The 136,288-nt window shown below is 62.8% G+C and overlaps 2 protein-coding genes and 1 long non-coding RNA gene across 7 annotated transcripts in view; 2 read left to right on the top strand and 1 right to left on the bottom strand.

The window, feature by feature from the left end:
- The window catches only part of Clip2 (CAP-Gly domain containing linker protein 2), a 59,904-nt gene extending 37,852 nt beyond the window's left edge, over nt 1-22,052 (top strand). Inside the window, exons 8-17 of one of the 4 annotated variants that reach the window (XM_047533504.1) lie at nt 918-978; nt 6,933-7,037; nt 8,711-9,637; nt 11,354-11,411; nt 12,506-12,589; nt 13,460-13,616; nt 17,168-17,327; nt 18,387-18,572; nt 18,718-18,780; nt 21,377-22,052. In XM_047533504.1, coding sequence (XP_047389460.1) covers nt 918-978; nt 6,933-7,037; nt 8,711-9,637; nt 11,354-11,411; nt 12,506-12,589; nt 13,460-13,616; nt 17,168-17,327; nt 18,387-18,572; nt 18,718-18,780; nt 21,377-21,388 — 1,813 coding nt within the window. In that variant the 3' untranslated portion in view covers nt 21,389-22,052. Of the gene's footprint in view, nt 1-917; nt 979-6,932; nt 7,038-8,710; nt 9,638-11,353; nt 11,412-12,505; nt 12,590-13,027; nt 13,138-13,459; nt 13,617-17,167; nt 17,328-18,386; nt 18,573-18,717; nt 18,781-21,376 lie in introns of those variants that run through there. The other 3 variants (XM_047533505.1, XM_047533506.1, XR_007106098.1) reach the window with 3 other exon arrangements.
- Nucleotides 22,053-47,627: 25,575 nt separating this feature from the next.
- On the top strand, nt 47,628-133,774 carry Gtf2ird1 (GTF2I repeat domain containing 1). The gene is made up of 27 exons (XM_047533466.1): nt 47,628-47,901; nt 77,949-78,077; nt 79,584-79,725; nt 81,699-81,854; nt 83,712-83,895; nt 84,450-84,757; nt 86,014-86,103; nt 87,694-87,777; nt 91,083-91,266; nt 95,677-95,702; nt 96,554-96,662; nt 97,334-97,371; nt 97,743-97,823; nt 98,338-98,427; nt 103,745-103,792; nt 105,260-105,325; nt 106,268-106,451; nt 108,305-108,354; nt 108,515-108,571; nt 109,686-109,769; nt 112,532-112,715; nt 113,090-113,118; nt 127,456-127,533; nt 127,686-127,878; nt 129,066-129,103; nt 132,329-132,462; nt 133,542-133,774. The coding sequence occupies exons 1-27, from the start codon at nt 47,644-47,646 to the stop codon at nt 133,608-133,610; spliced, it is 3,093 nt and encodes a 1,030-aa protein (XP_047389422.1). The 5' UTR covers nt 47,628-47,643; the 3' UTR covers nt 133,611-133,774.
- Nucleotides 133,775-133,784: 10 nt separating this feature from the next.
- On the bottom strand, nt 133,785-135,896 carry LOC124970244 (uncharacterized). 2 transcript variants are annotated; one of them, XR_007106091.1, is made up of 4 exons: nt 135,542-135,896; nt 135,240-135,430; nt 134,631-134,720; nt 133,785-134,464 (listed from the first exon to the last, which is right to left on the bottom strand). It is a non-coding gene; the product is annotated as an uncharacterized LOC124970244 (long non-coding RNA). The 2 variants fall into 2 exon arrangements; XR_007106090.1 differs by having other exon boundaries at nt 135,655-135,896.
- Between the last annotated feature and the right edge of the window lie 392 nt (nt 135,897-136,288).

The following is a 136,288-nucleotide window of genomic DNA, read 5'->3' as shown; positions in this document are numbered from 1 at the left end:
AGAGTGAGCCGGGGGCAGTGCTGCCCGATCACAGACGGGGAGACGGACCCCCTGCTGGGACTTGGGGTGCTGGTGTTTTCTGCCCTGCCCAGTGGCATGTGGGAGACAGTCCCCTCTGTGTGCCTGAGGCGGGTCCAGGGATGGGGCACAAGGCCCTCCCCCCCAGGGAAGGCTCCTGGCCAAGGTCAGGTGCGGGAGGGTGGCAAGGTCCCCAGAAAGCCCAGGGACAGGCACGGGTGTCCTGACCAGCTGGACAGGGAGGCGGAGCTGACAGTGGTGGCTTGCCCTGGTCCCTGAGCCGCTCCCTACCTCCTGAGGACGCCCAGATTTCTGCACCCCCCCCCGACGGCGTGGGCAGCCCCCGGCGTCCGCGCCCCGACTCGCGTGTGTGTTTTGGGCGTTGAGCCCAAGCGTGCCCCCACAGACTGCTGTTCCTGTCTGACTCCCAGAAACGAAGGTTTATTTATATCCGCCTGAGATGGTCATTGGCGCCCACACATCTGGTTCCCATGGCAATGCTGATGCTGATAATCAAAAGCAGGTCTTTAAGGCAATGCAGTAGGGGCCAGCTTTGGCCTGTGCTTGCTGTGTGACCTTGGGCAGGCTGCTTGCCTTCTCTGGGCCCACTGTCTTTCCTCCCCACTCACAGATTTGTCCACTTGGCAGTGTCTGCTCCCTGCAGTCTTCACTAGCATGGCTGTGCATCCATTTATGGCCCTCTGTCCTCTGTTCCCCCTGGCCACCCTCCGGGGGGAGGAAGAAGGGTCTGCTCAGAGTGCAGGGTGGGAAGCTGGGAGAGCTGCAGGCCTCTGCTCTCCTGGGACCGTCCCTCCATCCCTCTGTGTGGTCTGAACTCAGACTCCAGCTGCAGACAGCCTGGCCAGGCCTGGTCAGCGCACTCTCTCCCGCCCCTGCAGGAAGGTGGAGGACCTGCAGTTCCGGGTGGAGGAGGAGTCCATCACCAAGGGAGACCTGGAGGTAAGGGCAGGCCCTCCCAGCCCTGTGGGTGCCCTGCCTGGGGGCAGCTGGGGGGCTGGAGGGGAAACACAGGGGAGGGCCAGTCATCCTGGAGAGCAGGCAGGGCTGGCCGGACCCGGGCCAGAGCCGGCGTGGGAATGGCTCTTCGTCTGGACCCCATAGGAGCCCATGGTGGTGGCTGGACTGGGGGACAGGATGGGCCAGGGCAGCGAGGACACCACCTGGACCCGAGAAGGAAGTAGCTGGACTTCCCATCCCTCCTCGTTGGCCAGTAGCCCCAAAGTTGTCCCTCGGGCCCCCAGTTCACCTGGGACTCCGGGTGTAGCCTTGGCTGGAAGCTCATGGAGAACTGGGACTCAGACAGACAGATGGCCCCCAGGCGGGTCCCTCGGCTGTCACCGCACGCCTGGGTCTAGACACCCTTCCCCCGAGCTGGGATGGGGCTCAGCTCAGTTAGCCTGCTGACCTGCCCTGGAGCCCTCCCAAGACCACGCAGGGACCGCAGGTGTCCTGGGGCCACAGGTGTCCTGGGGCCACGTTGAAGGGAGAGGAGCACATTCCTACTGTAGCCCTCACTGCTGCCTGGGAGATGAGGGACAGGGACTCCAGGGCTGGCAGATGGACTAGGGGACAGTGAGGTTTGGGCCTCTTCCTTTCCTGGGTCAGCTTCCTCGTCTGTAAAATGAGGAGGGCGAATTCCCATGGGGGCTCCCACCCAAGCCTGCATCCGGAGGGCACGCCAGGCGCCAGGCCCCAGGCCCCACCCCAGCAGACCTGGGACCCCAGAAGTGCATTCCCACAAGTGGACGGTGCCGCCCAGGGCCACACTTGGGGAATCGTGGCTGGAGATCCTTCTAGAAATGAGCTTTGAGCTCAATCAGAAGGCACAGTTTCTGACTGAAAAGAGCCATGTTAAGACCCCTGACTTCCAGTTCCCCACCAGCAAAAGAGCACATGGGTGTCCTGTCCCTGGGCCACCGCGACTGGGCGGCAGCGGTCGGGTCGAGTGCCCTGGGTGGTCTCGGCCAGCAGCTCCATTAGGGTATCTGCCACCTGGGCTTAAGGAACGGAGGTGGCATTGGGCTATTTCATGTCGGTTTCCCTCATAGCCCAGGGTACAGGTCACGTGTTCACGTTTGGCTGGTTTTTCCGACGGGCAGCTGTCCTGCAGGGGCTGGGCAGGGCTTGTGAGAAAGCACCCGGGGTCCCCAGAACAGCCCCCTCTGCCAGCGCCAGTCCCCAGGGAGGGAAATGCACACCCCAGACAGGCGTCGGAGGCCCGGGCCAGACTCCGCCGGAGCTGGAGCGAGCCTGCCGCCCCGCGGGCCCCCTCCCTCTTCCCACCCAGGTCGCTGCCTGGCGGCCTCTGGCTCGCTCTGTCTCGGGCCTCTGCCCGCCTGCCCCCTTCTCCAGCCTTCCCCGCGCCACCCATCGCCCGCCCATCACCTGCCAGTCATCCTCATGGGAGAATCTGATTGGCCCCAGGCTAGCCAATAGTCTGGCTGGCTTTGGGTCAGGTGTCCCCGATCCTGCTGGGCCTGGTGGGAGCGGCTGGGTGGGGGACAATGACAGCTAGTTCATCGGGAAGGGCAGTAGAATCCCGCATAAATCAAGTCACCACCATATTTATGGCAACCAGGAGGCAAGTTGACCCCTCATCCCCGCCCACCTTAAAAGTCAAAATTAAAAGCCGGGACCCCGCCTGGACCCCTCGGGTTGTGTCACCCCATCTCTCAGCTGCTCCTGAGAGTCATTTCCCTCCTGTTCCCTGCCCCAGTGACACCTGGTGACCCATTCCAACACCCGCCTTCTCGGCTGGCACGTCCTCCTGGGCCATCTGCCTCTGGTCCAGACTTGCCTCCAGAGCCTCCAGGCTGGGGCCTCAGGCGCCCTTGTTGGGCGCTCCCTGGGCCCAACGATGCCTAGTGACATCGCCACCAGGAATCCTTGGGCTGCAAAAAAAAAAAAAAAAAAAAAAAAAAAATGTAAATCTCCACAACCAAGTATCTGAAAACAAGAGCCACTGTGTCCTCAGTCCTGGAGGCCAGAAGCCCAAAATGGCGGCGTTGGCTGGGCTGGGCCGGGCTGGGCCCCTGTGGAAGGAGGCTCCAAGGGGGCCTGGACACCACCTGCCTGGCTTCTCCAGGCCTGGCCGTGTCCCTCCAGCCCCCGCCTGCCGAGTGGCAGCTTCCCCTGTGTCTGACACGTGGCCTTCTCCCGAGGACACCAGGCCTGGGGTCTGGGCCCACCCGATCCAGGCTGATGTCAGTCATGACGGGGACACAGACCCTGTTCCAAACAGGACCCCATCCTGAGATTCGGGCAGGCAGGACCTCTGGGGACATGATTCATGGCAGAGCAGTGCCCCAGGTGGAGCAGGCCTCGTGTCCCGGCCCTGCCCATCACCACCTGACCCTCCCACCACAGAAACTGCTCCCGAGGCCCCAGCCCACAGCTGGCTTCTCTTGGAATCTTCTCTCCCACTCTTCCCTCCACAAGACTTGCTCTTGACCTTGGGGCCCACATCGCCTCTTGACCCTAGGGCCAGCACCTCGCATGGACGGCGGTGCCAGCCCCCAGCCCGCCCCTCTCTGTCCTTGCTCCTCCGGCCTCTGTTCTGCACACCGAAGTCACAGTAGTCTTCTTAAAAATATCTCCAAAGTTTTTAGTAGTGGAGAATGTTAAAGCTGAACAGAAGCCAAGAGGGCAGTGTCTCGAGCTCCCAGGTCCACACCGCCGGCTTCTCCAGCTGCCACCTGGTGGCTGGTCCTGCTTCAGCTGCGCCGGCCCCTGTCAAGTCCCAGGAGTGTTGGGCCAAAGCGTCTGCGTGACCCCAGGTCCTGCCCCTGCCTATTCACACCAGGCTCTGAGGAGTGGCCCCAAGAGACCCTTAGGCCCCAAGCTGATGAGCCCCAGGCTGGTGGGCCCCTGGCTGCCCCTGACGGGCCAGGCTGCATGCCCCTCTGAGGCCCTGGCGCCACATCCTGCCTCAAGCGGCTCCCCGCCCAGGCCCACCCCAGGTTCCCTCTCCAGGGTGGGACCTTGTCCAGCTTGTTCGCCTCTGTGTCCCCAGTGCCAGGACGTGGTCGGGAGTGGGCTCATGCAGTGGGCTTCCTGTGTCACAGGCAGGAGCGGGCTTTGGGGTGCACGCCCGCCCTGGACGTTGGAGCCTTAGGCCCGGCAGCACTGGGGTTTTGTGGTTTTGCTGTTGGGTCATCTGGGCTGCAGTGTCCTCCTGGTTGCACCCGGTGCCTCCGCGTGGCCTGTCATTTGCAGAGACCCAGGGAGGCCCTGTGCCTCCTCCCCAGCTCACTAATGGCGCCAGCCCCGGGCTGCCCGATGGCTGCCTCCAGGTGGCGGGGTGGACGCTGTGCGAGGGGCGGGGAAAGGGCTGCGCGTGGGTTCTGCCACGGTGCCGGGAGGTGGGCCGGGGCAGGGAAGCGGCAGCCCGGCCTCTCCACCTCAGGAGCGGGGCTCAGGCTGATTCTGGAGAAAGCACCCCCCATACTCAGCTTTTCTGCTGCCGTGACTAGAAGACCAGAACACCTGTAGGCGAGGGAAGTCTACTCGGGGTTCACGGCTTCAGAGGACTCAGTCCATAGACGGCCGGCCCCTAGCGTGGGGCTCCGGGCGAGGCAGAACAGCATGGCGGGAGGCTGTGGCGGGGGAAGCAGCTCGCAGGATGATCAGGGAGCAGACTCCTGGCTCCAGACACAAAATACCTACCCGAGGCCGCCCCCAGTGCCCCTCCAGCCACACCCCATCTGCCTGCGGTCGCACCCGGTCCTCCCCATCCGGGGGCTGGTTCACAGCCAGCCATCCCCTCTGAGCCGTCTAGCGCTGCTCACAGAGCTTCTGGGGACACCTCACAGCCAAACCATGACCGCACCCGTTGGGGGACGTGGCGCTCTTGGCTCTGGGCCCTGCTCTGCTGAAGCTGCTGGTGGCGCTGAGCCCCAGGCCTCTCTGGAGCGGCTGCTCTGCTCCCAGGTGGAGGTTCAGTTGGCAGGGTTTTTGTTACTCCTTGAGGAAAATTCAAAAAACAAGGTGACGAGCCAAAGATGCAGGCATCTCCATGGCCGTCGATGAGTTGCAAGCGAAGTAGTCACCCCTCAGCGTCCCGGGAGGACCCCGGTGGATACCGCGACCATCAGATGCTCCAGCCCCTGTATGAACGGGACAGTATTTGCATAGAACCTTCACACCTAGCAGGTGCTTGATGTCATATCTAGGTGATCATGGCCCCAGACAGCGTAGGTGCTGGGTACATGGTTGTTTTACTGGGTAGCTAATGACAAGGAACAAAGTGTGTATGTACTTAGTACAGATTGAGGGGTGTTTTCTTTGGTTTGGGGTAACAGGGATTGAACCCAGGGGTGCTTGGCCACTGAGCCACATCCCCAGCCTTTCTTGTTTTTTGAGACAGGGTCTCACCAAGATGCTTAGGGCCTTGCCAAGTTGGTGAGGCTGACCTCGCATTTGCGATCCTCCTGCCTCAGCCTCCCATGCTGGGATTACAGGTGTGCACCACCACCGTGCCCGGCCCGGAATCCGTTTTTAGGAAATTTTCACTGGTGCATGCTTGTGATCCCAGCAACCTGGAGGATCGCAGATTTGAGGCCAGCCTCACAACTTAGCAAGGCCCTTTCTCAAAAGAAAAATAAATCACTGAAAAGGGGATGGAGCTCAGTGAGGCACCCTCGGATTCAATCCCCAGTACCAAAAAAAATGGGGAGGGGATTATTTTCAACTCGAGGTTGGTGGAATCTGCAGATGTGGGCCCTGCAGGTGTGGAGGGCTATCTCTGGGCGGGTGGTCTCTCCACCTTGGGCAGTGGACCAGCCCGGGCCCTCTGCTGGGCGCACGTGCTGTTCTGCTAAGGCGCACCTGCTTAGAGCTGCCCTGCGACTTGACTGTACCGAGTCTGCTGGAAGGAGAGCCCCCTCTCTTCTGCACCAGGTGAGCCTGGTTTCCAGCTGGTTCCCCGGGGTACCCTGGCAAGAGCCCTCTGCTCCCTGCCTCTGCGTGGACAATCAGATGCCATCGTGGCTGCCCCAAGAATGTCGGGCCTTGTTAGCAGATGAAGCGGGTGTTGTGCTGCAGGAACAGAGGGACCCTTGTGCTTTCTGGAGAGCAGGCGTCCTCCACCGGCCTGGGGCAGGCAGTGGGAGGCACAGCCTGGCTCCGCTGAGGCTGGAGAACCAAGATGGCCAGCGCATTCCATGGATCGGCCCTCAGCACAGGCCTGGGGGCAGGAGTCCTGGGATCCTCTATTACCTCCTCCTCCTACAGGCCTCCTATGTGCGGGACCCTGTGCCCAAAATGAGGTACAGCCCACTGAGGGGCAGCAGAGAGAGACTGGGCCCTCCCAGGAGCCTGCAGCAGGGTCCTGAAAATCCCAGGGCACCTGGGGGGTAACAGGGGGAACCAGTGCCCACTCTCACCCCAGCAAGGTCAGCTAAGGCCGGGAGGGTTGCCACAGTCTCCTCTGCCTTAAACACAACCAGCCAGATCCGGGCGTGATGCGTCCCAGAGACTCCAGAGACCAAGGCAGGAGGATTGAAAGCTTGAGGCTAGTCAGGCCCCTAGCAACTTCGTGAGATCCTTTCTCAAAAAAAAAAAAAAAAAAAGGGCTGGGGATGTGGCTCAGTGGTTAAGCGCCCCTGGGTTCAATCACTGGTATCCTCCCCTCCTTGCCACCCATAAAAAGAACCACCCAGCCAGGCACAGTGCTGGGCGGGCGCAGCATCCCGCTCCCCAGACCTCTCTCTCCCTGCGCGATTCTGGCTCCTCGGCCTGCTCTGCCTATCTGGTTCACGAAGATGACGCCTCCTCTCTCTTTCTCTCTCTCTCTCCCCCCACTTTCTCCGGCTTCCTCTTCCCCGCGCCCCTCCCACTCCGCCCCTCCCACGCCTCCCCGCGCCCCTCCCACGCCCCGCCCCCGGGTGGAGCAGACCCAGACGCAGCTGGAGCACGCGCGCATTGGGGAGCTGGAGCAGAGCCTGCGACTGGAGAAGGCGCAGGCCGAGCGGCTGCTCAGAGAATTAGCGGACAACCGGGTAACCCGCCCCGCCGCCCCGGCCGGCCGCCGAGGCCCCTCGGCTCCTCGTTACCACTCCCGGCCTCCGCTGCTGTCACCACTGCCGCCCCTTCTCCTGCCCCCTTTCGGGAGGGAAGGAGTTAGGCGTGCGCCTAGGCTCCACGGCCACGTCTGCTCCCCAGGAGGCCCCTGCTCAGGACCCCGGGGGCTGGGATGGCCCGTGAGACGGCCCTGTGCTTCGCCCCTCGGGCTCTGGCACGTCGTGGGACGGGGCCTCCTGGACGTGGTCAGGCAAGGGCATTTCCTTCCTGCGCCTCCCGGCCAAGGAGACCAGGAGGCCGGCAGCTGCAGGTCTGGGTGTCTCTAGCCTAGGTGACAGGAAGGCCAGGCTCGAAGGAGCTAGGCCGAAGAATGATGGGGCTTGGGGAAAGTGGGTGCTCCCAGGGGGTGCGACTGCCAACCCCAGCGAAGTGCTGCTTGGAGGCCAGCTCCCCTGAATCGCCAGCACACGGCCCCATGTCCCACACTTCCCGCCCGCTGGCCCCTGCCCAGCCACTGTGTGTGCGCTGAGGCCAGCAGACAGCGGTGGCGGGAAACACCTGCCGCAGTGTGAGGGTTGGCGGCAGCACACCCCGGGACGGGCGATCGCGTGGGGTGTTGGAGACCCCGGCATCTGCTGGGACGCGGGCAGGTGGTGGCCCGAGACCACGCATGCTCATCCGCATGCTCGGGCGTGTGGAAACCCGCCTGTGAGCAGGTTGGAGTCTCCACTGGAGGCGCCTGATCTTGTTCAGCAGCTGACACGGCGAAAACAGGTTTACTGAACCAAAGAACCTTCACGAACAAAAGCTTTTAAGTTCGTAAAAGATTTGAAACGTTAAAATATGTTGCTTCTAGTCTGGCGTGATGGCCCAGCTTTTCCTGAAGCTGAGGCAGAAGGATCACAAGTTGGAGGCCAGCCTCCACAACTTAGTGAGTCCCTTGTCTGAAAATAAAGAATAAAGAAGGCTGAATGTAGCTCAGTGGTAGAACACCCCCAGTGCAATCCCCAGCACCCCAGATCTGGTGCAGTTAGGTAGGGTTTTGGAGGATGGAACCCCTGATGGGTCTGGAAGCCTCAGTTCTGTTCTGCTTAAGGTTTGAAGGCTGAGCCGCCTTTGACCACTGTCTTGGGCCAGGTCCTCTGTGAGTCAACCCATTCTGGCCTGGGCCACACTCTCTCTACAGTGAGATAATGCAGAACTTACTCTGGCCTCTAAAAATTACATTAGTAACCCATGCAGCGGCACACACCTATAATCCTGATGACTCAGGAGGCCGAGGCAGGAGGATTGCAAGTTCGAGGCCAGCCTCAGCAACTTGCTGTAAGCAACTTGGTGAGACCCTGTCTCGAAATAAAAAACAGGGCTAGGGATGTGGCTAGTGGTAAAGTTCCCCTGGTTTCAATCCCCAGTCCCCACCAAAACGTTTCTAAAAGGCGGTAACTTCAGCTTCAAGAAAGTGTCATCTTGAAGACGGAGTTTCTCTTACCCACCAATTTGTCCCAAACCACTTGGGCAGCGGGGACCTGGGCCACTCCCCGTCATGTGGCTTCTCCCATCTTTGGGGGTCCAGCCAGCACCAGGGGGGAGTGGGCCCCCTCCTTCCTCCCGCCTTCCCACCCTCTGACCGCATGGCCCTCTCTCCCGCTAGCTGACAACGGTGGCCGAGAAGTCTCGGGTGCTGCAGCTGGAAGAGGAGCTGACCCTGCGCTGTGGCGAGATCCGGGAGCTCCAGCAGTACCTCCTGCACGCAGGACCCCCGCCGCCCGACCACCCGGAGGCTGCCGAGACCCTGCGCCTACGGGAGCGGCTGCTGTCGGCCGGCAAGGAGCGCCCTCGGGAGAGCGGCCTGCTGCGGGACAAGTACGAGAAGGCCCTGAAGGCCTACCAGGCCGAGGCCGAGAAGCTGCGGGCGGCCAACGAGCGCTACGCCCAGGAGGTGGCCGACCTCAAGGACAAGGTCCAGCAGGCCACCAGCGAGAACATGGGGCTCATGGACAACTGGAAGTCCAAGCTGGACTCGCTGGCTTCCGACCACCAGAAGTCCCTGGAGGAGCTCAAGGCCACGCTCAGCTCGGGGCCCGGCGCCCAGCAGAAGGAGATCGGGGAGCTGAAGGCGGTGATGGAGGGCATCAAGATGGAGCACCAGCTGGAGCTGGGCAACCTGCGTGCCAAGCACGACCTGGAGACGGCCGTGCACCTGAAGGAGAAGGAGGGCCTGCGCCAGCGGCTGCAGGAGGCCCAGGAGGAGCTGGCCGGGCTGCGGCAGCACTGGCGGGCCCAGCTGGAGGCACAGGCCAGCCAGCACCGGCTGGAGCTGCGGGAGGCCCAGGAGCAGGGCCGCGAGGCCCAGCTGCGCGTGCAGGAGCTGGAGGCCGAGTACCGCGGGCAGGCGCAGGCCATCGAGTTCCTCAAGGAGCAGATCGCCCTGGCCGAGGAGAAGATGCTGGACCAGGAGCGGCTGCAGCGGGCGGAGGCCCAGGGCAAGCAGGAGGCCGCGCGGCTGCGGGAGAGGCTCCTGGTGGCCGAGAACAGGCTGCAGGCCGCGGAGGCCCTGTGCTCGGCCCAGCACACCCACGTATGCGCCGGCACCCGACCGGGTGGGGGCCTGGGCGGGTGTCCACGCTGCGCACTCTGCTCGCCCCGGGCTCAAGGAGGGTGACGGGAGGCGCATGGGGAAGTCGCCCGTGTCCAGCCCTTCCCCGGTCGCCGGGCAGGCTCCCGCTGGCCCTTCTGAGGGGCACGTACCCAGGGAGCCTGGAGGACCCTGTCCACCCCAGCAGGGCTGCCTGGCCCTGTGTTGCCCCATTTCACACGAACTCCCTGCCGGCCAGCACGGGCTCCAGACTCGGGTCAGCCGGGGCTCGGGGGGTCACCTTCCTGTGCCCCACCCAGCAGCGGACATAGGGTACTGCTGCCGGTAGAGCTGGCCGCGGGCGCCCGTGGGGGCGGAAGCCGGCTCCTGCGGGAGGCTGCTGGGCCCCTGGGTTCTTGAGCTTTCTCAGAACCTAGCGTCTGGGCACTCCACCGTCTGCAGTCCAAGTCCAGGTTCCTTCTCCTGTGAAAGGAGGCCCGGGTCCCTGCAGTGGCCTCCCTGCCCCTTCCCCGGGGAGGCACCATCTTTGGCCCTTGCTCTCCAGACCCGGGGTGGGGAGGAGGAGGAGACCCAGGAGCTGATATGTGGGTGGCCAGATTGGCCACCAGGGGTGGGCGGGATGGGGCCCGCAGCCCCGACCTGGACCCCTGGCGGGAAGGCGGGGTGCTGCTGGGGTTCCACAGGGCTGGAGCACAGAGGCTGAGGGTGCCCCATCCCCTGGCCAAATAACCAGCGGCTCCTGGGCCGCAGAGTGGTGTTGGCCTCTGGAGGGACCTTCCGTAGTTCGTGGGCCTCCAGCTGGACACATGTGTGCCCAGGATTCAGAAGTTCAGGCCCTAGCTGGGCGCGGTGGCACACGCCTGTAACCCTAGTGGGCTGGAGGCTGAGGCAGGAGGATCTCGAGTTCAAAGCCAGCCTCAGCAGCTTAGCCAGACCTTAAGCAACTCAGTGAGACCCTGTCACTAAATAAAACGTAAAGAGGACTGGGATGTGGCTCAGTGGTTAAGCGCCCCTGGGTCCAGTCTCCACTACCAAAAAAAAAAAAAAAAATGTAGGTCCAGAGAAGCAGCTGGGTTTTCTCTTCTTAGCGTGTGCCTCATCTTACTGAAAGCGTATGCTTTAAGACCAAGGGGGCTTGGTTAGTCACTACTCATGGAGATTGAGAAGTGGGGCTTAGGATGTATGAACAGAAGTGTGAGCAGCAGGGTGAGGGAGGTGACCCCCTGCCCCGCTCCCGGGCCCCTCATCTGCAGCCTTAGACTCCAGCCTGCTGCTGGGCCAGGTCAGCCAGCAGGCCACAGGAAGCGTGTTGGTTGCCTTTTCACTTGTATTTGCCAAGGTGATTTTTTTCTTCTTTGGCTCCTGAGTTTGTTGTTAAACAGAAGCACTAGAAAGGAGCGGGCACGCTGCACCCCTCACAAGCTGGCCCTGGGGTGCCGCACACGCACCTGGGGCACTCGCGCTCCTTTGTGGGTGGGGAACCAAGCCGGGCCAGCGATCTCAGGGTGTCCCCGGGAGAAGAAGCCTGTTCAACGTGACAGGCGTCGTCAGCAAAGCCAGGGGTCCGCGCGGAGGCGGCAGCATCTCGGGGAGGTGGGCCCGGGAGCCTGCGGGCCGCGCGTCAGCCCCGCCGGACGCCTCCCGCGGGGTGAGGTGCGCAGGCGCCAGGCGGCCCACCTGACAGGCCCCTCCTTTCAGATGATCGAGTCCAACGACCTTTCAGAGGAGAAAATCAGGATGAAGGAGACGGTGGAGGGTGAGTGGGGCTGGGCCTGGCGGGCGGGCCTGGGGCGGGGCTGGCTGGCGGCGCCCTCCAGCGGCGACTCGGGTGCCCTGCATCATCCGCCGGGCCCGATGCAGCCCCTCTGGAGCGTCAGGACTGCAAAGCTCTTATTACTGTTTGGTTTTAACTTTATTTTTAAGACTAGCTGAAACTTCAGATGGTCCGAAGGCCAGCGGTCCCTTCCTGGGGTTTTCTGTGCCTTGAGACTAGGTGACGTAGCTGGTCCCTCGCCTCCCACACGCACAGCCTTTTCTGGTTCTGCGTTGAACGCCAGCCCCATGGCTGTCCCCTGTCAGGGCCCAGCTTCTGCAGGTGCCCAGAGACCTGCTGCATGGAGGCGCCATCTTGAGTTCAGCCAGCTTCCTAAAACCTGTGCCAATCACGGCTGTCGTGTGCAGTCCTGAGGTGGATCCACAGCCAGGCCTGGTGCATGCTGGGCAAGTGCTCTGCACCCTCAGTCCAGCACCTCATCTCTTTTCATGGCCAAATAATATTCCATTGTATGGACGTACCACCACATTTTGTTCCTTCCTTCACCTCTTGGTGGACCTTGGGGTTGTGGGGACGGGAGCTGCTGTGGACATGGGTGGGTGTGTCTTCTTTCTGGGAGTGGATTGCTAGGCTGTAGGCTCAATCCGTGTGATGCTCTGAGGAACTACCCGACTCTCTTGGCTCTTCTTGCTTATTTTGCCAAGTGATCGTAGCGTCAGCTTGCCTTGATGTAAAAAAGTTAGAATCTTGGTATTTTTGTTGCTATAGCATCCGGTTTATAAATTCAGCTGGGAAAGTCCGTAGGCTTCCAAGCTGCCTTCCTTGTTCATCTTCCTGGTGGCTTTGTGAGATGGGCCAGAGTGGATCTCTCATGACTGCTGACCTGACCACCCTTTTGAGGAGAGTCCAGTTCCCCAAGGCCACACAGGGTTGGATCCTCTTCCTCAGGGTGGGTTTCTTAGAGAAAGGGCCAGTCTGAGGGAAGAGTTGGACCCTTGCTTTTAGATTCCTGGAGGACTGTCCACTGGCCCACACTATTGACCCTGGGGCTTCAATGGCTTCTTATCTCTCCCTAGGCCTGCAGGACAAGCTGAACAAGAGGGACAAAGAAGTGACAGCCTTGACCTCCCAGACCGAGATGCTCAGGGCCCAAGTAAGTGGTAAGTCTCCTCCCGCAGGGCAGATGCGGGGGCTTTCTCAGGCCGAGGGGCCCGCGTGCTTTGGAGCATGCGGTGGGCGGTGCCTGGTCAGCGTGCCCCCCACTCTGGCGTGAAAAGGTAGCAGCGGGCCAGTTGGCCTGCCCGGGACGTGCCTGGGCACCGCAAGTGGGCAAGAGGTGGACTCAGGGACGTCCGGCGGCTTCTGTCCCCAGAGCCGGCCGTGGGCGCTCTGTGTCCCGGAACCCCCCACCCCCGAGTCCTCGCTCTGGCCTTGAGGACCCTGGCTTCTCGCAGTAGCAGTCCCTGCTAGAAGTGCCACGCGTGGTCACAGAGCTGGGGGGACGGACACTGGCTGTGGCCACGGGGCAGCCTGGGGAGAGGCGGGGGTCTGGAATGGGGGATCTGCGTGACAAACTGGCCCTGCTTCTCGTCCACCAGAACGCCAGTGGTGGTGGCCCAGTGACGGCGCCCCTCCTGGGAAATGGTTCCCACCCCCTCTTCTCTCCAGTCCCCGTCACGTTCACGTGGCCTAATGGGTCCCGACAAAGGTCAGTGGACCTCAGACTCCTCCCAGGCCAAGGAGAAGGCAGCTCCTCCTTGTGCCCGCAGCGTCACCCGCCGCGTCCTCCGGGAGGGTGGCCTGCTGCCCCATCCCCGGCCGGGCCGCTGTGCTTGGGGGATCGGCCTGCCCGGAGCAGCCGTCCTCCGGGGCCCTTGCCGCCCGCCCTGACGGACCACGGGGCGCCCGAGGCTTTGGAGTCCACGTGGCGGAGCCCGTCCCGGGAGGCTGGCTCCGTGCCGCCCGGGCCTGGGGGGACACACTCCCAGGCCATCCCAACCCTCTCCCTCCTTTCCCCGCGCCGCCCCCAGCGCTGGAGAGCAAGTGCAAGTCAGGGGAGAAGAAGGCGGAGGCGCTCCTGAAGGAGAAGCGGCGCCTGGAGGCGGAGCTGGAGGCCGTGACCCGCAAGACCCACGACGCCTCGGGCCAGCTGGTCCTCATCAGCCAGGAGCTGCTGCGCAAGGAGCGGTGAGTCGGCCTGGGGCCCCACCGGGCGCCACCCGCTGCTGACCGCCTCTCTTCCTGGCCGCGCTCCCCCGGAGGTTAACCAGTCTCCTCCCAGGACAGGGAGGGTGGCCGGGCCGGTGGCCAGGTCACCAGTGGTGCCTACAGATGAAGCCAGACCCATCTTTTTAAAAGTGTCTGAAGTTGCAGGGGACGGGACATCCTTACTGTTGTGCGGTGCTGAGGATGGAACCCAGGGCCTCACACCTGCCAGGCAAGCGCTCTGCCCCTCAGAATCCCAGCCCCTCAGAATCCTTCTCAACACAGATCTCCCAGCACAGCTTATGGGAACGATGGGCTTCCCCAACTTTTTGGTCTCAGGGACCCTATTTTGGGGGGTCAGGTACCAGGGATTGAACCCAGGGGTACTCAACCACTGAGCCACATCCCCAGCCCTATTTTCTATTTTATTTAGAGTCAGTGTCTCCCTGAGTTGCTTAGTGCCTTCGCTGTTGCTGAGGCTGGCTTTGAACCCGTGATCTTCCTGCCTCGGCCTCCTGAGCTACTGGGATTACAGGCGTGCCCCACCATGCCAGGTGCAACTGGATAATTTTTTTTTTTAAGAGTTTAAAAGAGTCCCTGTGGCTGGGTGTGGTGGCGCACACCTGTAATCCCAGCAACTCAGGAGGCTGAGGCAGGAGGATCAGGAGTTCAAAGCCAGGCTCAGCAACTTAGCCAGGCCCTAAGCAACTTAACAAGACCCTGTCTCTAAATAAAAAATAAAAAGGGCTGAGGATGTGACTCAGTGGTTAAGCGCCCCCTGGGTTCAATTCCCACTCCCCCCAAAAAAATTATCATTTCCCCCAAGAATCTTTTGTTCATTTTTTATTAACCATATTAGAAATTAAAACTGAGAAATTTAAAGATTTTTCTTTTCTTTTTCTTTTTCTTTTTTTTTTTTTTTTTGTTTGAACTAGGGATTGAACCCAGGGGCACTTCACTGAACCACATCCTCAGCCCTTTTTATTTTTTATTTTGAGGCAGGAGCTCACTAAGTTACTGAGGCTGGCTTTGAACTCGTGGCCCTCCTGCCTCAGCCTCCCCACTCAGCCGCTGGGATTACAGGCATGCACCACCATGCAGGCTAAACACATTTCTTAATTCATCGCATAATAAGCCAGTGGCATGTCATGTGAAAATATGCTTCTGATAAAAAGCAAATTTTTCCAAAACAAAACAAAAAGAAATGTTTACTGAGCAGGATGGAATCTTTTCCTGGGTTTGCAAACGTCTTGGACGTTGGGCCTGAAGATAGCCAGACTCTTGAATCTTCTACATTCACTCTTGGCAATTCAGTGTTTCTGCTGAAGTATAATAATGAAAATCTGCCCTGACATATGTAGTTGGAGTATTTATAATATATTTTCCAGATGATTATCGCCTTGCCATGTAGCTCTGGGAAAACCCATGGTGTGCTCAAGAGAAACGACAATGAAAATAGTTACGTTGTTATTATGGAAGTAGTCTTGGCCTTGTGGAACCCCTTAGGGGTCCCCAGACCACACTCTGAGAACCACTGGGCTAGATTTCTTTTTTTAATGAGTAACTGGATTAGCATTTAAAAATCAGAAGATGCCCTATAAAATCCAGATTTCACGATTCCCTTTAAGACTGAAAGGTCTGAGGACACCCATCCCGCGCTGGGAGCGCGCCCCCTGCAGACCCTGGGTCCGCACCCGCCGCCCTCATTATGTTCACGGTTGTGATTCTCCAGCTGGCGACCTCTGCTTTCGCAGAGGACTCACAAGCGTCCTTTTGTAGAAGATGCTGGCTCCTCCCACCCAGCCTCCCCCGGAGCGCGCTGCACAGATCTGCTTTAAATCCTCCACCTTCCCGAAAATCGCCCGCCCGCCAGCAGGAAACGCATGGAGCGACAGCGCCCCCTGCAGGCGCGGCCCGGCCTGATCCTCCGGCCCCCTCTCCGTCCTGCCTGGAGATCCTTCCTGGGCGCTCAGCCCCGCACCTTCTCCCAGGAGTCTTTCCGGACTGTCCCGGCCACAGGGACGCTCTCTGCCCCCCGAGTCTCAGTAGAAATCGTCAGCGTTTTTGTCCTTAACCAGTTCCATCATTGCTGCGCTGGGGCCTTTTGTTTTTGGGGTTTTTTTATGATGCCCGGGATGGAGCCCAGGGACTCAGATGCTCAGCAAGCGCGCTTCACTGAGCAGCGCTCTCAGCTCAGTCAGACACTTGGGGTTTTCCTCCCCCACCTCGCTGCCCATGTGCACCCAGCCTCCTGGAAAGTCTCCTTCCTTGGGGTCTTTTTCCAAAGGCCAGTCAGTCCTCAAGGCTCCGGTCACTCTCCAAGGCTCCTTTGAAGTCTTTTTTTTTTTTTTTGGTTCAGAGATTGAACCCAGGGGCGCTCAACCACTGAGCCACATCTCCAGCCCTTTTTATTTTTATTTTTTTATTTTGAGACAGGGTCTGGCTAAATTGCTTAGGGCTTGGCTAAGTTGCTGAGACTAGCTTTGAACTTGCAACCCTCCTGCCTCAACCTCCCAAGCCACTGGATTACAGGGACATGCCACCACACCCAGTGAAGCCTTTCTTGATTGCTGGAGGCCACAGAGGGCTCCTCCACACCCTGTGGTGCTCAGGATGGGGCAGATCAGTCACAACTGCTTTGGTAACCATGACATGTATCCATCAAGCAGCAGATTAATGGCAGAGCTTCTCCCTCCTCATATAACAAAAAAATCTGGAGGTGGCCATGACTGGCAGCTACAAGCCGCCCATGCCCTGTAATCCCAGCAGCTCAGGAGGCTGAGGCAGGAGGATCCAAGTTCAAGGCTAGCCTCAGCAACTTAGTGACACCCTGTTTCTCCAAAAAAAAAAAAAAAAAAAAAAAAGTAAAAAGGGATTGAGGATATAGCTCAGTGGGAGAGCACCCCGGGTTCAGCCCCTAGTCCCCAAAAGAAGATCTCAGTGCCAACACTTCTGCAGTTCACCTCCTCTGCCCCTCCTAGTTACAGTGTGGTGGCTGAAGCTCCAGCCATCACATTTAGAGGGAAGGAGGAGGAGAGGGAAAGGGGCAGTGCCTGCATATGTCTACTTTGTTCCCAGCTACACGTGGCTAAGGAGTAGTGGAGTCTCCCCTCCTGGGTGGTGTACGCAGGTGAGGAGGGGCGCAGGCATTGCTAATCCATCACCGCCCTCTTCTGCAGAGCCCCTGCGTGGCCTGAGAACCGGCCTCCCATACCATGGCAGGCGCCTGCTCCTGAGGAGGCGTTGAGTGGCGTATGAAGCTTGTTTGACATCAGGCATTTAGAACATCTTGCCACCTGGGATCCCTTGAGTGAATGTTTGACGCTTGCGTTTTTTAAACCTCAGTATGTTCCCTCTCCTCTTCCCCCGCCGCCGAGACGCCCCCAGCCCTTACTCTCATCGCGCTCGATTTTTAAAACAGCTTCGAAACCATCCAGGAGTGGCCAAGTCCCTCGGCCTTGCCACGCCCGGTCCCGGCCCCTTGGCCCAGTGCCTGGTGGGGGAGGGCTGAGCCGCTGCCCTGTGCCCCCCAGGAGCCTGAACGAGCTGCGGGTGCTGCTGCTGGAGTCCAGTCGCCACTCCCCGGGGCCCGAGAGGGACCTGAGCCGCGAGGTGCACAAGGCCGAGTGGCGGATCAAGGAGCAGAAACTCAAGGACGACATCCGGGGCCTCCGTGAGAAGCTGACCGGGCTGGTACGTGGACCCCGGGACGGCAGGGTGCGGCTGACCTGCCTAGAGGCCTGGGGCCAGCGGAGGCGGTGAGCTCCTGGTGCAGGGAGGGAGCTGCCGAGACCAGGCTCCTGTCTGGGTCACGCCAGAGAGCCCTAGGAAGCCCCGCCCCGGCCAGCAGTTCTGCCCAGTGAGCCCAGGGACCTGGGATGGGCTGGTGAGGGCGGCTGGCGCAGCCTTCCCCGCGTTAGCAGAAGCTCTGGCCGGGCCTGGGGCTCCTGCGCCAACCAACTAGGGGAGCCTGGCTGCAGCCGCGTCTGGGGTGGGGTTTGGGACAGGCAGGTGACCCTGGCAGCCCAGGGTAAGACAGGCCCCCCGCCATGGTCAGCACTCAGGACAAGCCTGTGGTCAGTCTCCAGGTCAGTCTCGAGGACAGGCCTCTGTCAGGGCAGCTGTTCTGAAGCCCCTCACACCCTCCAGCCCAGCCACCGGGGCTCCGCCACACTGTGGGGGAGATAGAAGGAAAGGGCACCACTGGGCCCAGCCACCTGCTGACCTTCAGGTCTGCCGAATCTGACCAGCCGCACTGTGGCCTTCATGAGCCAGGAGTGATGTGGGAGACCAGCCCACCCTCTGCACCCAGGACCCACCACCCGGGGCCAGTGGGACCTGGGGGAGTCTCGCACACAGTAAGGCCTGTGGCAAGGGACAGTGCTGAGCTCAGACTCGCCCCGGGGCCCAGGCTGGTGGCCCGCTCAGGGCAGCCTCCTGAACAGAGGAGGGGGATGGACAGAGGGTCAGAGCCCCCTGCTGTGCCTTGGTGGTGGAAGCTGACTGCTGAGGCCATGGTGGGGAGGGACGGGTCACGTGGGCGAGGAGACCAGGACCCTGCACTGCGGTGCCTGGGTCAGGCGGGATGGAAGGACCCATGCGAGATCTTGGGGGGGTGAGGCGGAGCGCTGGACAGAGCTGGGAACTGGGGCTGGGGCCCCTGGGAGGGAGGAAGGCCGCAGGGACCTTTGGGCGACGCCCAGGCCGGAGCGGAGGTGAGGGTGCAGAGGGTCCCCCGCCCTGCCGCCACAGGACAAGGAGAAGGCCCTGTCGGAGCAGAGGCGCTACTCGCTCATCGACCCCGCCTCGGCGCCCGAGCTGCTGCGGCTGCAGCACCAGCTGATGAGCACGGAGGACGCGCTGCGGGACGCGCTGGACCAGGCCCAGCAGGTGGAGAAGCTGATGGAGGCCATGAGGAGCTGCCCCGACAAGGCGCAGGTGCGGTGCTGGGCATGGTCCGCGGGCTCCGGGGGCGGGGCGGCGCGGGGCGGGAGCCCGCCCGCCGGGGAGGGCGCGCCGCCTGGCGGGGGCGCCTGGGACTGCGGCCGGGCGCCCCGCTCAGCCCTGCGCCTCTCGCACGCAGACCTTGGGCAATTCCGGTTCCGCCAACGGCATCCACCAGCAAGACAAAGGCCCGAAGCAAGAGGTAAGGGCGCCCAGCGCCTCTGAGCACTTTGCCCTCGGGAGAGAATCCAGGGAGGCCGCCAGCACAACGGACAAGCAGGCTTGTGGGGACGGGCCCAGGGCGGGCGCAGGCACCGCGGCTGGCTGCGTTCCCCTGCCCTCCGAGCCTCATCTTTTTCTTTTTACAAAACTTGCTTATTGCAACATGATACATGCCTATGGGGAATTTTCTAGAAGAAACCCACAAATGTATAAATAAGAAAATACCACCAGTAGGCCTTCTACCCAGAGGTGACCAAGCTCAACTTTTAAAAAAATTTTTGTACCAGGGATTAAAACCCAGGGACGCTTAAACACTGAGCCACATCCCCAGCCCTATTTTGTATTTTATTTAGAGACAGGGTCTCACTGAGTTGCTTAGGGGCCTCGCTAAGTTGCGGAGGCTGGCCTTGAACCCGTGGTCCTCTGCCTCAGCCACTGGGATCACAGGTGTGCTCAAGCTTGACATTTTAAATGAGGTCCCTCCTGAACTTTCCCACGTACGAGTGTGTGCGTGGATGTGGTTGTTCAACGCATGCACAGTCCAGCCTTCTTGTTTGAACATACCCTGTGTGCAGATGTGCCTGTTTGTACCACTTCTTGGCACTTGGGGTCCTTCCCAGACGTGCACAGAGAGGCCAAACAAAAGAATACCCAACTGGGCGCGAGGTGTGGCTCAGTGGTAGAGCATTTGCCCAGCATGCACCAGGCCCCGGTTCTATCCCAGGGCTGCAAAAAATAAAGATAGAAGAGACCAGGCACGGTGGCGCATGCCTGCGGTCCCAGCAGCCCGGGAGGCTGAGGCAGGGGGATTGGAAGTTCAAAGCCAGCCTCAGCAAGTCAGACCCAGTCTCTAACTAAGACATAAAAAGGGCTGGGGATGTGGCCCGGTGGTGAAGCGCCCCTGGCTTCCATCCCATAGAACACTCAGTGTGCACACTCCCACCTGCGGTTGCCAAGGCAGCCATCCATTTGGGGCCACCTGGTCTTTGCAGGTTCTGTTTAGTGCCACGTTTTCAAATTTTTGTGCTTTTTGTTGGTGGGCTTCGCTCAGCATGGGTCTGTGCGCGCCTCGGGGCGCGTCCTCAGGCTCGGAGCCTGGTTCCCGTGGGGCGCACGCCCTGCTCACCACTCCTCCTCCTGGGGAGGAGAAGCGGCGGCCCACAGCCGGAATGGCTGTCCTGTTAACTTACTCGCCTGACCCAGGGGAGGAGCGGAAGCCGTCTAGGGCGTTGCCTGCCACCTGCCCCAAAAGACACTCTGGCCTGCTCCTCTCCCTCTGCTCCCCACACGTACGTGTCTGTGTTAAATAACAGGATGATTTTTTCCTGCAACTTTGGCCCAGAGCGCTGCCGCGTTTCCCGTGGGGGGGGGCGGGGCGCCGGGGTTTGTGGGAGCACAGAAGCCCCAGGCCGGGCGCACCACCCTCGGGCAGCCTGCCTGGGGCTCTGCGCTGGGTCCTGCCCCTCCAGCGGCCTTTCCTCCCGGCCCAGCAGGAGCCACTTCCTGCCGTCGGGTGTCATGTCTCCTTGGTCTCCTTTCGTCTAGAATGTTTCCTCAATTTCTCTTTGATTTTCGTGACATTGACAGTTTGAAATACAACCCTCTGTCCCCTCTTCTGTTTTCGATGCGGTTTTGTTTTGGCTCGGCTGCCGGGAATTGAGCCCAGAGGTGCTCACAGAGCCACATCCTCAGCCCTTTTCACTGTTCAGCTTGAGACCGGGTCTCCCTAAGTTGCTGAGGCTGTCCTTGAACTTGCGATCCTCCTGCCTTGGTCTCCCCAGCTGCTGGCATTACAGGCCTGTGCCACTGTACCCAGCCCTGGGCAGTGTTATTTTCAAGAGGTGCCAGGTGGCTGCCACCCCTCTCTGTCCCACAGTTAGCCCTAGCGTTCACCCACACTGTCACTGTCTGGGAACAGCTGTCCCTAGCCCGCTGTGTCACCTGGGCTGCTGTGGCTGGGGCGGGGCAGGGAACAGGCTTGCTCCTTGTCCTTCCAGTTCTGACCCTGCAGCCCCAGACCACAGCCACTCACTAGGTACAGGAGAAGCTTGGAGGCAGACTGCCAGGGGCAGACTGAGGGCAGGGCAGAGGCCAGGCGGGGTGGGCAGGTTGCCTGGAGTTGATGTCTGCACCTGCTCCAGGTGCCCCTGCAAGGCATGGGGTCGGATTAAGAAACTGAGCCAGGCTGGGTGGCACATGCTTGTAATCCCAGCAGCTCAGGAGGCTGAGGCAGGAGGATTGCAAGTTCGAGGCCAGCCTCAGCAACTTAGGTCCTGTCTCAAAATTGAAAGAGCTAGGATGTGCTCGGTGGTTAAGCCCTGTGGGTTCAATCCCCAAGGCCAGAAAAAGAGACTGAGCTTGTAGTCTCCAGTTTACATTTCCTCCCATCCAGCCTCCACACCAGCACTCAGGGCTCCTTGAAAAACCCAGGCTTCTCCTGCCTCAGGGCCTTGGCACATGCTGTTCCCCTCCCCAGCACAAGCTCCTGCCCCGCGCCCTTTTCTTTCTGGCCCTCCCACTCCCACTCGTCCCTCAGGCTCTTGAAGATTTGCTGATCAAACCTTTACTTCCTCTAGGACAAGCACTGACAGCTGAGGGACACGCTGGAGCGACCCAGTTCACACCAGAGCCCTGCCAGGCTGCCCAGCGGCACCCCTCCAGGCAGGGCCAGGACTGTTAACTTGGAGACAAGACAGTGTTTGTAACAATAAGTACTCACGCCGGACAATCCCCCACGGACCCCACCAGACCCCGCTGGACCCAGAGGCTTCCTCCAGGGCCGCGGTCAGTGGAGTGGTGCAGCCGGCAGCGTCTGGAATTTGTTGGGGGGGAGGTGGGGTGACCCAGCCAGGCTGCTGTCCCCAGAGCAAGCTTGCCTCAGGCCCCGCTGGGTGCCCTGGGTGCTTCCCTGCCCTTCTCCTGGGGCCTTCAGGCCCTGAGGGGCCAGGGCAGGGCCCAGCTTCTCCTTCAGGCACCCCGGGGACACCTGGTCTCGGGGGCAGTACAGGCCCCTTTTCTGCAGCTGCTTCTAGGCCGAGCCAGCCCAGGACTTCTTGTCCCATGGGCCGAGCCTCCTGCAAACTGCAAACAGTGGTACAAGTTCCCCGCCTCTGCCCAGGTGCAAGTGTGGGGCGGGGTCCTTCCTCCCCAAGACAGACCCAACCTGCCCCCAGCTGCTGGCCCGCCTCGGCCAGGCCGGGGCGCAGTATTAAGGCTGGGCTCCTGTCCGCGCAGGGGCCTCGGGTAAGCCCTGGCCTGTTTTGACAAAGGTCGTAGTTTACTGGGTGTTTCAGACCCGGTCTCCCGCCGCACCTATGCGCCCTGGAGCGCACGCACACGCAGAGCGGCAGGTGCGGCCCCGGCTGTGTGTCTGGGGCGTTGGCCACACGCCTGGGTTCCAGGACGCGCGCCTCGGGGCGCGCTCACAGCTGCCCCATCCGGCCTTCTGCTTTGCTGCCCCGTGTGCGGCCGAACCACCCTCGGCCACAGCGTCCCGCGGTCCAGGCTGGCAGCTCCGGTCTTTGCCCAGCCCTGGGCAGAGACCCGCCCAGTCCACCCGCTCGGGAGCCGCAGGCACGGGGCAGGTGTGCCAGGCCAGGAGCAGCCCAGATGCAGCCCTGCCCGAGCGGGTCCCCCTGAGGTCCCCGCCGCCGCCCTAACGGCAGCCCCACGACGCTTCCGCGCTAACCCAGAGCCAGGGCCGCCTGGCAGCAAGGTCAGGCCGCCCCGCCCCGCAGGGCCCGTGCCAGCAGCGTCCCCCAGCGTCGGCCTCCCCAGGTGGCCCCGGTGTGGCCTGGCCATCCCCCCAGCCTTCCCCCGCCCCGCGCGCCCCCGGTGGAATCGTGCAGTGTGGCGAGTCCGCGCTCGGGACAATAAAGCTCGTGACCGAGGTGCAGGACCCCTGCGGCACTCTGCTTCTCTCCGCCGCTTCCTGCGCTCCGCGAGGGAGCGACCCTCGGGCTCTGGCACCGCGGGCGAGGAGTTAGGCCCAGCCCAGCCTCGGCTCCGTTTGGTCCTGCTCAGGTGCAGACAAGGACCTCGGAGCTGGGGTTCAGGGGTCCTGGGATGACGCTGGGAGAGGGGGACCTCGGCAGGAACCGGTGGAGGGGCCCAGACCGGACAGCCAGGGCAGGACCCCGAGGCCTCCAGAGAGGGGGAGACACCAGGGACGCCCCTGGCTTCGGCTGGGGGCGGGAAGAGCGACCCCCTAGCACAACACGCCAACCCAGCGAGGACGGTGGCAGCTCAGGAAGGTCATTCTGCCTGACACTGACCCTCCAGGGGCCGGAAGAGCACCAGCTCCTGCCGGCTTCACAGGGCCCAGGGCCCCAGGGCCGGAACCGGGTGTTTGTGCAGGTTGTGTGGAGAGGTCCTGGAGGAAGGGGCGGGGGAGTCACAACAGTTGCTGGGGAGCTGTTGCTACCCCAAAGGGCAAAGCAAAGGAGCTGGGCGACAGACCCCGACCAGAAGCCCGGGCAAGGGAGGCTGCTGGAGAGGCCGAGGCCAGCCCCGGGCAAGGGTGCAAGGCTTCTGGGTGGCACCCAGTGGAGAACAGTCACCACCTCTCACCAGACCATCCGGGAGAGATCCGAGCACCGCCCTGTCCCCTGAACTTCCGCGGCCCAGACTGTGTCCGGAACTTAGCCACCAACCCAGCTCCCTGAACCCAGAGATCTGGCAACAGCACCCTTTCCTCCGACTTACCAACACCGGGACCCCCGGCTCCTCCTCACCTGACCCCAGGCACGGGAGGCTAAGCGGTCACCCGTCCCCGGGTAAGGGGTTTCCTTGGCCGCTCGGTTTGACCTTCAGTGGGAAGCCCTGGCCAGGGCGTGGGGTCAGAGGAGCGGCTGATCCCACTCTCCTGCGTTTGGGAGGACAGGCCCGTGGCTCACCCGGCTGTGAGGAAGAGGAGAAGCAGGGCTGGATGGCTCTGCGGTGCGAGAGGAAGTGGTTGGACGGCTGGAGCACAGGCCGGCGGCTGCCCAGGGCTGGACACTGGCCTTGCGGCCAGGTGCACGGGGCCCGAGTCTCCTGAGGGAGCATCCTGAGCACGTCTGCCCAGGGCTTGGCGCCCGGAAGGAACCTGAGGGAAGATGAAGACCGGGGGCGGGCGATGGCGGCAGCGCAGAGCCCTGGTCCTGGGAGGGCATGCTGGGCACTCCCTTCAGAGGCCCTGGGGTGACCTGGGGCTGGGGCCATGTCTCAGACCACGCTGGCCTGCAGAGAACTCCAGCCCGGGCATCCGGGGCTCAGACCCATCGCCCTGCTTCCTGGCCTCGGTCTCCTCATCTGACACAACATAAGGGAACTGGCTGGTGCCCTGTGGGGCCGGGCGGGTCCCTGCGGGAGTCCTCCCCCAGCTCTGCCCAGCCTCCCTGCCTCCTCAGCTTAGCGGGGAGGCTCCTCTTCTCTGTCTGCACAGGAGCAGGCAAGGGGGAATCGGGAGGTCCCCTTGAGATGCCACCTCGTCTTGGGGACACTTGAGGGCCCCACTTAGGGGTCAGGTCAGGGGGGTTGACTCGCTGGTGCAGGAGGAGCCCCACGAGCTTAGCACAGCCCTCTCCTGCCACAGGGGTCCCTGCTCTGAGGCTCAGTGGTGGGCAAGCATCCCCCAGGGTCAGGTCTGGCTTCAGAGGGCACATTCACACCACCTGGAGCTGTACCCACTCTGCCTCATTAGTTTTCATTTTGAGATGGGGTCTTAGTACGGTACTGAGACTGGCCTTCAACTTGCCATCCTCCTGCCTCAGCCTCCCCAGTAGCTGGGATCATAGACATGCACCACTGCACCCAGCAACTTTTCCTTTTTTCTTTTTTCTTTTTGGAACCGGGGACTGAACTCAGGGGCACTCAACCACTGAGCCACATCCCCAGCCCTTTTTTATATTTTATTTAGAGACAGGGGTCACTGGGTTGCCTAACAACTCGCTTTTGCTGAGGCTGGCTCTGAGACTCTCCTGACTCAGCCTCCCGATCACTGGGATTACAGGCGAGCACCTTGACACAGTGGATGACCCCTGAAGAGCTGTTCTACCAAATGCCCTCCCTTGGGGTTTGTCTGGCACTTTCTTGAGGTCATCCAGGAGGACAGAGGCTGGATGTGTTCCTGTGTGCCAGACCCTGGCTCCACATCAGATGGGGGCTGGGGTGTACTGGCGGAGCACTTGCCTAGTATGTGGGAGCCCTGGGTCTGAACCCCAGTACTGCAAAAAATCAAAATGAGAGAGAGTCTCTTTTCTGCTTGGTAATCATCGTGTGCTGGGCGGGACTTCGAGGTCGTGCATGCAGCCAGCCTTTCCTTGGACGGTCACCGCTGGCTCAGCGTGCCGGCCGCAAGCAACCAGTGCTGTGCTAGTTGGATTTTTCCCCATGCTAGGGACGGAGCCCAAGGCTTTGCAAATGTTCTGCCGCTGAGCCACGCCCCAGCTGTATTGATTGATCGATCGATCGATTGGTCCTGGGGATTGAGTCCAGGGGCGCTTAACCACTGAGCCACCTCCCCAGCCGTTTTACATTTTATTTTGAGACAGGACCTTGCTAAGATGCTGAGGCTGGCCTTGAACTTGTGATCCTCCTGCCTCAGCCTCCCGAGCCACTGGGATTACAGGCATGCGCCACCGCACCAGGCCCCAGACCCTTTTATTTTTTTATTTTGAGAGAGATAGGGTCCTGACAAGTCATCCAGGCTGGTCTCAAACTGGAGATCCTCCTGCCTCAGCTCCCTGAGTCTCTGGGGTCGTGGGTGTGCACCACCGTGTCTGGCTTACACCGACCAACTAGAACTCTGTGAGGGAGATTCGTCTCTGTGCACTCTTTTATGTATTTATCCAGTTACTTATATGAATACAGACTCCTAGAACTGGACACAGCAACATGTGCCCTTTGTCCCAACTACTCTAGACATGGGACCCAGGAGCTCAGTGCCGTTGTTCTCTGTATCATTAAGTATCAATACGGCTGGGCTTGAAGCACACCTGTGACCCCAGCAACTGGAGAGGCTGAGGCAGGAGGAAATGTGAAGCCAGCCTCAGCAACTTAGTAACGCCCTAAGCAACTCAGTGAGACCCTGTCTCAAAAATCTAAAAGGACTGGGGAAGAAAGAAAGGGAGGGAGAGAAGGAGGGAAGAGGGGGAGGGGTACCCCATTTTATACAAGGAACTTACATCCTTCCATTTTGGTATCCACAATGGGAAGCAGGAGTCCAGGAACCAGTCCCTGCTGACACAGAGGGACAGCCAAACAGCCTTTAAGCACACAGCTGAGTTTGAAGTAGAGGAAATCCCCCAAAGAGCAGAAGGAAAGACAATCAGGAGGTCAGAGTGGTAACCTGCCTTCAAGCCACTGCCCCCCCCCATCTGCTAGTGTCACACACCCAAAGGTTTGGGACTTCATGGCCACATGGGGGCTCACAGATGTGGCCTTGGCAAGGTGGCAAATTGGAACCAAGATGGCAGCCAAAAGCCAAACTGCAGGACCACCGCCCCCTGGGCAGTGTGGATAGGGAAAGCGCCCGTTGGAGATAAATAAATAAACAATAAACAAGCAAATGGGACTTGAGCCCAGAGTTTGGGGTGGTGGGCTACAGGTCCCAAGCAGGGAGGGGTGTCCCCATGACACCTGCGCCCCCGCCAGCACAGCAGCGCCCTTGGCAGCGGCTCCCTGGGAGGCTGAGACCGACACAGCGGTGGGGGAGGCGGTGTTCGGCTCAGCCTGTCGCCTGTGGCTTCGCCGAGTCCCCAGGCCCAGCTGGCCGCTGTTCCCATCTCCAGCGCAGTGGGGACAGCGAGGAGCGCTGGCGGGACTGCTGGACAACGGGGTGCGGCCCGCGCACCCTGGCACGGCGACCGGCTCGGGCTTCTCCCCGGCTTCCCGGTCCCGGCTGGCCGGGGACGCTGGTCCTGTCCCTCGAGGCCTTGGAGGGGCTCTGGGCGCGGGGCGCGGCGAGCTGGGCTGTGATGCCCCGGTCCCGCCGCCAGGTGTCGCCCTCTCCGCGCGGTCCGCCCGCGGGCCCAGGGTCCCAGGGATGCGGGCGCCGAGCAAGGCAGGTGGCCCGGTCCACAGCCAGGACCCCGCGGGGACCCAGCGGTCCCCTCTGCCTCGGGCTCCCCGCCCCAGGCCCTCCCGGCCTCGGCGAGGGCGCGGCGTGCGCGTCCATCCGGATCCATTGCCCTTCCCCGGGGCGGAGGCCGCTGGGAGGGGACACCGGCCAGGACCGGACCCTCCCTCCTCCCGTGCCCGCCCTGCGTGCGTCCCGTACGGCCCCTGCGCGGGGCTCCCCTCGCGCCTCTGCCTCGGGGACCGCAGGGAACGTCCGGAGCGGAGGCTTCGGGCGTGCGCCTCGATCGGGGGCGACGTCTGCGGGGCGAGCCCCACACTCCCTTCTGGAGGCTCCTCTGCAACGCGGGGCGGTGCTGCGGGCGACCCGCAGACGGCAGGGCTGTCCCCTCAGCCCACCGCGCGACGACCTAGCGTGGCATTTCCCAGAAGCCCGAAGGATCCGGGGAGTGACCCGCGGCGGCTTCGCTTGCCCTCTCGGGGCCTCGTCCCTGGGTCTCCTGCTCACCGCTGCCCCGTTTCTTCTTTTATTTGGCAGGACTGGGGACGAACCCAGGGACCCGCGCTGGGCGGCGCTCTGCACTGGGCCTCGCCCTGGCCTATGCCTCCGTCCCTGTCGCGGCCCACAGCCCTGGGCACTCCTCAGAAGAGCCTTCCCAGGTGACCACACGCACGCTCACACACACGCGTGCACATGTGCACACAAACATCCACATGCCTACACACTCGTAAACACATATCTACACAGCTAGGAAACACGTGCACACACATACACACATCACATATACACAGATAACACACCCCTGCACACACACATGCATACACACAAGCACACACTCCCACACAGGCACACAGACACAAACACACATAGGCGGGGCTCCATCACACACCTGTAATGCCATTGACTCAGGAGGCTGAGGCAGGAGGATTACCAAGTTCGAGGCCAGCCTCAGCCTTAGTGAGGCCCTAAGCAACCTAGTAAGACCCTGTCTCAAAATAAAAAATAAAACAGGCTGGGGACTGGCTCAGTGGTTAAGCGCCCTGGGATCAATTCTCACACCGAAAAGAAAAAAGCAAGGGCACGTGAGGGCTTCAGCCTCAGCTCAGCAGGGTCGGCGGCATCCAGTTGGACCCCACCGTCTTTAACGTTCCTATTTTTAATCCGTGAGCCCCACTGGAGGCTGTGGTCCTCTGTCTCCCTGATCACAGTCCTCGATTCCTTTGTGGAATGTTGAAGCTGCCGCTCTCCCTCTCAGGATGCCCTCTGAGCGGCCGCCGACGTCACTCTGGCCTCTGGTTTCCGCTCTTTCACCTCAACTACTCTTCATGGTGTAAAGAACATTCTGGATCTTCGTCTCTGGCCTCTCGTCTTTTGCCCAGCTTGCACTCCTCCTCCAGACTCTCTTTCCTCTGTGTCCTCCTCACTCTCCCAGCATTCCCTTCTCCCGGCCCTGCGGCCAGGGCTCCGGGCTGCATCCTGGGTCTGCAGATGGCCGCTGGCTCGCCCCAGGCCACACGGCCAGGGCGGCTGCAGGGTGGCCGGACCCGAGGGAGGGCGGCTCCCTCTCCTGCCTCCCGGTCTCTCCGCAGCAATGCAGGAGCCCCGGGCACGTCCTGCCGGCCAGGTGCCTCTGACACCCAACTCCAAGAGGCGCGGAGGCCCCCGCTGCCCCTGCCCCCGGCTGCCACCAGCCCCGGGGCCTCTGAGACCGCAGCTCTGACGCCCTGGGCCACTGGAGGGCGGATCATGCTGGAGCACGCAAGACCCGGGGACGCTGGGCTGGGGTGGGAGGCTGAGCGCCGGAGTCCTGGGGGCGGCCAGAGGGAAGGCGGGAGGGCGCACGCCAGGCCCCAACCTGCCACTTGCCAGGTGGCCAGGTCCTGTGGTCAGCAAGGACGCGGGCCTGCCAGGTCCCACACTCCAGGGGCGCAGACCCACGACCCTACGTGAAGGGATCCTCTGGAGCAGAAAGGCCACGCAGCGGTCACCTTCGGGGGCAGATCGCTCCCCGGGGCGCACGCGCAAGCCAGGCAGCAAGCTCCTCCCAGCACCCACGCCGCCCCTGCAGGGTCCATCCCGCCGCCCGTCCCGCCTCCGTGCCACCCTCACCCCCACCTATGAGGGGCAGAACAGTAAGTGGTAGATCTGTCAGCGAGAGGCGCTCATCCTGGGAGAATTCCACTTACATAAAGAATAAAACAGGATCGCGATCTGTGCCTGGGGAAGCAGAGGAGCTTTCCTCCTGGGGGCCGGGAAGAGGCTGCGGAGTTCTAGAATCTTCTCTGAAAATGTGGCTAAGGCTTTCCGCTCTTCCCCTGAGTGCTCAAGTGTGAGAAGACTGGGGGGACCTGACACGGGCTGTTTCTTTTCTTTCTTGGGGATTGAGCCCAGAGGCAGTGAGCCACACCCCCAGCCCTATTTTGTATTTTATTTAGAGACAGGGTCTCCCGAGTTGCTTAGCGCCTCGCTGTTGCTGAGGCTGGCGTTTGAACTCGCTATCCTCCTGCCTCAGCCTCCCCAGCTGCTGGGATTGCAGGTGTACTAAATGTTTTAAAATGGAATGCACCTAAATTAATTTTACAATGTTCACCATAAAGGTCTCGAGCAACTTTTAGTAAATTTATTCCAAAATACCCTATATTTTGTTTTGGACTATTCAATACATGGTGCTAGGACAATTAGCTGTCCATATGGAAAAAGAATAAAAATAGATTCCCACCTCCCACATAAGCAGGCATCAACTCCGGATGAATTAAGTGACTACGTGTGAAAAGTAAAGTTGTACAACTTTCGAAAGAAAATGTAGAACAGGGAAGTGTATCTGATTGGAAAAACCACAAAGAAGTGGCTTAGATAAACTTTTCTCGAATTGAAGGCTCTGCTTCAGGTATAATTGCTCTGGAAGTAGGAAGAGAACAAACCTAACCAGCAAAACTTGTGACTGATTCACAGTGAGGTCCAGAATTAGGCTTTTACCGTTGTACCCTCGCATACGAATCGTATCATCACCATGCTGAGGCCACCTCAAAGTCCAAAGTGACTGCTGGAGCTCCAGCTATCCCATCTGTATTCCAGCAGGCAGAATAAGAGAGATGAGGAAGAGAAATGTCCCATAAGTCTCCCCAAATACTTGGACTCATATTTAATTGATCCAGTTGGAAAAGAGGCTGAAACATAATTTTTTGCTAGTGACACTCTCACCAGCTACAAACTGGCATTCGGTTACTAAGGAAGAAGAATAGAATGGATATCAGAGGCCAGTAACAGAATCAGCCATACAAAGTTGTTATTAAACTGGGCACAGGGGCACATGCTTGTAATCCCAGTGACTTGGGGGCTGAGGCAGGAGGACTGCAAGTTTGAGGCCAGACCCTGTCTCAAAAGAAAAACTAAAAAGGGCCGGGGATGTATCTCAGTGGTGGAAGTTCAATTCCCAGTACATAAAAAAAGAAAGTTGTTCTTAAGACACAAAATTGTGACTATAAAATGGGGGCGGGAGGTGGACAAATATGATTAAATCAAATCTGAATCATGTAATAAAGAAATTTTATTGCTTTGATAAATAAAAATTTTAAACGAGGTGAAAGATAAATCTTGGTTTGGAAAAAAGATTTGCAGTGCCTATAACTGACAAAGGATGGGGGATTGTCATATATAAAGAACTCATCCAAATCAATAAGAAAAAGTTAAAAATCTAACATGAAGCCTACCTTCATGCACCCAACAGACACCAGAGGGCATGACTAGGGCACCCAGCAAGGGAGTTCCAGATATGCCAGTGGTGCCGACCTTGAACATCAGCGCATACCATGGGAGGCCGATGTGGAAGTTGGAATGGCTGAGGTTGTTAGGGAGTCTTTGACTTCAGTGTGACCCACTCCTAGAGGAACTGCAGGCAGGCAAACAGGGAAGTGCATCCCCATTCAGGGCTGGACAGAGGCCGGCAGCGTTTAGGGACCCCCAAGCCCTCCTCCCTCCTCCCTCCTCCCTCCTCCTCTCCCACTCTCCTCGGGAGCCACCGAGCCTCCTCCAGGGGTAGGAGCCGGCTAGAGCAGCCTTGGGCTCTGATTGGCCCGTCTCTGCATCCATCATCATGGTCGGGCAGGTACAAGAGCTGTAATTGGCTGCCTTGGGTCACATGCCCGCCCTGGAGGCAGGAAGGAGGTTCCACTGCAGGAAATGGGCAAGCTGTGTGTTTTAAGGCGCAGCCTGGTGGGCGGGCACGTTCTGGGCAGAGAACTCCAGCCCCGAGGCCAGGCCGGGCCGGGAGGAGGGAGGGCTCCTGAGAAGGAAGGAAGTTGGCAGAGAGGAGGGCTGGGCGCGCTGGCTGGTGCCCAGGCTCCACAGCTCCTTCTCAGTGTCACCGAAAGCTGGGTCCTTGTCCCCAGTGCCAATCCAATAACGAGGACACGGTTTTGAGAAAAAGGGAAAAGAAGTTTTAGTGCTTTGCTCGCAAAGGAGAGTCACAGGGGACTCCTGTCCATTAGAGAGGGACCCAAGGCCACATTCCAGGGGTGCGTCTCCAGAGCTGTAACTCACCTGTTAATTCCAGAGCTTTCTGAGATCTTGGGGTGCTGTCCCCAAGTCTGAATCCTTCTGGGGTGGGGTGCTCAGGACCGACCCCCTCCTAGGAAGGGAGGTGACCCTGTTTCCCCAAGATTGGAGAGGGGGAGGGGAGGAGGAGGAAACCTGTCCCTTTTAGGAACTAGTGGTGAGGCCGAGCAGCCAGGGCTCCCTCAGAGCCTGCAGTGGGCCCTGCTCATCCCTTGGCTGCCCTACCCAGGGCCCCTGGGTCTCAGAGAAACAGGACCTTCTGGCTTTGTGTGGACGCCCCCAAGCAGGGCCTGAGGATTTGGGTGCAAGTGACTTGGGAGGTGTCCTCAGAACGCCTGTGAGGGGTGGGCAGGAGGAGGGCTGCAGAAGTGCTCCTGAGCAGCTGACTTTGGGGGGCGGCTGGGGATGGGTCTTGCGAGGGGCCCTGGGAGAGGCTGGGGATGTGGCGCCTCGGGCTCATCCCATGGGCCAAGGAGGTGGGTAGGGGTGTTCCGCCACCCACTTGCAGCCCTCCATGGTCAGGGTCCCCTGTAGGTGCTCAGCCTGGGGCCTGGAGCCAGCGTTTCAGGACGCTATCTGCAGGTGACTCCAGGGACAGGGCAGGGCCGGGGCGCTGACACCCGGGCTGTGGGCAGAACCTCAGGCACCTGAGGGCTCCAGTGTGGCGGCTGCCTGCCACCCGGGTCAAGCTAGTCCCAGCCCCTCTGGGGCCACACAGCCTCCTGGGGTCTGGGTCTGCCCTGGTGGCCTCCTCCTGGGCCGGCTTGCTCCTCAGCAAGGGCTCCTTCCTCCCTCCCTCCTCCCTCCCTGGTCTTTCTCTCTCTTCCCTCTGTGTCCTGTCCTTGGTCCCCAGCATCCATTCCTGACCGACACTTATTCCTGGATGTGTCAGTCTCGGCTCTGTTCCCTCCAGGTCCCTCGGTGCCCTGAACATATGGCAGATGCTCCAGGGGACATGGACCTGGGAAGTGAAACCATCCCCAAATGCCTTCCAGAGCACCAACCGCACCCTCCACCCACCCAGGAAATCCTGGAGCAGGACCCGGTGCAGCGGTGCAACCCGTAATCCCGGCTGTTCTGGAGGCTGAGGCAGGAGGATCTCAGGTTGGAGGCCAACCTGGAGGCTGGGTAATTGAGCAAGACTGTCCAAATAAAATGGGCTGAGGATGTGGCTCAGTGATCCAGCACCCCTGGGTGGAGGGCTGGACCCCAGTCCTGGAGGAAAAACGAATAAGAAATGCTGGGGCGGACACCGCAGGCTCCTCCAGGAAACAACAGGGCCCTGCCCTTGAGAGTCCAGCACAGCCAAGAGGGTGGCCGGCCTCCTGTCCAGTGCACGGGGACTGAGCACCGTCCTGCCATGCGTTCAAACGCGGGCTCCCAGGGGCAGCCAGTCCCGTGGCTCAGGTCCTGGCGGGCAGCACGAGGGACTGGGAGAGGGCAAGGCTGGCACTGAGGAGTGTCCACCCCTGCCCTGCGGAGGCCACAGCCAGCAGAGGAGGCCAGCATCTGGGAGGACAGACCCTCCTGTAGGGTCCAAGCATGGTGAGCAACAGGAAGGCAGGAACGGAGAGGAAGGAGGGATCCAGGAAGAGGAGGGTCCTGCCGGGTGGACCGAGCCCTGGGCACAGGAGAAGGGCCTCCGGTGGCAGGGCCTCTCCTCTCCCCTCGTCCTACTGCCCCACAAATGTCCCGGGAGCTCAGGGAGCACAGGAGACCCTGTGTGTGAAGGAGGCGTGGGCGTCAGGTCTGATTTCCCCGCTGAAGCCCAGTCCCTGCCAGACTCGAGACTCAGCTTCCTCATCTGCTGAATGGGCTCATCACCCTCATCTGCCTCCCGGAGGAGGAGAGGAAACCCTGTGGGGCCTCGGGGCCAGAAGCCAGCAAGACTTCGTAGAAGTCACAACCCCCTCTGGCCCACAGGCGGGGAAACTGGGAGGCGGAGAGGCCTGGGCCTCCCAGAGTCTCTCTCAGGCCCAGAAGTCCCTGCCCCGGGGCAGCTCCCCTGGCCGGGGGGTCACTGTGCTCTTTGGCACCTTGGAAATGGCAACTGGGGAAATGCAAAGGCGCCCAGGCTGGGGCACAAGAGGAAGGAGCGGAGTTTGGATGTCGAAGGGAGAAGACCCAGGCTCCTGGGCCTCTGGGCGAGGCAGAGGTGGGAGTCCAGCCTGCGAGTGGCCCTGCGAGCCCACCCAGCCCCGCCGCCTCTAGTCCCTGAGCGTAACCCTGTCACAGACCGGACACCCCAGAGGCGACTCTCAGAATCAGATCTGACCACGATGCTCCTCTGTATAGAGCCTGCCGAGGCTCCCCATTGTCCTTCCCAGGAGCGCGACCTCAGGAGTTCAAGCACCAGCCCACGGCAGCCTCTGCGCCTCTAGCCAGGCCGGCTCCTCCTGGCTCTGCTCCTGCCCAGGCCCCGCAGAGAGTTTGCAGTGGCCGCTCTTGGCACCGATGTGTCCTGGGTCTGGCCTCCTCAACAGCCGGCTCCCTGAGGGCAGAGGCCTGGCCAGCACAGAGGCCGCTCCGGGTGTTTGATGGCCCGTGACCACTGGCCTTCAGAGAGAGCCGCACAGGGCCCTGGGGACTGGGCCCCGCCCCCCCATCCCGTCCTCAAGGACAGCGAGGCTGGTGGCTAATTAGGAAGCCAGTCAGGTGCTGGTCCTGCTTGACTCCAGTGAGAACCGTCCAGGGTGCTAATTACCAGGTCTGGCGACACCCGCGGGTTAGGCTTTAAGGATCCCGGTGGTCAGAATATCAATGAGCGCCGGCCTCTGCCGAGGCCCTGGGCGGAGCGGGCTGGGAGGCGAGGAGCACCCTGGGAGGACAGCTAGCCAGGGGCATGATGTCAGCGTCCCTGGAGGCCACTCGTCCCCACTGAGGAGACTGGCAGGGGTGGTTCTGCTCGCTGCCGAGCCTCCTCTCACCCCACAGGCCCGTGGGACCCGCCGGTGTTTGTGCCCATTTTGCAGCTGAGAACATTCAGGCAGAGAGTGTGGGACTTGATAGAGTCACACTGTAACAGGGTCCACTTAACGCTTTGCAGATGGCGGTCCTTGCTGCTCTGCCACTGAGACTTGTTTTAAAGACAGACATGTTGCCGGGCGCGGTGGCGCAGGCCTGGGATCCCTGTGCCTCGGAGGGAGGCTGAGGCAGGAGGATCAGGAGTTCAAAGCCAGCCTCAACCCCTTAGTGAGGCCCTAAGCAACTCAGCGAGACCCTGTCTCTAAATAAAAAATAAGTAAATAAGGGCTGGGGAGGTTACTCAGTGGTTAGGAGCCCCTGGGTTTGATCCCTCGTTCAGAGGAAAACATAAGACAGACATGATTCTCCCCTTTCCTCTCCCTCCCCCTAATCTCAGGGGAAACAGGCTCACCTTCCGTCCCAGGCACACACCCACCACAGGAATGAAGTAATTGAGACCTTGGGCACCAGAAGATCTCAGCAAACTCCCGAATTATCAGGTGAATCACAAGCCCTGTCTGGCGGACCGGGGTCCACCCAATGCTGAGTACAGCCCTTGCTGCTCCGCCACTGATTTTCTGTAAATATTTTTTAAGTTGCCGATGGACCTTTATTTTATTTATTTCTATGCAGTGCTGAGAATCGAACCCAGGGCCTCACACATGCCAGGCGAGCGCTCTGCCACTGAGCCACAGCCCAGCCTGACTTATTTTTTAAATGGACAGGTTTCTTCCTCTTCCTCCTTATCCTCCCTCCTCTCCCCCTGCTCCTCCCTCACCTCAGGAAACGGGATCACCCTCCTCCCCATCCCGGGCAGAGTGATCTGTCCTGAGCTCACACCCAGCACGGGAAGGACAACATCCAGACTCTGGGGATGGCTCCAGAAGATTCAGAAGTGAATTACGCTCCAGACAGAGGACACCTGGGATGCAGCCTTTGAGTCACCTCTTTAAAGCCCCTGTTCCTGCTGAGGGGTGGGAGCTCAGCCTCTGGGACAGGAGTCCCTCTGCTTCTCCTTTGCTAGCAAAGCTATAAACCTTCTTTTTCTTTTTTCTCAAAACCGTGTCCTCCTTATTGGACTGGCATCGGGGACAAGGACGTGCTTTTGGTAACCCTAAAGCCAGCATCCTACCCTGCCGGTCCTGATGTTTGGGATTTTATTCTATTTGACGTTGGGGCTTAAACCCCGGCCCGCTCCCAAGGTGGTAAACCTCTTTTTTCTTTTTCTCAAAGCCACTGCATCCTGGTCACTGGATGGGCATTGGGGACGAGGACCGAGATTTGGGCAACGCTGCTGTGAGCAGACAGCAGTGCGGGTGGCCAGCCTGGGCTCTTAACCAGAGGGAGGCACAAGGACCAGCCATGCCGGGCTGGCCTCGTGGAGGACGAAGTCCACGCACAGAGAGGGAAGCGGAGGCCAGGAGGCGTCACCTGCCAAAATGACCCCCACTTTGGAGGAACGTCACCACCGTCCCCTGAAACTCAGCCCAAGAGTCTCTCCTCACCAGACTAAGCTCTGTGTGGGGGGATCCTCCCCAGAAAGCGGGAGGGCAGGGGGCCCCAGACGGGCCAGGACCTGGGGACCAGGCCACCTGCCCCTTCCTGCCTCCACCATCGTCCCCCAGTAACCCTGGGCAGCCCCGTGGGGCAGAGCCAGCCAAGCCTTGCCCATGCCAGCCGGGAAGGCCGTCCCAGCCCAGCGCGGTCCCCAGCGGAGTTAAAACAGGCCTGACCTAAATCCAGCTCAGTGCCAGGCCGAGGATTGGCTGTGTCAGCAGAAGGGCCGCGGCGGGAGGAGAGGGAGCTCTGAGCGGCTGTCCCGGGCCAGGGTCAGGGCCCTGGCCACGGCGGGAGCGCGGTGGTTCCCTGAGTGTCCCCAGCAGGCAGGCCGAGGAGAGGAAGGACACTGTTTCTGTGGCCTGGCGGACAGCAGCCCCGCACCCGCCACCCTGGGCAGCGGCGACTGGGGGGAGGGCCAGGCCGGCACGGCTCCTGGGCAGCGGGTGGCGGCCCAGGAGCCTCTGGTGTCTGAGGGGGAAAAGGGCTGAGGGCTGAGGCCAGGGCAGTGGCCCCTGGGTGGACGCCGGGGCCGGAGGCCTGGTGCTGGGCTGACGGCCTTCGTGGCTGGGGTGGGCGCCCAGGAGGGTCTGGGCCAGGCCCGAGGTCCAGGCCGACTCCAGGACGCACACCGGGAGGGGAGCCAGCTGAGCCCCTGTGGCGGCCACCTCCTGGGGCCACCCAGGACTCTGCCCAGGGAAACTCTGCGCTTGGCGGTCGCTGCTGCGTCTCGCCAGCCTTAATGGCCGCCTGCGAGTGTGTCCAGGGCACGCGCGGTGTGAGCAGGGGGAGGAGGCCTGGAGGCCTGGAGGCTGGCCTCCTGCTCCGCACGCGCCCCTGACAGCGACGCCCGCCTGGTGGGCTGTCTCCCCAGGCTTGTGGCAGGCGGGCGGGCGGGGGCCTCGGGGCCAGAGCTGGGGCCTCGGGGCCTGCGGGCTCTGCCTCTGGGGTCCGGCCAAGCGTGGACTGAAACACTGGAGACGTCGTCGCGTCTGTAGCGAGGGGACCCCAGCTCGTTCCTGGGCGGCATCCCCTGCGCCATGCAGGGTAGTGACGACTCAGGTGGCATCGAGGTCACATCAGGGGCTGGAAGTCCCCGGGAGAGGACGGCAAATTCTGTGCGGTTTGCGTGAGGGACTGAATGTCTCTGGGTTGGCATCCCTGGGGATCCTGGAAGCAATGCCCTGTGGCTGCAGAGGGACAGCTGTACCAGGCCACCGTCACATGTCGAGGGACCTTCGGAGGCCCTGCTTGCCCTTCAGACAGAACTTGCTTCAAAGGCAGGAGGAAAGCAGAACCGGGGGGGTAGCACGCGCCTGTGATCCCAGCGGCTCGGGAGGCTGAGGCAGGAGGATCTGAGGCCGGCCTCGGCAACTCAGCCAGGCCCTGTCTCAGGTTAAAGTATAAAAACGGCTGGGCTGTCAGAGGCCCCAGAGCCCCAGGCGCAGCCGGGGTCGGATGTCGCTCTCAGGGAGCTGGGCAAGGAGACCCAGATGACCTTTCAAAAGTGTGGCAGAGCCCGTCCTGGGGCAGAGTGAAGAGCTGCCCAGGGAGGCGGCCCGGAGCCTCGGAGCCCTGGGACTTCCGCCCAGTCACCCGAGCCTGCAGGCCCCAAGCCCGAGGTCCCGCTGAGTGGCTCCCTGGGCCCTGAGAGGTCCAGGGCTGGGCCAGGGCAGCCTAATGTCCCCGGCCTCACAGTGCCACACCCAGTTCTGGTCCCTAGGCACGCGGGCACTCGATTCCCTACTGCTGCCCTGCCCGGGCGACCTCTGCCTCCCCACCTGATCAGCCAGGGGTGGGGCTGTTTACCCAAAGACACACCGCCGGAGAGGGCAGACAGATTCCCGCCGCCACGCTCCTGATCTCCTGGTTCCCTTTGGTTCTGACTTAGGTGACCCTTTAAGCCATGACGTAGGATCAAGCTGAGGAAAGTTCACTGGGACTCAGTCAGGATTTTGGATAATGCCTCCTGTTTTTAACAAATGAAAAAACCGAGGTTCAGAGAAGACCAGACTTGCCAGGTGTTGAGCAGCAACTCGGACTCCCTGCTCTGGAGTGGGGCCGAGTCTCAATTTGTCACCTGGGGAAGTCTCTCTTCTTTTGGGACTGAGGGTTGAACCCAGGGTGCTTCTCCACTGAGCCACGTCCCCAGACTTTCTAATAATTTTTTTCTGGAGACAGAGACTCCCCGAGTTGCTTTGGGCCTTGCTAAGTTGCTGAGGCTGGCTTTGAACTCGCAATCCTCCTGCCTCAGCCTCCTGAGCTGCTGGGATTCTAGGCGTATGCCACAGCATCCAGCTTGAGATCTCCAAGGGTCCCTCCTTCAGCCTGGGGGCCGTGCCCGGGGAGGCCCCTGTGACCAGGCTGTTGTACTATGGGACAGGGTGCTGACAGCAGCCCTCCTGACTCACGGAGCCGGGTGGGGTCCGGTGGGACTCACGGGAGGGCACGTGCTGGCTCCCTGGGTCCTCCGTGGGGGCCCACCTGTGTGCCCTAGCGGGTGCCCTGCATTCCTCCTGGCTTGCCCCCTCCTCCCTCCTGGGCACAGCCCCTCGCAGCCCCGAGCCCCACCTGCCTCCCCTCCCCAGGTCCCGCTGCCTCTCGCCTCTCGCTGGGGTCCTGACCTCGGGCAGAGCGTCCCGGAGCACCGCCGTTTAGATCTAGGTCCATCGGAAGCGTCCACTTCGCTGCCCGGGTCTCCTGCCCTGATGTCCCGAGACACCTCCCACAGAGAACCCCTCTTCCTTCTCAGGGGTGTCGTCAACCGCGCGTTCTGGCCAAGGGGACAGTGGAGGCAGCCCGGGGGAGTGTGGGGACCTCCCCGACGTCACCAAGTCAGCAGGGAAGAGCTTGTCCGCCCGGCCAGGCGGTGCCTGTGGGCCTGACCTGCTTCTTGGGTCCAGAGGGTCCCCAGGTTGTCCCAAGCCCTGGTTTCCTTGGTGGGGCTCTCCCGGGGGGGCCGTTTTTATGCTGCTCCTGCCCTGGGCCCCCTGGGCAGAAAGGGAGCCATCCCCTCCCCCAGAGCTGCACCAGGGGCAGTGGCCCTGTCCTGCCCTGGCCCCCTGCCCAGGCCCCTGGGATGCCTCCATCTAATGCAGTCAGGGTGCCTTGTCATGGGGGCCACAGGTGCCATCAGACTTGTTCATGCCCCCCCGAGCTTGAAGCAGGAATGACTTAGGTTAGATACAGGCAGGACTGTTGGGTGTTAAAACAGATGCCCCAACTGCAGAGCTGCGAGTCTTAGCCTCGTGAGGGGCCCTGGCTGGGAGCAGGGAGCGGACAGCCCCTGCCCCCCACATTCGGCACTCCCACCCCCACCCTGCCCTGGGCTCTGGGAGGCACGGTCTCACGCTACTCTCTATCATAATATTTACCAACAGCGCCACAATTGAGCCCGGCAGCTCAGCAATTATAATCATGTTATCATTATTGCTGATAATTCTGATCATAAGCATAAATTATAAACAGGCGCGGGGCACAGCGGGTAGAGCAGGAGGCAGAGACGGCTCTGGGAGGGAGAGCGGGTGAGGCTGGCCTCCCTGCCTCGCTTCGCCCCTCCCACCGCCTCCCGTTTCTGGCCAAGGCTACGTGTCCCCTCCTAAGCCTGGCCCATGGCTACTGTGACTCCAAGTGGCTTGTCCCAGCGCAGTCCCCGGCTGTCCTGACCACCTCTCCTGGAGCCCCACTCTGCCTCCCACGAACTGTTAAGGTGCAATTACCGCCCAGATCCTCCTTCCAACGTGATTGTTCAGCTTCTCCACAGCTGCAGCCATGGAGACGCCCGGCTCAGTTACATGCCTCGCTCTGCTCTTCAAAGATTCCAGCGGAGGAGAATGGGAGGAGAGCGAGGCGGCGGGGCAGAGAGGACCCAGACAGAGGTGCAAGGGACGCGGAGGCCCCAGAGAGAGAGGGAGGGAGGGAGCGACCGAGATGGAGAGAGAAACCCCACAGAGCCAGAGACCCGGGGCCAGAGACAGGTTGTGGACAGCTGGTTTAGACAGTCAGAGAGAGCCCGGGTCATAAGATTCCGACCCAGAGGAAATAGAAAGTCCCCCCCACACACACACACTTTGCTGGGAGGAGCTGCGAAAAGACAGTCACAGACAGAGGTAAATAAGAGGGCAGGGCATGCCAGACAGCAGGCAGAGAAGGCCTGCTTTTATCCACCCACCCATCCATCCATCCAGGCAGTCCTACTGTGTGCCAGATTCAGTGCCAGACTCTGGAAACATGCAGGTGTTTGTGGAGCACTTACGCGACCCTCACGTGGAGTTTAGAGTTAATGCGTGTTTTAGTCCACCTGGTGTTGCTATAACAGAATACCTGAGGCTCATGTGTGATAAAGAAAAGAGGTTTATTGAGCACACAGCTCTGCAGGTTCAGGGACCTGCGGCTGGGGGTGGCTTCTTGCTGGCAGAGTCCCAAGGCAGCGAGGAGCACCCCGGGGCGAGAGTCCCCAGGAGTGCGTGCGTGGATCTTCTGGCCTCCCGCCCTCTTCTCATAAAGCCACCAGGAGTCCCACGAGGGGACTCCACCCCGATGACCTTCTCAGAGGCCCCTTCTCAACACTCCAGCTAGACTCAGCTCCCCCCTCCTAATACATCACAGCAGGGACTGTCAACACATGAGCCCCTGGGGACACGCAGGCCACATCAAGCTGCTGCGATGGGTGAGTCAGACACGGATCAAATAAGAACTCAGGCAACGTGAAATCGCTTCTGGGCTGCGAGCTGTGGTCGGGGCGTAGGCGGCCTGGCTGGGCCCCGGGGAAGGCGGAGCACTGGACGGCCCGGGGCCAGCCTGGCGGAGGACTCGGAGACCCGGACCAGCAAGGGGAAAGGCAGACCGGGGTCAAGGCCCGGGCAGACCCTCCCGGGTATGGAAGGCCGGTGGGGAGGGAGGGGCCCTGGGGGAGCCCTCCCCTGGAGCTGGGGTGCAGTGGGGTCCTGGGCTTCCAGAAAATTCTGGAGCAAGACAGAAGCCATCTAGCACGTGCGGACCTCCTGGCCGCTGAGTCTTTGGCATGGAGGGTGACACGGGCCCAGTGTTCCCATTCCTTGGGCCAGTCCCCTGTCCCCAGGCAGCTGGCTCCCCGTGTACCTCCAGAGTTCGGGGTCCTCCTCCTCCCAGCTGCTGGCCCAGAGTCCCGGGAGGGGACTGGCTGGCCTATGTGATGCCTGGCACAGGGAGGCACGTCTGTGAGTGGCCTGGCCCTGTCTGCACCTTTGGCGCCTGGAGCCTGGTGGCACAGGGTCCACGGCCCCAGCCGACGCGGTGTGGGCAGGCTCTGTGCGGCTGGGTGTGGTTAAACCCCAGACATGACGGCTTACAGGTTCCTCCGAGGACGAGGGAACCCTTGCGTCCCAAAGTTGAACGTGCAGCCGAGAAACCAGGGGTGTGTTCTAAAACAGAGGTCCCCGGGCTTCCCGACCCCTGGGTCCCAGCCACCACCTCCCCTGAGGGTCTGGACCTGGGCTTACACAGGCACACCAGGGAGAGGAGACGGGGTCCAGGTTCCCCGACATCAGGGATGGAGGAGGCCTCACCTGAGCCCTGGTGCTGGCCCTTCCACCTGCCACAGCTGGCCCCTGCCCTGTGCCAAGCACTGGCCGGGGCGACCTCACCAGATCAACACCCTCCTTGCTGTGCTGTGCTTGGCGTCCCGTCTCCCCAGCACCTCCCACTGAGCTGGAGGGGTGGGACTCTGCTCCAGGCCGTGCAAAGGGCCGGGGGCATGGAGCACAAATCCCCCCAAAGCTTCCGGGTCCACCCCTGCGTCTGAGGAGGGTGCTTCCAGATGTTTTCCTTGCGGGCCCAGATAGGGTTCTAGATCTCCACCGGTTCCTAACTAAAGTTGCGTGTGGAGCAGCCGCTGGCATTCGCTCGAAAGCCGAGCCTGTGGGTTCCCGGGGTGCTGGGGAGACGTGGCTTTGCTGTGCCCGAGGAGAGGCTGGGAGCCAGGGTTCAGCCAACCGTCCCTGGAGGGGTTGGTGTAGATGTGAGGGCACCGTCGTGGTTACCTGCAGGTCCTGGGTCCTCCTGGCGGGGGCACGGCCTTCCCGGCAACCCAGCCCCTCCTCCCAGGGAGGGTTGGATTTGCAACACGGATGTCATCTCAGACCCCAGGGGGCTGGGACGTGTCCCCGTGGTTGAGGCACGACAGAGGCCCTGGGTTCCATCCCCAGCACTGCAAAAGGAAAAGGAAACTCAGCCCTGAGCCTGCTGGAGGCCAGGTGGACACGCCTGTCACCCTCGGCCACGGTTTGGATCTTACTGTGTGTCGGAGGCTGGGTCTGCACATGGGGTGCTGAAAGGGGGTGGGACTTAGGAGGTGGGTCTCCTGGGAGGGCGTATGTCACAGGGGGTGCCCCCCATGATGTCCTGTGCTCTAGAGCAACAGGGCCAGTTGGCCATGGACTGACCTCCAAGATAAACCTTTCTGCTTTATAAGTTAATTACCTCAGGTATTTCATTAAAGTGCCACGGGACTGGGGCTGTAGCTCAGGGGTAGAGCACTTGCCTCGCACGTGTGAAGAACGGGGTTCCGTCCTCAGCACCACATAAAAGTAAATAAATAAAATAAAGGCATTGGTCCATTTACAACTAAAAAAAAAAAAAGACAGAAAACCGACTAGCACGCTTCCTTATTGGGGATTAATTGAGATAATACACCTAAGACACTTAGCACCATGTCTGGGTTGAACATTCAATAAATGGTACTAGTTATTATTATTGGTGGTTTTTGTGATTGTTTCTGAGACAGTTGCCCAGGCTGGCCTCCAATCCCTGGGCTCCAGAGATCCTCCTGCCTCAGCCTCCCAAGGAGCTGGGATCACAGGCGCATGGCTTTCGTGTCTTTGGTGGTTGCTCAGCTGAGTCAGGAATGGGGGTGGCTGGGAATTTGAGGGCCTGTGTGTGTGTGTGTGTGTGTGTGTGTGTGTGACCTGTGTGTTTACGGGGCCCTTCAGAGGAAGGAGGGGGTGAAGAATCCCAGGGCAGCCCCACTTGGGCTCCCCCACGGCACGGCAGGAGGCTTCTCTCTTTGTATCATCTGGGCTTCCACGTGACAATCTGCTGGGAAATAAAAGGTCTGCGGCTTAAAGAGGGTCATGAGCTGAAATGGGCTGGGCTGGGGCTCAGGGTGGAACGCTTGCCTAGCATGTGTGAAGCACTGCGTTCCGTTCTCTGCACCCTATAAAAATAAATGAATAAAACAAAGGTCCAGCAACATCTGAAAAAGATTTATATATATACATAAATGATCGCCTGACTTAACAGTGTCCGAAATGCAGCCGCTGGTCATTAGCGGCTCAGGAGCGCTTTGGAGTCTGCCCGATCGAAAAGAGACTGTGTGCGTGTAACGTGGATGTGGAGTTCAAGGACTTGGTACAAGAAAAATAACGTGAAATATCTAAAAAAAACATTTTTGGTACCAGGTATTAAACCCAGGGGCGCTTAACCACTGAGTCACAGCCCCAGCCCTTTTTGGTATTTTTATTTAGAGACAGGGTCTCCCTGAGTTGTGGAGGCTGGTTTTGAACTCACGATCCTCCTGCCTCAGCCTCCCAAGCTGCTGGGTTTATGACCATGAGCCACCGCACCACCTCAAATGCCCTGTTTTGCGCAGCCTGGAGGAGCCACAGAGGCGGAGAGGCAGCAGGACGTGACCCAGCACAAGGCGCAAGAAGCCGCCCTGAGACTGGGGGATGGCACTTCTGGGGTTGGACGTGTGGGGCCCAGACACAGCGGGCTGGCTCCCCGTGTTACAGAAAGCTGGCTTCTGGTCCCCAAGGCCAATCCAATAATGAAGACAAGGTTTTTTGGGGAAAAAAGGAGTTGCTATTACTTTGCTAGAGGGGAAGCACAGGACTCCTGTCCCAGGGGTTGAGATTCTGCCCCTTGGCAGGAACAGGGGCTTTTAAAGACGTGACTCAAAGGCCACACGGCAGGTGGCAGGAGTTCTTGTTACTCTGGGAGCCGGTCACTTCCCAGCCCTTCAGGTGTCGTCCCTAGTCTGAATGACCTCCGTCCTGTGGGGGGGAAGAGATTAGGGAGGGGGAGGGGAGGAGAAAGAACTTCCCTGTACCAACTCCTCGGGGGCCAGAGCCACGCTGGAACCCAAGTGGAACCCAAGTGGACGGCCACAGCAGCACACCTGGCCCTGGTGGCCCCACAGGCTGGCAGAAGGCCAGGGGGCCCTGGGTGGTCCCGTCTTGAGCTTCTGCCTCCCATTGAGAACTTTCCTGGTCCTGGACCTTCTCCTCCCTTCGGCCTCCAGGACGGGGGCCAGCCCTGAGGGGCGAGCGTGGGTTCCGGAAGGCGTTGAGGGTTTGGGTGTTTTGGTGCCGGGGTTGAACCCAGGGTGGCACCCATGCCAGAGCCACCGCTGAGCTGCACCCCAAGGTTTCAAGTCTCGTTTTTGAGGGACGAGCCATCATGATCAGATACGATCGTAAGCTTGAAAATACAAGGGAAGCCACGGAGACGGGAGGAGAGAGGCAGGTGCCGAGCCGGGGTCCCGAGGTGGCCCCCAATCCCGCAGCTTGCCTCCTGCAAGGCCGAGGCCCAGGGTCGCCACCCTCACCACTGGCCCTTCTGGTCACATCCGAGGCGGCAAAGCCCCGGCTCTTCCCCGGTTCAGAGAAGGGCGACTTGGTCAGGGGTGACTGGCCCGTCCCTCTGCCGGTCCCCACTTCCCCTTGGGATCTTACCTCCGAGGAGTCAGGAGACGCGTCCGGAATGGTGAGAAAGGAAGTGACGTGTGCAGGAAGCAGGGACCCAAACCCGGGGCATCGAGGCTGGGTCCCCTCGGGCAGCCCTCCCTGGAGGCCAGTTCTGCAGGGGTCGGAGGGAGAAAGCTCCTGGCTTGAGGGGCAGCAGGGCGCTCAGGCGCAGGCTGGCCCCTCCCACAGGACCCGCGTCCCGCACCCCTTCTGTGCCCGGGGGGTCCTCAGGCAGTTGGGTGCCTCTCAGGTGAACCAGGGCACGCAGAGCCCCATGGCAGGTGGCAGTGAGCAGGAGGGCAGAGACAGGAGCCCCAGTTTCCCGTCGGTGGGCCGGGCCTGGGGAGGAAGGAGCCCAGGCCGGCGAGGGGACCAGGTGATTGAAACTAGGGATTTAGGGTTCTTCGGGTCTGGAGGAGAGGAGTCACTGGTGAGGACCTCTTATCCGACCTCCCTTCTGTGGAGGCAGCCCTTGGCACCCTGCTCAGGAGAAGAATGTGAACTTGATAAAAATGTGAATGTTCACAACCTTGAACTTAAAATTCCCTCCTCTTCAGGAAAAGCCATTGAAGCAAAGACTCAGTCTAGTTTGCTCACGAGAGGAAACCAACATATGAAACCAGGGAGCTGGGCTCGGTGGCGCAGGCCTGGGATTCTAGTGACTGGAGAGGCCGAGGCAGGAGGATTCCAAGTTCAAAGCCAGCTTCAACAACTTAGGGTGACCCTAAGCAACTTAGCAAGATCCTATCTCAAAATAAAATATAAAAAGGGCTGGGGATGTGGCTCAACCCTGGGGTTCAGTCCAATCCCTGGTACCCAAAAAAACAACAAATAAATAACGGGTGCCTGGGGACATAGCTCAGTTGGTCGAGTGCTTGCCTCACATGCACAAGGCCCTGGGTTCAATCCCCAGCACCATCACCAAAAATAAATAAATAAATAAACCAATGGAGAACTACCCTTTATTGAGCATCTACTATATGTACTGTGCTAAACATTTTTTCTGTATTACTATCATTTGCTACTAGAGATGGAACCCAGGGGTGCTTTACCACGAAGCTACACCCCCCATCCTTTTTATTTTTTATTTTGAGGCAAGGTCTCACTAAGTTGCTAAGCCTGGTCTCAAATTTGTAATCCTCCCGCTTCACTGAATTACTTAGCCTGGCCTCGAACTTGTAATCCTCCTGCCTCAGCCTCCTGGGTAGCTGGGATTACTGGTGTGTGCCCTGTATTATGTCATTTAATCTGTAAAGCAAATTTATGAAGCAAATTTACTTAGCTCCGCTTTACAGGAACAATGAAGAAGCTGAGATCCAAAAAGGCCAGTTGACTTGGCTGGGGGCACACAGCCCAAGAGCATTCTTGGAACCCAGTTCGCAGGTGGCTGGGTGGGGCCGGGACTTGACAGGCTGGGGTTTCTGTTGTACCAACTGCCCCAGGTCTGTACTTGAGCGGGGAGGAGCACAGCGGCTGCTCGGTCTTTCTGCAATGCTAGAGCAGTCCAGAGACTGGGGAAGGTGACATCCACTCCCTCGGCATTTATAGCTGCCGCTCTGGATTCTGCCTGCAGAGGGCAGTACCGAGCACACCACGGTGCTGCGCCCCCTTCTAGGCCTCATCTCCTCCAGGCCCTGGGGTCCAGGACTTGGAGTCTGGGAAGCACTCTGCCAAGAAGGGTCCCGCCAGCCCTTCCTGGGACCAGCTTCCTCTAGTCATGCCCACTGAAGCCATGCCAGAGACCTGATTCCTCAAGGGTCAGTATAGATGTAATGGGGACACCACAGGCCAGTGGGCAAGAGGAGGGCAGTGCCCGCCCGGGTGCCCCTGGTGTGCTGACTGCATCATAAAGCAGGGTCAACCACGGCCACCCTGCAGGCTTCCTGTGAGGTACAGAGAATCTTAAGTGCCCAGTACCTGGCAGAACCTTAATACACGGTGGCCACGGTCAGCAAGCCTTATTACCGTGGGGGTCACAATGTGGTTGACCCAGAGGCTGTGGAAAGGGGGAAGTGGAGACTCAGAGAGGGGAATTCACTTGTCCAAGGTCACAGGGGTGGTAGGAGGAAGAGCCAGGATTTAGATTCACTCAGGCCCTGCACCATTGTGGCGTGCATGCGTGAATGTGGGTCAGAGTGGGGGCCGAGGGGGACTAGGCAGCGCTACCAAGAGTTGTCCTCAGGGGCCTGGCACTTGTGGCCTTATTCCCCACCGGATGCTCGTGTGGGCCCATGGGCTCTGTGGGCTGGCTTTGCGCTGCCCCGAGGAGTTCTTGGAGTGGCGGCCTGTGGGCTGGCCAGGGGAGACCTGGGAGCCAAGGTTGACCTAGGGGCCTGAGTGCACAGCACTGCGCGGGCTCTGACAGGAACTGGCAGACGCTCAGCTTACCAAGGGCCACTCCATCTAGGCCAGGAATCCCTGGGGTTGGGGACCCACTGGGGCCTACCCCAGCAAAGGCCTAGCGCAGGACGCGGGGCACTGCCGTGGCCCTGGCTCTGCGCTTTCGCTCAGTTAGGAGCCAGGCTTGGGGCGATGGGAGGTGTGTTCAGGAGGCTCCCTGGCATGAGGTCGGGAGGGAAGTGGCGGGGGATCCGAGGGCAAGATGGGACCCGGGGTCCACTGGGATCCGCGGCGACCTTGGGCATGTCACTGCCTTCCTGCACATCGCAGGGGACAACACCCGATCGAGGGCCCAGGGCCAGGCCATGGGAACAGGACCGGGACGAGGCTGGAGTGGCCGCCGGCCGGCACGCGGGCCAGGGTACTCCCCGGGGAGCCGGGGCGCCCGCCGGGCGACCTTGACCGCCGACCCCGCCCCGGCCCGCGGCCCCCGGCGCCGGCGCGTCCTAATCCCGGGCCGGGCGGCGGGCTGGCCGCGGTGCCGGGCGGCGCGGCGCGGCGCGGGCGCGGGGCGGGCTAATCCCGTATGTAAATGGCAGCCAATGGAGGGTGGTGTTGCGCGGGGCTGGGATTAGGGCCGGGGCGAATGGCTGGCAATCTTACTGGGATTACAGAACAAAGAGCCTCCCTGCGCTCCCGCTCTCGGCTCCGCCGCGCCGCCCCGCCCTCCGCCGCAGCCCGCCGGGGGTGGGGGCCCGCGCAGCCCCCGGCCGGCCGCCCCGCGCCCTCCGCGCCGCGCCCGCCCGCGCTCCGGAGCAGTCGGGAGGCAGCGGCAGGAGGCTGCGTCCTGGCCGCGGGCCGGGGCCGGGGCGCCGCGGGCAGGAGCGCTTGGGGATCCTCCAAGGTAGGAGAAAGTTTGGCGGGGGGCGGGCGCCCCCGATCGCGCCCCCGCCCCTCCCCCGCCAGGTGCCCCGGGCCGGGGGCCGGCGGGGGGCGCGCGCACGTGACCCGGATTAGAACTCGGGCCCGGGAGGGAGGCGCGGCCGCCCCCACCTGCCGGCCGCGGCGGGAGCCCCGAGCTGTCACCCCCGGGCCTCGCGGCGGCGGGGGCGCCTGCGGGGGGCCAAGGAGGTCAGTCGGGCTGCCCGCGGCGGCGGGCGCGGGGCTGGCGCGCGGGGAGGGAGGGGGCTGGGAAGGCCGCGGCCCGCCCCCCGTCCCCGCCGCCCCGGCCCGCGCCCCCCGCTCGTGCCCAGGCCCGCCCCGCGCGCGCCGCCCGGCATGGGGGGTTCCTCGGGGGTCCCCGGGGAGGGGCCGGCCGAGCGGTGGCACCGAACCCCCGACGGGGGCGGGGGGAGACTTAGAGGACGCGTGGGGGGGCACAAAGGGCCCAGTGCAGCAAGTTGGGGGAGCCCGGTCTGTGGGTGGTCTCCGAGTTCTTGCACATGGGCGGGGAGGGGAGGGGAGGAGGGGCCGCGGGGTGCTTGATGCCCCCCCACCCGAGTCCCTGGGATTGGTGGGCCTGATAGCGGCTGGCAGCCAGGGACCAGGACCGGGCCCTGGCCTCGGCCCAGGGCGAGTGGGGGTCGTGCGGCTGAGACTTCTGCTCTCCTGCGGAGCTGGAGGGGGCCCGGGCTCGGGCAGCTGGCCCAGTGACCTGGGCGCCCAGGACTAGACTTCCCCCGTTGGCTCCCGTGCCCTCTCACAACCGAAGTGAGGGCGCTGCCGTGCAGGGGTCTTCCTGCCGGCCTGCGGGCGCCGCTCAGCTGCAGTGTGTGCAGGCGCTGTGGGATGCCCTGGGCCTGGAGGGCAGGCCCTGGCAGCTTCCAGAGGAGTGGGCATTTTGTGGGCACTTCTCTCACTGCTCAGAGCAGGGTGGAAGGGTGGCCCAGCCCCCTCTGGCCCCTTCTGTCCCCCCCCGGCCATCGCCTGCCTCTGTGTGTTTGGGTGCCCTGTGGCCAGGGCTGCTGGCGCCTTGGCAGTGGCCTGGGGCCTCGGGGCTTGGGAGGTGCCTCGCAGTAGCCCATTTAATTCAGCAGCGTCATTCCCACCGGGAAAGGGCACCGGCATCGATTATTTATCTGGAGCTGGAGGAAGTGGTGGGAGGCCATGGCTGGGGCGGGGGGCTGGGCACCGGGCAGCCACCATGGGGGCCATCAGGTGGCCATCATGAATCACCTGTTTGGGGCCCGGGAGGGTGTGAGGTTGACTTTGGCCTCTTCTGAGCAGGGGCCCGCCTGGCCCAGAGGTGACAGAGTGCTAGAACCCCTGAACTGCTTCTGGGTCTTGGGAGCTTTGAGCCCGTACCCCATTCCGTATCTGCCCTGAGGATGACCTAGAAATCAGCAGCTCCAACTCCGAGGGTCCCAGAGGACCCCACCGGAGAAAGCGAGAAGGGCTGGAACTCGTCAGCGCTCCTCGCCAGCTCGTTTGAAATACGGGAGAACTTAGGGACGAAGATGGCAGGGGTGGTTTCGCGCGGACGGTGGCTCCGTGGACGAGCTTAACCTACTTAGTAGACTGTTGTCTGCGCCCGGGAGAAGGGCCATTTATTTGCCGTTGTTGTTCATCACAAATAATTTTATCTGTTAGTGCGGGGGAGGCCGTGGGAAAGGCACGCCAGGCTGGGGTCGTGGAGGTGGCCGTCCTGCGGTCTCTGCAGAGGCCGGGGCTTGCAGGCTCTGCTAGGCAGCAGGTTTGGTACAGCCCGTTGTTGGAGGCCCCGGCTGTGTCTCTGTGATGTGGTGGGTGACAGCTCAGGGTAGTCCTGTCTTGAGCGTGACCTTGGGGCCGCACGCTGCACCTGCCAGCCGTCCTCCTCCTGGTGGCTCTCTGTGCCCACCACTCCATCTTGGGCCTGCTCCTGGGACCCTGCCGGCCATGCTTCCTCCCAGCCCGGCCTCTGCACGCTGCCGCTCTTGCCCAGTCTCCTTACCTCGGGGTTCGCCCACCCTTCGAGGGGCCTGGAGGGCTTCCTTTAACGTCCCCCTGGCTGGGGCCGGGGGAAGACTGTCCCCACATCGAGCTCACTCAGGTGCTCACACCCGTCCCAGTGGCCCGGAGCGGGCGGGGCTGGAGGACTCTGCCCAGACACCTGCTGGACAGCGGGAGGGTCTAGTGAGCGACATCCTGGTCCACTGACTGCCACTGTTCCTGGGTCCTCATCCCTGCAGCGGGGTCCCTACCACGTTCTGAGTCCGTGTCTTTCCGAGCTTCCTGCCCCCGGGTTCTGGGGCCCCCTCTCTCTCCCCACCGCCTGGGCCTGTCTTGCCCAGAACCTAAGCCTGAGGCTCTACCCCGGGACATAACCAAGTTCTTTGGGACAAGCCAGCTCCACGGGACCTGTGGAGGCCTCAGGGACCCTTGGGGGGCAAGACCTGCGGGGTTAATTCACAAACCCCAAGGAGCAGAGTGCGCCCCGCCGGGCTGTGGGCCCCATGCTGACCGGGACTCTGGTTTGACCGAGGGGCTTCTGGGAGGGAACAGGACCTGCAGGACAGGGGCCCTTCTGGGAACTGAGGGAACTTGGAGCTCAGGTGGCAAGGATGGCTTTCTGAGGGGGAGGGGAGGACATGAATGCACCTGGCCAGGAGAAAGTGGGGTGTGACCAGTGGTCGGTGGCAGGGGACATTGGAGGCTTCGTGTGTAGGCATCAAGGTCGCTCCCTGGCCACGCCCCACTGGTCTGGACCCTGCTGCTTTCGTGGCCTGGTTATCTGGGGGACAGAGGGTCCTGCAGCAGGGCTCCCCCACACCCTCCCTGGCCTGCTCTACCTGGCCCTCCTGCGGGACTTCCCTGACCTCAGCCCCTCTCTTCCCATGAGCCCTCAGGTCCCTGGCTTCCTGGATGTGGAAGAGACGCAGACCTGAGCCAGGGCTGGGGGACTCTGTCCTGCCTAACCTCTCGCCAGTGCCCAGGTCCTCGAGCTCAGGGCTGTCTGACTGGGTTTGCTATTTTGATGCTCACGGGGGTGGCCACTCGGTCATTTCAGACCTGGCTGAGGACAAGCCAGGGGCTCTGCGCCAGCTCCGTGTGTTGCCCAAAGCTTGGTCCTTGTCCCTGATGCCGGTCCAATAACCAGGACACGGTTTTGAGAAAAAGGAAAAAGGTTTATTGCTTTGGTAGCAAAGGAGAAGCACAGGGACTCCTGTCCCAGAGACTGAGCTCCCGCCCCTCAGCAGGAACAGGGACTTTAAAGAGGTGACTCAAAGGTGACATCCCAGGTATTCTCTGGAGTGAAATTCACTTGTTAATTTGGGAGAGTCGGTTCTGAATCTTCTGGAGCCATCCCCAAAGTCCCGTGCTAGGTGTGAGCTCAGGACAGATCACTCTGCCGGGATGGGGAGGAGGGTGATCCTGTTTCCCCGAGGTGAGGGAGGAGCAGGGGGAGAGGAGGGAGGAGCAGGGGGAGAGGAGGAGGAAGAAACAGGTCCAGTTTAAACAAGTCACAGTGGCAGAGCATCAAGGGCCGTGCCCGAAGCATCGAGTGGACACTGATGCATGAGGAGACGAGCGGGCTGAGGCTGTGCCGTCCCTGCGCCCGGCTTGGCGATGCGCGGCATGTCCCCAGCAGGGTCTTCTTCCAGCGCCCTTCCTCCTGGCCCTGACCGGGGCCGCTGACCTGCAGCTATTTCTGCGCCCACCTGTCGCCCTCCTTCAGGACCACCTGCCTCGGGTTGCCTGACTTAGCAGACAAAAATAAGGACGTGTGTTAAATTTGGATTTCAGACAGGCATCAGATAATGCCAGATCGGGGCCCGTCGTGACCAAGAACTTGTCCTCATAGTTCTCACTGAGCGGGGGGTCTTCTGCCCCTGAGGTGTAGCTGGGCCTGGACTTGGGGTTGGGCCTCCCCAACCCCCCGAGGTTCTGGGGACAGTTAGCCACAATTTGTCTGATTCATGGTCCACCTAACTTCCTTGGAGTTTTCTCCAGTCTGTGACCCAAGGGACCAGATTAGACCTGGGTGACGTGAAGGGTGTAGTTGGGGTGGTCTCTGGTGCTCTTGGGGATCCCCAGCCCGGGAATCCCTTGTTTCCGGGGTTTCTGTGCCTGTGTGGTCCTAACAGCATATTAAGAAATGCTGGGCTGGGCGCAGTGGCACTCAGCAGTAATCCCAGTGATTTGGGAGTCTGAGGCAGGAGGACGGCAGGTTCAAGGCCAGACTCAGTAACTTAGAGCTTGTCTCAAAAAATTAGAAGCGCTGGGGGATATAGCTCAGTGGTAGTGCCCTTCTGGATTCAACTCCTAACACCAAAAAAAAAAAAAAAAAAAGAGAGAGAGAGAGAGAGAGAGAGAGAGAGAGAGAGATGCTGGGAAGAGGGAAGTTTCCAGAAATACCAAATTATGACTTTCCATCAAGATTTGCAAAAGCTGAGGTCCAAGTACTAGGAGGTGATTTTTCTGACACCTGCCATTCGAAGACAGGGTGATCCTGCCCTGGGGTGATCTGAGCTTGGGGCCGGCCCCTTGGGTGGGTTTGGGGTGTCTTAGCCCGTTTCCTGCTGCCGTAGCAGAGTGCTCCAGAGAATGTCATTGTTAAGGACAAAGGGTCTTTCACTCCAGGCACAGGGGTCCAGGGTCGGGGGCTGCATTTAGTGGGGACTTTACGGAATCCAGAGGTGGCCCTGCACCTCACATGGCCGGGCAGCAGGCGTGCTCCCTCAGGTGAGCTCCTCCTCTTACAAAGCCACTAACGCGTCACAGGGCCTGCCCTCGTGACCTCTGCTGCTCACCTCTGGAAGGTTCCGCAGGTCCCGCCTGCAAGGACTCTCGGCCGGCTGCCTTTCCACCTGAGTTTCGGTGGAACTTTCAAACCGCTGCACGGTGATCTCCCGGAATTGGCCCGCATCCCTCCAGGTTCATGTCACCTGTCACCTGTCAGCCCCCAACCCCCAGTCTGGACTGTTTGCTTGAATAAAAATTGGAGATGGTGCCTCCCGACTGCCCAGGCTCCAGGTGGCCGTTTCTGGTGTCTATCCGAGGAGTGCCCAGCCTGGGTGCGTGGGTCACCTCGTAGCAGGGCTGGAATGCGGCCAGGGCCGGGAACCAGAGGGACAGGCTGTGGCGGGGGGCTGGGGGGCTGAGCAGCTGTGGGGAGCCAGGAGCTGGGGCGCCCCGTTGCAGGCCCCCTCTGGACACTTCTAGAGGCCAGGATGAGGCGAGGCCTCTTTGCTGGCCGGGGTCAGACTATTGGTTGTCAGAACCACAGTGAAAGGGAGTTGTCTGTCCACCCCGGCTTGGCATTCCTACAGCCAGTGAGCACCGGGCAGGGCGCCGTGTCCCTTGGGGAGATCTGGGGAGGTCTGAGGGACAGCCTGCAGGACAGCCCGCCCTGGGCGCCCAGCGAAGGACCGCCTGGCCCACGGCTCCTGCCCCCTCAGCCCCTGTCAGGATGCAGAACGGTCCCGCCTCTGCAGCCAGGACCCTCCCCTGGCCCAGCCCTGCAGCTGCCCATCTGCAGAGCGTCCATAGACGGCACCCGGCAGTGGCCTCGGAGACACCCTGCGCTCAGCGGGGCTGGCCTGGTGGTCCTGGTTCTCCTGTTTCCTGGTGTGTCCGCCCCGCTGCCCTCCCGGTGGGGATCCAGCGGACAGGCCGGCTGAGCCCTGCGCCCCTGGGACCACCCAGGAAAGGGTGCCTTTTCCTCGTTTCTGCCAAGGAGCCGTCTGGGTGGCGGGGCCCTCGACCCGCACCCGCCCTCAGCCCCCTTGGGGAGCTGACCCTGAGCCAGGAGGGCTGCACACCTCTGTCCTCAGAGCTGGAATTTCATCCCGCGTTTCTGGTGACTCATACAGTGAGCCCGGCGATGAAATTTCAGCTTCCTGCTGCCGACTCGGGGCCTGTGGCCCCACGGATCCTTCGAAGTCCAGGTGGGCTCTGGAACAATTGCCGTGGGGCCGGGACAGCTGGAGGGTGGAGGCGGCGCCAGGCAGGGAGCTGTCCGGCCCTGTGATGTCTTACCCACCACTGTGGATCCCTGCCCCGGGCAGGGGGTCCTGGGCACATGTCTGGTCCCTGCACCTGCAGCTGTTTAGCTTGGGGCAGGATTCTGTGCTGCTTCCGGGGGTAGGGAGGAGGCTGGGAGGCTGGGAGGCTGGGAGACCCTGGCTGGAGGAACATGATCACCTTGGGTGGGCCAGGGTCTTCACTCCTGGCTTCCATTCGTGGGCTTTTTTGTTTTGTTTTGTTTTGTTTTTTGGTACCAGGGATTGAACCCAGGGTTGCTTAACCACTGAGCTGCATCCCCAGCCCTTTTTTATATTTTATTTAGAAACAGGGTCTCGCTGAGTTGCTAGGGCCTCAGAGGCTGACTTTGAACTGGTGATCCTCTAGTTTCAGCCTCCTGAGCTGCTGGGATTACAGGCATGGCCCCTGGTTTGTGCGTCTTTAAACAGGGCAAGAGAGTACTTGGTTTATGAGCCTCGGCAGGGAGGATACAAGCCCGTGGGTTTCCAGAGAGCCACGTGGGACTCTAGCTTCCCGTGTCCCTTTGTGCCAGTGTTCATGGGAGTCACCTGATAGGACTTTAGATCAAATTTTGGTCAAAGAAACAGTTGGATCCGCTGCTGCCCGTGGTGGGCTCTGCAGGAGCAGTGGCTGTCCCCACGTGACCGGCCCCGTGACCGCGGTTGCACCCAGCTCCCAGGAGCCCCTTGCCGGGCCACCACGGCTGCACTTGGCTGCTGCCTGTAACGTGGCGCCGGCCTACCCCGTGGCTCCTGTGTCTCCATCTAGAAAGCAGAGGTGGCCGGGGTCTGCGGACCCGGCAGGGCTGCTGGGCGATGTCAGGCCTGGTGGCCAGGGGTTCAGGGTGGGTTGCTTGTGGTCCACTGAGCCGAATCCCCAGCCCCGTCTTGAGTCTGGGGATTGAACTTGGGGTCTGATGAGTCGGGACGGCCCCAGCCGCGCTGCCCCCACCCCACCGTCCCCCCCACGCTCCTGTGTCTCCTCAGAGCCCGGCCTCCCGGGTCCCACCCTGGGACCAGCACGGCGGGAGGCCCGGGGAGCCTCTGGCCCGCCAGCCAGGTGCCGTGGGCCCGGGGGTGCTCTTGGGTGGGCCTGGGGCAGGTGGGACCCCCGCCTGCCCACCCACCCGGCTCCAGGGTGGTCCTGGCAGCTCCCAGAGGGTCCCGCGGCGGCCCGTCTGTGTCTCGTGTTTATCCAGGAGCTGGTTTTTCAGGTGTGGTGGCTCCTGGCGGTGAGGCCCAGGCTGGGAGAGAGGAGGGCCTCCGGGAAGGAGGCGCCCTGTTCCCCACCAGCACCCTGCTTTCCAGCGGGGGCGCGGCCCTGGGCAGGTGGGCAAACCACATCCTCCCTCTTTGATCCTGGTCCACGGCCCGCCCGCCCCGGGCAGACTGTGTGTGAGACGCTCTGCTCTTGGCACCTGCGAGGGAGAGATGGCCCTGGTTGCCCTGGTCAGAGGCCAGTGCTCTACCTGGCAGCGACGCAGGGCTCCCCCACTTCACAGTGGGGTGCAGTAGAACCATCAGCGCCTTTGAAGCCAGGCCTATGGGAGTTCAAGTCCCAGCTTGACCACTGACCTGCTGTGTGGCCTCAGGCAAGTGACTTCACCTCTCTGAGCCTCGCAGGAGCAATCTCAGAGTTTTTCTGGATGGCAGGTGACTTGGGAGGATCACTGTGTTCAACGGGGGGAAGCTGGCCACCATCCCAGCTAAGAGCATTTTCTAAACTTGTCACATGATGACCCCAGAGGCCAGCCCTTCAGGAGCCTTCTACTCCGGCCCAGAAAGAAGCTGGCCACCCCTGTTCCCTGCTCCACACCTGCCCTCCGCTCCCAGGCCTGGGCTATGCTGGGCCTCCGTTTCTGCCTCTGCGGGGGGTGGAGCCGGTCAGTTCCCGCCTGTCCCCCCTCGCCTGTCGCTGGACTTGGGTGCTGTGCCTGTCCAGGGCTGGCACCGCCCAGGGTGAGCCGAGGCCGGGTTTTACTTTTGTTTTGCTCTGGTTCTTGGGGCAGGGATGTCCCCGTGGGCCGCACCGCCCCTGGCCGGGTGTTGGGGAGCCCACCCGCATCTCCGTGTCGGTGGGGACATGGCTGAGAGGTGGCTGCTGACTGTGGGGTCCTGGGATGGGTGGCTTAGGGAGCGGGGGCAGGCGGGGGGCACTGTGGGGGGCGACGGTGGGGACGGAGCCAGTGGCCAGTGAGCAGGTGACGGGAGAAGTGACGGGAGGTTCTGTGCCAGCTGGGCGGTGGCGGGCGGCTCGGGCTCCGGCTCTGGAGAGCCTGGGCGGGCGGGTGGCCAGCCGCCCACCCTCTGCGCAGCCAGCCTGGGCCCCGCTGCAGCCTCCGCTGGGCTCCCGCGGGCACGTGGAGCCGGGCCGCCTCCTGGCCCCGTGGCCCTGCTCAGCATGGGTGCGAGGTCCCTGTGCCGGAGCTGGGCCAGCTCCGCCTTGCAGACCTCAGCCTGGCTGTCCCTTGCCGCTGGACAGTGTCCCCAGCCCATCCCTGCCCCAGCCGCGCCCCAAGCTGCCCTGCCACGGGTGTCCGTTACCCCTGTGCCTCTTGGTCACCTTTCCAGGCAGGGCTGTGGCCTTCCGCTGGTCAGGCTCGCCATGCCGTCCCTCCTCATCCCTGCCTGGCTCTGAAGGGGCGTCCAGGGCCAGCCGCAAGCTGGGAGCCTTGGGGGGTCTCCAGGGAGGTTTGCCTGCCCTCCACGCCTGCTCTTGCGGTCTCGCCCCTGCCTCCCTGGGCTGCCTCTGCCAGCCCGGCTGGGCACTCAGGTGGGGTGGCAGCACGGGGACCCCCTGAGCCAGGCCCGGCCCACCTCGGGGTCCCACTGAGGAGCACCTGGTGAGTGTGGGAAGGGCCTGAGGTGCACAGGCGTGTGCCCACCCAGGGGCCACCGGGCCACCAGGCCACGGTGCCTGGAAACTTGACCTTCAGCTGGATCCCTGCCAGCGGCCCAGCCAAGTCCTCCCTGGTTTTCAGAGCCCCCCAGCCTGGCAGGTGGCCCAGGACGATTCGCCGTCGGGAGGGTGCGTTGGCCACAGGTAATGGCAGCCTGCTCTAAGCAGTTATTTATGCCTCGCAGGAAACGCCCAGGGTGGGCAGGCCGGGCCGGGCCGGGGCTCGGCAGTGTCTTCAGGAACTTGAGGCCCTTCCCCATCTCACTGTGTGTGTGCAGTGCTGGGATTTGAGCCCGGGGTGCCTTGCCACTGAGTTACAGCCTCCCTACCCCTTTTTTTAGACTCTTGGTTTGAGACAGGGTCAGTGGGCATGGTGGTGCTTGCCTATAATCCCAGTGACTCAGGAGGCTGAAGCAAGAGGATCACAAGTTCAAGGCCAGCCTCAACAATTTGGTCAGGCCCTAACAATTTAGGGAGACTCTGTCTCAAAATAAAAAGGACTGGGGATGCGGCTCAGTGGTTGATCATCCCCGGGTTCAATCCCCGTTACCAAAAATCAATTTTTTTTTTTTTTTTTGAGACAGGGTCTTGTTAAGTGGCCCAGGCTGGCCTGAAACCTGTGATCCTCTGCCTCAGTCTCCTGAGTCTTGGAATCACAGGTGTGCGCCACCACACCCGACTAAATGCGTTTTCAGATTAGGATAGTCTGTTTTCAAGTTTCTTACTCACCTTCTTTCCTTTTTGGTACAGGGGATTGAACCCAGGGATGCTTACCCATTGAGCCACATCCCCATCCCTTATTTTTTATTGAGACAGGGTCTCCCTAAGTTTCTGAGGCTGGCCTCAATTTTACAATCCTCCTGCCTCAGCCTCCTGGATAGCGGGAACTCTCGGGCATGTCCTTGTGCCCAGCTTGCTGTGTGCTTTGGAGCCAGGATCTGGTCGAGTTGGAAGGAACTCCGGTTGGTCTCTTCTCCTTTTCTGAACCCCAGGGCCGAACTCGGGACTGAGCTTGCAGAGTTCTAAGAATCTCAGCCCGACCGCCTGCCTGGCTCTTGGTGCTCCTTGCCCTGCAGGCACCCCTGGTCTGGGAGGCTGTGGAGCAGACCTCGGTGACTGGACGGGGGTGCAGCCAGGTCACTGAGGGAGGGGAGAGCGAGGGTGGCGGACCCCCGCAGAGTGTGGCCAGTGTGTGTCCCCAGGGAGCCCTGGGCCCCTCCATCCTGGTCCTGTGTCCTGTGGAGCCCAGCAGGCAAGTCCCGGGTCAGCTGAGGCTGGCCACTGGAAGAGCTTCCCAGAGGGGGGCCCCGGAGGTGCGGGCAGGGTGGTGGGTGTCTCCGGTGCTGTCCCCTCTCAGGAGGTGTGGTCCTGTGTCTCCACCTGCCCCCATGGGTCACGGCCACCAAGGGGCTGCCGAGGGCACCGGCCGTGTCTGGGACGCTGGGCGTGGGGTGCACGTGGGTGTGGCTCATGCAGGGCTCCCTGCTGGGTGGGTGCAGAGACCCCTCGCTCCCTTCCTGCTCGGGGCTGGTGACGCAGGAGTGCACTGAGCTACCTAGAGTCTGGGCTCTCGGTGGCGGCTGGCCCCGTGCCAGGACCCCCCTCCCCCGCCCTCGGTCACCCACCCCAGATCCTGGGAAGCCCGTGACCTTGGCTCCGCGGCCCTGTGAGACTGAGTGTCAGCTCCGTACCCGTGGGGTCCCTTCTGGTGCTCAGGGCCCTCGCCTCCAGCCCAGGGGAGAGCCACCCGGGCGTCGCATAGGGTGTGCGGCCAGGCCCGTTTGGACAGTGGGGCTGGACAGAGGGGCTGATGGTGCCCTGCCAGGGCTCTATTTAGGGGACGCTGTGCCGGGTGGGCACATGCCTGCTCCGGATCCCAGCAGACTTGGTATGAAGCTGCCCCGACTCTTCCTGCTGTGTGACCTTGGGCGGACCACTCAGCCTCTCTGAGCTTCCACACCTCCACTTATGCCTGCGTCCAAGCACAGCACCTGCTGATGCTGACCGTAATGGCTGGATGTGACTCTGGCATCCAGGGGCTGGGCCTCTACCCCAGCTAGGTGGGGTGGACAGACAGATGGACAGTTAGCCCCCCTGTGCCAGGGCCTGGCTCCCACCTCCCCACGTCTGCTCCGTGAGGAAGGAGGGCAGAGCCTTGTGAATGTCTTCCTCAGAGGAGGAGTCAGGTCCAGAGAGGGGAAGCAAGTTGCCTGGCCTCACACAGCCCTGGAAGAGGGAGGGCAGCTTCACACCAGGTCCCGGGGGCCTGGCCCCAGGCGCCCTCCTGAACCCACAGACCACTGGGAGGGGCTGCCTGCCGTCAGCATCAGGGCCAGCTCCCAACTTCCCAGTGTCCTTGTGAGTTGGTCACCTGCTGCTGGGCCTCGGCCATCTGGCTGTGGGCTACCTTTCAGGACCTGCCCCCATCCCTTCCAGGTGTCTGGGCAAGAGAGAGGTGTCAGGGGAGGGACACACCCAAGCCTGTGTGGGCAGGCATGTCCAGCCATAAAACCAGGCCTGTCATCTCAGGGTCTGGCCACAAACGTGAGTTACCCTCCCACGCACGCCGCCTGACCTGAGGCACTCAGTGGGTCTGCAACAGATGCTTGGTGTTTGTGAAAGGAACGCACGGGCTTGGGCCCTGTTGGGCATTGGCTGCCATGTTTGTGTGCAGGCGAGATGGGCAGGTACCCAGTGGATGGACATCTGCCCAAACCTGTCTCCACTCCAGTGCGTGGGAGGAGAGCCTGCTTTGGAGTGGTCAGCACAGATGCAGGTTGCTGACTCCCTCGGCTTTGGTGTTCCCGTCTGTCAAGTGTGTGTGTGAATGTGTGGGCTGGCGAGAGTCCTGCCCAGGCCCCAGAGAAGGGGTGGATGATAGGAAACTGTTTTAATTTATTTTCTGTTGCTGTAACAAAATGCCTGAGACGGGGTGGTGTATAAACAAAATAGGTTCACTTAATTCACAGTTTTGGAGGTTCAAGGGCATAGGGCTGGTGTTCTGGTGAGGGCCCCTCGGCTGTGTCACAGTGTGGCGCTGGCATCATGGCAGGAGCGTGTGTGAGAGGGAGAGATCCCATGGGAGCAGGGAGGGCCAGCCTGGCTTCCTTCATGACAACCTGCCCTCCTAAGAGCTCACTCCCTGCAGGAGACCAGCGTAAATCCCGCCCAGGGCACGCCCCCAGGGGCCCCAGGACAAGCGCCATGCTGGAGACCAGGCCTCCTTCCAGCACTGGAGACTCTGGGTCACGCCCTACTCGGACTGTAGCAGTGACTTACGCCTCTGTCAGCGCCCGGCCCAGCCCAGCCGGGCCTGGGGAACCTGCCGGAAGCTTGCGGAGCCTCTGATGCCTTCTCGCCACGCCCTGCTCCCCGCCCTGTCCCAAGCAGCTCTGCTCCTGGTCTCCCTCCACCTGCCTTTGTAGCTGGTCCTCCCTGCCGTCCCGCGCTCTGGTCCCGTGAGCAGCTGGTGACGCTGTGGGTGACCAGGCGTAGCTCAGCTTCTTCCCCAGGTGCTGCAGGGTGGCGACCCGGCCCGGTTCCCCCAGCTCTGGGCCCGGGTTGCAGCAGAGGCAGCCAAAGGGGTGCGCACTTGGTTAGGGTCCCGGCCTGCGCTGGGGAGCGAGGCCGGGGTGGGTGACTCGGGGGCTGAAGGAGCCCCTGGGATGGAAATGAGGGCGGGGTCTGCAGGGCATTGGGTGGAAGCTGCACGGGGTTGTTTACTTATTTTCTGGCACCAGGGGTTGAACCCAGGGGCACTTGACCACCGAGTCTGGTCCTGAGCCTGGTTTATGTTTTTTTAGAGACAGGGTCTCCCTGAGTTGCTTAGGGCCTCGTTGTGTTTCTGAGGCTGGCTTTGAACTCATGATCCTCCTGCCTCAGCCTCTAGCACTGCTGGGATTCCAGGTGGGCACCACGGCGCCGGACTGAGGCCGGACCTCCTGATGGCAGAAGAGGAGGGGCTGGAGGCCCAGGGTGACCGTGGGAGTCTGAGCGCAATGGGTGTTGGTGTCCTGTCCCCTGGGCACGGCTGAGAAGCCTTGGGGCCCCTTCAAGCCCAGGTTCTCAGTGAACACCTGGGGAAACTGAGGCCCGGCGGGGGCGGCGTCTGGCTGTGCTGGAGGGTGGCATCTGCAGCTGGAAGCCAGGCCTGGTCCTCAGCCCAGCCCAGGCCTGGCCTTTGCTGGCACCACTGCCCCCACCGCGTCTGCTGGAGGCTGGGAGGCTGCGGTGGGTGGAGAGCAGGGCGGCTTGGGCGGGAGCCAGCTGGGGCGGGCGGGCAGGAGCTGGCGCCCCGGATTAGATCACCCAGCGCCGCGTCCACTGCCCAGCGTTTCCCGGCAGGAAGGGCTGATGCGCCTCAGCCTGGTTCTTCGGAGAAGGAGTGTCGCCATCTGGCCCGAGCGTGGGGTCTCGGGTGAGGCCTCGGGGCCCCGCCTGGCCCCCAGCCGGCTCTGCCCCCGTGCTGCCCTCCCCGGCCCCTCCCCGCTGCCCTCCTGGTCCTGGCCTGTCCCGTGCCTGTCCCCTGCCTGCGCTGTGGCACCTGAGTGCAGCCAGGGCCTGGGCTCGGTGGCAGAGCTAACCCAGCACCATCGAGATCCCGGCTTCTGTCCCCAGCACCACAGAAACTAAAAGCAAATACGTGTCCCTTCCACACAGGGCCAGGCGCCAGGGCTCCCACCCGGCCCCGCCACACCGGGGGGACAGACGTGTCATTGCCGGGGGCAGGAGAGCCCACGTCCGGGGGATCCCGGGGGCGCTGCAGCTCAGCGGGTGACGTCAGGTGAGGCAGTTGTCCCTGCTGCCTCTGAAGGGGCCCTGTCCTCCCTGCCCCGGGACCTCCACACGTGCCAGCCTGTGGCCATGTGGGCGTCGCTGAGCCACTGGCCCCCTTCGGCTCCCGGGCAGCGAGGCAGGGCGGGTTTGAGCCTCTCACTGGGCTGACCAGCTCCTGACCAGGTGGGGCCTTGGACCAGATCCCCAGGTGTCCCTCCTAGTCCAGCCGGGGAGATGGGGAGCTGGGGACTTGAGGTGTGGGCTGGGACCCCTCCATCCAGGGGAGGTGGGTCTTGGCCCCGCTTTCTCTTTTATCCACGCTGCAGTTCACTCAGCGTGACGTTTGGTTGGCTGGCTGGACGTGTCATGGTGGCCCCATGGGGTTGTGTTGTAGTGATGTCACAGACGTCAGTCTGTCCGTTGGTGATGTTGGCACAACCCCAGCATCACTGAAGTGGCCCAGGCACTGTTGTGGGCTCCCGGGGTTGGGGAGGCTGGTGAGGCCACCACCCTGACGAGGCCTTGGGTCTGACCGCCATGTCACCTCCGTGTCAGCTTTCATCCCCGACAATACCCGACGCGAACAGCTGAAAGGGGGGAGATCTCCTCTGGCCAACTCTTTCAGAGTCCTGTCCACCATCGGCTGGCTTCTCTGCTGTGGGCTGAGGTGCGGCAGAACATGGTGGAAGGGCGAGGGACGGAACAAGGCTGTCCGCTGGTGGCAGCTGTGAAGAAGAAAGCTAGGAAGGAGCCAGGGGATGGACATAGTCCCCGGGGCGCCCGAGCCAGGGGATGGACATAGTCCCTGGGGCGCCTGAGCCAGGGGATGGACATAGTCCCTGGGGCGCCCGAGCCAGGGATTAGACATAGTCCCCGGGGCGCCCGAGCCAGGGATTAGACATAGTCCCCGGGGCGCCCGAGCCAGGGGATGGACATAGTCCAGAAGCCCCATCTCTGAGCGTTGCTGTATTGGGGAAAAAGCCTTCAGCCCATGAGCCTGTGGGGGACATTCCAGAGCTACCCTAACCTCCCCAGTGGACGGGATGAGCCTGGACTCCCTGTAGGGTGGGGGCCCTGTATTATCACCCTGGGTTGGCAGAGGGCTCCGTGTCCAGGCCTGTGGGAAGGGAGGGATACCTGGAGTCCTGCACTCAGGTTGGGGGACCCCCTGGCAGGACCCGGGAGCCTGGCCCGCAGTCAGAGCCAGGTGTCCCCGTGCAGCCCTGTTCCCTCGGGTTTCCCTGAAGAAGGGCACGAGCCCCTGGGAGTCTGCTCTGCACCCCTTTCTCGGCGCCCTGGACCCCCAGCTCCACTTCCCCTGCCCCCAGTGCTGCGCAGCTCCTCCCCCACTGGAAGCCCTCCTCAGACGCTGACCTCTGACCTGCCTCCCTGTCCTCCTCTGCCCGGGCCCCCACCTCCCTTTGGGCTCCTGTCCTCTGGGCCTCAGATCCCTCTGATTTCTCCGTCTCCAGCCTCCCCAGGCAGTGTCACCCACGGGGCCCTCGCTGTACCCCACACCTCCAAACATGTCCCTTCTGCCCAGAACCGCCCCCCAGGCCTCCAGCCATTTGCACGAGTCACAGTGGCCCCGGTTGTCCCTTGCTCTGTGGCTCGGCCTCCCTCTGTGGGGGCAGAGGCTCCCTCCAGGCCTCCTCTCTGGCCTCCGCCCTCTGGTCTCAGCCTGCCCCTTCCCCAACCTGCCCTGCCCCGAGTCTAGGCCGGGCCCCACTGTGCCCTCCAGCTCACATGCCAGCCCCTGCCCGCCCCGCGTTGTCCCTGCCCCGAGGGCCTCCCAAGGGCCCAGGCCTGACCTCTGCAGCCAGGCGACCTCTGCACCCACCACTTCCGGCCCTGCCTGGCCCGGCCCCGCCCTGGACGCCGCCGCCACGCAGAGCTGGGCTTGCCCCCAGCTCGCCCACTCCTGAGCCCCTGGCCAAGGCCACTGCCCTGCTCGGGCTGGCCGCGACACGTGGGCGGCCCTGGCTGGCGCTCGGGTTTCCTGGGCAGCCGGTCACCTGGCACCCCTTCAAAGCCCTTGCTCAGCATTGGTGTCGAGGAGAGGTGGGTGCTGCAGGCGGGGGGTGTCCCTGGAGGAGTCGGCCACGGGACGTGCCCTCTGCGCCGCCTGCCTGGCTGCCCTCCCGCCGCCTGGAGCTCACACGTCACGGCTTGTCATCTCTGGAGGAAGTGCCGTGTGCGGGGGTCGAGGGGCGTGAAGGGCTCGGTGACCACCACACCACGTCGTTTTAAATTCCAGTCCTCTGTTGTCACTGTCCGGGCCCCTCCCAGCCTGGGGCCCCTTGGGGGCGGGAGCACCTGCCTTTGGTCCCAGGCTGCGTGGGGCCAGGTGGAGCAGGGTCCTGCGAGCTGGTGGCCCTGGGGACTTGTGAGTCTGGGCCTGGCCCGTCAGCCCCTCTGCTGGTCCTGTCCCTTGCCAGGGCCCCTGCTGGGAGCCGCACCCGCCCGGCCCTGCCGCCAGCAACCGGGAGCTGGTCTCCAGGGCCAGGACGCCAGTTGCCATGGACACGCGGGCCCCAGGCAGGGCGGCTGCGGCTCATCCTGGTCTCCCAGCGGCAGCCCCTCCCCGCCAGGAGCCTCTAAATAACGGGTGGAAACAAGACCCAGCCAGGCCGCCGCCCTCCTGGGGGGAGGTCCAGGGCAGCCGCAGCCCTGCTGCCCCAGGGCCCCTCCGGGCTGCGCCTGGGCGGGGCAGCGGGAGGGTCCTCTGGGGGAGCCCGGTCCCCCCTGCTCCTGGGAGCACTGGCTCGTCCGTCCTCAGCCCGGCCAGGCCTGCCGCCCTGCAGTCCCCGCGGTCCCTGGAAAGCCCCTGGGCCTGCCTTCTGCCCTGCCCTCTGCCAGCCCTGGGGACCCTTTCCCGTGCTGCATGAGGTTGCTGCCCTGTGGTTCCCAACCGTAAAAGGTGTACCCAGCGAGCTTATGAAGAACGAGGGAAGGAAGCCCACCCGCAGCTCTGGCCACGGAGGACGCCTGCCGTTTCCCCCGGGGCCCCTCCGTGTGTCCCTGAGGTCATCTGTGGGGCAGGGCCTCGGGAGGCCTGCTCGGGCCGGGCCTGTGTGTGTGTGTCCAGAAAGCCTCTGTGAGACGTCGCGCACCAGTCTTTGCATTTTGGATGAATTTCTAGGACACACTCAGAACCAGAGTCCCGGGTTCTGGGCTGGCAGCGTGGTTCAGTGTCAACCCCTGGACAGCAGCTCGGGAGCCCGAGGCAGGAGCATCTGGATCTCAAGTTCAAGGCCAGCCTGGGTGACTTCGCAAGACCCTGTCGCAGAATGTTGAACGGGCTGGGGATGTGGCTCAGTGGTGGAGCACCCGGGTTCAATTCCCGGTACCTGGGAAAAAAAGAAAAACGTGACATGTCACCAGGTCACCAAATTCCTTTGCACAGTGGGCCGTGTTGGCCCAAGGCCTGGGGCTGGGTGAGCCTGGGCCAGGCAAGCGTTAGCTGTAGGCAAGGGTCTTCCCTTGGACTCTGGCCTGGTGACAGGGTGAGGGGGGACCCTCGGAGGCCTGGAGCGTGACCCCCCAGCCTCTGGGCCCCACGGGCCTGGCTCTGCAGAGCAGACAGAGGTGGGAAGGGGCGGCTTGGCTGTGTTGGGCGCCTGACGCCGGGTCCCAGGACCTGAGCCTTCTATTGTCCTTTGATTACCCATGAGGGGCCCCTCCCCAGGGACCTGCAGACCCAGCACCCCGGCTCCCGACAGCCCCGTCCCTGCCCCGCTGGGAGCCGGCAGGGCCTCTGACGGGCCTGGCCGGGCTTTGAACTCGTGGGGTGTGCCCTCGCGCCCCGGGCTTTCCTCGTCCTTGCGACACTCCGCGGGGCTCTTGTGTGGGCAGGAGGCCCGCCCTCCGTCTGATGTCTTCCAACAGCCCAGGCGCCGGGGGTTGCGGTGGAGGCAGACGCCCCGCGGCTACTGAAATTGGGATCCCACCTGAATTATTGCTCGTTTTCCAGGAAATAACGTTAGTGTCCCTGAAAGCCCTCTGGTGCGCAGGAGATCCAGGCTGGGGTGCAGCCTGTGGCCGAGGCTCGCCTGCAACCTGCAAGGCCCTAGGTCCCCAGCACCCGCCCCCCCAAAATCCCAAGTGGCCTTGCGTGGGCCCCGGGAGAGCGCGCTGTGTTGGTGTGGACCTGGGTCCCTGGGCAGAGACCGCCAGGCCGTCCATCCCACTGGCCTTGTCCCCCTGCCTCGGGTTCCCCGGATGGACGAGGGGTGGTGGCATGAGGCTCCGACCAAGGGTGCGCTCAGAAGGGCTGGGAGGGGGTTTGCTCGTGGGATCCTTTACCAGCTCAGCCCCCAGGTGACAGAAGGCAGCTGCCCAGCCCCCGCTGCTTGACCCCAGGCAGGTCACCTGGAGGTGCTGCAGAAAGCCCTTCAACAGGCTGGGCAAGTGGGAGACAGCGCTTGACCGGCCCCACCCAGGGAGGGGATGGTAGTTCATCCCTCCATCCTGGGACCGTCGCCCCAGTGGGTAACTGGCCTTTTTGTTATTTTTGTTTTTTGGTTTTTTTGCTTCCGGGGATTGGACCCAGGGTGCCTAACCACGGAGCCACGTCCCAGCCCTGTTTTGTATTTTATTTAGAGACAGGGTCTCACTGAGTTGCTTAGGGTCTTGCTAAGTTGCTGAGGCTGACCTTGAACTTGTGATCCTCCTGCCTCAGCCTCCTGAGCTGCTGGGATCACAGGCAAGTGCCACCGTGCCCTTCGACCCTCAGACTTCTTTGAGGCTGGCATGAGTGAGCCTGGCCTCCACGCGGGGCCTCTGGAGCCCGCATCCTGGCTCTGGGTGAGCATCACTGGCTGGCGTCACAGGGTGGGTACACACTCACTAAACAGTGGCCACCGACAGCCCAGCCAGTCATTTCTAGCTGCGCAGCTCAGTGGCCAGCCACCTGCGGTCACCTTATCAAGCACCCAGTTTTCAGGTGCTTTTTTTCTTGGCTAAAGGAGAAAGACGGTGTATGGCTTTGCTAGCAAAGGAGAAGCACAGAGACTCCTGTCCCAGAGGCTGAGCTCCCGCCCCTCAGCAGGAACAGGGGCTTTAAAGAGGTGACTCAAAGGTGACATTCTAGGTGTCCTCTGTCTGGAGCGTAACTCGCTTGTTAATTTGGGAGAGTCGTTTCTGAATCTTCTGGAGCCATCCCCAAAGTCTGGATGACGTTCTTCCCGTGCTGGGTGTGAGCTCAGGACAGATCACTCTGCCCAGGATGGGGAGGAGGGTGATCCTGTTTCCCGAGGTGAGGGAGGAGCAGGGGGAGAGGAGGGAGGAGCAGGGGGAGCGGGAGGGGCCGAGGACATGTCCATCTAAACACAGGCCCAGCCCCGAGGGCAGGGCTGCCTCTGAACCCTGGAGTGGAGCCGGAGCCTTTCCCGAGGGTTTCTGCCTTCCCTTCCGAGAGGGGGTGGAGTTGGGGGAGGTGACCCGGGATCCTGCTCCCCTCTGGTGGGCTGTGGGCAGTCCAGGATCTGGGACGCTGGCAGTGCCCTCCTGTCCGTCGGAGGCTGACTGCTCTGGGTTCCTTGCGGGTGCATCCGCCGTTTGGCCTCTGGGAGTGGCTTCGTTCACGTAGTGTGCCCTCAGGGTCCAGACTGAGGGTCGAGGGCACTTTGCCTACCTGTTCGCTGACCCGGGGCTGCTATGGGTGGGGTGGCCATAAGCGAAGGGGCCTAGAGGCCTGTGGCTGCTGCTGCATCCTGGGGTGGGCCCGAGCCGTCGCCTCTTTGAGCCCCTGATCCACTGCTCTCGGCCATCCTCCAGCATCCGCTGAGGCTCTGTCCAGCCTCAGACGTGTGCCGGGTGGGAGGCTGGCCACCTCGGACTCGGGACCAGGAGCTGGGGCTCAGGGTGGAGGGACGAGGCTTTGTGGGTGGGGTCATGGGTGGACACCCCTGGGGGAGGAGCAGGTGCAGACTTGAGATCCAACTGGCCTTCCGCGGTGAGGAGCGACGGACAGTGCAGCTCACCGGGCAGCCATGCAGCAGAGGCTTGGAACAGTAGATCCCGTTCAAGCTTCCCGACAGGGTGGGCGGGTGCCCATTCCACAGATGAGCAGGGTGAGGTTTGGGGAAGGAGTTCAGGTGCTCATTAGACTAGCTGGACTCAGAGGGGCACTCCACCACTGAGCCACATCCCAACCCTTTTTTGTATTAGAAACAGGATCTCACTGAGTTGCTTAGGGCCTCGCTAAGACGCTGAGGCTGTCTTTGAACTCTCGATCCTCCTGCCTCAGCCTCCTGAGCCGCTGGGATCACAGGCGTGCACCACAGCACTCTCATTCTTGAACTATACCTGGAATCGTAGCTTTGAAAGCTTATGGGATCAATAAGTTCTAGTTCATTTATATCCCACCCTATTGCAGAAGTTATTTGAAAGACTCATCAAGCAACATGGTAAGATGGGCCTGGGGACGTAGCTCCAGGGCAGGCGCTTGCTAACCTGCACCAGGCCCCGCTTCCGTCCCCTCTGTCCTGGCAGCGGCTTTCATCATCCTGATCTAGGGGGGCTGCAGCCCCCAGGCAGGAGACGGGAGGGGAGAGCACCACCGCCTGCTCTCTGGAATGTTCTGCCTTTCTGTTTGGGACTGGCTGGCTGGCAGAAGCTGCCCGGCAGCCATGCCTCGCTGCAGAGGAGCCCTTGGAATCCCTGGGAATGGGTTCCACATCCAAAATCCGAGGATGCGCAGGCCCCATATGTAAAATGGCGTGGAATTTGCGCAGGACCCGTGCCCCTCCCCGCTGCACCTTAAATTGTCTGTAGCGGACTTGTGACATCCTGGCCCTGTGATGGCACGTCAGTAGTTGCTGCAACACACAGTTCAGGGAATCCTGACGAGAAAAATCTGTACGTGTTTGGTCTGTTTCTCAAATATTTTCAACCCAAAAGTTAGTAAAAATCTGTGACATGGAACCAGTGGACAGGGGGACTGGCTTTGTTTGTGTTCTAGCTTCCTCAGGAGTGGAGGGCGGAGGAGAAGGTGGCTTGTGAGCACTGAGTGAAGCAGCCACAGTGTCTACCTCGGCGTGCATACTCGGGGTCCATGCACACTTGGGAGCTATGCACACTTGGGATCCATGCACACTCGGGACCGTGCATGCTCGGGGTTCACACACGCTCTGGATCCACGCACACTCAGGGCCCTAGACTCTTGTGGGTGGGTCACAACCCAGGGTGTCAGCTCTGCGCCACCAGGCGGAAAGGAAGTCTTGTTCTGTTGTAAGGTAGACCAGAAGTCAAAGCCCAGCGGGCAGCTCCACACAGCTGGTCAGGGAAGACTCAGGTAGGCTGCTTCTGGCTGCAGGTGGAGGAAGGCCACGCAGCAGGTGCCCTGAGCAGTGTGGATCTCCAGTGTCAGTGCAAAGCCTGGAGGTGGCGGGTCGAGTCTTGAAGACCAGGTCTTCCGGTCTGCTCTGCTGTGCTCTGCCTGAGACCCACTTCCTGGCTGCTCTTCTGAGGGCCATGGTTGGGGTGTCTGTGCAGAAGGAGGCCACCCGAGGCTCTCTCCAAGCATCAAGCTCGCCAGTAGCCCTCACGACTCCAAGGCTGGGATTGGACTGGTGGCTTCTTATCCCAGTCCCTGCCATGGGGACTGGAGGGCCCTGATCCCAGCCAGAGACCCAGCCTCACCTATGGGCCTTGGACATGATATGTCCCTCTCCCCACTCATGCAAGAGTTCAGTCCCCAGAGTCTTATGTTAGCAGCTTTTGAGTATGGAAACAAACCAACTAGGGAGTTTGGGGTGGGTTTTGGGAAGAGGTTAGATTAGATTTGGCCACTAGGATGGGCTCCCATGTTTGAATTCTGGTGACTTTAGAAGGAGAGACCACACAGACCAGCCCTCTCCCCCAATGTGCTGCAACCAGTGGGACCCTCACGAGAGCCTGGATCATGCTGTTTGGACTATAAACCTCTTTTCTTTATAGAGTGGTCTGTCTCAGGTGTTTTGTTATAGTAATGAAAAGCTGATTGATAATACTTTGGGAAGGCCCTGCTGCCCCAAGTACCTGCGTTTAGATGCCAGGACATGGTGGGTGAGCTTGCTTAGCAGGAAGAGAAGGACCTTTGGGGTCTGGGCCAGGGTTGGGACACAGGTATCCTGACCACAACTCCAGATTGCCTTCCACTGCACTGTAGGCAGGTGTGAGACCCCCTCCAGCTCAGTCCAGAGCCTGACCTCACACGGAGTCGAGGCAGGGCTGTGGCCTGCCATGTCCTCCCCTGGCTACAATAATGGGTGGCCAATGGGGTGTGACCAGAATCCAAGACCCCCGGGATGCCATCCCCACTGGGGAGTCCCTGGAGCAAGAGATGAGTATCCAGAGGGAGGTGGGGCTGCCAGGGAGGAAGGATTGCCCCCTCCCCCCCAGCCAGGAAGGGCGAAATCTCTCTTTGTTTGTTCTCTCAAGCTGCTTTTTGGAGAAACACAGGCATATGGCAGAGCGTGGTGCGGGGGCGTGTTTGGGTGGAGTGTGAGCCTGCTTTTGCCTTTTGCACGGTTGGGTTTATTTTTTCCATTGGCTCCGGCACCCCAGCTGGCCCAGGGGCAGTGAGACTCGAGTCAGAGACGCTTCCTGGGTGTCTGCAAAAATCCGCTTCTCCCGCGGCACTTCTGGGGTGTCCGTGGGGACGGTTGGAGAACTTTCCAGCAAAGCCAGCCTTGAGCTTCTCAGAGGTTGAGCTGAGGACAGTGTGTCTGGGGGCCCGTATGAGTTTGCCGAGGCTGCTGTAACAAGTATGGGCAGATTGCCCCTCAGCCACCAAGCTCAGCACCGGACGTCTTGGACTTCAGAGCTTGTTGGATTTTGGAACGTTTGCCTGTGCGTCGTGACGTATCTTGGAGTTGGGACCCGAGTCTACAGTTGCAGTTCACTCCTGTCTCGTCCACACCTCATGCGTACGTGGCCTGAAGGTGATTTGTTTGTCGTATTTTGTACGAGGAAGTGAACGCAGGGGTGCTCCACCACTGAGTGCATCCCCAGCCCTTTTTATATTTTATTTTGAGCCAGGGCCTCGCTAGGTTGCTGAGACTGGCTTTGAACTCGCGATCCTCCTGCCTCAGCCTCCAGAGCTGCTGGGGTTACAGGTGTGCGCCACCGCGCCCGACCACAAGGTAATTCTACACAGTACTTTTGGCATGTCTGTGTTTTGACTGGGACCCGTCCTGTGAGCTCAGGGGTGGGAAGCTGGGGGAACGTGGTGACCTGGGGACCTGGCCATGGCGTTAGGTCCCTTCCCAGAACATCGTGGCTCTTAGAGCAGTTCGGGTTTTGGATTTTCAGGTCAGGAAAGTTCAACCTGTTCCACAGACACGGTGCCTTGAACAGCCCCGTGTGTATCCCGCCATGTCTGGAGGTCAGAAGCCCTAAGTCAGCGCGTCTCGCTCAGAGCAGGGTGTGGGCGGGCCCGCGCCCTCTGCAGGCTCCAGCCTCACTCTCCAGCCTCTGGTGGCCGTGGCTCTCCTGGGCAAGTGACCGCGTCCCTGGGGGTTCAAGGCCAGCACGGCCAAGGTCTGTCTGCACTTGGCCTTCTTGTCCGTCAGTCCCCGCTGCGTGGACGGGCGGCAGCCTCCGGGCCTCCGTGGTCGCCCAGCGTGCCTCCCCTCAGCATGGGTCACCCACAGAAGGTGACATTCACACACTCCAGGAACAAGGACTTGGCTGTCTTTTCAGAGCCTATGGGGAGTCCCTAGGGGCAAATTCGAGTGGCCCTTCTTGCTGCCCGGCTCTGCTGGCGAAAGAGGGCAGGCGGAGACTCCCACTGACCCTCTCTTCCCTTCCCGCCTCCGCTGTCCCCCCACTGGACCCTCCTGCGCGTGTGCACGCACACCGAGACATCTGCCACACCCGCCCCTTCCCCAGCACTGCCCCTCGCGCATCAGCGTCCCAGGGTCTGCACTTGGGGTGTGGTTATCCCTGGCTGCGTAACAAGTAGCCCCGGACCTGGTGAAGCAAACCACAGTCTGGACTTATTTCAGCCTCTCACAGTTGGGGGTTGGCTGGGCTCGGCCAGGCGGGTCTTGCTCAAGTTCTGTCCCGTGGTTGCAGTTGAAAGGTGACCAGGGTTGGGGTCCTGTGAGAGGCGTCCTCCCTTGCTGGCCTGGTGCCTGGGCTGGGGAAACAGCCAGGGCCCTGGGGCATCTCCGGCTTTCTTGGCATTTCCAGCGTGGTCCAGTCAGGACAGCTGGAGACTCGTGGCCACTGTCGCAGAGTAAGTGGGAAGCCAGGGGACGTAGTGCCTTTGGGGACCGGGCCGTGGAGTCCCCACAGAGCTCTTCCAGGACCTGGCTGGTTCAGAGTGGTGAGGCCTACATTCCTGAGGAGGGGCGTGAGGTGTCACCTCGGTGGGCCGAGCGCCAGGGAACCTTTAAACCCCTGCCAATGACTGGGTGGCGGTTCGCTTGCGGGTGGATTCGGGGGTCCTCGGTACCCAGAAGATGTCTGGAGCGAGTGCAGGCTCCCGGCAGTGTGTCCCCTCAGGCTCCGGCTGCTCCTGTGGAGGACCCCGAGCAGGGTCCCTGGAAGCACAGCCTGGTCTAGAACTGGGGGCGGGGGGGGGGGTGCAGCAGGAGCGTTTCCTGTGGCGGGTTCCAGAGTCCAACTGCAGCCTGTGCAGTGGGTCCCCTGGCAGGTGGTCTTCAGGGTCCTCGTGCCTGGGTCCCCTAGTAGGCGGTCTTCGGGGTCCTTGCGCCCGGGTCCCCTAGCAGGCGGTCTTTGGGGGTCCTCCTGGTGGCGGGATTCCCTTCCTGAGTCAGTGTCCCGCCTGCTCTTCTGCAGGGTTTGCTGAGGTGCTCACCTGCCTCGATGCCTGGCTCTTGCTCAGGGGCCGCCATGTCCACCTGTGCAGGCCTCTGGAGATCCTGACCTCCAGGTCCTGGGTGGACGGCGGGGGTGGAGCTGCTGGCCCCGTGATCCCGTCCTGGGGGGGGGGGGAGCTGGCTGTTCCCACGAGGCCCTTTGCCTTCCTGCCGTGGCGCCCGCCCCGCTCCTCTGTGTCCCTCCAGCCGCGTCCCCACCAGCACTGGTCACGTTCTGGTTTTTGTTTGTTTGTTTGCTTGTTTGTTTGTTTTTTATCGTAACCATCCTACCAGGTGCCAGAGGGTGTCTCGCGGTTGTTGGGATTTGCGTCTCGCGAGTCGTTAGTGACGTCGAGTGTCTTCCTGTGTCTGTCGAAGGTCTTGGAGCGGAGTCGTCGGGTGGCATTGTTGCTGTTATGTTTTGGGAGTCCTGAGTATTTTCTGGGTATCGCTCCCTCATCAGATGTACAGTTCGCAGATATTTCCCCCGTTCCTGGATGGGCTGTGCTCCCCGTTCCTGGATGGGCTGTGCTCCCCGTTCCTGGATGGGCTGTGCTCCTGGAGTTGCTTTTTTTCTGTTGATATTTCCCCAAACTTCTCCTTCCCCTTCACCTCTGGATCCAAGTCGGGCTTCTTCCCTTTGCTGCTGTCCAGGGACGCGATGGCGTCATCCCCCACCATGTACCCAGAGAACGCCTGTCCACCCTTCAAAACCCATTTCGGGGCTGGGGCTGGGGCTCAGTGGACAGAGCGCTTGCCTCGCATGCCCAAGGCCCTGGGTTCAATCCCCACCAGGAAAAAAACAAAACAAAACGTTTTGGCCGCTGTCAACCCGGAAGCCGGGGTGACCAGCCCTCACTCCCCCAAAACGAGGTGGATGAAACGTGCAGATGGAACCCGGGCGACCCTTTCTCTCTCCACGTGGAGCTGCCCGGGCAGGCTGCCCCGGCCTCCTGCCAAGGCCCGTAATTCTCTGTGGAAACACTGACCTGGGGGCGCCAGGGGGCAGAAGGGACCCGGCCCAGAGCAGGCTGCATGCGTGGGGGGTCCAAGCAGGGAAGGCGCCCAGGGCTGCCCCTGCCTCCCCAGCCTCCCAAGGGCCCACACCCTCCAGCCTGGCAGAGCCACCGCGGCCGCTGGCCCTCCCTGAGCTCACTGCCTGAGACCCACCCAGCTGATGGCCAGGCGGGGGGGCCACTGGGTTCTGTCCCTTGGCGAGTAGCTGATGAGCACGGGGACTGGGTGACTGCCGGGTTCAAGGGTGTGACGGAGTGAGGCCCGCCAGGCCCTCCCTGGGCACCCCTGCGCTGGCCCTGCTGGTGCCTCGAGGAGGACACGGGGCCTCCCCCGGACCCAGCGGAGAAACAGGCCCCGCCGGGCAGTCTCCCTGCCGGCTGTGGTCCCGGGGCCAAGGGGCGGGCAGCACGGAGCACCTTGACCTGCGCGCAGCCTTCCCAAGCGAGGGCCCTGAGCCCGTGTGGTCTGTGGGGTGGAGGGCCCGACCTGTTATCTCAGGTCCCCGCCTGGGCACCTCCTGACTGCGGTCTTGCCTGGTGGCAGGCCCGCCTCGGGCCTGGGCAGCACCTGCTCAGCCAGGGACGCAACTCTCGGCTCGTCTCTGGCTCCGGCACCCGCTGGCCTCCAGCCCTGGGTGGCCCACGTGGCAGGCAGGACGCAGAGGCCTTGGAACCTGGGGAGCAGGGACATCCCCAGGGACACCCAGGCCCGGGCCCTGCTGCACGTCAGAGTCCCCGCGAACTTAACGGCACGGCCTGCTGGGCCCTGCTGTCCGGGGGCTGCCACCTCTGGGCCCCGGAGCTCACCAGGCGGGTGATTGGCAGTCTGCTGGCCGCAGGTGGGCAGGGTGGGTTGGGACACGGAGCGAGGGCAGGTGTCACGGGACGCTCCAGAGCCCGGGCCTGGAACCCAGCACCTTCCAGGTGACACCCCTCCGCCTGCCCTGGCTCTGCCCTTTGGGGTTCACACACAGACCACCGACCCCTGAAGGAGATGGCGTCCTGCTCTCTCCCCCCGCAGGTGAAGTGGCCCCTCGTCCTCCTCGCCTCGCTCCCTGGCCCCCACCTGCGTCCCCAGGCCCGTCTCTCACCTCAGTAAGCGATGTCGATAGTTTTGGACTCAGAGGATGGACATGCACCTTCCTGGTTCGTGTCCATCCATGTTCTTGGCTGCCGAGGGAGACGTGTGGGCCCCTGGCCCTGTTGGTCCTGCGTCAGGACGGGGGCCGGTGACCAACTCTCCACGGTTGCCTGGGACCGAGGACTCTGTGCTAAATCCAGGCAGTTCCTGGGCAACCGAGGGCCAGCGGTCACGCAGGCTGCAGGTCAGCGCTGCCCTCGGCCCTCTGGTCTCTGTCCAGGTCGCTGTGGGAGCACAGCCCTCCCGCCTCAGACTTGGAGGCAGACAGGCCGCGTCCCCACTGCACACAGCTGGGCCCTGGGGAAGTCCCTCTCGTCTTAGAGAGGGACGCTGTAGCAAGGACGCTCACTCCAGACGTTTCTGACGGGCGGCAGGTGATGTGGGTGCTGAGGTCCTGGGGACGCAGCTGGAGCACCTGTCCAGATGCCCGTGTGCCAGCGGGGCGGCCCACACGTGGACACGCGGCCAGCCTCCGTCCTCCATCCCCTTCGGCTCTGCCGTGGACCCCGTGCGAGCAGCTGTGGGCTCCCGCGCGGCTCCTGGCCGGGGGTCGCCAGGCCCTGCCTGCAGGGCGCCTCCGCTCCAGGGTGGTGGACCTGAGCGCAGTCACTCCCGTGTGTATCTTGGTGCCCGTGAGCACGGGCAGGGCTGCAGCCGGGGAACGGGGCAGACAAGCCTCTGGCCTCGTGGGCAGGAAGCGGTGGTCCAGATGCGGCAGGTTCTGTGAGGAAAGTTCCAGGAGGGGTGGGCGGTGAGTGGCTGGGCCGCAGGCTGCTGGCCCTGGCAGGAGGTGGCCCCAGACCTGGCCGGGCCTGGAGCCTGGAGCCTGTGCAGAAGGCAGAGGGCGGTGCCCACGGGGCCTCCGTGCAGGGGGCCTTGCTGAGGGCGCCCAGCGGGGCGGCCTTGGCACGTGCGAGGCTGGTGGCCTGGACTGCAGGTGGCCAGAGGCGGACAGATCGGGTGCGTCTGATGCTGAGCTGGCAGGACCAGGATGGTCCTGGAAGCAGGCGGGAGAAAGGAGTCAGGACGGTGTCCGCGTCCAGCCTGAGCCAGTGACCCTCGGCAGCGAGTGCGTGCTGACCGCTGTGCCCTCTCGGGAGCCAGAGCCTCGTCTGAGTGTCCCGATGTCCTTCCGGGTTGCCTGGGCTGGGGCTCCCCTCTGACAGCTCGTCTCCCTGGCTTCTTGGTTGGTTGCTCGTGGTACTTGGTGTGCCCTGTCCCCTGGGCCCCTTGACCTACGAGGAACGGCAGCGGCTGGTGTGCCCCCCGGGCCTGGGTCTCCTCCGGGCACCTGGGGCAGCGGCTCCTCCCTGCCGCCCCCCCCAGCTGTACCCCTCTCCCAGCCGGGCTCCTTCCTAACCTGATTAGGACTCTGCCGGAAGGAGCCGGAAGGAGCTGGCGCGAGTGCCTGGGGCTGCCCTGATTGGATTTGGCCTCCCCGAGGGGAAGCAGCCCTCGGAGGCCCTGCTGGGAATGGACCCCGGGGGTGGGGCAGGGGCGGGGTGCAGCAGCAGGGCCTCTACTCTAGAGGCTCCCAGCTGCCTCCGCGAGGGTCCTGGTGGACTTTTTGCCACCAAATGGCCAGGGCCACGGCAGGGCCTGCCTCCTGGCCCATGAGCGGTGTCATCCGGGGTCCACCCGCCTCCCAGGGCCCGTCATTCCCTCTGCCTCCCTCCAGTCCCTGGATTTCCAAGTTTCAGAACACTGGGACCTGCAGGTGAAGTGCCTCCTGAAACGTTTAGAAGCAGGCTATAGATTTTTTGGGGGGTGCTGGGGAGTGAATCTAGGGGCGCTCAACCTCTGAGCCACATCCGCAGCCCTTTGTTGTGTTTTGATTTTTGGGACAGGGTGTCGCTGAGTTGCTTAGGGCCTCTCTGAGTTGCTGAGGCTGGCCTTGAACTCGCGGTCCTCCTGCCTCAGCCTCCCCAGCTGCTGGGATGACAGGCGTGCACCGTGGTGCCAGCTCTGATGTACATTTTGACCAAGCGCCAGCTGGCCGGCGTGGCTCAGTCTTCAGCCCCAGCCAACGAGCAGAGTGAAGCAGAGCTGAGGCCAGAGCCAGCCCCGCCCGCTGCCCGCCCGGCTCCCCTGGGTGTTTCTGTCACCTGGGCCGTCACTGGTTGCCTAGCGCCATTCTGTGACGGGCACCATACGCCTCGGCCCGTGGCATACGTGGGGCCCTGAGGTGGCCCTGGGGCAGCAGTGCGGCTTATTGTTGGAGGACAGTGTGGCCTCAGAAGACGCCCTGGGCTTGTACCCTCCAGGCGCCAGGACCTCTGCCCGCCCGTTCCCCAGCTGCCCAGTGGTATCCAGAGTCCACATCCCTGGGCGCTTCCAGGCCTGCAGCCCTGCCCCGCCCGTCCCCCTGACCTGGCCACCGACGCCCAGCCAGGGAGCAACTCAGCCCTGGGACTGAGCCCGGGGAGGGAAACAGGGCCCCCCCTGGGCTGTTTCTGGTTGCACTGGGGACGGGCAGCACTGCCCTGGGGCAGCTGGTGGGCCCTGCTGACTCCGGGGTCAGGAGATCGGGAGCAGGACAGAGCCCGCCGAGGGAGGCTGCCGCCTCGCGCTGCTCGCCAGGGCCTGGGGGGAGGCCTTCCTGGTCCGCAGGCGCCCCAGGACGCGGACAGGCACCTCTGCCCCGCAGGAGCCCCTTAACAACGGGACAAAGTCCTGCCTTGGGGACGCGCCAGTCAGGGGAGGCGGCCTCTGCCCTGCGCCGTCTACACCCCGTGCTGAGCCCCACGGCAGGCAGTAGACCGAGGCTGGGAGGCCAGGGCAGTGGCCTTGCCCTGGGGGCACGCGGCTTGCTCTGGAGAGGCCAGCGAGGGCCCGGACCAGGCTGGCTGGCGGTGGGGCTGTCGATGCCTGTGATGGGCTGAGGCAAGGGACTCAGCCGGGAGGACCCTGGTGTCTTTAGGGGGCGGAGGCGCGAGGGGAGGCAGGCAGGGAACTAGAATGCCAGAGTCCGGAACTCCAGGGGCAGTAGGGAGCCATGGAGGGTGTGTGAGCAGGGGAGGGCCGCCGAGTGGGGCAAAGGTGGGATTGGGGCCTATCTGGAGGCAAACCTGGCGCTGGGCGTGGCCAGGGGGTGGGGGTGCAGATTTGGGAGGTCACGCCAAGAGAACCCTCTGCCAGTTACGCTGTCCCCTGAGTCCACACCAAGCAGGTCTGCGTGGGAACCACCACAGGTTCTGGAGGGCTCGGATTCCATGAGGCACGTGGCCTCCATCTGCCGAGCCTCGGAGTCCGGGGCCTGGGGTGGGGCGGCCAGCTCCACGCGAGCCCTCCCTCGGGGCTGGGTGCCCACCGCCCTCTGCCCTCCGTCTCCCTCCCTCTGCAGGTGACCATGGCCTTGCTGGGGAAGCGCTGTGACATCCCCGCCAACGGCTGCGGGCCTGACCGCTGGAACTCCGCCTTCGCCCGCAAAGAGGAGATCATCACCAGCCTGGTGTCGGCCCTGGACTCCATGGTGAGAGTGCCCGCCTGTTCACGTCCCGTCATGTCCGTCCCCGGGGGGCCGCCGGGCTCTCCCGGCCGGTTAGGAGGTAACAGTATCCTCTCCTGGGAGCAGCAGGGCCCAAAAAAATCTCTCTGCCTCTGTGTTTTAGGATGATGTAGTTGACGCTCAGAGAGGGCAGAACTTGGCCTGGCGTCACACAGCATAACTAGTTTTTAAGGCCCCTGGCCACAGTGGCTTTTGGCAGTTGGACTGGGATCAGTTAAAATGAAACAAAGGAGACGTCCAGCTGTTCAGTCACAGGCGACTCACCTCAAGGGCTGCGTGGCCACAGGTGCAAACAGAGAGCGTGGCCTTAGCTCCAGAAAGAGGCCCCGGGCAGCGCCGGGTGTTTCAGAGCCTGGGAGGAGGAGCCAGTGACCCCATAGCTGCCCAGCGACTGAACAAGGCAGCCCCCGCCGCCTCTGGGCCCTTTAAGGATTTCCTGGGTGACCCTCACGGTGACAGTGACGTCCGGTGTCCTCCAGAGCTCAGGACAGGTCCTCGGACAGCCTGCAGGGACACGGGGGGCTCCCACGTTTCCTGGTGGCCTCGTGCTCGGGGGCCTTCAGGCGAGGGGCCTCTCTGGCCCTGCTGGCCGCTCCTCCCTGGCGGAGCCGGCGGCCTGTTCGGTGTTGGGTCCGTGTTCCGCAGTGTTACGCGGGAGCGGGGACGGGCTGTGCTCCATCTTAGAGAGCAGGAAGTGAGCACCCCAACAGGAGACCCTGGGGGTCGGGCCTGCTGGCCCCACGCCGTCCCCAGGAGACAGGATCATGGTTCAGAGAGGTTGAGGAACCATCCGCGGTCACACAGCACAGAACTTCTAATCAGAAGCCAGACTCGGCAGCCGTTAGTGAGCACTTAAGAAAGATAGAAAGTAGCATTTATCAGGCGCCAACTGTATACCACAGATCTCGCAGGCAGGGTTTTCCTGCTGAGGCAGACGCTCAGCCCAGATGCTGGCATCTGAGGGACCCTTTGTGCTCTGGAGCTGCAGCCTTGACTCGGGACTGGCGGACCCACAGAGGTGGCGGGTCAGAGGTGGCTTCCCGCCAGCAATCTCCACCAAAAGCCTCCCGAACTCTGGGTGCGGGCTCCTTGTCCCCGCTCTGCAGATGGGGAAGCCGGAGCCTGGGCCCGGGCCCTGTCCCCTGCCAACGCAGGAGGTGCCCAGCCGCAGGGAAGCCTCTCTGCCTGAGCCCAGCTTCTGCTGGGGCCCATCCCTCCTCCTCCAGGGTCTGAGGACAGTCCAGGGCAGGCAGGACTGTCCCCGGGCTGGGCCGAGGTGGGAAGACCCCAGAGCAAGGGGGGCCTCAGAGGCAGAAGCGGAGGGCATGTCCCCCTCCCAGCCAGGGCTGTCCCTCACTGTCCCTCATCCCACTGTGGATTCTAAGACCGGGACAGTGGAGGGCGGCCGCTCCCGGCGTGGCTGGGTCCCAGGGACTGCGAGGCCCTTCCGCTCACTCCCTGCGCCCACAGTGCTCGGCGCTGTCCAAGCTGAACGCCGAGGTGGCCTGCGTGGCCGTGCACGATGAGAGCGCGTTCGTGGTGGGCACCGAGAAGGGCCGGGTCTTCCTGAACGCCCGCAAGGAGCTGCAGACGGACTTCCTCAGGTTCTGCCGTGAGTACTGTGCCCCTCAGTGCCCGCCCACCCCCGCGGCCTGTCCAGCGCCCTGGTCCATCGTGGCTGGCTGCCTGAGGCCGGTGGGCCGGCCACCGCCGTCTGCCTGTTTGTGGGTGGGGACACAGGCCTGGTGTCTGTACCCAGGTCTTCCCTCAGCCGTGCGTCCCTGAGCCAGGGCCACAGGCACTGGTCCGGCCATGGTGGGTGGGCGCGCGTGCCACAGGCTCACCCAGCAAACCCCTCTGTCCCCACCTGGGCCCTGGGGGTGGGCACTGTCAGGTAACTGCCCCAGCGTGGTCATCTCGGCTGCCTCTGGGGGCTCCTGGGGACAGCCTGAGCCCAGGTCCAGGCCAGGCACTGCCCAGTGGGGCATGTTCGCCAGGGGTGGCCCTTGGTGGCCAAGGGAGGCCTAGCGGGCACATGCCGCCCCTGTGACTCATGGCGAGGCGGTGGCGAGTGGGTCTGGGGTCCTGAGGCTGCCGTTCTCCCCGCTGCTCCCCGTGAAAGTCAGGGGGGTGCACAGCTGGCACCCAGGGCCTCTGCCGGGGCCCAAGCCTCCCGTTGCTGGGCCTCCGGGCCCCTCGTAGCCCAGCAAGCCTCTGCGGCCCCTCCAGACCCGGGTCCCCGGTCCTCCCTCTCCTCAGCCTTGGCCGCTGCCTCTGCCCAGCTGGAAGGACCTGGAAGACCTTCCCAGCCTCCAGAGCCACGTCCTCCGCCCTCCTGGGCACCCCACACTCGTGCCCCGCGCCCTCTGGCCCCCCCACGTCTGCACCCTGTGCCCTGGACCCCTCCAGGGGCCTGGTGCCTCCTCCTGAGGAGGACAGCGTCACCTTCCTGCAGGGCCCAGCCCCAGCCCCGACCCTGAGCCCGGTCTGCTGGGCCCCGAGCACAGGCTGGGGACGAGCCAGGGGCGCCTGCTGCAGCCAGGCACCATGATCCAGAAACCACCCAGCCCTCCGAACCCCGGCCTGTGAGCTCCCGCGCTCGGGTGGGAAGCTCCTCACGCCCCGGCAGGTCCGGGTCACAGAGCCTGAGACCCGAGACATGGCCCAGGGCTGCGCGGCGTGGACGTGGCGGCCGGAGCTTGGGTGTAGCCTGGGTCCCCCGTGTCCTGTGTATGAGTGAAGATCTCGAGGTGCGGAAGCCCCGATGCCCCGTGCCCGCCCCAGGCGTGGGGGTGAGGGTGCTCGGCCGGACCCCCAGCCTCAAGCTGCTGGTCTGCAGGGACGCGGGTCCTCGGGGCCAGCACTCAGCGCCTGGCCTCCGCCCCTCCGCAGGCCGGTCAGTGGGGGCAGCTGCTTCCCCTGCCCGTGCCCCACAGCCCGACCTTCTCCGGGGTCGGGGGGCTGCTGGACTAGCCACACCCACCGCCACCCGCCTGCAGGGCGGGGAGGGCGCACCTGGTGCCCAGAGCCAGAAAGAGCCACTATTTATAGCCCCAGGGACGCAGCTGGTTTATTTCCAGCCTTGCGGATCCCAGAGGGGAGCAGGCCGGGGCGGGAGGGGGCTGCCGCAGGGCCCTCCCACCCGCTTCCTGGGGCCGCTTCTAGCATGTTCCACGAGGGTCCAGGTATGCGCCCAGGCCCCCAGCCTGGCCGGAACCTGCCTCCTTGTAGCTGATGGCCTCCTGAGGGGGTCCCGTCGTCTCCGCCTTCGGCAGTGTCGAGAACGGGGGACCAGTTGCTGAAGGTGGAGAGCATTAGCCTGGGGATGGTGGAGTGGGTGGCACGGACGTCTCTTGAGCTACCATGGGTGTTCAGACTGAGGCTCAGAGAGGGCGGGGCCTTGCCGAGGTCACACAGCAAGGTGGAGGTGGCCAGGCCTGGCCCTCGCGGGGCGGCCAGGGCGGGTCCTCGTCACCCGTCATCATTCGCCGGTGCAGCTGCCCGACAGTGGGCAGCGCCTCCCAGCCCGAGGCTGCATTTTGAGACAAGTGCTCACGGTGACCCGGCGTGCCCTGTGTCCCCCAGGAGGGCCCCTGTGGAAGGATCCGGAGGGAGAGCACCCCAAGAAGATGCCTCGGGGCGAGGGGGGCTGCCGGAGCGTCCCGCGGTCCTCCCTGGAGCACGGCTCCGACGTCTACCTGCTGCGGAAGATGGTAGAGGAGGTGTTTGATGTTCTTTATAGTAAGATCCTCCTCGCTGCACTCGGGGCCCCGGGGTGGGCGCCCGCAGTCAGACTCCCCGGCCCTGCACCCCGAGGCTCCATGTCCCACCCAGTCCCCTTCCTGAACTGCCACCCCGGCCCCTCCGCCACCCCGTCCCCTCGGGTCAGTTCCAGCTCTGCACTGGAAACGGCCCCGGGGCTGGTGGCTGAGCCCCGTGGTGGGGGAGGCCCTGGCTCCGTCCCCAGGGCTGCAAGATAGATGAGAAAGGCCCTCCCCCAGGGTCCCAGGCCGGCTCCTGGCCACCTCCGCCACTCCCCTGCCCAGGCGCCAAGGTGTCTTCTCGGAGCTCAGTCCTCCTCGCCTTGGGGGCTCCGTCACCTCGGCCTGCGTGGGGCCCTCCCTGGCTGTCCGGTGCCTCCTCCAGCCTCGTCTGCACGCTCAGCTCCACCGGCGTCCTGACCACCTCCCAGAACCCGTCCTGTTCCCCAGCACACTCTGGCCCTGCTGCGTCCTGGGCGGCTGCCCTCTCCATCCCTGTCTGGGGGACACCTGTGTCACGCTCTGAGGCTTAGCCTCAGGGAGCCTCTCCTCCTGGGATGGGGCCCCTCTGGCACCCACTGTCCCCTCTCTAGGGTGACGCTTGCCCTTTTTGGCTGTCCCCAGCCTGCAGGTTCAGGGCCCAGCTCCGGCAGGTGCTCGGAGCGTGTTTGTTGAATGACTGAGTGAGCGACACTCAGCCCGGCCCATCCTGCAGAGGGCGGAGAGAAGGCCTGGCTGGCCTCTCTTGGGGAGAGATTACGGGAAGTCTCAGAGCCCCGGCAGTGACCTTCACACTCCCTGGAGGACCTTGGGCAGGTCCCTGGGGACCCCACTTCTTTTGTCACGAAGTCGTTTTATGTATTCGTCCCTTACCGCAGGCTTTGGTTGTGTGGAATAGAGATCTGGGAGGAAACTTGCTGGCTTGGGATCAGAAGGAGAAGGCCGAGGGTGGAGGCCCAGAGGCCCTGGGTACCCTGCTGGCCACCAGGGTGGAAGGCTGGTCTCGCACACTGGCTGTGCTGCTTGGTCACTTTGCCAGCCATGGGGCCGCGTGAGCCCTGCTGCGCCCCTGCCCATCTGGCCTGGGTCTCTCTTGCTCACCTCGGGGGGCCGGTGGCTGAAGGGTCCAGACCTCTTTCTGGCTCTGGGTGGGGACAGTGGTATGGAGTGACCAAAGGCATCCCCAAGCCCTGACCCTCTATCCCCGCCCTCCCTCCCTCTGTCCCCCCCCCCACTCCTCCAGTCTGATTCCTCTTCCTCTCCTCCCCATTTCTCGGAGTCCCCTCCTCTGCCACATAGATGTGTGGGTGTGGGCGCAGGGGTGGGACCCAGGGCGCTTCCCCATGAGCCGCATCCTAGTCCTTCTATTTGTTATTTTGAGAAAGCATCTTGCTAAGTTGCTGAGGCTGGCCTCAAACTTGCGATCCTCCTGCCTCGGCCTCCTGAGTAGCTGGGATTACAGGCTTGGCCACCACTGAGTCCCCTCTTTGTTCCTCCTCTGTCCTCTTACTTTCCCTCGTCCTCTCCCTTCATGCCAGGCTCTCTGGCCTGCTGGCCCCTCCTCCGCTCCGTCCCTGCCCTCCCTTCTCCCTCACCCCAGCCCTGTTGCTGCCCGGAGCCCCTTCCCCTCCCCAGAGCTCGAATGGAGAGGGGTAGCTGTCCAGGGGAGCAGGCGGCTCTGCCAGGGTGCCCCGGCCCTCAGTGCGCACGGGGCCCTGTCCTCAGCCAGCAAGGTTTCCCCAGGTCTGTCCACCCCAGGCCCCGCAGCAGGGGGTCCCTCCACACCTCCCTGCTAGCCTGGCTGCCTGGTGCTGAGCCCCTCCTGCTTCCCTGACAGGTGAGGCGCTGGGCAGGGCCAGCGTGGTGCCCCTGCCCTACGAGAGGCTGCTCAGGGAGCCGGGGCTGCTGGCCGTGCAGGGCTTGCCCGAGGGCCTGGCCTTCCGGAGGCCGGCTGAGTACGACCCCAAGGCCCTCATGGCCATCCTGGAGCACAGCCACCGCATCCGCTTCAAGCTCAAGAGGTGAGGAGGCGGCCAGCCCGGCCCGGGGCACTGCCCAGCCAGAGCGCAGGGGACCCAGGTGTGGCCCGCGAGGCCAGGCGGATGGCCAGTCTCAGAGCAGGGGCGGAGCCTGAGCGTGGAGCTCTCCCAGGGGACGCTTGTTGCAAAGTGACCTTTGCTGCCCGCGAGGCGCTCCAGGTGCCAGGGACAGTGTGTGCGGGAGTGGAGGTTGGGGCCTCCGCGGGAGGCTGAGCTGGGGTTGGAGGCTGGGGTTGATGAGTTAGCAGCTCCCAGGAGGTGGGGTGGTTCAGGCCGGGCGGGGAAGGCAGGCAGGCTGCGCGTGGGACCCGAGTACCGGGGCCCCCAGAGTAGGCGAGCAGAGGAAGGGAGGCAGCCGGCGGAGGCCAAGGAGCAGGGCCACGGCCTCCAGTGCCCAGCCGGGGCTCTGGGCATACCACCCCCTGCAGGCCGGGGCTGCTCCTGCCGCCCCCACCCAGGCAGAGCGTGAGGGGCTCTGCAGGGCAGCGGGCACAGGGCAGGACATGCGCGAACCTCCCGCGCCCTCTGCTTCCCAGGCCCCTCGACGAAGGCGGGCGGGACTCGAAGGCCCTGGTGGAGCTGAATGGCGTCTCCCTGCTGCCCAAGGGGTCTCGGGACTGCAGCCTGCACGGCCAGGTCCCCAAGGCCGCCCCGCAGGACCTGCCCCCCACCGCCGCCTCCTCCTCCGTGGCCAGCTTCCTGTACAGCGCCGCGCTCCCCGCGCACGCCCTCCGCGAGCTCAAGCAGGAGCCGCCCGCCTGCCCGCTGGCCCCCAGCGACCTGGGCCTGGGCCGGCCCGGTCCTGAGCCCAAGGCCCCCGGCGCCCAGGACTTCGACTGCTGTGGTAACCCTGCTGCTGGGCCCTGAGGTCTGGGGCCGGGGCGTGGTTGCGGGTGCGTCTGGGCGGAGGGCGTCCTGGCTGAGACCCTGTTGGACCTGGGCCTTTGCTCAGCCCCCTGGACCTGGCGGCGCCTGAGGGGCGTCCTCAAGGAGTCCAAAGGGAGTGTGCCCATCAGCCGTGTACATTTAATGAGCACCTAGTACTTACCCAGCCCGGACCCGGCCCTGGGGCAGAAGAGCAGAGCAGTGTGAAGAGAGCTTGGCTCCTTTCCTGGCTCTTCTGCCCAGTAGCTGTGTATGTCTGAGCCTCGGTTTCCTCATCTGTGAGATGGGGTTGCTTGTACAGATTCAGATTGCTATCCCTTCTCCAGATTGCTTGGGGCCAGAACAAACCAGAGGTTAGAGTGTTCCCTGATTTTGGAAGGTGTGCATATGCGTAATGAGGAATGTGGGGATGTCTAAACACGAAATTCCTTTCTCTTCCCTCCATGCCTCTTGTAGGCAGCCTAGATGTCATCTTATGCTTTTTTTTTTTTTGGTATTGGGGTTCTTTGAACCGCTGAGCCATATCCCCAGCCTTTTTATTTTGAGACAGGGCCTCACTGTTGCTTGGGGCCCTGCGAGGCTGCTGAGGCTGGCCTCTAACGTGCCATCCTCCTGCCTCAGCCTCCTGAGCTGCTGGGATTCCAGGTGTGCGCCTCCGTGCCTGGCTTTGAACAATTTTTTTAGCACACCTGCTCTGTGACTCGAACCCATCCCGAGGCCAGGTGTGGAATTTTCCTCTTGTAACTTAGGGTTGGCTCTGGCCAGGGCTGTTGGCATGACTGAGTGACAGAGCAGCGGCTCCAGCAGAAGTCAGCTTCCCGGGCGGGGGCGCGGCCGGGGCAGTGAGCTCGCCTGCCGGGAGAGGCCCTGGGCTAGGCAGGCCGAGTGACCGCTCTGGGAAGCAGGGCAGGCTGAGCTGCAGGGGGCGTCGTTGCTCAAGTCCAAAGCGCAGAGTAGGTGCTTTTAAGTGATAGTGCTATTAAGGGAAGGAAGACAAGTCAGAGTGCCTCCCCCAGCGTGCGGGCTGACTGTCCCCACCTGGAGAGGGTGACCGCCCACACCCACTCTGGGGGCTCTGGCATCTGGATAGGAGATTCTGGTACAGGTGACGCGGGACCCTGCTCAGGGGACGGCCTCGCGATCCTGTCACAGGCCGGGTGCCCGGGGCTGGGTGTGAAAGCCCCTGGAACCCGTACCCTCCTCTCCCTTGTCCAGGACAGAAGCCCCCGGGGCCGGGAGGGCCGCTCATCCAGAACGTCCACGCCTCCAAGCGCATCCTCTTCTCCATCGTCCACGACAAGTCAGGTAGGCAGTGCCCACGGCGCCAGGCAGACGGGTGCTGGGTGGGTGGCTGGCTGAAACGGAGCTGCATCCACCGGCTCTTCCTGAGAGAAGGAGGAAGCCCCCGCCAAAGGGGCCGAGTCGGCATCGGGTTAGCAGAGCGCCCACAACGTACTCCCGAGAAGCCCTGGTGGCCTCATAGTCTCTGGGGGTCAGGAGCTCAGGAGCGGCTTGACAGGGTGGTGCAGGCTCGGGGTCTCAGCCGGGGCTGCTGTCTCGTCCAGAGGCTCAGCTGGGGCTGGAGGGTCCACGTCCAGGCCCACTCCTGTGGCTGTGGGCAGGGGGCCTCAGCGCCTCACATGTGGGCTGGTCCTTCCAGGACTGCTTGAGCTTCCTCCCCACGTGGCAGCTGGTTCCCCCCGAGTTAGTGATCCGAGAGGGAGTGGAGAGGCCCTGCCTCAGAAAGTGCTGGTCACTTTCACCACATCTTATCACAAGAACCCGAAATTTGATCCAGCCAGCACTCACAGAAGGGTTACGCTCCACCTCTTGAAGAAGGACTAGTGAAAAAAAAGAAGCCGGGCGCCGTGGTGCAGGCCCTTCATCCCAGTGGCTCGGGAGGCTGAGGCAGGAGGATGGCGAGTTCAAGGCCAGCCTCGGCAAAAGCAAGGCCCTAAGCAACTCAGTGAGACCCTGTCTCTAAATAAAATACAAAATAGGGCTGGGGATGTGGGTCAGTGGTTGAGGGCCCCCAAGTTCAATCCCTGGTACTACAAAAGATAAAATTAAATTAAAAAGAGGAAAAAGAAATGCAGGGCCGTGCTGTTCAGTGGCAGGCACTCGCCTAGCATGCTCAAGGCCCTGGCTACGTTTGCAGCACTGCAAAATAAACAGAAGCCCAAACACATACGTAGGCAGATTTCGGAAGAACCGCAGAGGGAGTGAGAACAGGGAAATGGGCCGTGGTCGTACCAAGATGAAGTGAACTGAGGCTCTCTGGCAGTTTGGCTCTGAGGGTCTTCACCTCTAGTCAGAGGCTCTTTAAGAAAACCCAGTCCCCTGGCACCAGAATTGGGACCACCCTCTGCCCAAACAAGGTCCAGCCCTTGTGAAGAAGCGAAGGAAATTGGCCGTCCAGGTGGAGGAGCCTGGTGGAAGGCAGAACACGGGGCAGTGTTGCTGGGGCCCCCTCGTGGGGTCTCCGGCAAGGTTCTGAGTGCCAGTCTTCCTGACTGCAAAACGGAAGTCAGAGCAGTGTTCAAAAGTTCCCAGGGGCCAGGCATGCTGGTGCGTACCTGTAAATCTAGCACCTTGGGAGGCTGAGGCAGGAGGATGGAACGTTCGAGGCCAGGCTCCGCAACTTGGCAAGACCCGGTCTCAGAATGAGAAACAAAAGAGCTGGGGACATGGCTTCGTGGTCAAGCGCCCGGGTTCAACCCCAGTACTTGGGAGAAAAGTTCCCGCAGGGAGATCCCGCCAACCCCCTGCCTGCCCGGGGCCGGGGAGGCCGGGATGGGCAGACCTGAGCCTGCACAGTGCACAGGGCGCACGGGGACAGAGGCGAGAGCAGGTGGGAGGACGCCGGCCCTGACGGGGCGCCCTGTGTTCTGATAGAGAAGTGGGACGCCTTCATCAAGGAGACGGAGGACATCAACACGCTGCGCGAGTGTGTGCAGATCCTGTTCAACAGCAGATACGGTGAGTGGGCGCCCGGCTCGCCGGCGGGAGCCATGTGCCAGCCTGCTGCCAGCCGCCTGGGTGGGGGCGGCTGTGTCAATATTTCCCTTCGGCTCCCGGGGGCGGCGCTGGGGGCGAGCCCTGGGCCGCGTCCCCTGAGGGAGAGTGCTGGCCCAGGTCCCCGGCGCCTCGCCGCACCCCCACACCCCTCGGCACTGGGGCCTCGGCACCTCAGTATTCGCCACGACTCAGCCTGGGGCCTCCTCCACCTCCTCCTAGGTGCCCAGCCCTGAAGGTCCCCGTCCCGTGCGAGTTGTGCCTGTCACTGCCGCACGGGTCAAGACTGGGCCCTGGTCCCGACACAGGACAGGCCGGAGCAGGTGCCAGCCGCTCGCTCTGAGCCGGGACGTGCCCACTGGGCCTCCTCGGGCCCGCCGCCTCCCCACCTGCTCGCTCGGCCTTTACTGGGCCCTCTGTGAGCCCTGCTCCACAGCCACGTGCGGTGTGTCCCCTGCCTGGGTGGGTGGCTCTCCGGCCCTGGGGGCGACTAGAGGCCCAGGATCACTCCCTGACAGGTGGGACGTCACCCAGCTCCACCTGCATGGTGCTGACCCCAACTGCAGGGTTGTCCCTGCGCATGACAGTGCCTAGAGAGCAGAGGGAGGGGACACACCCAGGGCCGTGAGGCCATGGGCCCAGGATCCAGCAGGTGCTGGCCGTGGCCTCCTTCGGGCCTCTGCCTCCCCTGCTGGCAGCTTCACCAGGAGCTTCGACCTGTCTTGCCTCCGCCCCTCTTCCTGGTCCCCTCCTGCCTTCCTCCTCCTCCAGTCCTCCCACACGTTTACTGACCCCTTGCTGGTCAGTCCTGCACTGGAGCCCACACCCTGGGCCAGGTGCCAACGGGGCGATGCAGGGTGACCATGGTCTCAGGGGCTACAGCAAGTGGCTGGGTGTGCGCAGTGGTAGCAGTGGTGCTCGGAGGTATGCAGTGGTGCCCAGTGGTATGCAGTGGTGCTCAGTTGTACGCAGTGGTGCTTGGCGGTATACGGTGCTGCTCAGTGGTATGCAGTGGTGCTCAGAGGTATGCAGTGGTGCTCAGCAGTATGCAGTGGTGCTCGGCAGTATGCAGTGGTGCTCGGTAGTACGTGGTGCTTAGTAGTACACAGTGGTGCTCAGTAGTATGTGGTGCTCGGCAGTATATGGTGTTCAGCGGTATGCAGTGGTGCTCAGCGGTATGCAGTGGTGCTTGGCGGCACGCAGAGCTTGGTCAGGAGGGAAGAGCAGCTGGAGGAAGCTGAGGTGGGACAGGCGCAGACGCAGGGTGGACCCGGTGCCCTTTGATCTGGGCTGCGCCGGGCAGGCTGGGCCAGGAGCGGGCGTGTCTGGGGTGGCCCTGCGCCTTTGATGTGGCCACCCTGGCCCACCCGCTCCTCCCTCGCCCTCGGGGCTCCTGCTGCCGAGGCTCCTTTGCCCCAGCCGCCCCACCCGGGCAGGTGTGCGCCCGACCGGCTGGCGCGGGAGGGCAGGGGAGGGGCGCAGCAGCCTGACTGCCTGGGCAGCTCTGCCCGCCAGGCTGGCCCTGGAGGCCGCGGTGAGACCCGGGCGCCACCAGGCCTGACCACTGAGACTTTGCAGGACGCGCAGCCTTCTCAGACGCGGGCAGTCGGGCCAGACCCCGAGGCGTGTCGCGCGGGGGTCCAGGCCCTGGGAGCTGCCTGGGGAGGAGGACGCGCCGTGTGCTGCCCAGAGGGCGTGTTGCCTGGCCGGCGAGGCTCGCGTCCCACAGACCCGTGACAGGCCTCCCTCTGGTCTGTCCTTCCAGCAAATCTGGGGAACGCGGACCAGGGTCGGGGGGGGGCATTAGGGGAGAAGCAGGAGAAGTGTAAGGGGTATGTCCCCAGCGTTCGGGCAGTCTCGAGGACAGCAAGGACGTCATCGGGGTGGCGATGAGACTAGAAGGGCCAGGGCCGTGTGTGGCCTGCAGGCAGACACTGCCCAGCAGCAGCGGCGGGCAGGGTCGCGCCTCCATCCACCGAATCGCCTGTCCCTGACCCGACGGGCCCAGCAAACGGGAGCCCGACCCAGACGTGGCTCCGTGCGGGAGGCGGGGGGCAGCGGGGAGGCGCGCGCGGTGTGACAGCTGTCGAGACTTCAAGGGTTTAATTTGACAACGAGCTAAGTGTGACTTCGCAGCGAGAACTGGCTGCCAAAGCCGCCCACGCGGACCTGGGCGCCATCAACAGAGAAACAATGCTGGGGGGGACAGACAGCTCTGCCTGGCCCTGCAACGCTCTGGTGTGCGCCTGCGGGGACACAGACAGCCCCCTGGGGACAGTGGAGCACAGTGTGACTAGGCCCGTCCACAGGCACATGGGCAGACGAGAGGGAGTGGGCCTCCCAGCCTGGGGGAGCGCGGGGCCCCGGGGAGGGCCTGCCCGTGCCAGGCCCTGCGTGGGACCGAAGAAGCGCGTGTGAACCAGTGAATGAGAACAGCCGCACCGAGTGGCCCCGAGTGGCCCCGAGGGCACAAGGCCAGACCTAGTGACCGGGAGAACAGCACAGGCAGCGGCTCACAGACCCAGCCCCTGCACACCTGCTGCGGTGCAGCCTCTGACGGGGTTGTGTGCGCGCTGATGAGTGAAAGGAGAGCACGCACCCTCACGCACCTGTACGCACCTGCATACACCTGCACACACGCACCGGCGCACACCTGGACACATCCGCATGCACCTGTATGCACCTGCACGCACCCGCACGTACCCAGACGCACCCACGTGCACTCATCTGCCTGCACCCACGCACACCCACCCCACATGCACCCGCACGCACCTGCCTACACCTGCAGGCACCGAATGCACTCGCACGCACCTGTGGCAGCTCCCACAGGAGCTGACCCAAGCCTGGTGCTTCCTCCCACCGTTCTGTCATTCATTCAACCGTGGTGCAGGAAGCACACGCTGCCCAGCCCCGTCTAGATCCCAGAGGTGACACCTGAGAGGAGGGAGGAGGCCAGGGCAGACAGAAGAGCCAGTGCCAAGGTCCTGAGGTGCCTGGAGGGCTGGGAAGCACGCAGTGGGCCAGAGAGCCAGGACGAGGAAGCCGGGGGCTACAAGGGGCAGGCGAGGTGAGAGGCGGTGGCAGCACACGGCAGGACCTGGGGGGTCGCCGGGATGGGAGCCCTGGACATCTTTCTAAGAGGAAACGACGTGAGGAGGTCCTGCCACAGCACCGACCTGGGCAGGGGGAAGGGAGGACGTGAACTTGGCCTGGGGCCTGTGCCTCCCTCAGCCTCCGTCTGGCGCTCAGCCTTGCCATTGTCCTTGCAGCGGAAGCCCTGGGCCTGGACCACATGGTCCCCGTCCCCTACAGGAAGATTGCCTGTGACCCCGAGGCCGTGGAAATCGTGGGCATTCCCGACAAGATCCCCTTCAAGCGCCCCTGCACTTACGGGGTCCCCAAGCTGAAGCGGATCCTGGAGGAGAGACACAGCATCCACTTCATCATCAAGAGGTATGGCCAGGGGCCGTCCTGCTCTGGGCTCTGGGCTCAGCGTGTTGGGGTGTCCAGCTGGGCAGGCCCTGGGGAGCCAGTAGTGCGGCAGGAGGAATGAGGGGTCTCTGCTGACCAGGGGTCAGGCGGGCCTGGAGGGCATTCTGCTCCTTGCTGGGTGGCCTCCCTTTCTGGGCCTCTTTGAGGATGGAGTAGAGGCAGTGCCCGACCCACCTCGCCCCGGGGAACTTCGTGCCCTGGAGGAGACCCGAGGCCCTGCCCTTACCTGGCTTACCTGCGCCCCACCTGGCTGGGCCAGCCTCCCCTTCCACCTCCCCTTGGGCAGCCCTGCCTGCCGGGAGCTGGCCCTCATCCCGCTCTCCCGGCTTGCCCATCTCCCATGGCGCAGGCGCGGGTGGGTGGGAGAGGGCAGAGCAGGAGGGACTCGGAGCTGCGGCCCGCCCAGGCGGAGCCTGCCTTCCTGGGACACTTCCTCCTACGTGGCTAGATGGCAGCCAGCCCCCTGCCACTTCCCGACATCTGCCTTGGAGGGCTGAGGACAGGGCTGGACACCTACCCACCCCCTGCCTGGTCATTGTGTGGAGCTCCTGGCTGAATCCCTAGTGCCCAGCATGGTCCCAGGGCGCAGCAGGTGCCCAGTGGGTATTGGGTGAATGAATGAAGCGGGAGGTAACTGAGCGGCCGCTGTCCTGACCCGGGCTCTGGCCTCCGAGAGCTTTTCCTTGGTGCTTAAGGAATAGGCAGGGCGGGGCTGGGGGCGCTCTGTGACTTGCCTGGGGTGCCTGCTGGCCTTGTCCCCAGCACAGAAGGAAAGAGCAGAAGCAAACCGATCACAGTGGGGGATGCGCAGGGCGCTGGGCACCTCCGGAGAATGTCCCGGGTGTCGGCCTGGGCCGGGGGCTGGGAAGGGTCGCTGCAGAGTGGAAGGGTGGGTGTGCGGCAGCAGGTGGCCACAGGGTGGGCTTCCCGGGGCCTTGGGGAGGGGGCCGCAGGGGCCGGGACTGGGGCTGGCCGACCCAAGGTCCTGGGGACCAGGAGCAGGAGCGGGGCGAGCGGCCGGGTTTCCTGCGGGAGGGATGTGGGGGTGGCAGGGAGCACGCGTGTTTCTGGGTCCCGCAGTCCCCTCGATTCCGCTCACCGGGCCAGACCCCTGCCCCGTCCTGGGTGTTCAGTAGGGGACACGGGACACGCCTCGCTTAGTACATGGCTGGCCCCTGCCAGGCTCTGCCCAGCTGGGAGCTGATGCCTGCTGTGCTCCGAGCCACCGGCCAGGCTGAGCCCCGAGCGGGGGTGACATGCGTCCTTCCCCTTCCTCTTCCGCCTGTGGCTCTGGGGTTGGCCCCGGGCCGCGTGCTGGACAAGCGCCCCACCCGCACGCATTTGGGCTCGGTGTTTTGGCCGCGGAGGGTTGGTCAGGACGAGGCTGCCATCTGAGTCAGGACGCGCGGGCACGTGGACCAGGCCCAGCGGGGCGCCCCTCCCACGTGGTCCCGCGCTCGGGCTCCCGGGTGGAGGGGCCGGGGGCTTGGGACGGAAGCCGGGCAGAGAAGAAAATCCGCCTCTTCAGATCAAAGGGGAGTCCAGGCCTCGTCAGGCCGGAGGGTGAGGGCAACCAGCAGTCAAGGAGGCAGCCAGTGGCCAGGGAGGCCGGCGGGCCAGCTCTGTCCAGCCTGGCTCAGCTCAGCCCTGCTCCAGCCCAGGAGGCAGTACTGTCCAGCGGCCCCCTGCCCGCACCTCCTCCCCGGTCCTGGGGTGCAGCGTGGCTGGTCGCCCGCGTCTTCGGGCCTTCTGGGCCTTCCCTCCATCTCCATCCCTGTCTGTCAGCAGGTGGTCCCCCACACCTTAGCAGACTCCTCCCCACTTCTCACCTGCTGCCAGGTGGGTAGGACGTGTCTCAGCCTTCTCTTGTTGGGTCCTCCCAGCGCACACTCTGGCGCCCCACTGCAGAAGTGATTCTGGAGGTGAATTGTGTTCTGTAACCTTTCTGTCAGGCAGTGCTTCCTTAGGTCTGGCTTATGTCTCTCTTGCTGCCACCTGAGTCCTTTGCCTTGGTTGACTCCTACCGGGAGGTTCAGGGAGAGGAAGGCGGCCAGGGCAGCCCTGTGTCCTTCCATGTGCCTCTCCATGGGGTTAGGCCCTGGCCAGGTCTGATCTCGAGCCCCTGTTGTTTGATACAAACTGCAGCCTATGCAGTTCTTCACCAGTCTGTGCCCCTCCTGAAGCCACAGCCCTTCCCGGGCTCTGCTGAGGACATCAGAGGCAGTAGGCACGTCCCTTCCCGCCCCCTGCGCCCCAGCGGGCCGACACCCAGGGGCTGAGTCAAGGGTGCGTCAACGTCACAGGCCCTGGAGTGGCTTCTGCCCGGGAAGCCGACGAGGCCTCCCAGAGGAGACTTGAAGCCACCTGAGCTCAGTGCGACCTCATCCGGCAGCTTCCTTCCTATGAAAGGGGCGTGAGCCAGCCGCAGGCCCACACTTGTGATTCCCGCGACTCGGGAGGCTAAGGCAGGAGGATCCCGAGTTCAAGGCCACCCTGGGCAACTTAGGGAGACCCGGGAATATCGCTCCTGGTAGAGCCCCCCTGGGCTCAGTCCTCAGAATAGCAGAGGAAAGAGGACATAAAACCAGCCCGGCAGCCGTCTAAGCCTCCTGGTGACTGGCACAGGCAGGTGCTGCTGCGTCCCAAGCCCCCAGTACACTGTCCTCTTGTCCCCCGACCTGACTCTCCAGTTCAGCAGTCGAGATGGTCCTGCTGAGGCCAGCGGAGAAGGCAGCTGGGGAAGCAGCCAGTGGGGGTCCTGACCCGGCACAGGCCCCTCTGCAGAATTGCCCTGAACTGAGCATGGCTGGGAGTCCCCCCTGGACCCCAGCGCGCGGGCCCTGGCCTCCCGAGGCCCAGGTCGTGTCTCCACCAGGACCAACCCCGAGCCAGCACCCAGGTTCCCAGCCGGGGCAGGACCTGGGAGAGGATTCTAGGACTCAGGACCCTCTGAGCAGGCCCTGCAGTCCAGGCCGCCCCCCGACCCCGGGACCTGGAGCTGCTCTGTGTCCCCCCTCGTGCCCCGCCCTGTGCTCCCTGATTAATAAATAACCCCTTAGATGACGAAGCCCCTGTGCACTGTGGCCACTCCCGGCTGGGTGTGGCCGAGGAGGACAGGCGGCCTCAGAAAGGAAGCCCAGGCTTATTGCCTGTGGCTGCCGCGGGGCCTCAGGGGGTGCAGTGTGTCCTCTGGGAGCCGCAGGGACTGGCCTGGGCCCCACAGGGGAGCAGGAAGCCTCACCTGGGCTCCCTCTGGCCTCCCTGCCACCCCGGCTCCAGGGCTGACTTATTTTTACCCCTGTTACTGTCCTGCTGGGCCCTCCAGTGCTCAGCTTGGACATCCTTCATTGGTCCCATGTCACCTGGAGCCTGCGTGACCCAGGAAGGCCCTTTCCCCGAGGCCAGCCACTCTGCCACTCACAGGCTCTGCCGCAAGCCTCCCTCTGCCAGCTGCGCCCCCCTGGTGAGGCTGAGGGCAGAAGGCCAGAGCCCAGGCCCGGAGGTGTGGCCCTGAGGTGCCCCAGGCCCGGAGGTGTGGCCCTGAGGTGCCCCAGGCCCGGAGGTGTGGCCCTGAGGTGCCCCAGGCCCGGAGGTGTGGCCCTGAGGTGTGCGGCAGGTGGCAGGAGCCTGCCGTGCCCTCTGACCTTCGCTCCACTTGGCTGGCGTCCGGGCGCCTATCTGCCTGACCAAGCCAGCCCCTGGCACTGGTCCTCCCTGCAACGCGTCTGACCCCGTGGTGCCCCTCTGCGGCCACTGCCCCGAGGCGGAGGCCTGGCCTGGGCCCTGCCCTGCAGCGGCTCCCTCTGGAGCCCAGCCAGCCCAGCCTCCCGCCACAGCCCGGCCTCGGCCCTCCCGCCTAAGCTCAGGCCGCCCTCCCGGAAGCCTTTCCATCCCCTCCCGGAGGGGAGCGCCCTCCGCCCCTGCTTGGACCCCCTTGGCTTCTGAGACCCCAGCTGAGGCCCCTGTGGGTCCCCCAGTGTGACTGGTCCATAGACAGGTCTGGTCTGCGCTGTGGCCTCCCCGTCCCTGGGGCCCAGCTGGTGTCACAGTGCAAAAGCGCTCAGGGTAGATGAACAAGGGGTCACGATCCGGGCCCAGGAAGGGCTTCGAGCCGTCCACCCGTGGCCAAGGGGAGCTGGGGGCTGGAAGAGGCCCTGGCACTGCGTGAGCCCTCCAGGACCTCCTGGCTAGCCCAGCGGGCCCTGGTCATGGACGGACTGTGAGGTCTTCTGAGGTCAGGACGCTGCCCTCGCCTGCCCCGGGGCCCCAGCCTGTGCACTGGGGAAGGTGGGACCCAGGGACCGTCCGCAGGCTCCTCCCACGCCTGAGAGCCCTCACCCGCACCCTGACGCCCGTCTCCTCTCTCCCCAGGATGTTTGACGAGCGGATTTTCACAGGTAAGCGACCCCGCCGGGACCCTCCTAGAGCCTCTGAGTCCCTCCCTGAGCTGACCGTGTCCCGTGACCCGTTCTCCTGGGCTGTGACTTCTGCATCCTGGGCAGACGTGGCCGAGGCTCTCAGGTGCCAATCACCTGAAACCCCTTGTGCTTGGGACGCCTGGACCAGGGCTGCTGACGTCATTTGCTGGACACCAGCGAGTGGTTCCCCCTCAGCATCCTGGGGGACAGTTCTGTTCCTGTCCCGTGTTTAGATGAGGGGACTGAAGCCCGGCCTGGGCAGAGGGCCTCACAGCGCCCGCAGGCAGGGTGGCTCAGAGCCCGGCCTCGCAGCGGGGGATGCCTCCCCGGGGCAGCAGGAGCCGGGTGTCAGATGCAGCCGCTTCGCCTGCCTTGCCAGCTTTGGCCTGGGCAGGTCCCTGGCCAGGCTTCAGCTGAGAACAGGGATGATGTGCACCCTCCTCCCTCCCGGTCCTGGCGCAGTCCGAGGACAGCATGGGCCCACGGCACGGCCCCGGCGAGCTGGGCCCTTTCTCTGGGGTTCCTGATTGGCCTGTCCAGAAAGGGCCGGGGCTCCCCAGCCTGAAGCTCTCTGGGCAGCTCTCTCCTGCCCTCTGGCCTCCCCTGGCACTGGGGCCTCTGCCCTCTGGCCTCCCTGGCACCGGGGCCTCTGTTCCTTCTCCCAGGGGAGACGTGTCTTCCCAGGACCCTTCCTGGCTGTTGACTGGACTCGAAGTCCATGGGGAGGGACAGAGGCCAGACCCCCCACCAGGGTGCCCTCAGGAGCTTCTGTGGATGCTCCGCCAGGCGACCCTCGGCCTTCATCCTCACCTCCCTGACTTTCCCTCCAGGGAACAAGTTTACCAAAGACCCCACCAAGCTGGAGCCTGCCAGCCCCCCCGAGGACCCCTCTGCAGAAGGCTCGAGGGCCGCCGTCCTCGACCTGGCTGGGACTGTCCGGTGAGGCCCTACCCTGGCTGGGGCTGAGGCCCCGCAGGCACGCAGGCCGCCACAGGCCGTGGGCACCCACACACACCGCCCCGGGCCAGGGAGGCTCCACAGGGAGGCCTGGGAGACACAGACCCCCGCTCCCTTCCACCTGGAGGCTGCACGTACCCTCAGGACAAAGGTGTCACCCGTCTCCCCTGAACACCACCCTGGTTGGCCACCTGTCCTGAGTGCCAAGGCCAGTCTGCGCTCTGCACGGCCTGGTCCTCACCCCTAGGACCCGCTACCCGGGCCCTGAGTGCTGGGGGAAACGAGGGACAGCAATCCCCACGTCCAGCCCAGGACACCGCCTGAGGAGTCACCGTCCAGCGCCCTACCTGGGCCCTGCCTGGCTCACTCCCCCAGGCCGCCCAGCCCCCACTCAGCGAGGCCTGAGGCTTCCAGACTGGCCAGTCCCGGGCCCGGGGCCTGGAGCTTAGCGAGGGGACGAGGAGCAGGAGCGTGGCCGGAGATGGCCACCCGAGCAAGGCACGGGGAGGCGCTTCACGGGGCGGGGAGGCCGGAGGGATGTGGCTGGCCATGTTAGAAGTGGTGTCCACAGTGGGCTCCAGGCTTCGTGAGCTTAGCCAGGCAGGGTGGCCCTGCAGGAGGCCGACACCAGGTCATTCCCTGGCTTTCCCCAGGTCGGACAAGGGCAGTGTCTCCGAAGACTGTGGGCCAGGTGAGAGGGGCAGGCCCGTGTGCCCTGGGTCGAGGGGTGGAGGGTGGCCAGCCCCCGGGCAGCCCTGGGGAGAAGCCCAGATGTGCTCCTGTGCCCACGCTGCAGGAGCAGGGCATGCCGGGAGCTCCCAGGGAGGGGCAGGACCTGGCTGTGGACAGCAGCTTTGCCCTGGGACCTCCGTTGCCAGCCCTGTGAACTGGGGACACCCCGTCAGGCCTGAGGTCCTGCCTGGCCCTCCATTCCGGTCTTGGGCAGGAGCCAGGGCACTGACAGACCTTTTTCTAGGGGTTCAAGAATGTTCTGGAATGACTGGCCCTGCATGGCCAAGCTCAGGCCCAGACGTGACTGGACCCCTCGTTCCCTCCTCGCAGGCACCTCTGGGGAGCTGGGCATACTGAGGCCCATCAAAATTGAGCCAGAGGACCTGGACATCATTCAGGTCACTGTCCCAGGTGAGGCCCGAGGGCGGTGCTGATCCTGCTGTCCCTCCTGGACCTGCAGGAGTTGAGCAGCTGGTGTGAATGGGTCCCCAGGCCACTTCCTCCGCGTCCATCCTGACAGCAGGTGCTGGGGAAGCCTTGCCAGCCCCTGCCGAGGAGGGAGCCGTGGGTCTCACCTTGGACTTTCCTGAAGGTCACCCTGACCCTCACCGGGCTGGCTTGCTTCCCCTGCACTTGGGAGGCTGGAGAAGGAAGACAATACCGGGAGGCGAGAGGACCTCATTCCAACAGAGTCCCCAGGCCTCGCCTCCCCATCTGTGAACAGGGTGCACTCCGCCCTGGGGGCTTGGCATGGGGCCGACCGTCGGGACCTGCCCAGCCGTGGCACCGCTGGTCCTTAGCGCCCCAGGGCGCGGCTTCCTCCGAGCGTCCTAGGCTGTGGATGTGCTGGCCCGCGGGGACCTGAGGGACCCTGGCAGGTGGAATCGGCAGAAGATGCCCCCGTCATTGGGAATTCTTTCTGCAGACCCTTCACCCACCTCTGAGGAGATGACGGACTCCATGCCTGGGCATCTGCCTTCCGAGGACTCTGGTTATGGGATGGAGATGCTGACTGGTGAGAGGCGGGCAGGGGCACCCGCGGGAGGCCCAGGCTGTCCCAGAGGTGGACGCCTGTTAGGGGAACCCTGTCCACGCTGAGCACCCTCATCAGGACCTTTTTTTAATTTTGAAATATTTGACACGATGCGGAGGTGACTTAAATGACCTGAGCCTAAGGACAGAACACCTCTGGGCCGAGCCTGAAGGGGCTTTCTACAGTCCTCGTGTTGTGTTGTACTTGTTCATTCATTTTGTGGTCCTGGTAACGGAACCCAGGGGTGCTCAGCTGAGCTGCACCCCCAGCCCCTTTTTATTTTTGACTTTGAGGCAAGGTGTCACCAAGTTGCTGAGGCTGGCTCTGAACTTGTGATCCTCCTGCCTCAGCCTCCCAAGTCACTGGGACTACAGGTGTGTGCCAGCCTGCCCAGCTTTATTTATACTTTAAATGATTTTGTGTTTGAAACAAAGTTTCATGGTGCGGAGTCCCCCTGTGGCATCAGGTTGGGGCTCACAGTTTTGGGTTTTGAAGCTTTGGGGGTTAGGAGAGTCCAACCCTGCATACGTCTGAAGCTCTGGCCTGGGCCGGGCTCCTTCTACAAAACTGGATGTAAGTCTGATTTATAACAAGCTCTTACCTCTTTCTCTGGAAGCCGTCTATGGACGATTCTGCTTGTTTACTCACTGTTACTTATTAAGTACCTACTACATACGATTCTGTGGAGTACGGGGGACAGGCCAGTACACCAGACAGACAGAAGCCCTGTCCTAGGGCTGGCGTCCAGGGCCGAAATAGACAGCAGGTTAACAAGCAAGGCAGAGGCAGACGCGGTGGGTGCCAGGGGAGAGCCAGCAGGGAAGTGCTGGGGGCAGGAGGCAGCAGTTGCTCTCAGATTAGGCTCAGGGAGGTCAGAGTGGACCTCACTGGGAAAGCAGCATCAGAGCAAGGCCTGACGGAGGGCCCTGTGGGTATCAGGACGAGCCTCCTAGCGGGAGTAGCCAGTGCAAAGGCCCTGAGGCGGACCGGGGAAGGAAACGGCGCCAGCACCAGGGCTCTGATCCCGGGGTTTTGTGAAACACTCGGGCGCAGGGTGCAGCCTGCTCCGCGCATTTGTAGGGCAGGGGACGCACGGGGGTGGACACAGCGTTTTATTTCTCCTCTACCAAAAATCAACCAATGCCTTGAAAAAGAAAGGGGAGTGTCAGCTGCTCGCGCAGGTGGGTGGCGCCGTGTGCGCTGGTGGCAGAGTAAGGGTGGGAGGTCTCCACTCCTCGCTGGCCACCGGCGGGGCGTCCGGGTGAAGGGCCCGGGAACAGGAGGAGTCGGGAGGATTCGGAAGCTCAGGTTCGGAGCAGAGACGAGAGTCGGCGCGTCTGCAGAGGAAGAGCCTGGCTCTGGAGGACTTGCATCTGGGCAGGGGGTCCTGTCCAGCGTCCTGCAGAAGTCACAGCCGGTGGCCGAGGGCTGACCTCAGGAGGGTAGATCCGAGTCACCCACAGGTGGGCTCAGCCTTTCTCCGCTTGGGTCTGGAGCAGATCCCAGAAAGCGTTTCGAAGGGACCCCAGGAGGTGTCATTCTGGGGAGTAAGTGGACTCTGGGCAACAGCTGGCAGGACCCCAGCTCCCCAGGAAAGGTTCCCACACCTTGGGGACGGGACCCCATCTTCCCTGGGACCCGTGTGCGTCAGGCCGCGAGGCTGGTGCGGAGCCCCCGTGAGGGCCTGTGCACCAGGATCCTGCTCCGGAAGTGCGGCCGAGATCCGCCAGGCCAGCTGTGGGAGGCTGAGGGTCAGAGCTGCGTCCGGGGACGGCGGGCTCTGTGGTGGACCTCGCGTGAGTACACAGTAGGGGCTGCACTTGACCTTGACGCCCGAGTGAGCGAGGGCCGGGAGAAGCCCAGCTGAGAAGCAGCCCAGCCGAGAAGCAGCCCAGCCACGGCCTTGCTCAACGACCGGGAGCTGCTTCTCAGGTCCCAGCACAGCATGAACCAGATGCCGGCGGGGAAGGGGTGGGCAAGCAAACCCACGCCCAGAGGCGGGCGCGGCCCCGGCCTCCGGCACCACTGGGCAGCGGGTGCATTCGGCAAGGTGGCTTTGAGGGAAGTCCGTCAACTTGGGGAGCCGTGACAATGAGCACCCTCTGGTGGCTCCAGGAATCCAGGCCCAGGAGGTGATGTCTGCAGCCACGGGCAGCCTCTTCCTGCAGAGGTGACGGTGGCAGTGTGGATGGTGACAGTGATGTGGGGGACAGCCCGTCCGGCCGTGAGGGACTGTGAGCAGTCCTGCTGCCCTCTGACGCGGCACTGGACACAGGTCCCTGGGGAGCTGCAGTGTGCCCTCCTGGGGAGGAAGACTCCGGAGGAACAGAGCCACGGGAAAGGAGGAAGTACTGAAGGGCAGCTGCGCTGGACACGGCCTGCCGTGTGTCTCCCACCAGCGGGAAGCTTTGGAATACCCTGGGGACGAAGGCGGCAGGGTTTGTCCAGACACGGGCCGGGCGTGACCAGGCTCGACAGCTGTCCATGGTGGAACCAGGTGGGGACATCAGGAGGAGCTGCCAGCGTGACGTCACCACTGAGAGCTGGCAGGACACCTGGCTGAGGTCAGGAGGAACAGTGGGGGCCCCACCCGCATGGCTGAGGCCCGCAGCTCCCTTCAGCTCCACAGAGCAGGAGGCGGCCTCAGCAAGGCCAGCCTCAGCCTCGGGCGGAACCCAGGTTGGCTGGCCCCTCTGTTCCCAGGACTCCTTCCAAGGCGCCCCCTCAAAACCGACCGCCCGGTCCGCTTCCCATCGCTGTAACAGACACGCGAGGTTGCAGGGATAGGTGTGCACGCCCGAACTCCAGCTGCTTGGGAGGCCGTCAGGAGGATCACAAGTTCAAGGCTAGCCTGGGCAACTTACAGAGGCTCCGCCTCCAAATAAAAATCATAAAAGGGCTGAGGAGGCAGCGCAGTAGTTAAGTGTCCCTGGGTTCAATTTCCAGTACCTAAAGAAAACACCCCAGCGTGGACACAGCCAGCTTCTGTCTCAGGGGCCCGAGAGCGGCTCTGGCCAGGTCCTTAGACCCCTGAGTGGGGCCCTTTGGGTAACGGCAGGGTCTGATCACCTCCTCCCAGCTCTCCCTAGATTGTTGTTACTACCTGGGGCAGTGGCTGCCGCCCACATGGTCAACTCACAGTAGGGACACACTCCAGACTAACGATCCCCTCTCCTGTGCCTCAGGCCACCTTGTGAACTTAAATAGGTGTTCCGTGTGTGACATAGCTTTTTCAGTTACTATATTGAAATACCCGAGGCAGGCTGCTTTATAAAGAAAACAGTTTTAACTTTCATTCATGGTTTTAGAGGTACAAGGTCCAAATAGCATGGTGGCTGGCACAGCTTCTGGCAAGGGTCCCCGGGCTGCAGTATGTCCTGGTGGGAGCTTGTGTGTACCTCCATGTGGTCTCTCTCCATCTCCTTATCCAGGATACAGTCATGGGGGTACCACCTGATGGTCTAGTCTAGTCACTTCTCAAAACCCCACCTCTGTGCACATAGTGGGACAGTCTCACCCTCTTCATACCATGAATGTAGGACCCTGAGGATCTGACTCCTGCCTGGGTTCAGGCGGAATCATATCCAAACTGTGGCAGCAACTTCCTTCACCAGGAACCACCTGGAACGTCATGGTGTCCTGCCTTGTCCCTTCTGTCCCCACCATGCCCACCTCTTCTGTCTGCCTCTGTCCTAGCAGTGGTGAATGCCACCTCTAGGTATGTCCACCTGGGTCCCAGAAGCTGACCCTGAGCTGAGGCCCTGGGTTCATCTCTTTGTTCTGGGGTCTCCAGGGAGCGGCAGCAGAACTGTGGGGCGGGCCTGGGACTGGCGGGTGTCACTGGCCTCCCGGTGAGAGCAACCGAGCCGGTGGGAGCGGGTATTGCTCCACGGTCCCCTGGCCGCTCCTTGGGAGCTCTGCCCAGGGCGGTGACTCCTGCAGCCAGGACAGCTGAGCACAGCCCACCTGCTGCGAGGAAGGTGTAGGCCTCAGCCGTAAGGCTGGCCCTTCCACCTCCGGGGGCTGCTGCCTGAGGTAGACCAGAGCCTCCCGAACCTTCCAGCACATTCTAGGCTGAGCCAAGAGGCTCAGATTTGCCTGCTGATCCAGGCCGCCTGTGGGCCCCAGCTCCTGTGGTCAGGGGTCAGCAGGCCTCAACATGCCGGCCCCCCAGGACCCTCCTCCTCCTCGCAACCCAGCCCACCGCTCCCCAGCTCGGATGCAAGTCGGGGTCCACTGAGGGTGGACACGGCTCGCCCGCGATTGAGAGCCCCTGCGTCCTCCTCAGCCCTGGAGACAAGGCCCCCAGTGGCCTCTGAGCTGGCCCCCTCTGCTCACCCCACCCACCCCTCCTGCACCCGGCTGTGCCCCAGGGGTCCCCTCCTGCAGGAAGCCCCCAGGGCCAGCTCCCCTCTCGGCCCCACTGCCAATGGACAGCTTCTGGGGACGAGGGTGGGCCCCATGCTGCTCAGGGTGAGGGAACGTCCCTTCTGCCCTGGGAGGCTCGGTGACGGCAGTTCCCCAGGCAGACAGGACAGGCAGGGGAGGGGAAGCCCCGGAGCCGGTCAGCTGCACGGGCATCAGGGGAGAGCCAGGGGCGGTGGCCCTGGCGGCTGGTAGGCCTCTTCAGAGGGGACAGGGAGGCCCTCTTCACCCAGAGGAGGAGTGAGTGGTGTCCAGGGGAGGCGGACGGCCCAGGACACAGGACGGCCGGCGGTGAGGCCTCTGGGGCCCAGGGTGCCGCCTTCCCTCCTGCCTGCAGATCTGCCCCATTGGGCGAGGGTGTCAGGAGACGACCCTTTGGGGGGAGAACAGAAGGAAGCTGTCCCTGCCTTCAGGGAGGGAGGGTCTGGACACAGGCACGGGAGGACAGGGACCTTGAGGTGGCTTCTTGGGCTCAGAGTGCTGGGCAGGTCAGGCACCAGACCTGGGGGTCATTTTCTGAGCCCCAGCAGCTGCAGGGCCAGGCCAGGGCCATCTTGTCTCTTGCTCTGTCCTCTCACTGTCCCCTGTCACCAGAAGGATGGGATATTTTATTCCTGCATGTTCTCAACCTCCAGGACGCAGTGGCTCAGGGATGGCCCCCTGGGGTGCAAACGCGGCCATCTCGGCCTGCCCTCCTGCGGCTACCTGCATGGTCCCCTCGGGGGTGCTGTGGCCTCCCTCGGGCAGTGCAGGGTTCGGGGGATGACGCCCTGGCGTCCGTCCCCACGTCCTCTGTGGTCTTGTTTCTCTCTCGTCTGATTTTTTCGTAGTAGTGGTATCTTATTGATTCCTCGATTCCTCTGTTCTCTTCTAGAGAAAGGCCCTAGCGAGGACCCACGGCCGGAGGAGAGGCCCGTGGAGGGTGAGGCCCCCGCCCCGCCGCCTCCCCGGCTCTGCTGTGCACCCCGTCTCTCTCTGACTCCCACTTTGGGGGGAGCTCAGAGCTCCTTCTGGACCAGGGGGTCCTGCTCAGAGGCCAGCAGGAACACTGTTCTGGGTGTCACTTTCCACGAAGGGATTGAGGCTGGGCTGTGAGCCTGGTCTCCACAGGGAGCAGGACTTGGGCCTGAAAACACCCAGCCAGCTTTGGGGCCAGTGGCCATTCACGGGAAGGCAGCCAGTTCCCTCCTGCTGAGAGCGGGTGCAGGACAGGAAGGGACACGCGAGGGTGGCTCTGGCCTCTCTCTGGGGCACCTGCCCTGGCACAGGAGGAGACAGAGCATCACTCCCCAAGCCCAGCACCCTGAGTACAGCCGAAGGCCACTGCCCTCTGGTGGCGGCACGCTGGATTTGCAGGCTTGCTTCAGGCCTCCTAAAGCCACTGCCCATCTGATCTCCTGTTGCCTCCCTAGGGGGGCCCAGTGCTCAGGCTGATTTGACACTCAGGTGCCCACGAATGGACCCGCCGGGAGCAGCCACAAGAAGTTTGGTTTAATCACAAAGGAATTGACTTTTTTTTTTTTTTTTTTTTTAATTTGGCAGTACTGGGGAATCGAACCCAGGACCTCGTGCTTGCAAAGCAAGCACTCTACCAACTGAGCTATCTCCCCAGCCCAGGTTTGGCATTCTTTAACAAAAGCTTTAAAAAGGAGACAACTGCAGATTGACTTAAGACTATAAAAACTAGGACTGGGGTTGTGGCTCAGGGTCAGAGTGCTTGCCTGGCATGTGTGAGGCAGGGGTTCGATCCTCAGCACCACATAAAAATCAATAAAATAAAGGCATAGCATCCATCTACAAAAATAAGAATTTTATATATATAAAAAGCAAATGCAATATAAACACTATGGATACCCAAACTCTTAGAAAAATTTTGAAATTATCAAGGAAACTGAAAATGGACTGGGTATCAGTGTCATAACTTACTTACTTTTTTCCCTGGCTGTGCATGGTGCTGAGTCACACCGTAGTAACCGTACATGTACACAGGGTAATAACGACCCTCTCATCCTCCCGTCCTTCCCATCCCCACCGCTCCACTCTCCCCTCACTCCCCTCCACAATCCAAAGTTCCTTCATTCCTCCCTCCCCATGCCCCGCTATGGATCAGCATCCGCTTTTCGGAGAAAACGTTCAGCTTTTGGTTCTTTGGGATTGGTGTACTTCACTTAGCACGATGGTCTCTACGTCCATTTACCTGCAACTGCCATCATTTCATTCTTCTTTAAGGCTAAGTAATATTCCATCTGGAGTGACTGTTTCTGAGGACGTAGGTTCCCTGTCCCCACCCCCACTTCCCCATCCCAAGGTCCCCAGGGGTCATTCCTGGTGGCTGCAGAGCTGGGCGTGGGAGGCAGGGAGGCCCACTGAGCTGTCCTCTCCTCTGCAGACAGCCCTGGGGACGTGATCCGGCCGCTTCGGAAGCAGGTGGAGCTGCTCTTCAACTCTCGATACGGTGAGCGAGGGTGCTGGGCTGGGATAGCGTGCGGACGGCTCCAGGGCCACCTGCCCATCCCCAGCTCCAGGTATCGTGCCCTCCGGGATGCTGCCTGGCCCCTGTCCTCATGGACTGGCCTCGTTAGGTCCCCAGGGGCTCACAGCAAGAACCTGCCCCTCTGCCTATCCACTCAGCTCCTGGGGTCTGCCAGGCACTGGGCTGCTGCGGGCTTCACGTCTGCGCAGCTGCCCTCCATCCCGAGACCGCTGCAGACAGGTGGCCCGCCTTGGCCCAGGCTCCGTGCCGCTCGGGGCAGAGTGTGGCTTGGGCCTCGGGTCTGGCTCCTTCTTTTTTTTGTGAACTGGGGGCTGGACCCAGGGCTGCTCTACCACTGAGCCACATCCCCAGCCCTTTTTCATGTTTTGGTTTTTTTTTAATTTTGAGACAGAATCTAAGTTGCTTAGGGCCTCACTAAGTTGCTGAGGTTGGCCTTGAACTTGCTGTCCTCCTGCCTCAGCCTCGGAGCCACTGGGATCACAGGCATGGCCACCATGCTGGCTCTAGCTCATTCTCGAGACCTGATGTTTGGCCACCAGGTCTGGGGTTTCTGTGGCATCACAGAAACCTGAGGAGGGCCCCACTGGAAGCACAGGACCAGTGGACTTGGGTGCGTGCGACACCAGGTCTTAGAAACCAGCAGGCCTCTCTGTAGGGCCTGGACGCCTCTGGTGCTCTGGAGCTGCCCCGGCAGGGGCTCATGTCGCTGTTCCTGCTGCTCTGTGGCGCTGACCTCAGACAGGTCACAGCCCCTGCAGCTCCAGGCCCCTCACCTGCAGACCAGGGGTGATGCCTCTCCCCCAGGAAGGTCCCCGGGGCTTCCGGCACGGGCGAGGGGCAAGGGGTGGGTGGAGGCTGGTGGCCGTGGCTGCGGGTGCCCCGACAGCAGCCATGTCTCCGCAGCCAAGGCCATCGGCATCCCGGAGCCCGTCAAGGTGCCCTACTCCAAGTTCCTGATGCACCCCGAGGAGCTGTTCGTGGTGGGGCTGCCCGAAGGCATCTCCCTCCGCAGGCCCAACTGCTTTGGGATCGCCAAGCTCCGGAAGATCCTGGAAGCCAGCAACAGCATCCAGTTCGTCATCAAGAGGTAAGGGGACACCAACAGGCGCCAGCGGCAGGACCAGGCTGTCCCCTCCCTCTTCAGTTGGCAGAGCCTTCTCTTCTCCTTGTTGTCCAACAGCAGGGTGTTGAGGGGTCTGCCCAGTCGGGGACCAGGACTGTGCCCACCGGCTTGCCTGCTCTCTGGGGAGCGGTGCTACCGTCCTGGGCCAGGGGACAAGGGGCATCGCCGTGTGCCAGGGCTGGAATGTGGCGCTGACCCCTGGGTCCCGTTCCTCAGGCTTCCCATCACTGTCCGTGAATCCGGCCTGTGGCCCTGTGAGGTCAGCGTCCCTCGGGAAGGGGCAGTGGCCACTGCAGAGTGAGGGGGAGGGAGGACCAGGGTCGCCTGTGTGCTGGTTCCTCCTGTTTGTCGGTTCAGGCTTCGTTTGGCAGGAAGTGGTGAGAAAGGAGAGTCCCGACCGTGTCCCCAGGGGAGCAGGTGGCCCAGGAAGCCTCAGAGCTGGGACAAGGCCCGCCGGGCACGGTCCTGTGGGACCTGGTGTCCACTGGAGGGGGGTGCTCAAGAGATGCAAGTAGCAGACGCAGCGTTCTGACCTTGAGCCACTGTCCTGAGCACCCTCAGGGGCGGCCACAACCCAGGGGGGACGGCCACCAACTCCTGCCAGGCAGAGCTGATGCTGAGAAGGATGGGGCAGGGTGAGGCAGGGGACCCAGGGACCTGTCCAGGAGGCAGCGCGGGCAGAGACTGGCGTGCTGCTGGAGGCGGGGCCTTCGGGAGGGAGAGCGTGGGGACTCCAGGCCCCATGCAGGCAGGAGAGCTGGCCCTGTGGCCCAGAGGTGGCGTGCCCTGGGTTCTGCTGCCAGCGCTGCACAAAATAACAACAATAGGGAGAAAATTAAAACGAAAGACCTGATGGGGGAGCTGGTGCATGCCTGTGACCCCAGCAGCGGGGGAGGCTGAGGCAGGAGGATCGCCAAGTTCGAGGCCAGCCTGGGCAGCTTAGCAGCTTGTCTCGGAATAAAAAGGGCTGGGGATGGAGCCCTGTGTAACGTGCGAGGCCCCTGGGCGTCCCCAGCAGAGCAAAAAGTAAAACATGAAGACCCGAGGGTCTCCCCACCCTGTGTGGAAGGGAGGCCGCCTGCTGGAGTCCAGGCCAGTCCCACCCTCAGTCCCCCAGCCTCTGTTGGTGACTTGCCGCTCTGTGGGGCCAGAAAGGGCTCTGGCCTGGGAGCCCTGCTCAGCTGCCAGCTCCCTGGGTGCCTGGACCCCCGCCTCCACCTCCCCATAAAGAGGAGGGGTCCCAGTGCAGCGCGGGCCTCCCACTCCTGAGCTGTGGTTCTCGGGCTGAGCCGCCTTCCTTCAGCGGCGCACTGGACACTGGCTGACGCCCAGGAGGTACCCACTGCCCGTGGATGCCAAACCTCCCCTACTGGCCACCTCCTGCCCCAGCCCTGCCCCACAATGGCCTCCCACTGAGCTGAGAGGTGTGCCTGTCCTGTGGCCACCTGCTGCCCCTCAGCCCCATGATGCCCGTAGCCTGCAGGCCCTGCCTGCTGAGCTGGGGTTGGGCTGTGCCCAGACTTGGGCACCGAGCGCCAGAACCTCCCCGCCAAGCCGCTTGCTCCAACCCTGGGCAGTGACGATGACGTGGTGTCCCCAAGGTGAGGGTGTCAGCCTGCCAGTCCAGGACCCCAGAGGGCCTTGCTCCCCCGGGGCCCTCAGAGCCCAGCGTGGCCCCCAGAGGTCAGCAGAACATCTGCCCAGCCTGCACAGGTGCAGCCAGGAGGCCCCAGGAGGCATGATGTGCAGACCGAGGCCGCGGCGGGGCCGTCCCGGGCGCTGGAGGGACCGCGGTGACAGCTCTGCTTGTTTTCCAGGCCCGAGCTGCTCACCGAGGGCGTCAAGGAGCCCATCGTGGACAGTCAAGGTACCTGGCGTGGGCGGGCATGGACGGGCTCCAGGCCTGTGTCCCATCTCCTTCCTGGGGACCCAGCACATTGCCCCCCCCTCCGGCTTGCCCCTGCTGGCAGGGCCACCTCCGGTCCCGGGAGCCTCCTCCTCACCCTGGCTTCTCTCCCCCGCCCCAGAGAGGGATTCCGGGGACCCTCTTGTGGACGAGAGCCTGAAGAGACAGGGCTTTCAAGGTAAGGTTGAGGTCAGCTGTTCCAGCACCATGACCTTGACCGGGTGGTGAGGGTGGCTAGGCTGGGGGACCAAGTGAGCCAGAGGACTCCAGCAGGCAGGTCTGGACGAGGCCAGGCACAGGCACAGGAGGAGGTGGCCACCACCTGCCTGGGCAGCGGCTGCCAGGCCCAGATTCCGCAGTCAGCCGGGTCCTCAGAGCTTTGAGGTCAGGGTGAGACCCGAAGGCAGGGAGGCCCCCTGGAGGAGGAGGGCAGGGTCGCTGGCCTTGGAGTGGGTGAGGAAGGAGGCAGGGTGGCAGCAGGGAAGGCTGGCAGGGAGGCCCGGGTGGGGCCGCAGGAGCAGGAAGGCCAGGGTCCTGGGGAGAGGGGGTCCCTTCCCTGCCACAGTCGGGAGTGTGGCTGAGAACCACTGTCCCCATCCCTTGTTGGGGCAACTCCAAGGAAGTGGCTGTGAGTCCCCAAGGGTGGGTGTTCCTGGAGTGGCCCTGTGTGGTCACTGTGCCTCTGAGGAGACAGTGGTCAGCGAGGCCAGCCCTGGGGTAGGGGAGCGGGGAGGACCAAATCCCAGGGACGCTGCTCGCTGCCTCCGGTGGCTGTCCTACCAGGGCATCTTGCCTTACTTCATGGCCCCTCATCAAGCCCAGCTAGGACCGCTCAGGCACCGAGGTCACTCCTCGGTCCTCTCTGCACCCCTGCCTGCTGCCTGGCTGGCACCAGGAGGTCCTCCAGAAACACTGCTGGGGGCAGGTGGCCACCAGGCTGGCCAGGCCAGCCTCCTGCCCCCGGAGCCCATTCCACACCATCCAGGGGTCAGCCAAGCTGGAGTCCCCTCCCGACCTCCCCCACAGGACTGCCCTTCTCAGGGTGTCCCCGCCTCCGGGCGTGTTTATGAGTTTGGTTTTTCAAATGTCGACAATTAATCTCCAAGTCTGCTGTTGGCCCAACAGCGGCGTCCTTCAGAAAGCGCACATCCCGCCGAGATGTCGCAGTGAAGGACCCTGCGGTCGCCAGGGACCTGTTAATTGTGGGAGAAGGAGCCCCCTAATTAGAAAATCGCATTCCTTCAGGGTCGCCAAGTGTCTGCTCATCCCCCGCAACTGTTTTCGCTTTGCAGAAAATTACGATGCCAGGCTGTCGCGGATCGACATCGCCAACACGCTCAGGGAGCAGGTGCAGGACCTGTTCAACAAGAAGTACGGTGAGCGCCGCCCGCGCCCCGCAGGTGCCGGCCTGGCCCGTCCCACCTAGGGGCCGCAAGGACAGACCACACACAGCCCAGCAGCCTGCTCCGGAGGGAGCCGCGCGCTCGAGGACAGCAGGGGCTGGGGTGCGGCTCAGTGGAGAGCGCCGCTCGCCTGGGCGCACGAGGCCTGGGCCTGTTCCATTCCCAGCACCGCACACGCATGCGCGTACACGAAGGCCAACCCCAGTGCAAGGGGAGGCCACGGCTGCAGTTCCCTGTGAAGTATCAGTGCGAGAGGCGCATGAGCGGGGGGGAAGCATGGGTGCAGCTATCTTTGGACAGGAGAGCTGGCCAGGTCATGCCATGGGTAGTCCAGCAGCAGGGTGGCCTTCAGGATCAGCTGGATTCAGCAGCCCAGGCAGGTCCTTGCTGTCTGTTCCTGTGGTGTCGACATAGCCTCAGGCTGGCATCCCACTTGCTGGCAGAATGGCTGCAGCCACTCCAGACGTCTGCTTGGAACGGAAAGGGCGGGCTTTTCAGAGAGCCTGGTCATTTATTTCCCAGAATTCCCTGAAAGCCCTACCCTTGTTTCTCATTGGTCCCTATTGAGCCACATGTCCTTTCCTCACCCAATCCCTGGGCAGGGGCGGGGCCTGTGCGCTTTGGCTCAGGCGTGGGTTACCTGACTTGTCACTGTGACGAGGGGGCGGGCACTTCCCTGATGGTCCAGAGTAGATCCTGCAGAGGCTCCAGCTGTTAGCCAGGGGGAGGGGCCGAGCTGCCCCAAGGAGGAAGTTGGGGGCCACAGGCGATGGGTTCCCCTTGCTGGCGCGTGAGGGGTGAGAGCAGGTGAACTCCAGGCAGTCGGATGTGCAAGTCTGCTGTTCAAAAGCGGCGCCTGGGGTGGGGGTGAAGCACCACGGGTAGTGGAGGGGGTCTGTGTCACATGACGTCATGGCAGGTGTACAGATGCTCTGCACGTTGTCCACGTCCCAGCCCCTGTACTGAGTGCTGCCAAGAGCAACCGCCAAGGTGAATTGTGGACGCCTGGTGACGATATGGGTGACTTTTTTTTTTCAGTGCTGGGGATAGAGCCCAGGGCCTCATGTAGAGCAGGCCAGCCCAGTGTGGCAGTGATGTATCTGCTTAGGTTCATCAGCTGTAACAAATGGGCCACTGTGGTACAGAAGCCCTCAGTCAGGGATGCTCTGCATGGGGTCAGGGGGACTCTGCTTCCTGGTGTCAACTTCATTGTGAATCTAAAACTGCTATAGAAGTGTTTTTAAAAATGAGAAGGAAGAGGAAGGTGGGGCTGGGACGTGCTCAGGGGTGGAGCCCGAGCTTACCTTGGATGGGTTCAGTCCTGGCACCAAAGAAGCCAGGCATGGGGGGGCACATCTGTAACCCCAGAGGCTGGGGAGGCTGAGGCAGGAGGATGGCGAGTTCAAGACCAGCCTCGGCAACTTAGCAAGGCACTGTCTCAAAATTAAAAAGTAAAAGGCCTGGGGATGTGGCTCAGTGGCTAAGTGCCCCTGGGTTCCATCCCAGTACAAAAAAGAAGAGGTAGAAACAGAGAGAGGGCTTCCAGGAGGGGAGCGTGGCCACCTGCGTCAGAGTTTGCTAAAACAACCACAGTGTCCACTGGCTCAGCCAGCATGGTGCCACTGGCCACCACGGCCAGAGCTGTCACGTTTTTATGGCGTGTATTTTCATTTCAAAAAGGGCCTGTTTGTACTGGCGTGTGAACCAACCGGCCACAAAGACAGAATACCGAGTTCCCAGCAGCCTGGGGGTCCTGGCAGCAGGACGAGGACTCGTGGCGGCTGGGGAGGGAGGGGGAACTGCTGATGAACATAGGGCTTCACTTTGGAGACATAGAATGTTCTGGATCAAGGGTAGAAACAGTCCTGAAACCTGGTGACTGTCCTAAACCACTGAATGGTGCACTTTAAAATGGTGGGTTGTATGGCCTATGAGTCACCCCTCAACCCAGAGTGGAGCCACAGCGTGGAGCCCTGGTGACTGAAGACTCGGGGATTCTGCACTTGCTACGTGCAACGCACGCCTCAGGCTACGGGGTGCCTGGAGGCCAGAGCAAAAAGGGAAACAGGCAGTTCTGCAGTTCCCAGTGTCCATGAGAGGAAAATTAGCTCATTGCACCAAAAAACACAGTTGTCCCTGTCCCTGAGGCCTGTGGAGCTGCCCGCCGTGTGTCCTTGTCCTGTGGCACCCTGCCGTGCTGGGGATGGTGCTTCCCGTGAGCTCCCAGGGTGCAGTGGTGAGCTCCGGCCCTCTGGGAGGGGGTGCCCGTGCTCGCTGGGCTGGGGCTGAGCTCTGGACATGCAAGGTGGCTGAGTAGCGTCCGGGGCTGCCGAATCCACACTGCCTCCTGCGGGCAGCGCCCCAGTCCCCAGTGAGCCAGCAGTGACCGCCCCCAGGACGGCTTGATAAAAGGCTGCCTGGTACAAGTGCCCCGGCCCCAACAGGCTTGGTGGCAGAAACAAGGCCAAAGCCCCGGGGCACGGGGCCCTGCGGTCTGCAGCCGGCTGACTGGCCGGGCCTGGCGTCCTTGCTCCCAGGTGAAATCTGCCCCCTGGCGCCAGGCTCAGGCAGAGCCCCAGGGGCTGGCAGGGCCCCTTCATAGGGACGGGCGACTGGGCCCTCGGTGTTCCTCGAGCGGGGCTCCCGACCTCCCTGTCCAGCGGGAGCTGCACATCCCTGCCTGCCACCCGGCACCACCTCACTCCTGACCGCAGGCCTGTCCCTCTCGCCCACAGGGGAGGCCTTGGGCATCAAGTACCCCGTCCAGGTGCCCTACAAGCGGATCAAGAGCAACCCCGGCTCGGTGATCATCGAGGGGCTGCCCCCGGGAATCCCCTTCCGGAAGCCCTGCACCTTCGGCTCCCAGAACCTGGAGAGGATCCTGGCCGTGGCTGACAAGATCAAGTTCACGGTCACCAGGTGCGGGGCAGGGACGGGCGAGGGGGTGGGATGGGCCAGGGTGGGCCTTTCCCCAGGTCCTGCCTCCCCGCCGTTGGGGGCCTTCCCTGCATCGTCCTGGGGGGTCAGAGGTGGACCACAGGCCTTTGGTCAGACTGGCCACCCCACCACGGCCTCCGAAGCAGGGGTGGCCTTTGGGCACCTTCTGCCCACCCAGCATCACCCACATCATGCACCCCAGCCCCTCGAGAGCCTTTCACCCCATGCACATGATCACCTGGGCATCCTGTTAAGGTGCAGCTGTGCTGCGGGAGGCCGGGGTGGCCTCGGGCACGGGCAGTACCCAGGAATGGCCCCCGTCCTCCCCCTGAAGCCTCCTTCTCTCTCTCTTCCAGGCCCTTCCAAGGACTCATCCCCAAGCCTGGTAAGGGGTGCTGGCGGTGAGGCCGCTTGGCGTGGGGGGCCGGCCCCGGTCCTGGGGCCGGAGGTCGGAGCCGAGTCCACTGTGGGTCGTGGGCTCTGGGACTCTGGAGTGGAGCGGGCAGCGGCCCTGACTCCTCCCCAGAGGAGGGAGGAGGCTGGAGTCCGGCCCAGACCCCGGTGGCAGGCGGCTGCAGCCACAGAGGAGGGGTGTCTGTGGGGACCCGAGCTCGTGGTAAGACGTGAGGGGACCCAGTGGCCTGGACAGTGAGGCCCCTGCTGACCCTCCGACACATCCACGCCTCCAGCCCCCGCAGGCGTCACTGTCCCCAGACCGCCCGTCCCTGAGCTGGCGACAGGCCTGGTGAGCACTGGGGCCCCAGGCCTGCAGGCGGGGCTGCACCATCAGCCCCCCGAGTCTGTGGGAGTGGGAGCCGCCACCTTGGCTCTGCCCGCCCACCCCAGACACCACCAGAGCCACAGCCTTGTGCATCGGCGCCCTGGCTGGGGTGGGGCGCGGTCACTGGGCGCTGGGCAGCCCTGGAGTCCCCTCTCGGAGGCACAGGTCAGCCCTGGCCGCTGGCCCCTCTGTCCCCGGAGCTGCTCGCTTCCCTGGCCCGGGCCTGGCTCTGGGCTTCTGGGAGGGCAGGAGCGCCTGGCGGCAGAGCTCCCTGTGGGCCGTGGTGTGACGGTGCAGGGTCCCCAAGGAGAGAGGGAGCCCCAGGGTGGGGAGCCAGGGCTGTTTCCAGAGCCCTCGGAGGTGCCGAAGGGTCAGGTCAGTGGCAGCGAGTGGCAGAGCTTGTGTGGCCGCAGTGGCCCAAGTGCTGGGTGCGGCCCGCCTGACCCTTCACTTCTGGAGCTCTGGGAGGGCCCAGCCACGCTCCGGGTGCTGGGGTGACCACGGTGAGCAGACAGGGGCTCTCTCGCGGACCCTCAGTCTGGAGTCTGGCGTGCAGAGGAGAAATGGGCTCCATCCCGGTGAGCGCCCGTGTCACAGCAGGGGCTGTGCTGGCCTCCAGGCTGCCCTGAGTGGAGCCCAGAGGCCTGGGCAGGCCAGAGGCGGAGCCCGAGCCGGGCTGGCCGCAGACTCAGGCGGCCACGGCGGAAATGAACGCTTCCCCAGGAAGCAGGCCTGGGACAGCAGGACGGGACGGGGAAGCGAGCGGGCAGGGATCCTGACAGTCACAGGGTGCACTTGGAGGGCCCTGCTCACCAGGGGAGACCTGCCTGCAGGGGCCCAGGCTGGCGCCCAGGGCCCGACCACCCCAGCAGCTCCCAGGTGCCTGGCCGGGCTGCGCACCCTCCTGCCCTGGCACCGGGTCAACCCGGGAGGCAGGTGGCTGGGCACAGCACGCGGGGCTGCTTCCCAGCTCCAGGTGTTTGACCCGGGAAACGGCCGTGCACCCGAGGCCTCAGGCCATCAGGTACCCACAGGGCCAGGAGGGCACTGCAGGGCCTTCTGCAGGAGAGCCAGCATGGCCACCTGCGTGGGGGTGCCCCAGGGCAGAGTGGTGGTCCCCAAATCCCAGAGGGGCCGGGCCGCAAAGGGGGCCTCCAGGGTGCGCCTGCCTCGAGAAAGGGGCAGCTGAGGGAGGGAGAGGCCCTCTGCTCGGGTGGCTGGTGCAGTAGCAGTCGCGGAACGTTCTAGTAAGTCGCAGAGGGAACTCCGAGTGTAGGTCTGTGGCAGCAGTTTGGGAAGCGCAGTCGGCAGGCGATGTGGTGATGTGATGTTCATGGTGGTACCTGCGTTACTGACCTCAACGCTCCCTGTTCTTCCTGTAAACACCTGACCTCCAAAGGGACACTCGCCCGGTGTCTGCAGGACGCCTTATAGCTGGCCAGCCCTCAGTGGGCCGCACCACAGTTATGTAGCCACCTTGTCCCCAGACTGTGGAAGTTTGGGCCGCCCTTCACACAGGGGACACCTGACATTCACATCAGACTTGGAATTTACTGATTACAGAACCCTTCCTGTTGTCACATGTCATCTCCCCCAGTGACCCTGGAGGAAACTAAGGCTCAGAGAGGTTAAGGAGCTTTCTCAAAGTCACACAGCATCTATACAGTGTGATTCAGATTTGAATGATGTCTTTCCTCTTCCACTGTGGAAACTGGGGCTGACTATAGCCCTGGCCTGGGCCTCCCGGTCCTCACTGTGACTGGTACCTTGCCCTCAGCCCCCACCACACTGAATCTTTCATGCACACTGGGTGGCTCTTTGCCACCCCCTCCTGGCTGCCAGCTGTAATAATAACATGGATCCTGTTGGGAACCCTAGAGGCTCACAGTTGATCCTTCGGGTTTGTTTACTTGTATAAAGAAACGTGTTGCCTGCTTCTGAGCTGGGCATGGCGGTGCATGATCGTAACCCCAGGGATTTGGGAGACTGAAGCAGGAGGATCACAAGTTGGAGGCCAGCCTCAGCAATTTTAAAAGGGCTGGGGGTGTGGCTCAGTGGTAGAGCATGCTGGGTTCAATCGCCAGTACTGAAAAAGAATCATCCTGGACGCTGGAGGAACAGAGTCCCCATATGCTGGGGACAACTGGGAGCAGATCTGAGTGGCAGGCAGATTGGACAGGCGGTTAGACCTACAGACCAGGGACCACCCGCCAGAGACACACAGCTCTGGCGGGCCACCGTCCCGTGTCTGTCCTGTATTGTGACCTCAGCTCGTGACATTGCGTGACAGACGGCAGGGATGTGTGAGCAGAGGTCCCAGCCTGAGCCCCAGGACGTCCGTCATCTGGGTGCTGGAGAAGAGGGGAGCTCGAAGGCCAGAGGGCGGGGCCCAGGGGAACTGGGGACGGTGGGCGGGGCCAGGGCTGCCAGGGCGGGGCCGTGACCCTGGACAGAGATGGAGGAGGCCTGGGCTCCTGTCCAGCAGCGTCGTGCCCAGCAGGGAGAGGGAGAGGAACCGCCGAGCTCAGAGCTCCCTGGGCAGCCACTGCGGGTGGGGTTGGGAGAGGCCAGGGTGGCAGGAGGGGCTGGACAGTGGACAGAGGGCTGGAAAGACGAAAGGGGACAGAGAAGGACGGCTGTCGGTCATGAGGGAGAGAAGGGGCTCGGCGGGCACCCCGTGTCCCCCTGCAGCTGAAATCCCCAGGGAGGAGCGCGGCAGCCAGGTGAGGCCACCGGCAAGTTCAGCACCACCCAGTGCAAAGAGCGGCCGGTCTGCCCGCCGCCCGGAGCCTGGCAGGGCTGGGGTGGTGGAGTGTGTGGCTGGGGTGGTGGAGTGTGTGGGTCCAGCTCCCAGGACTGGCCACTGCATCCAGTGGGGTGGAGCGGCCCCGGGAGCCCATCCTGTCCAGCACGCACTGAGTGCCGGTGGCCAGGCCCAGGGCTGCCAGCCTCGCCCCCAGCCTCGCCCCTAGCCTCGCCCCCAGCCTCGCCCCTAGCCTCGCCCCCAGCCTCGCCCCCAGCCTCCGCTGCCTCGCAGGGAAGGAGGCAGATGCTGTCAGGGTTCCGTTTTGCAGCTGAGGCCGAGTCTCCTGGTTGGCCCGAGGCTGGCGGGGATTGGGCAGTGCGGAACCAAGTCAGCAAGCCCGGCTGCCAGGGTCATCGAGGGCCTCGGCCGGAAGGCTGGCCACTCAGGCCTTGTCTTGTGGCATCGGAAGCTTTCCCACTCAGATGATATCAGGAGGTCTGTGTTGTCTCGCAGTTACCATGGCAACCACACTTTCACCCACCCAGGATGGGCTGGAGGCGGAAGAGCCGGGCACCGCTGCCAAGGGAGCGTTGCGGGCAGTGGGCAGCAGGGTGCGAGGAGGGTGGAGGCTTCCAGCAGGCGGATGGGGTGGTAGTTCACAGGTCCGCAGGCCTCGGGGACATCTGGGGCCGAGTGCAGCTGGTGGGACCCAAGTGACGCTCGATGCAGGTGGGGTGGCCGTGGAATGGGGGTGGTCACCAGCCCTGGAGAACATGGGCCAGCAGAGCAGGCCCTGGAGGAAAGGAGGCTGGGCAGGGGCGGAGGAATGGAGGCCCAGAGCCCGGGTGGGAGAGCCGAGGCAGGCTGAGGGAAGCAGCTGTGGTCCCAGCAGCCCGGGAGGCTGAGGCAGGAGGGTCACAGGTTCACAGCCAGCCTTGGCCCCGCAGGGAGGTCCTGAGCAACTCAGGGAGACCCTGTCTCAAGGTGAAAAAGGGCTGGGATGTGGCCGGGAGGTAGAGCGTCCTGTGGTTCGGCGACCAAAGTCCAAAGAATTGTTTTTACTTGAAAATATACTTTGTCACCAAGCTGTCATGAAAGGCAGGGAGGACGGGCAGGAGGAGCCACTTCCCTCGGCTGCAGTGGCCAGCTCGAGTGACCGTCGCAGGGAAGCCCCGCCCAGAGCACAGGGGACCCCAGAGGCAGAGCAGAGCTGCCGACTTGCTGTGTGACTCCAGCAAGTAAGTTTGCCTGCCTGGGCCTCAGCGTCCTCCTCAGAGCGTGGCCGCAGCCGCCCACGGGCCCGCCGGGGCCTCCCTGGGCGCCCAGTCAAGCCGGGAGCGGGGAGGGGCCGTGGCGCTCAGGAGCGGGGCGAGAGCGGGCCTGAGCGTGGAGGGCCTGGAAGGCCTGGCTTTGCAGCGTGGACTGGACCCTGCAGACCCGGCCTTGGCAAGCTCTTGCGCTGACGTCCCCGCAGCCCCCCGGAGCCTGAGTATCCCGCGGGCCCCAGCGTGAGCTAGGACGTCCCCATGCCCCACGCTGTGGACTCTCCGCTTCAGTCTCCACTTGAGGGAAGGTCAGGTCCCGGGCTGCTGGGCAGGTCGGCTCCACGCCACTCAGCTCGCCCCAGCATGGATGAGGCCGTTTGAGCAGCTCAGCTGTGGCGAAAGGCCACCTGGTCCTGGGACACTGGTGGAAAGGGCCCCAGAGAGGCTGCTAGACTTCTCTCTGTGGGGTCGCCTGTCAGCAGATGCCGGGTAGGGCGGACCTCCTGGAACAGAGGGCTGGAGCTGGGCCTGGGTGCCATGGTGGGATCGATGTCGGCAGAGGCCTTGGGGGCAGAGAGAGGGGTTGGACAGTGTCAGGAGCAGGAGCAGGTCACTTTTGCCCGCTCAGGAACATTTTCTGCCATTTCTGACCTGTGTGATCTTGGATAAATTGACTTACTGCCTGTGAGCTTGGACAAGTTAACTTACCATCTCTGATCTTGGATAAGTTAACTCTGTGATCTTGAGTAAGTTAACTGTCTCTGATCTTGGATAAGTTAACTGTCTCTGATCTTGGATAAGTTAACTGTCTCTGATCTTGGATGAGTTAATTGTCTCTGATCTTGGATAAGTTAACTGTCTCTGATCTTGGATAAGTTAACTGTCTCTGATCTTGGATAAGTTAACTTTACTGTTTCCAATCTTGGACAAGTTAACTTACTGTCTCTCTTCTTAGACAACTTAACCTGCCGTCTCTCATCTTGGATAAGTTAATATCTGGGCCTCTGTTTCCTCGGGGTCCCATGGAACAGGAGCACCCTGATTCCTCCTGCACTTCTCCCTCCCGTCCTTCGAGACCTGAGGTGTCCCTGGTCCCCCAGGCCCTCACTCCTCTGGCCTTGCCTCCCTTTTCCACCTTCCCCATCCCCCCACCCTTGCAACTCTGTCATCTTGAGAGCTCAAAATAAAACTGTCCTTTCTCGGGTTTCTAAAGATATCACAGCACCAGCCACATTTCCCTACTTAATTATCTCTGCTTTTCTTTGTTAATTAGGCTCCAGTAATGATCTCCCTTCTGCCTTCCCGGGAAGAGCTGGCATCTGCCGGGTGGGGCTGAGCGGCCTTTGTGGGCACACGCCCTGCCCTGCATGATGGGCAGGGGCTGCAGGGGAGACCCTAGTCTGTGGGTGCTCAGCCAGCCCGTCCTGCCCCTGGATGGTGGGTAGTCCCAGGTCCCCGAAAGGGAGCCATCGGGGGCTGCAGACTGTCCCGACATTCCGGAAACCCCCAGCTGACCCACCCAAGCTGCCAGGGACAGCCAGGTCCTTTCCTGTGGGCTGTACTGAGGCCAGCGCTGGGGGCTGGCCAGGCACCTGGCGCTGAGCAGGTCTTGTTAAATGATCAGCGTGTCCTTGAGCCACAGAGGTAGAGTTCGGGGCTGGTGGACGCCAGCCGGCTCGGCCCTCTGGTTTTCTGGATGGGCTGGATCTTTCCAGCCATGCAGGGGGCAGGGGCTCCTGTGGCAAAACAGAGGTCGGGATGGGGACACGTGGCCCAGTCTCTCTGAGTGCCGTGGGGCCTGGGACAGCGGGGGGGCGGCCAGGACCCCACCCGGGCTTCATGAGCGCAGGCAGAGTGTCAGACACCTGAGGCAGGTCCTGTCATCAGGTGCTGGGCTTTGATCAATGCCAATTTAAAAAAAGTAGAAACCTGCTTCGTGGGGCTTACGTCCTGATGGGGACATAGAAACAGACAATTTGCAAAGCCTCAAGTACTGTAGAGGCTGCCGAGCTGAGGATGCGGGTTTGAGGCGGTGTCTGTTGGCAGCCCGGTTGAACTCAGGGCCTCTCACTTGCTGGGCAAGTGCCGTCCCAGGGTGCTGCACCCCAGCCCTGGTAACATATGATAGGTGGTGGACAAGGAGAGGTCCGTGAGTAGAGGCCTGAGGGGGCAGCACTGACCCAGGAGCAGGGACGAGCACTGCAGGCAGAGAGCCCCAGTGCAAAGGCCCTGGGGTCACCTGCCAAGGTGTTGGAGGCAGATCAGGGGAAGTTGATGGAGATGGGGTAGAAATGGGGAGGGAAGATGGCGTGTGGCCAGAGAAAGATGCCGGCCTGTGACATGAGCCAGCGCAGCTCTGGACAGGGGAGGAGCAGGACCCTCAGACTGTGAGGAGCCTTCTGGCTGTTGGGCCAGGAACAGGCAAGGCTGGAGATGGGCGGGAGGCTGAGAAGGCAGGTGAGGCCTGCTGGGCTCCCCGCCTCCAGCTGGATTTTGTAGCTAAAGCCAGAAGAATTTGCTGATGCGGCCACCAGAGAGCCGGGCCAGGCGTGGCCTCGCAGTTGGGCTGGGCTCCCGGCTGGAGGAGGTGCTGTTGACCGAGTCGGCGGAATCCCAGGCTGTGGTCGGCTGGGCGGTCGGGGGCGCGGCTGTCAGCAGTTTGGGCAGCAGTCGGGTTGGCGGTGTGACCTAGAGGCTGTGAGCGCCTGCCTGGTGTGCAGAGTCCTGGACAGTGAGGTCACCGGGAAGGTTTCACACTGTGACCAGAAGCCTCGCAGAGCCTTGGAGGAGAGGAGGCTGGTCTGGGGCTGGGGGTGGGTCTCAGCCCACGTGCGACTCGGGTGCTCTGGGCCCAGCAGGAGGCAGGACCCGGCCGTCAGGGAGCAGAGGGCTCTGCTCACCAGGGACGAAGTGTGAACCCCAAAACCGTGTCCAGGGGGCCCTCCTCCTCCAGCCGGACACACACACACACACACACACACCACTGCCTGTAGACACACGCGCATGCACAACCACACACACACCGGCCTGCAGACAGAGCACACACACACAGGGGACACACACACACACCCGCCCGCAGGCACCACCAGGTAGTCCCCACTGGCGGTTCCTGCGCTGCTCGCCTCCGAGCGTCTGGCCTGTCGGGAAGCACCTCACATTAAACCCTAACGGGAGTGAATGGGGCCCAGCGCCCAGAGACCTGGCGGAGTGTCTTCGGGTCCTTGGGTCAGGCTCCTTGGTGACAAAAGACAGGCACAGTTCCCTTGCCTGGCGTTGCAGGTGGAGCAGGGACGGAGGCACCCTGTGCCCCGTGCAGTCGGAACCCCGAGTCCCCATCTTGGCTCCGTGAAGCTGAGCAGGTTTCCCGTGACCTTTCCGCGGGGACCTGGGATGTGACGGGGACGGGTGAAAGGGCAAAATGTGTGGCCTCCACTCCAGCCTTTGAACCCAGTCCTGCAGGAGGCTGAGGAGGAGGGTGGCCAGCCTGGGTGGCACAGAGACCCGCCTCGGGGACAGTGGGGAGCGGGTGCCAGCAGTGGGGCTTGGCGGGCAGGGAAGGAGGGTGGGTTTCCACAGGAAGGATGAGTCGGGCAGATATTTGGAAAGGGGAGGCTGGGCAGGAAGTTCTAGCCTCCTGAGGCCTCCCAGGGCTGTAGGCTGGACCTTCGGGACTTGCTCTGCAGAAGCGGCCCAGTGTGGTGGCCAGCTGGACTTGGTGGCTTAAACCCTCTGTGCCGCCTTCTGGTTCCAGAGGTCCGAAGCCCAGTGTGAGTCTCAGGAGGCCAAAGTCAGACTCCTCTGGCGAACCAGAGGGGGAGTCCCTGTCCTTTTCTTGTCCGGGTTTAGAGGCTGCCTCCTTCCGGCCTCCGTCTTGGAAGTAGCTCCCTCCACCCTCTGCTGCTTCTCCCTCTCGCCTCCCTGGTGAGGGACGGGCTTCATTCAGGGCCTGCGGGAATAACCCAGGCCCACCTCCCCTTTCAGGGTCCTTAACCCAGTGCTGGGGTGTGGCTCGGCGGTAGAACCAGTGCTGACCCTGCACTCTGACCCTGGGACTTGGGTGTGGTCACTCTGAGGACCCTGTTCAGCCTCCCACAGGAATGGGGACAGCTGAGGTCTCTGGAGTGACCCAGTGAGGACAGGAGCAGGGACCCAAGAGAAGGGCAGGGAGGAAGGGCAGGTGGCGGGTCCTGTCCAGGCTGGCTGCGTGCGTGTGCCCAGACGCACGGCCCAAGCAGGACAGCCCCACACCCAGGAGCCCAGTGCCCGTGCACACACCCTGCTCCTGGTCCCGGGGAGCAGCACACAGTGCTGGCTTCCAGCCCACCCGTGCCTGGGCCTGGCCCCTCACCCCTCAGTGACCTGCCCAGGCTCCCACCTCGGTGCCTGGGTTCTGCTGCAGGGTACGTGCCAGTGTACTGACCCACCTCCCAGCTGGACAGTGCGCCCCAGTTCCTCGCCTCTTTGAACTTAGTAGATGGCACACACCTGTCATCCCAGCAACTCAGGAGGCCGAGGCAGGAGGATAGCAAGTTCGAGGCCAGCCTCAGCAGCTTAGTGAGACCAAATCAAAATAAAAATCAATAAATAAAAAGGACTGGGGCTGTAGCTCAGTGGTAAAGCACCCCTGATTCAGTGCCCCGTACCAAAGCCAAGTAAGCGTGGAGTGAATGAGCAGGTGCTTAAGTCACGGGGATCCCGCCCTCCGGTTGTCCTCAGGCAAGTCACCAACCATTCCGTGCCTTGTTTTCTTCATCTGTCCAGGGGCGCTGGGCAGCCCGTCCTGCCAGGTGGCTAGAAGCCTGCAGGTGTGTTGTGTGACCTGGTTCACAGACATGACCAAGCCTCTGGGGGGTGGGGCCCTGGACTTCCCAGGGGTGGGGGGCAGCAGCGCCCCCTGGTGGTGCCCCTGCTCATGCCCCTCACCTCCCACCCCTGGAGTCTGGTGGCAGATCCCCTGGTACCCCAAGGGCAGCTACTGAGCCCCATTCCGAGTGCCAGGGGCTCCACCTGATGCTTGGCCCCCAGCCGGGCTCTTACACAGCTGCCCTGCGATCTGGGTTCCCTCCTGTGCCTGCCTCGCAGGAAGGAAGCAGCCCAGAAAATCAGAACCAAGAACCTCCCGGCTGGCTGGGCCTCTGCTCCGCAGGCAGGTGACAGTGCCCGCGGCTGCCCCGGGTTGCCGTGGGGAGTGGGCACCGCCAGGCAGCCAGGACGCACGGGGCAGATGCTCACACTTGCCCTCCCTCCTGGGAGAACCGAGGAGCCCCAGGACGGGGGGCCCAGGCCCGAGGCGCCCAGCTCACAGGGCCTCCCCTCATTCGCGCCAGCCCCCGGCAGGAGGCCCCGGGAGAGCGTGGGCTGCAGGCTGGCGGGGGCGGGCACAGGGGCTGCCCACTGCCTGCCCCCGTCGATGGCTCTGGCGTGTCTGGGCCCTGAGGGGTTGGGAAGGCCCCGGGACCCAGAGAGGAGGCCGGCAAGCTCCCCCACCTTGGGAGGCGCCCCTGGCCACCGAGCCAGGCTGCAGCGGCCCTCCTGGATCCCGGGCAGGGCCCGAGTGCACCCCCGGCCTGGGGTGGCAGGAGACCACAGGGTCCTGCAGGACTCCCCCGCGGCCGAGGGCCTTCCTTCTGAGCCTCAGCCTCCTTCCTTGTTTTTTCTTGGAGCTGGAGTGGAACCTGGCCTCTCCTGTGCTAAAACAGCCACGGTCCCCCCTGGGGGTCTCCTGGGTCCTGGGCTCGGGCCTGGCAGAGAGGAGCGGCTGCTGGCAGGGCAGGGGCACATCACCCTTCCCGCCTCCCCTCGGCAGCCTGGGCCTCCCCGCTGCCTCCGCTGCCTCGGCTTCCTCGCCTGCCCTCGGAAGTGAGTCTGGCAGACTTCAGACCAGGACGGGAAAGCCAAGGCCATTCCTGCCTCTTTGAACTTGACCCCCAGGGCAGCTCCAAGGCCACCTGAGCTCCACCCGAGCCAGGTGCCTTAAATTGCGTGATTAGGAAGCGGGCTTGTCCTTCCCTCAGGCAGAGTCCAGCGGATGGGAAGAGAGAGCTGGGCAGATGACCCCTGCAGTCAGCAGGAAGTGCCCGGGCAGCAGGGAGCAGGTCATGCTGGGGGCCGGCTTCAGCAGGACTTGGTGGGAGGCTCTCCACCCCCCGTGCTCAACGAGAAGGGGTGCACCGTGCCCCTTAGAAATGTTCTGTCCGAAGCGCGGGAAACGACCCGGGGGAACTTGAGAGAGGAGACTTCAGTTTTCATTTGTAAAATTTAATTTCTGGATACTGCAGGAAGATGGAGCTTGGGAAGAAGGACCACAGGCGGGACAACCTGACTGGGGTGGCAGGAGATCTGGCACTTTTCGTAGTGCTCTTTGACAGGTGACACTGGGTCCTTCAACAGCCAGGATTCCCACTGGAGGATATGGGCACTGAGGCCCAGAGAGGTTGAGTGACTTTCCCAATACCACTCAGCATTAGGTGTTAGAATCAGATTGTCTTGCTGTCTGCCGGGCTGGGGACCTTCCTCATCCCTGGTCCAGAAGACCCCTTCAGGCAGGGGCATTCGGCAGGACACACCCTGCACCTACCCCCCTTTTTATGTTTTATTTAGAGACGGGGTCTTACGAAATTATTTAGGGCCTCGCTAAGTTGCTGAGGCTGACTTTGAACTGTGGATCCTCCTGCCCCAGCCTCCTGAGCTGCCGGGCTTACGGGCCTGCGCCACCACGGCTGGCTGAGGGCCTTCTTGGTGCCTGCAGCTCGTGCCGTCCTTCCCAGCCTCCTGGGCCCAGAGCGCTGGACGGGTCCCTGGAAGAGGCTTGCTGACGTGGCCTGAAGAGCAGGCATCACTGCCCGCAGCCTGTGCCGCAGCCCCTGCCACTTCAGACAGGACTGAGTGAGGGACCGGCCCAGGTCACAGCTGAGGACAAGGCAGGCTTTGTGCCACCGCTGCCCACAGCAGCCCCCGGGAGCTCCCTGGTCAAGGCCACAGTCCAGACATGGGTGTGTGACCGTGGTGGCCAGGGCCTGGTTATGAGGAATGGCCACTCCTGGCCACACAGCCCACTGACTGGGCCATCTGGGTCAGCAGGCCCCTCCTTCGGGCTGACCAGGGGTGTGGCAAGCCACCTCGGCCGCAGGCAGGACCACGGGACGTTGGGGAAGGCCCCGCTGCCTGTGCCCCTCCCAGCCCCTGCAGTGTCCTTCCCCACGAGGAGCAGCGGGGCCGGGCCAGCAGGCCCCGGAGCTGGAGAGGGCGTCCACCGGGGTCAGGGTCTCCTCCCCAGCTGGTCCCTCCCTTGCCGCCCTGCCCAGGGAGTGGCCTCAAGTTCCCAGAGGGCAGGGACTCTTCCCCCCCACCCGCTCCCCACCCCAGAACCCACCCTGCCCCGTTCCACTCCAGAACTCCTCCCTTAAGAGGTGGTGCGCGCCTGTCCTCCCAGCTACTCAGGAGGCCGAGGCGGGAGGATTGCAGGTTCGAGGCCAGCCAGGGCCTCCTGCATGCTCGGCAAGCGCTCCACAGCTGAGCCACATCCCAGCCCATGGCCAGGTGCCCCTGGGAAGCAGAGGGGTTTCCTCACAGGTGGCTTGAGCTGAGCGCCTGCGGGACCCCCGGTCCAGGTGCCTCTCACCCCTCGGGCCCACCTCCAAGGTCTGAGTGAGGAGCCTCAGCACGTGGGTGAGGCTGCAGCTCAGTCCCTTGGTCCCCTATGGCTGTCACCTCTGGGAACCGGGTCCTGTTGGCCACGGCGTGGCCGTTGGCAGAGCCCCTCGCCGTCTCCTGGGGAGGACCAGGTGTCCTGCGGCCTGCGGGGCGGGGCGGGGCAGGGGCTTTGGTCGGCTTTTCCATCCCTGTGACCAAACGCCTGACCAGAACCATTTTGGAGGAGGAAAAGTCAACTTGGGGCTCACAGTTCCCGAGGTCGTGGTCGGGACGTCCCACAGGACTGGCCGCAGTGCCTGTCCCCTGGGTGAGGCAGAACGTCATGGCTGAGGGCAGCGGCTGGGGACATGGCACCAGGAATGAGAGAGAGGCCGCTGCCCTCACCACGCACACAGTATAAGCCCAAGGCACCCCGGTGGCCCTCCTGCGGCCACACCCACCTGCCACAGTCCCCACCCCGCTGATCCCTGTGGGGGATTCAGTCACTGACTGGGTTAAGGCTGACGCCACCCAGTCATGTGCCCCCCGAACTTCAGTGCAGTCTCACACACGAGCTTTGGGGACACCTCTCCTCTACACCATCGGCGTGTGCCCTGCTGGGTCCCCGGGGACAGCACGGTGTCCAGCTGGAATGCTGTTCTGGAGCAGCTTGTCTAGGGATGACGTGAGCCCTTCGCACATGAAGTCCTGTGACACTTCCGCAGCCTGGAGTCCCGGCCCAGGACAGTGTGGGGCCCCATCTCTCCCGAGTCCCTCTTTGTCCCTCGGGCTACAAGTGCCAGCAAGGGGCCGGCCAGGCCTGCGGCACCCTGTGTGCAGAGACAGCCACACTGTGCTCGGTCGGTGACCACAGAGGCCTCAGCTGCGGGCCCTGGACTCGGGTTCCCGCTCACTTCCTCCCAACGCAGCTGTCTTGTCCAGCATCCCGGAAGCCCTCATCTGCCCCAGGCCCAAGAGGAGGCCGCAGCAGAGGCAGCACTGGGGGCTGGTAGGGCAAGAGGCTCGCAGAACATTCGAAGGTCACTCCCGGGAGCTGGGGTGTGGCTCAGTGGTAGAGCCATCTTAGCATGTGCAAGGCCCTGGGTTCAATTTCCAGAACCAAGAATGTAACGATCAAGAATTTAAAGAGGGTCTGGGGAGATAGCTCAGTCGGTAGAGTGCTCGCCTTGTAAGCTCAAGGCCCTGGGTTCGATCCCCAGCACCCAAAAAAAAAAAAAAAAAAAAAAGAATTTAAAGATTTTTCTGTAGATGGGGAAATTAGGATTTCTGGAAATCTAGGGCATCTGAGTAGGACGTAGTCCCCTGTGTTGGGGACACAGGAGGAGGGTTGTCTGGGGCGCCTGACGTTTACAACAGGCCCTGGGACTCAGCAGCCGCTGAAGGAGCTTTGGGAAGAGGGGTCAGCCGAGCAGTACCCAGCGCCCTGTGGGGAGCGCTCCCTCGAGGGGGTGGGTACATGCAGCAGGACTGGGACCCCAGGTGGGGTCTGAGCCGCGCAGAACCCGCCCCCACCCCCCCGGGTCGTGCAGCCCGGATCTGGCCTCCTGAGAACTGTTTGCAGAATCAAAGCAGGAACTTCCTTCCCAAGGCCCCTCTGTCTCTGTCCCCGAGGCCCTGGCCCTGGCCCCTTCCATCTCCACCCCCCCTGCCCTGGAGCCTGGCACTGAGACCATGCCCCCTTCCTGTGGCTTCCTGTTGGCCGGAAGCCCCGGGGCTGCTGCCTGGCTCTCCCCGGGACCCTCAGCAGCCAGCCACCCAGGCCCTGTCTCCGGGGCGGCCGAGGAACCCTCCAGGGAAGCGTCCAGGCCCGAGGGGCAGGCGGCCAGGAGGGGCCACCCGGCGCAAAGCAAGGAGCAGGCGGAGACCCCAGAGGCGGTTTCCCTCGGGCCTGGGCAGGGCAGCAGGGCACCCGGTACCCAGGCCAGCTGGCGTGTTTGCGGGCGTCACCAGCGTGCTGGCTCACGCTGGCCTCCACGTCACCTCCTGGGGCCGCTCCAGGTGTAGCCTAGGTGTCGGCAGAGGCTGGGCCTCCAGGCCTTCCCCGCCCCACCCCTCCGACCCTGGCTCCTGCTGACCGTTCTCCCAGGGGGGCTGCCACGGACCTGCAGGTAGGGGTGGTCACCCCGATTCCCGACCCTCCTGAGGTCTCCTGGTGCCACCCTGGGCTCCGAGTTCCTTCCCGGCGGGTGCTGCTCAGGGAGCACGGGGCGCGAGCGTGGCGCCCAGAGACAGGCCGGGGACACCTCGCAGACCCTCAGCCCTGGTCTTCTTCGACAGATGAGGACGACGCCAACAGGCTGGGGGAGAAGGTGATCCTGCGAGAGCAGGTGAAGGAGCTCTTCAACGAGAAGTACGGTCAGTGTCCCCTCGGGCCACCCCGGGACGTGGCCACCCGCCCTCCACTGACCCCGCGCGGTTCTTGGCCCCTCCTGGGTGGCATGGCAGCTGAGCCGAGCTCTCCCCCTGGAGACGTGACCAGGGGACCGCTGTCCCACTCTGCCCTCCAGGTGAGGCCCTGGGCCTGAACCGCCCAGTGCTGGTCCCTTACAAACTGATCCGGGACAGCCCCGACGCCGTGGAGGTCACGGGCCTGCCGGACGACATCCCTTTCCGGAACCCCAACACCTATGACATCCACCGGCTGGAGAAGATCCTGAAGGCCCGGGAGCACGTGCGCATGGTCATCATCAACCAGCTCCAGTGAGTGACCAGCGCCCGACTGGCAAGGCTGCAGGAGACCAGGCCCCAGGGGTCGGGGTCCCTGACCCCAGAGTCCAGAAGCCAGAACTTTTGTGGGTTTTCTTTTGTTCTTTTTGTGTGTGGTGCGGGGCTGGAACCCGGGGCTGGGCGTGCGAGGCGGGTGCTCTGCCACCGAGCCACGTCCCCCATGAGGGTGGCCTCAGCGCTCCAGAAGTTCCAGTAGTGGAGCGTGTGCCTGGTCAGCCCTGGGTTCCGTCACCAGCACTGCAAAAACATCAAAGGTCGTCGGGTTTGGAGTCTTTCGGATCTTGGGGTTTTGGATGAGGGATGCTCAACCTATAGTTGATCTGACAGTTTTCAGATTTAAAAGCAGCACATACAACCAGGTGTGTGGTGCACACCCGTAAAGCCAGCGACCCCAGAGGCCGAGGCAGGAGGATCACACGTTCGAGGCCAGCCTCAGCAATTTAGCAAGGCCCTAAGCAACCCAGTGAGACCCTGCCTCAAAATAAAAAATAGAGGGGTTGAGGGTGTGGCTCAGCGGTAGAGCGCCCTGCGTCAACCCCAGCACCAAGAGTAAACACGTCCCTGCCTGCGGGTGTCAAAGTGACAATCGCAGGAAGGTAGGGTGACCTCAGCTTTCCGAGGCACAGGCAGTGCTGTGGAGCATTTTGTGGGGAACTGTTTGGGTTTTGGTGTTTTTGTGGTACTGGGAATTGATTTCGGGGTGCTCTGCTGCTGAGCCACATCCACAGCCCTTTTTTTTAAATGTTTTTTTAGATGTTGATAGACCTTTATTTTATTCATTTATTTTTACATGGAGAATCGAACCCAGTCCCTCACACATGCTAGGCAAGCACTCTACCCCTGAGCCCCAGCCCCTCTTTGCTTTTCACTTGGAGACCAGGTCTTGGTAAGTTGCTGAGGCTGACCTCTAATTTTCAATCCTCCTGCCTCGGCCTCCCGAGACCACTGGGGTGACAGGTGTGCACCAGCACGCCCAGCTGGCTCAGGGTTTCAGAGATTCCAGTCCCTGGTCACTTGGTCCTGTTGCTTTGGGCCTCTGGCAGCACAGGACATCCCAGCAGGCTCTCCTGTCACGAGAGCCGTGACTCATGCTCAGGGGGCAGGTGAGGAGGAGGGAGCCTCACACTCTCTGACCGCCACCTCGTTTCTTTCTCTTTCAGACCTTTTGCAGAAATCTGTAACGATGCCAAGGTGCCAGGTGAGTGGGAGGCTGGAGAGGCCACCCTTCTGCCTCGTGGGCATTAGAATCCGTGGCCTCCACAGGGGTGCAGACAAGTCTCAAGGCCCCGGGTTCAATCCCCAGACACGCACGCAAAAAGGCTTAGACACCTGGGTCCAGGTGGGCACACGATGGGGAAGCAGAAGCCTCTGCACCCTGTGTACCTCCCGGGAGCCTGAGCTTCCATTAGCAGAGCCCAGGTCACCAAAGGCCCCAGGAAGCCTGCAGGTGCCTGTCGAGGGAGGCCCGGACCAGCTCAGAGGTGGCACCGGAGGAGCCAGAGGGCAGGCGCGGCCGAGGCAAGGCAGGGCCTCAGGCTGGCGTGGAGGCCACGCAGGTGGGGAGAGGCGGCATGTTCCACGGGAGCAGGTGAAGCAGGCAGTGCGGCTCCAGGTGACCGGGACCCCAACCCGGCCTGCAGGGAGGGGTGCAGAGGACTGGGAGGAGCCCCGGGTGCTGGCGACCGGGCCCGTGACCTGCAAGGCTCCAAGACTGGTGGGTAGCGGGTGTGGGCGGCCGTTTAACATGCACAGAGCCCTGGGTGCCGTCCCCAAGGCCACAGGAAAGGAGTCCAGAGGGGGCCAGGGACTGGCCAAGGCCACCTGCCGAAGCAGAGGCTGCTGGACCCTCTGAACCTCGAGGACTTGGCGTGGCCACAGAGCCGGGGCCCAGGTTGCCCTGGAGCCCCACGGCCGCTCCCCTCAGGAGCCCGTCCCCAGGCGTGGCCGCAGGCGCTGGGGGACTGGGCAGAAGAGCAGACGGCCTCCCTCCGCCCAGAGGCTGGGGCTGTCTCCGCACCGGAGCGCGCAGCGCGGCAGCAGCACCGGCTGTGTGCATTCTGACCCAGTTCAGCTCTGACACTCTATCCGGAGATGGTGCCGAGTCCGCCCTCAGCTCTGTGGGGAGGTGCTGGGCACAGACCCCAGGTCCCTGCACAGGCTGAGCAAGCCCCCAACCCCTGAGCCGCACCCCAGCTTCAGATGCAGCCCCACCCTGCGCTTCCGACCAGCCAGCTGGGAACGGGGGTCCCACAGCCCCGGGTTGTGTTGGCGTGCCGTGGACATGCCAACGGGCAGGGGCTCGAACCCAGGGCCCTGCGCATCCCAGGCAAGCGCTCTGCCACTGGGCCACGTCCCAGCCCTTGCTGGCTTATTATGAGGGCCGTTGCGGAGGTGGGGAGGGACACGGGCCTCTCCAGAGGGCACACACCTTCAGGAACCGCCTCGGGTCGCCCCCGGGAGCCACGTCCTTTGGGTTCTCACGGTTGCTTCATCACGTGGGGGTGACTTGTCACTGACTGGCCACTGGCGACCAGCGTCACCTTCGGCCCTCTCCCCTCCCAGAGGCTGGGCCACCAAGCAGAAAGTCCCAGCCCTCCTCCAGCCCCCTCCTAACGCCACAAAAGACAGACGACGTGAAATCCAGAGAATTCAGGAGTTGTCTGCCAGGAAACAGAGGAAGAGACACATCTGGCAGTGTCACCGGAGGTGACGGCTGGCAGCTGCCCTCCAGCCAAAGGCAGCGCCATAGGAACACACGTGGTGGGGCCACTGCGCCCCAAGGTGGCAGCCGGTGCCCAAATTCCCTTCACATGGGCCCTTTCTCCAAAACCTGTCTCTGGCTCCTAACTGGGCTCCTCCTGCCTTCCAAGGTCTCTTCCAAGTTGTCCCATGGGCCCAGCCTGCCCTCATGCCATGTCATTAAGACCTCCTAGCCCGGCATGGTGGTCACATCTGTGATCCCAGCAACCTGGGAGGCTGAGGCAGGAGGATCGAAAATGCAAAGCCATCCTCCACAATTTAGCGAGGCCCTGTCTCAAAAAAGGGCTGGCTCAGTGGTTAAGCACCTCAGGGTTTAGTCCCCAGTACAAAAGAAAAACCTTCTAAGTGAGCAGTGTTGGGTTTCCACTCGGTGAAGCCCCAAGCACCAAGTCTGTAGCACACAGGCCACAGGTGAAGCTCAGAGGTAGAGCCCTGTCCAGCCCTGGCTTCAGTCCCAGCCTGGCAAAAAAAAAAAAAAAAAAGGAATTCAAGAGCAATTTTTTTTTTTTTTTTTGTGGTACTGGGGATGGAACTCAGGGCCTTGTGCTTTCGAGGCAAGCAGTCTACCAACTGAGCTATCTCCCCAGCCCCTCAAGAGCAATTTTATCATAAGTCACACATGCATATCCACTTATCCAGCAAAGCAAAATACCTGGAGTCCTACTCTGTGCTGGCTCTTGGATATACACAATCTGAGTCTCACATCCTGCTTTCTCCATTTGGGCTCAGAGAGGCTAATAAATTTTCCCAGGGTTGCACAGCTAGTAAGTGGCAACAGCAATATTTGAACTTAGGACTTCTGTTTGCTGGTTTCTTTCCCCTGGGATGCACCTGCTGTGCCTCGGAACTGTCAGCTCAGTAATGACACGATAGCAGTGTGTCCCGGTCTCTTGAACATTGGCTGGGTGCCAGGCACGGTGGAGCACACCTGTCATTACAGCTGTCCAGGAGGCTGAGGCAGGAGGATCACAAGTTCAAGGCCAACCCCGGCAAGTTAGTAAGACCTTGTCTCAAAATTAAAAAGGACTGGTGATCTAGTTCAGTGGGAGAACGCCCCTGGGTTTTGTCCCCCGATAACCAAAAAAAAAAAAAAATAGGGAGACAGAGCTTCGTGCAGCATCTCACGGATCACACAGTGGTCGTGCAAAATTTTTCTCCTCTTTTTTTTTTTTTTTTTTTTTTGAAACAAGGCTGCATTTGTGACCTTGAACTCTTGGGCTCAAAACATCCTCCTGCCTGTCTCCCAGACAGCTGGGAATACAGGCACTTGCCACTAAGCCCAGCTGCCTGCAAGATCTTACACTTCACTTCCAAGGCTGCGGGGAGGCTGGATACTGGCCCCTGGAAGGGCGCTGGGCCTTCTGGGAGGCAGAGGCGGAGGAGGAGCCAGGCCCCCGCTGAGCCTGCTGGGCACGTGGGCCTGGGGGCTGGAGATTCTGTCAGCAAGGCAGGTGGTGCAGCTGGAGGAGTGGCCCTTGGGCTGGTTAGAGGAGGCCAGCCAGGCAGCCTTGGCCACTGGGGGTGGAGGTTGACATCTGCAGGGTCAACAAGGAGACTTTGAACCTGAAAGTAAAGGCCTCTGTGGGGAGGTCCGGAGGCTGGGAAGAAGCCCACCCCCTGCCCCTCCCCCAGCATCCAGCTCAGCAGCCCCTTCTCCCCGCAGCCAAAGACAGCAGCATCCCCAAGCGCAAGAGAAAGCGGGTCTCGGAAGGCAACTCCGTCTCCTCCTCCTCCTCCTCCTCGTCATCCTCTTCCAACCCGGAGCCTGTGGCCCCCGCCAGCCAGATTTCACTCGTGGTAAAGTTGCACAGATCCGGACTCCACCAAGCTTCTCTTTGGCCTTTGCCCCTCGCTCGGGCGGGGCTGTCTGCTCCAGGAGGTGGGGTGGGGGCTCGGGGAGACACTGGGCTCTGAGGGAGGACCTCCAGCCTCTGGGGTGCAGCTGCTTCCGCCTGTCCTGCCCGTGAGACAGCCCCTCCTGCCGGTGCTCACAGCAGGACCCAGGGTCTGGGCTCCTTGAGCTGGGGGGGTCACCCCCACTGTGTAGAAGAGGATAGCCGGATTCGGAGGCTGGACCGACCCGTGTTGGATGGAGAGCCCACCTCCAAAGTTCCATCAGTGCCGCCGCCTTGCCTGTCCAAGAGGAAACCCACTAGGGCCACACCCGGCCTAGCAACCCTGAGTCCTGCCGTGCACAGTGGCGCAGGCCTATGGTCCCAGCCACTCAGGAGGCTGAGGCAGGAGGATCACAAGTTCGAGGCCAGCCTTGGCGACTTGGCCAGACCCTGTCTCAACATATAAAATAAAAAGGGCTGGGGATGCGGCTCAGTGGTACAGCACAGTCCCCGGTTCCAGGGGGAAATAAATCCTGAGTCCTAATGGGGGGATATTTGAGCACAATTGGAAATGACCAGGATTTCTTGATCCCATGACTGAGTCTCCCTCAGCCCTTTACTGGAGCTCCCAAAAGTCCAAGCCTTGACTTTGTCCCTACCCGAGTGCTCGGATGTGCATAGAGGATTCCTACCTCCGCGCTCAGCCTGGGACAGGACGGCTTCTCTGGAATGAGAAGCGAGTTGTGGAGAGTACACGCCTGTGCCCAGTCTGACTTCAGCCCCCGGCCACCCCCACCCCTGGCTGTCCACACGAGGAGTCTCGAGGACACCCGGGTGGTCTGTCAGAAGGCCCCCAGCCCATCCTGCTCGGCTCCTGCTGAACTGTGTGACCTTGGAGAGGTCACATCCCCTCTCTGGGCTTCAGCAGCCCCCAAATAAATAGGGTGCGAGGAAGCCCTTGACGGAGCCGAGCTGAGCGTTCTGGTGTTCTTTCCGCGTCACCCCGAGTCCTAACCCGGTACGTTTGTCCCCTCTCTCTAGCAATGGCCAATGTACATGGTGGACTATGCCGGCCTGAACACGCAGCTCCCGGGACCTCTTAATTACTAGACCTCAGAGCTGAACCAGGACCTCACTCAGAAAGACTAAAGGAAATGTAATTTATGTACAAAGTGTATATTCGGATATGTATCGATGCCTTTTAGTTTTTCCAATGATTTTTACACTATATTCCTGCCGCGAAGGCCTTTTTAAATAAGTAAAAAAAAAAAAAAAAGTCACCTTTGCTCTTAACTGTGTATGTTCACTTCTGGAATTGTGGCTGCAACTGGGGACACAGCAGCAGGAGACCCAGTTCAGGTGGCTGCTCAGACACCCCTTCCTTGCCAGACAGAAGCAGTGTCCCTGCCGTCTGGGGACAGACACTGCTCATTTCTTTGCCACCAGGGGCATGTGACATCAGGACAAGAAGCCACTGGAGGCAGAAGAGCCACCGACAAGCCTCCCCCAGGCAGTGGCCTGAGCCATGGGCCTGTTATCTACCAGTTACATGAAGCCACCTGTCCACCCTATAGCCTGCCCACCTGTGGGGGGTAGGGACGGACAGTCCCTCATCCTTCCTGGGCGGGGCCGAGCCAGCGCAGGCAGGAGTGGCCTCAGGGAGCACCCAGGGTGGTAGCAGGGACCTTCAAGACCCCAGGAACTAGGTGAAGTCTGGGTGTCGGGGCTGTAATCCCAGCTGCTTGGAAGTTCAAGACCAGCCTGGGCTGGGGATGTGGCTCGGGTAGAGGGCAAGCTCAGGGGGAAAGTGTTAGTCACCATGGTCCTGGTGTTGGGGACAGGAGCCCTGCCCAGCGGGGTGGCCTGGCTGAATGGAGAGGCTTTTGGGTGGACCTTCAGATGGGGTGGATCTCTTAAGACCGGTCACAGCTGCATCTCACGCCATTCTGGTGACAGGTGAAAAGCTAAGGAGGGGACAGGACTGCAGGTGGTCACCAGAGCCTGCAGCACCGGGTCCTCTCACTCCACTCACATCAACAGCCCTGCCCTCAGGGTGGGGAGGACAGGCACCTGGCTGAGTGTCCCATGGAGTGGACAGAGGGCCCAGGGCACAAAGCAGGGCGACCTCACCTGGTGCAGCAGCCAGGACAGTTGAAGCTGAGGCCAAGCCAGGAGTTGAGACAAAGGAGGTTCGCGCGGGACCCGGTGGGGACACTGGTGCTGTCCAGGAATAAGGAGTTGCAGGAACAAGGGGCAGTGGCCGGAGGTGACATGGGGGGTGGGAGGGACAAGAACTCAGCCTGGGTTCTGCCTGTCCGCTGCACCGTGGGCTAGGCTGCACCCTTTCCCGCCCAGCCCCAGTGGCCTGTCCAGGGCAACGGGGAGGGCTGCCATTTGGAAGGGTGCCTGGAGGGAGCAGAGGTGGCGTGGGGCTGGAAGAGCATGTGGGAGGTGCCCCTTCCTGGTCCCTGTAGGGGAGGGCAGTGGTTTGGAGCTGGCCAGCAGCCTTCAGGGAACCATGGGAAGGGGCTGCTGGAGAGCAGGGGTCAAGGTGACCCTGGGTTCTGGCTCTAACCATCTGGCCAGAGTGAGGCTTCGGGCTTGGAGGAGCTGAGTCCCAAGTACAGGATGGGGACAGCCAGGTGGCTCTGCCAGCCCAGAGCTGGGAGGAAAGGTCCCGTCCCAGCTTCCGGTCTGGGATTCCTCCTGGGAAGACTTGAAAACCCACAAAGGGCTCACCCCAGCCAGACTGATCCTCTCTGCTGGTGCCACCCCTGCCCGGTCCTCGGCCAGCAGCGTTTCCTCCCTTCCACATCCGGCCGGTGGCCTCCAGAACCTCCAGTCCTGCCCTGGGCCTGGCCTCCATTTTCCATCCAGGATCAGAAAAGGGTGACCTCCTTCAGGGGCCACCCGCTCGCTGCAGAAACTGCCTGTAAAACCCGGGAGGCAAGGCTGGCAGCAGTCGCCTTGCCTTCAGCCCCTATAGCAGCGACCAGTCCCCTGCCCCCATCTGGCTCTGGATTAAAGAACACCAAATCCACCTGGGGCCCGGGTGCGGCCCAGCGGTGCAGCTGCGGGGCCCCGGCTTCACCCCAGGGCTGGGCCAGAAAGAACAACCCTCCCGGGCTCCTTCCGCAGAGCGCTGCGCCCACACCTGCGCGGCGATCTGGGCTCCCGGGCCGCCCTCCCCAGCCTCCCGGGCCACCCTTCAGGCCTTCCTTTTGCCATGGCGGGAGCCTGCGCGGCGGCGCGGCTGGGACCGTCTACACCCGCCCGCGCCAGGCCCCGGCGCGCTCAGATGTGCAGCCATAGCCGGAAGTGGCCCCTGCCCGGGCCTGGCGCGGAGGGGCGAGGCGGTGCGCGCAGCCCGGGGTTGGGCAACCCGATGCACGGGCCGCGGCCTGCAAGGCCTCCCTCTGGTCCCTGTCGCGTCCTCTGTGCAGGTGCATGCAATTAAGCGGGTCGATGGCAGGGCTATCGGGTTACAGAGAAGCCGAGGAGACACGCCCCTCCCGCCAGCCAAAGCTCAGGAACGGAGAGCTGCCGCGGGGGCTTCCCCGTCCCCGAGTCCCGTGATCTGGGAGGCGAGACCCGGCTGAGGCCAGCGCCAGGGGCCCGCCGCGCGCCTGCGTCCCGGGCACAGCCTGGCCCCCTCGCCAGAGCGCCCAGCTGCTGCTGCTGCTTGCTGCTGCTCCCTCTCCAGCATCTCAGCGCACTGTACTTTCTAAAGTGATTTGATTCAAAGCGCTCATTCTTTAATTAAACTTCATTTAGCTGCCATCTGTCTC

This window comes from Sciurus carolinensis, chromosome 18 (genome assembly GCF_902686445.1).
Source record: "Sciurus carolinensis chromosome 18, mSciCar1.2, whole genome shotgun sequence".
Classification (NCBI taxonomy): domain Eukaryota; kingdom Metazoa; phylum Chordata; class Mammalia; order Rodentia; family Sciuridae; genus Sciurus; species Sciurus carolinensis.
This window is presented reverse-complemented; position numbering and strand designations above follow the sequence as displayed.

Excerpts from the sequence above, each read along its gene's own strand:
- Gtf2ird1 (XM_047533466.1), top strand. The coding sequence starts at position 47,644 with ATGGCTGGCAATCTTACTGGGATTACAGAACAAAGAGCCTCCCTGCGC. Across the intron at positions 97,824-98,337 it reads CATTCAGGTCACTGTCCCAG|ACCCTTCACCCACCTCTGAG; the intron begins GTGAGGCCCGAG and ends TTCTTTCTGCAG. Across the intron at positions 129,104-132,328 it reads TAACGATGCCAAGGTGCCAG|CCAAAGACAGCAGCATCCCC; the intron begins GTGAGTGGGAGG and ends TTCTCCCCGCAG.